This window comes from Peromyscus eremicus, chromosome 4 (genome assembly GCF_949786415.1).
Source record: "Peromyscus eremicus chromosome 4, PerEre_H2_v1, whole genome shotgun sequence".
NCBI classification, from domain to species: Eukaryota; Metazoa; Chordata; class Mammalia; order Rodentia; family Cricetidae; genus Peromyscus; species Peromyscus eremicus.
This window is the reverse complement of record NC_081419.1, coordinates 54,007,723-54,151,901: the sequence shown is the minus strand read 5'-3', so window position 1 is coordinate 54,151,901 and position 144,179 is coordinate 54,007,723. Positions and strand designations below refer to the sequence as shown.

The 144,179-nt window shown below is 40.3% G+C and overlaps 2 protein-coding genes and 1 pseudogene across 2 annotated transcripts; 2 read left to right on the top strand and 1 right to left on the bottom strand.

The window, feature by feature from the left end:
• Positions 1 to 17,095: 17,095 nt before the first annotated feature.
• LOC131908134 (intraflagellar transport protein 70B) lies at positions 17,096 to 19,805 on the top strand. Its single transcript, XM_059259194.1, has one exon. The coding sequence runs from the start codon at positions 17,332 to 17,334 to the stop codon at positions 19,324 to 19,326; it is 1,995 nt and encodes a 664-aa protein (XP_059115177.1). The 5' UTR covers positions 17,096 to 17,331; the 3' UTR covers positions 19,327 to 19,805.
• Positions 19,806 to 27,218: 7,413 nt separating this feature from the next.
• On the bottom strand, positions 27,219 to 130,898 carry Agps (alkylglycerone phosphate synthase). Its single transcript, XM_059260742.1, has 20 exons — positions 130,600 to 130,898; positions 106,836 to 106,925; positions 105,808 to 105,898; positions 103,507 to 103,627; positions 103,130 to 103,204; positions 99,416 to 99,487; positions 97,894 to 97,973; positions 95,897 to 95,977; positions 91,345 to 91,470; positions 89,460 to 89,568; positions 79,053 to 79,180; positions 66,521 to 66,572; positions 63,276 to 63,352; positions 61,318 to 61,430; positions 56,856 to 56,925; positions 53,045 to 53,106; positions 51,050 to 51,139; positions 45,902 to 46,001; positions 43,871 to 43,928; positions 27,219 to 29,176 (listed from the first exon to the last, which is right to left on the bottom strand). The coding sequence occupies exons 1-20, from the start codon at positions 130,896 to 130,898 to the stop codon at positions 29,055 to 29,057; spliced, it is 2,016 nt and encodes a 671-aa protein (XP_059116725.1). The 3' UTR covers positions 27,219 to 29,054.
• Positions 130,899 to 141,295: 10,397 nt separating this feature from the next.
• Positions 141,296 to 143,246, top strand: LOC131907744 (sperm-associated antigen 7-like; annotated as a pseudogene).
• Positions 143,247 to 144,179: the final 933 nt, after the last annotated feature.

Below are 144,179 nucleotides of genomic sequence, written 5' to 3'. Positions count from 1 at the left end.
TCCCTTTCCAAAGAGAGAAAAACACTATTCAGGGACCTCCCAAAGGCACCTAACACAAGACCTGCAGCAGAAGAGATGCAAGCAAGTGAGAAGGCTATCAGATGTCTGATATTTTAGATCAGATACGCGCGTGAATTAGGCATAGCCGGTGCCTGCCCTCGGCACCTCGTGTGCTATTGTTATTGCTGCATTTGATGTTGCTTCGTGGCATCAATTCAAGTTCAAAACACTGTATTAATGCCTTAGCTGATGACTGTGGGAACAGGAAGTCTTCAAGAAGGAGGTGAGAAGTCTGATTCTTTAAAGCTTAAAAGAAGAGAGAGGAGAGAGAGGGAAAGCAGAGAGCTGAGATCTGATCCAACTACCAACAGATGTTCCACCGTGGCTCCTGGCTGCCAGAGAGCTGACAGGGCTGAGGTTCTGAAATGGCTACAGACCTACCTAAATGTGACAGGGGAGATATTTGTGATAGCCCCAAACCATTGCCAGAGGCCTGCTCCAAGGCCCCAGATTGGATCTACCCCACTGGGCCTGCCACCTCTTCAGACCTGGAAGATGACGCTGACGGTCTCATCCATCTGGCAGAAAAGAAAAGGCAGTGAGCTGTCGGGCCAGCCGCTATTAGAGGCCGTTTGTGATCTCCTGGCACCTGCAGCACTGGCTGAAAGTGCCTGGCACTCGGGCCTGGCACTTCAGAGAAGCTCTGTCATCAGAGCCTAGGAAATGGCACCTCAGAAAACAATGTGGAGAAAGCTAATGTCACGCTGGCAAAGTTCACCTGAGCCACCTCCATCTGTCACTACCTCTCTTTATGGCTTTCCATTTTCTCTCTCTCTTTAGAAGTCAGTCTTCGGTAGCCTTTCTGTACCCGCACTGGGAAAGTACTGTGGATGACATCCTCCACTTCCAGTCTGACAGTGGGCAAGGCATCTGAACCAAGTCCCGTAAGAATCCTCAGCTAAGGCTGGGGTAAAGGATGGTGGCTTGCCATTAAGGAGATACAACCTACTTAGTTGCCTCAAATGAGCACTGAGATCTGCACAGATAGTGTGGTGTCCATTATGCGGCAGAAGGAGTCATCTTACATCTACACCTGAAGCCAAGGGCAAACCAAAGATGTCTGTGTGATATTGGGACTTTCCTGCAACCATCTTGGGCCTCAGCTAAGGTGCCTTAGTTGCAAGCAATAGGAAGTAAGTACATTAAGGAAAAAAATATGTACTGAAAGCATACAGGGTAGCTCAAAATAATACTTTAGCCCAAGGAAGAGTTGAAATAGGTTTTGTAACAGATGCTTAGCACAATTGATGCCATGTTAGAGACACCAAGACACCATTCCGACCTACGAGCCTAGCATGTAGACCCTAACACACCTGCCAAGATGAAAAACAAAGGCATAGTCCATCACAGTCCATAGTTCTAAAAACATCCCTAAATGTACTAACCTTGTGTTGACTTCTGTAGCTTCACGTTATTGCTAACTGTTAATGCCAATTAAAGTATGTCAATCAGGATATGGTTTTTAATCATAAAATGCCAAAGTAAGTAAGTCTCACAGCTACACGACTTGGGTATGTTCCCCTTGTAACCCACTGGCTGGTGAATAAAGAGTCTGAGTGTTCTCTGAAGAAGTTACCTAGCAACAGTTTGGGGTCAAGAAGACCAGTCACCAAGTAAAGACTGATTCTTTTAAATTCTAGATCATTTTCCATCCCAATATCAAGCCACTCAGGATTCCTGGAGAATCTAACTGCCTGTATTTACATCAAGTGAGTTCAGAAAAGCTGACCACATTGGCTTCGTTTGATTGGCAGGCACATACTGAGTTTACGGAGCATGGGGTGAGGAAGACATTTGCAAAAGAGAAATCAAAAGGGCTGGACAATTCAGTGGTTAAAAACTGACAAACATTCACCACTCCAAGCAAGAGAATCCTTTCTCATCTGGCCGTGTTTGCTCTGACTTGTCAACAACCAGATTTTACCATGAGCAAAATGATGTATTTCAAAAATGTCAAAGACAGGTGAGGAGCCTGCCATCTGCAGGTAGTGTGAGCTCTGAGAGGGAGACCTGGAGCTGTTTTCTGTTTCTCTGAAAACTTAATAAAGGAACTACAGCATTCACCCAAGCCGAAAGCTTGGAAGTCACCCCCAAACCTCCACTGCCGTCCTTCTTTCCCTCCAATCAAGTCGGGAACAGGTTTTCTTCAGTATTACTTCTCAGGCAGCTTTTGCTGACTATCAAGGCCCCAGCTTTTCACCTGCCTGGACCACAGCTGCCCAGCAAGTCTCCCCGCTTACAGGGTTCTCCTTCTGGGGCTTCTCACCCTGCTGCCAAAGGATCTGTTAGGAACCTAAGTCTGATCCTTTGCAAGGGCTTTTTTCCTGTGATGTAGGAAACCCTTGCACACAGGCAGGGGCTGTGGGATCTGTCTGAGGCTCGCTGTTCTAGCCTTCTTCCAAGTCTGTCCATCCTTCACGGACTTCGCCTGCAGTCTCCTAACCACACAGACACAGTGAAAATGCAGAAGTAACCCTTCCCACTGCTTGGTCAGTGCTGGGTAATGATTCAATTCTCCTCCCCTACCTCTTCCCCAAACATCAGACATTGACAGTCCAACCTCCCAAGCGACAGCATTTGAAGACACATTCTATATGGAGATAATAAAGATAGAATGAGTGCCCAGGCCAGTGGGGTCTCAATGGGGGCGACCTACCTGCAGGAGAGAATGAAAGGGGCGGGAGACATGAAGGAAGACAGCAAGACAGTGTGTTCTGATCAAGCTGCAAATTTTATTCTCCTCAGCAAGGCTTATATAGCATGGGAGGGGGAGGGGGCAGGGAGGAGGGAAGGGGTGCAGGACGTGCAGCTGAAGAGGGACGTGCAAGTCGTGAAGCTGCAGGATGTTGTGCTAGGTGATAAGGTCACTGGTCAGGACCCATTGTTCTGCTGCTATGCTACCTGACCACGGGATGTTCTTTATCTTTGGGGGCATCTGGTTTAGGGCCTGTGGCTTGTTCTCTGGCCTAGCTAGTACTTTTCCATGGTTCATGTTTGGTCCCTGACAAATGAGGTCATTCCAGTGGGCTCTATATATACTATACAGCTAGTGTCCTGTGAAGACACCAGAACTTACCACCTGCCATACAAAGTCATGGAGAGGTGACTATCTGCCAACCAGGAAAATTGCCCTTCCTAATACCTTTTGGGGCTGCAGGTATAGTTCAGTTGGTAGTGAATGATTCATGCACATGAGGCCATGGGTGCAATCCACAGCAGTCCAAAACCAAAATAAATAATGAAAACCTGCTTTTGCATTTTCTACTCTGCTGGCACTTGGAAGCCAGTGGATACAGACAAGCAGAGGGGAGCTGGTGAGCTACAAACATCCTGTGGGGCCTTCCTGGACCTCGTGGCTACACTCTCCACATCCCTCACTCTGTCACTCTGGCTGGTCCCTGGCAGCTGAAGCATTCACGGTCACCCTCCAGTTTAGGATAACGTCCTGTTCCAAGGAACCAGCCACAGGATAAGGAACTCAAGTCTTGAATTTCATGAGACAGACATTTTCCTCAAAGCCCAATAGATGGTAAGGTCCCTCTCTTTTTCTTGACTTGTTCAGAGTAGAAACTGCATATATGCTTCACATCATGTTCTGGGTGTGAAATGTCCTACATCCTATAATGAAGGACAGGACATCACAGCAGAGGAGAAAAGAAGGAAGCAGGGGATCTCCAAGGACTCAAGTTGGCCTCTCAGACACTCTATTAAACACATATTAGCACACAGGCAGGGAGCCCACAGTTTGCACTGCCAACAGAACAGAACCACAATTTTCCGTAACGCTGTGCCCAGAAAGTGATGCTAGCCGAATCAGACAGAGCCTGTGCAGTATACACAGGTTAGGAGTCTCCCAGCAGACTTTGTGGTCTTTCATGGTCTGCAGCCCTTCTTGTAGCAATCTGCTGAAAAGGAAGGAGGCAGTGGTGTCCAGACATCAGGGTTCTCTTGTGTCAAACATGGCAGCCAAGTAGTTCCTACTCTGAGATTGAATCAAAGAATTTAAGAAAAAAAAAATGTTCTTAAATGTCAAGACCCACAATGCTCCAGGGCCACATCTAATTAAGTTACAGCCTCTGATGTCAACAGCTTCCAGGCTGGTACAGGACTTTCACAAACACATTCCAGAACAGTCAGCATGATCTGGTGTTGACACAGGCTCATAACTGTCGGAGGCAGTAGTTCTCAATTTATGGATGTCATAAAGCTTTGGCAACGTGATCTCCACAACGCACTGTGTTTCTGACAGTAAGCAGGAGGTGAGAGGCTGGGGAACACTGGCCACGGCTGTGATCTCATGAGGGAAGTCTCGTAATGGTTTCTATGATTGTGAAGCAGCCTCGGTAATGACTCCAAACGAGGAACCAAGGGATGTTAGGCACGTCCTTAATAGCTGGCCCTAGACTACTACGTTGGCCTAAAGCACATTAATTAGTCAGCCAATGAATATTAGATCCAACCTACACTGTGTCAGGCACACAGTGTAGGCTGAGTACAGAGTATACTGAGACAGGAAGTACCTCTGAGAGATTCAACAGAGCGCCTGTTCTGTGTGTTCATACATGAGTGTGTATGTGGAGTAAGTGCCTTGGTACTGGTGTGAGTCTCTCCAGATGAGTGTCTCACAGTTTCCAAAGCAGGGGCATCCAGGTCACTGATATCCATGAAACCAGTAAACATTTACTACCTACCGACAGGAAGCCAAGAGACTAGGGGACTGCAGAATTACAGTCCAGCTGCTGATGACGGAGGAGGGGCTGGGGAAACGGCTCAGGAGGGGCTGAGGAAATGACTCTGTAAGTAAAGTGTTTGCTGGGCAAGCACAAAGACATGAGTTTGATCCTTAGCACCCACATAAAAAGCCAGGTACAATGGCATGGACCCATAATCCCAGCACTGTGACAATAGAGCCAGGTGGATCCCTAGGGTCTTGACCGGTCAGTCTAGACAAATCAGTGAACTCTAGGTTCAGTGAGAGACCTTACCTCAAAAACTGAGGGAGAGCATGACTAAGGAAGAAGCCAGACTTAGACCTCTGTCTTACACACACATCCACATGCACTCACATATGCGCGAGCACACCGCACGTACACAACCCTCCAAAAGAATATGATGAGGGAGTAATATTAATGTACTTAGAGTCACATCCACATATTCATTATTGGGTAATGCCTACCCTTAAAAAAAATATAGTTGCCTAAATACTGTAGCTGAGTCGGAATGGCTGAAACCTGTAACAGTGACAACGTCAGAACAACAGGGACTGTCACCTGACACGGCTGGGAATGCACAATGGGACAGACACTTCTGAAGGCGCGCTGACAGTTTCTTACCTACTTACGAAACTAAAACTAAAAATAAGGACCAAATGACTACATGCTGGAACAGCAGAACGTTTCAGTCGTATCCAAAGAAGTTGGAAACATGTCCACACACAGCCCTGTCCGCAGATGTCTGTAGAAGCTTTATTCATAATTGCTAAGACACGGAAACAATAAAAATGACCTTCACTGGGTGAGTGGATAAGCTCTGCCACATCCAGGCAATGGAACCGACATGAAAAGACATTAAAGAACTTTAAATTATGTTGCTAAGTAAAAAAAAGCCAATCAAAAGGGACCATATCCCCTATGCTTTTAGTTATATGGAATTCTGGGGAAAAGAAAAAGATCTGAGGCAGAAAAAAAGCAGTAGTTGCCAGGGGCTTAGGGAAAGAGAAATGATTCTTTCTCTGGTTTTTTTTTTTTTTTTTTTTAGTGCGAGGGACTCAAAACAGCACCACCAACGAGAACCAAACTTTCAACTCATGAGCCTAGGGGGACATTTAATTGCTGCCTTGTTCTTCACAATAGGTGAGAACACAATGATTCATTTACCCTCCACTCTTAATGGGCATTTATACCGCTTCCTGTCCTTTGCTACCTTAACCACGCTGCTGTGCACATCCTTGGAAGGATGGATTTCCTGAACTTACTAATGAGCATGGAACGTCCAGAAAAGGAAAGGTAACTTTTCCAGACTTCGGGAAATAAAGCAGGCTTCCCAGTGTATTTGAAATGGGCTGGATATGAGACAAGAGAGGGAAGGAAGTCAGGACATCTGACCCAAGCAGAGAAGAGGCACGAGGTGGGAAAGGGTAGAGAAAGTGTGAAGTGGATGAAACAGAGAGGCTGGCCACACGATTCACATGTTGGTTTGGGCAGGATTGAGGAGGGCTTTGACTGTCAGACAAGAGAATATAGCTCAGCCTCTGTGTAGGCTGACTCATTTACCTTGAAGGCCATCCATCCAGGCCTCTGCACTCAATGGGTAACTGGAACTCAACTCTCCTGCTAATATTCTGATGAGGAAAGAATGCATTTGATGTCAAAGTGGAAGATCCACAAAGAAAATTCACAGGCTAAGAGTAATTCAGCAAGAGTATATAGGGAAGATTATGGTGTGGACTTGGATACATATGAACAGTCAAAACAAAGGAACATTCAAAATTCTGTGGCTCTGTGCTAAGAAATGGGTTTCTAAACACTTTAGAATGTTTCCTTGGATTTACCTGCATTCCTGTCTGTAGTTTCCAACAACTGATTTCCTACAAAGGCCAGCTTCTTCAAGGGGAGAAAAAACCCACCTAACCAAGAGGCTCATAGGATTCCTTCTCAGACAGCTTTACCTCTTCAGCATTCAGGACCTTATCATCTGACCTTTCACTTGGTCTAGCCTAGACTAAGGGTGTTTATTGTAGTTTATATTAAGAGTTTGGATTTACGCCGGGCGGTGGTGGCGCACGCCTTTAATCCCAGCACTCGGGAGGCAGAGCCAGGTGGATTTCTGTGAGTTCAAGGCCAGCCTGGGCTACCAAGTGAGTTCCAGGAAAGGCGCAAAGCTACACAGAGAAACCCTGTCTCAAAAAAACCAAAAAAAAAAAAAAAAAAAAAAAAAAAAAAAGAGTTTGGATTTACTGTGTGCGGACCATTTTTAGCTTTAAATAAAAATGGTAGGGTCAAAAGATACCCAGCTGTCCAGTAGTTCTCAACCTTCCTAATGCTGAGGCCCTTTAATATAGTTCCTCCCCTAAAGGGGTCACGACCCCCATGTTGAGAACTACCACAATTGTCCAATGTGTCATTTTGTTTTGTTTTGTTTTGTTTTGTTTTGTTTTGTTTCCCGAGACAGAGTTTCTCTGTGTACCTTTGGCTCCTTTCCTGGAACTCACTCTGTAGCCCAGGCTGGCCTGGAACTCACAGAGATCTGCCTGCCTCTGTCTCCCATGTGCTGGGATTAAAGCCATGTGCCATCACTGCCCGGCCCAATGTGTCATTTTGAACACCATGGGGGAGCCGAGGGTGGCAGCTTTGTTTATCACCGCACTCTCTCTCTCTGGCAGGCTGGCAAATGGGATCACGTGCCCCGGCAAGCACAAGGGGGCGAGTCCAGCACTGAGCTTGGTCTTTCATGGTAGTTGAGGAGACAAGACGAGGTTAGGAATGAGGACGTCTCTGTTGTTTGTCTTCCCTCTTTGTGAAAATTTGAGGGTGAGGAATATCTGGAATGAAAGCAGTTTGAAGGAAAAAAAAAAAGTCCGTCAAATAATGCTCATTGATTCAGCTCCTCAGGCTGTTGGCCAAGTCCAAAGTCATGCTATAAGTGCCTTCATTCTCTGGAGTGAGATATTCATTAGTGTTAGACCCCAAGACCTACCATGGCATGGGAGCAGCTGCTCTTAATGCCAACCCTGAGGGTCAGTGTCCTGTTTCTGTGATGCTGGAATTAACTGTCAACTTGACGCCTTGCCGACCTGCATGTATGTCTGTACACCACACTCATGCCTAGTGCTAAGAAGGCATTGGATCCCCTGGAACTGGAGTTTCAGACAGTTGTGAGCCACCACATGGGTGTTTGGGAACTGAACCCAGGTCCTCTGACAGAGCAACCAGTGCTCTTAACTGCTAAGTCATCTCTTCTGCCCCAGGAAGACCCATCTTAATTGTGAATGTGACCATTCCCTTTCAGGGGATGCTGAACTGCATGACTAGAGAATGAACACACAGTACTCGTAGACATGCATTAGGTTCTCGCCCTCTGCTCTCGACTGTGGGTGTCATGTGGCCAGTCCTCTCCAGCCCCTGTTGTGACTTTCCTGCCATGATGAACTGGAACCTGGAATTTCAGACCAATAAGCCCTTTCTCCTTTAAGTTGCCTTAGTCACGGTATTTATCACAGCATCAGAAAAGGAATCGAGACAGTTCACAGGAATTAAGGAGCTGAAATCCATATCTGCCTAATAGCATTGCCAGGAGGGGACTCTGTTTTTTCAGAGATGCTCATCTTTCCTCAGCAGCAAGCTCATAGCATTTGGTATCTTCACAATACATTTCTAGACCATTCCCTCCTTTCTGCCTGCCTAACCTTTAGCACGTGCCCACAGGTCCAGGAGGGTAATTTCATCATTCTTAAGTGCCACTATAAGGTTTGTGTATGGCAGAAGCCATCTTTCTGGGAACCTTATTCAAAGAGCTCATTGTAATGTGAGCTCTCCATCAGATCCAACATCAGCTTACCTTCCTATCCTCGGCTGCAGCCATGGAGCTTGCCTTGCTCTCTTAGGTCAGGGGTTTTTCAGATGAGAATCTCTTGGAAGGAAATATTCACTCATCTTAGTTTAGGCTGCTGCAACAAAATACCACAGACTGGGTGCCTAAAACAATGAAATTTGTCATAGTCTGGAAGCTAGAAGTCCTGGATTAGGACGCTAGAACAATTTCTAGGGGAGGATTCTCTTCCTAGCTTACCTGTCACTCCGGTGTCCTCATGTGTCCCAAAGAAAGGGAGAGAGATCATTAGGGTCCCCAGTTTTATCATGAGGGTCTCATCCTCATCACCTCACTGCGTCCTAATCACCTTCCAAAGCTGCCACGCTGCCTAATGCTATCACCATCACCCTGGAGGTAAGGTCTTCAACAGGAATTAGAGAGACACACGTTCAGTCCATGCTCCCACAAGCTGGACTTAAAAGCTACCTGTACTGAGGGTCTTCCTAAAAACAATGGGCATGCTCTCTCACAGCATTCCATGTTATCACATGGCATACCCACTGTGCAGACCTGTGTGTCTTACTGTGCCAGGATGGACTCCTTAAATAAGAACCGCACAGTATTTACGGACAGATCCCTACCTTATGATGTAGCAAAAATAGCACATACATAGTAAACATTAAGTGTCCTCTGTCTAACTGGTCAAGATAACGCTAGATGTCTTAACAACAGCAATGACAAAGTTAACAGAGGAGTGTATTTGTAGCGTACCCCTCACAGCCCAGTGCACTTCCTCACCCAGCAGCCTCCCACGGGGTGACTCAGCACTGAGGTCCCTTCAGCCCACACCGTTCCTGAGCATCTTTGAATCCTTCTGTTCTAGTCACAGGATGGCATTGCTTCTACCTGGAAATGACAGCCTTCTCTTTGAACCATATGTAATTGGTTAGAACTGTCCCCCGGTAAGTGAGAGGACAGTTCCGGGCAACGGCTCCCCCCTCACTATGGAAGGCATGCAAATCTAAGACGTGGTCCAGTGGAAAGAGCAGAGGCATGTTGAGGCCAGAGGGGAGCCATATTAAATGACCCCAAGCCAGCCAGCCAGTCAACCAACCCTCCTTCCTTCCTTTCTCCCCAGCCCGGGGCATTGTGGGAGTAAAGAAATAACTGGTCTCAAATCACAGTTCTTTAGTGAGGCCTTGGGGTTGGAATTTGGGTGGCTTTGGCTCTTGCTTTAGTTTGTTGAATGTGGAAGTCACTCCTTTCTCTCTAGACTACAGTCTGTCCTCTGATGTGACCTCTGATGCAGCCCAGCAGCACTTGGGGCTGAAGATGCCGCCAGAGAGTGTGGAGGTTGTTCTAAGAGTACCACAGTTCAGGCTTCTGAGATAGACTCAACAAGCAGCTGAGAAGTGAGTCGGAATCCATCAACTGGGTGTCTTAACCACACCTGCTGTCTGTCAGAAATCACCCTTCAGTGACAGCTCAGCCACTGTAAGAGATCGGACTGTTGATTCCGTTCTGTTCTTTCTCTGTAAACTGTTCCAAGCATGTCTCTCATGCCACTTACAGTGTCCTAAACCTCAAATTTTGAAACAACCAAGTAAAAAATGGAATTGAATAGCATGCTGACTTCATTAGGATCCCATCAGGAAATACATAAATTTGAATGAAAGAAGTCTTTAAAATAAGCTTCCAACACTCATCAAAAGATAAGCATTTACTAGCCTCTCTTCCAAAGTGACTGAGGAACTTAAAATGTGTATTGACTTAGAGACTGTTCAAAAATTATAATGGCTTTCCAAAAATTACATGGCTAAATGTCCCTATGTCCCCAAAGCACAGATAAGCAAGAATGTGTCATGAAACTCTTAGAAGTGTTTATTCTCAATTAGAATATGGCCTTTTATGACAAATTAGCTCAGTATATCAAAATGTTATATAGAGAGGCTTCTAAAGGAACAAAAGCTACTATTCCTACCTGTCAGATCCAAAAGGAGCTCAGGACAAATGACTGACTGTGGTGTCCGTTAGCATACCAAGGTGCAGGCTGGTCTCCAGGCTCACTCAGTACCCATGGCTCCTCTTAGCTTGTCTCACCCTGCCCAACTACCCTAACCTTCTCCAGCTCATGGCTTCCCTCCCCCAGCTTCTCATTCCTACATAATCCTGTCATTTCACTAACTTTCTAGGTCGCTCCTGTGCCTTCTTGATCCCCTTTCTCAGTCTTCACTCCTCCCCCCTCTCCCTTCCTCTCTCTCACCTCTCTCTCATCTTCCTTTCTTGGTACTCCTCTGTCACTTACCCTCCCCACTCCTCTCATGGCCTAGTTCAGAATATTGATCATGTTCAGTCTACTTCTTTCTCTCTCCCTGCTCTGGACTCTTCCAGATGCCTCTGGCTGTTCTCTCCCTCATATCTACATTAAAAACCTTCTCCTCAACCATACCTTGGAACGGTCATGCCCTCACTTTATACACTATCTAGGATAAGATGCAAACTTTTTATGGCTTTTCTTTAGCATGACTATTCTCATATACAGCTCCCCTACAAACATTATTCTTCCTTGGCACCTGGGGATAATGGTATTAAGGAGAAAGTAAAGAAAGGTGCCTTCTGTACAAGACCTAAAGAGTGGTTGTGTCCTGAGTACTGAGATGTGAGAGAGATCAAGAATTCAGAATCTGATTGTGAAACACTGGGGTAACGTAAGGCTGCCACATGAAGCATAAGATGCCTGGTTACATTTGAGTTCTGGATCAACAATGAATGATGTTTCATATAAACGTGTCTCAAATACACAGATTCTGCTTATACTGGATCTACTGTCTGATCTGTAAAATTTTACACCTTTAGAACGGAGGAGTGCTAGAATATCTTAGCAATGAAAACATTTAAGTTCAGTTGGGTGGCGGTGGCCCACGCTTTTAATCCTGGCACCCAGAAGGCAGGTGGATCTCTATGAGTTTGAGGCTAGTCTGGTCTACAGAGTTAATTCCAGGACTTCCAGGGCTACACAGTGAAACCCTGTCTTTTAAAAAAACCCACAAATTTAAATATCATAAAGATTATTACTTGGATATAGTAAAATTATAGGTTTAATAAGACTAAGTTTTCTGAGGTACCATATTTAGAATTAGGCTCAAAGACTGCTACAATTCAAATCAATGACATGGTAGTTTACCCTATGAACCAATCTGAACACTCCCCTCCAACATAAAAGCTAGCTACAAGACCTTCAAAGAGTTCCCAACACCAAATTCTCATTGTCTAAAAACCTAGCTGTTCCTGCGATTGGAATGACGGTGGCTAAACAGTTAGGAGCACTTTCTGCTCTTTCAGAGGACCTGGGTTCAATTCCCAGTACCCACAAGGTAGCTCACAGCCATCTGTCACTTCAGTTCCAGGGCACCAACTATATATATGGTGCAAGCAAGACTCAAAAACATGCAGGCAAAACACCCACACACATTTAATAAAATAAAAAAAATAGATTAGAAAAAAAACCTAGTTATTTTACTGCGTTGCTAAAGGAATTTGCCAGCTAGATCTCTAAGCTTTCAGAACAATCCATCACTAGGCAGGCATGTGAGTAGCTCCCTGTCCTCACTCTCCACCAGCAGAGTCAGAAGACTAAAACACAGTTTAGGGGCCTTTACCCAAAAGGGCCACAGTTCTCAGCTAAACCAGCCAAATTAACCAAGTTGGAGCCTTTACCTAGCTGTCTACGGCCTGGCATTCACAACCACGCTTTTCAACTGTTTTTAAGAGGGATCTAAGTCCTCCACAGCGGCAGGGTGAAACAATAGGAAATGCATGTCAATTCAAAAAGAAGTTATTACAAATGTGCTTAATAAAATACATGTAATATAAGTCCGCTTAATAAAGCTCTAGCTTAAAGTGAGACGTGGGGAACCTGCTTCATTTTTATTAAAGCTGAATTTATTGCTTTGGTTTATTGGCTTATGTTCTCAGAACTTAATTCAGTCTCCAGATAATTTACCCCCCAAAAAAGCAGGTGGGTCCGCTGTGCATTGCACTGTACCAGTTTAATGAGTTGTGAGGCAGGTATCTGCTAACCTTGGCTTGAATCAGCACCCTTCTTCAAAACCAAACAAAAACCGCAACTAAAAAAAAAAAATTCAAACGACTCCTAACTTCATCAGCATTAGTTTTCCGTAAATATAAACTGATTTTTTTTTTTACTATAACCCTGAAATGAACCTCATTTTCAGATTGCCCACCTCACTTTCTCCTGATAGGCCACCCTTTCTGCAGTATCTCTTCAACGGTTTGTGATGGAGGCTTGTCTTAATTGCTTTTCCCATCGCTGTGGCAAAATACTCCGACAAAGGTAACATGGGGAGGAATTTCTTTTGTGTCATAATTCAAGGGTACAGTCCATCGTGGTGGGAGAGGCAAGGCATCAGGAACTGGAAACAACTGGCCACTCACTGTGCTCAGCTAGCTTCCTCTTTGGTATGTGAGTCCAAGGAATGGTGATACGTTTAGGGTGAGTCTTCCTGGTCAGCGAACTCAATATAAGTCCCTCATAGACAAAGACCTTAGGTGCAACTAATCTCCAAGTCTTGTCTCTTAGGTTACAGATCCTGTCAAATCGACCATAAACACCACCACAGGGCTGCATTGCTCCTTGGGGGCATTTTATTTCCCTGCTTGGAGAACTGGAGGTGTGACATTAAGGAAAAGTCAGTCCCAGCATCATTAGTGGATGCTCAGGGTAAAAGTCAGCCAGGATTCCAGAGAAAGTAAGGACAAATTTGCCATCCTGAAGAAAAGGAAGTCTGGAGTGAATAGGAGAAAGAAATAACAACTAGAAAATGTTTGCAAAAGATACTCTTGTATCAGAGATGATGCTTCAGCACAGATATGGTTAAAATACTAATAAACATTGTTCCCATCACTAACTTACTGGTTTTACAAAACAAAGAAGTAACCATTTGTGAGTGGTTATAAAGGTGATTGCCAAATACAATGCACACAGGATTAATCGTGTGTTTCGGCAGTCAGAAACATTAATACTTCAAGAACTAAATATCACTCCCCCCCCCACCTACAGCCTGCCTGAAATTCTTCTACATGAAATTCAGCAAAATTCACCTTGAGCCCCAAGCCATTTCCTGGAAGCCTAATTCCTTTCAATAAGGTACTAAATCATTTTATTGCAAACACCACATGCTTTCTCATTGCTGGGAGTGCTATTACACATTCACCTTTTCAAAATTCCATTGTAAACAAAATGATCCTTTGTGATATTTCTTAATATCCCGCCTAGTTTATTGCTTTCTAGAATTTCTGTCGTTACAGGACCTCCTTTCACCACCCCGGCTCCCTAGAAAAACTAATCTATTCCCCAGCTGCCTATCGGAGGCCAAAAAGAAGCGAGCCTGTCACAGCCGTGCTGACACAGTCAAGCCAGCTTCACGGGAGACTCGTGCACCCACAGCATTTTGAAAATGACCTGGTTCCCAATCTGTCTAAACCAAATGCCTGTCTCTTCTCAGTCCTGGCCACTAGAGCATCTTCCCATCAAATCAGGAGGAGGACACAGAAGCCACCCCCCCACACACACACACACATTTCAGTTACCATGCTCACAGACAGGCACCAAGACAAAGATAACTCTAATAGAGTACTCCTCCACCTTCCTCAGGCTGCAGCCTTTATTACAGTTCCTCATGTTGTGCTGACCCCCAGTTGTAAAACTATTTTTGTTTCTATTTCATAACAGTAATTTTGCTATTGCTATGAATCATAATGTAGATATTTGATATGCAGGATATCTGATATGCAACCCCAAAGGGTTGAGAACCACTGCTCTAGATGGTTCCTGTAGGCGGCCAAGAAAACTAGGGGAGAGCAGAGAGTCTTTTCATTTCTTTTCTGTGTATTTTAAGAAGTCGTTTGAACGTGAATGTTTTCACAGTGTAAACATAGTTCGGCAAACAGAAAAACTAAAGATGTGAAGGGCAATTTCTTGCCCCCATCCCTGTTCTTCTATCTTACTTTTATTTAACAGCAGCTTACCCTGAGTAATAGCTCAATGTGTAAGGATTTTAAAACCTGGAGTCTTCTGGATATTGTTTTCGAAGAGCAGGAGTCAAGCACTCCAGCACGAGGGAGACCTCCTAGTCCCTGGCTGTTGAGCAGTATGATGTATGATACAGCATCCCTCGATCTCTCAATCCGGCACTGAACACTCTAGCTTGGGCCGGGTTAGTAAAAGTCTTGGCTTAGCTATAATTGCTTTTCCTAGTAGCTTCCTCTGTTGGTCCAGAGCTACATTTAATCCTTCTGGTGTGCGGTATGGTCTCTCACTTCCTCAGTACTCATGCAAAATTTTCTTGTCCAGTTCTATCAAGCAGAATATCTGAGAAATGGTCCTCTTTCTAGTGTAACATTTAAATGTCTACTGGAGTATTTAAATGTCTACTTTTTCTAGATGTAACAGGTATCTGGAACTTATGTTACATCCCAGTAATTACTTTCTAAACACCTTCTCATTGCTGTAACTCAAGCCAGAAAGTTCAGATTTCTACTCCTCAACCATACTGGTTTTTTTTAATCAGATACAAATTTAAAAAGCAATTTTGTTGCGGAATATTCCTTTACACTGTGTGAAGATGTGTCACTGTGATTGGTTTTATAAAGAACTGAATGGCCAATAGCTAGGCAGGAAGAGGTTAGGAGGTACTTCTGGGGACAGAGAGGTATCAGGAAAGAAGAAAGGTGTAGCTGACAGCCAGACTCAAAGGAAGCAGGACGTGTAGGAGGGGAGGTAAAAGCCACAAGCCACATGGCAGCACATAGATTAATAAAAATATGGGTTAATTTAAGTTATAAGAGCTAGTGGGACAAGCCCAAGCTAAGGCCAAGCTTTCATAATTAATAATAAGTCTCCATGTCATTATGTGGGAGCTAGCTGGTGGGACGGAGAGAGACTCGTTACACAAGTTACTAACATTCCCTAAAATATGGGTCCATACATGATAAGTAGGTTAACTACTAGTCACTATTTCCCTCTGAGCTTAGCTTTTAAGATAACATGGCTCACCCCCTTTCTATTTATCCATGTGGATTTGGACAGGTTACTTTAACTGTTCTGAGTCACAGAGTCTTCCATCATCTGCAATACACAGATTTCAGGAAAGTTATGATTAGTTTGTGAGAAGCCTAAGAGAGTGTCATGAAATACGGTTGGTGTTGGCTCCAAAACATAACTTCAGGAAAGATGAATGGGCAGCAATTCTACTAAAGAGATGAACAATACCCTTCACCACAAAGCAAAGACATGCGTTCCTTTGGTCTGTTTGTCTTGGGTGGTAGCCAGGCCAGTAGAGATCCTGGAAGCCTGTGAGGAGTAGTAACACCTTCCCAGGTGCCTAGCAGAGCTGCTGCAGATGAACTGCTCATAAATTATGGCTTTATTATTGAAAAATCATACAAATTGTCACTACCTCATTTGGATAGAACAGTTTTATATTCTTCTACCTTATTTACTTCTCTAATATTTAACTAAACATTCTATTTATAGCTCCCACATATTAGGATTAGTCAAATCTTTGGATATGGCTTTCAATAGTGATTCAATATAATTGTATAAGTCCGTAGTTTTTCACTGCCCTATTATACTAGTATAAAATTGAATTTATACAAAATAACCTCCCAAAAATGATAACACAGAACATAGAGACCCATTCAAAATAGATGGGAAAAGAAAAAAAAAAGAATGATTTCTGCCTAGAGATCTTCAAATTAAAAGTCTGGAAAGGAGTTGGCAATGCGTTCCTTTTTTTTTTTTTTTTTTTTTAATCCAAATTTTAACCAGCTCAATCATACCTGAAAACACCATTACAAGCTTGAGAAAGAGAGACTGATTATGTCTCTGACAAACACACCATAGTGTTTGGTAGAGTTTAGACTCCAAATTCTAAACTTCAGAGGATTAGAAAAGTAAAACATGGGAGAGGGGAAAGGTTAGTTTTGTAGTTTTTCCTTAGAGAAGGAAAAGACCAAAGCCACGTTTCATCAATCCAAGCAACAATTTAGGTTCATAACAGTTGTCATCTAAGAAAAAGGGGTTGAAGAAATCCTAACCCTAAAGCAGAACCAGTTACAATTCAGACCCATGAACCACTCGAAATGAACTAAATGCGGACCACCGGCCCATGCTTGATGACGTTCTCAGAAAGAGAGCTTCCGAGCAGCTGGCGGGAACATACAAGAATTCCTGAACTCCAGTGATGACGCGACTTTCCCATTGCGTCCCTATCGCTAAGCAACTCGAAACGGAACGGCTAACTCTCGGCATCGCAAGGGCCCTTCACCCGCAAACTTTACTTCACCTCCAGAAGGAAGCAGACAAAACAACAGAAACAGGCACGGGTGCCCTATACTACAGAAAAGGCAGAGACGCCCAATCCCGGAAAGACATCAAACAGAAGAAACTACATCTCCCAGGATGCAGCGCGATCAAGGAACCGGTGCATGCTGGGACGTGGAGTGGCGGTGTCTGAAACGCCTAGAGAGTTTTCCTGTCCAGGCCCAACTGACTCCATACTCTAGAGTGTTTCACAACTAAGCAAGAAGTTGATAAACCTCGCCGGTGGGTCACTATTATTCATAACAAGATATTTCCGTTGCAAAGTAGTTTCTGAACAGCTTCCGTTTCCGGTTGGCCCATTGCCTTGGAAACGAGGATGCACAACACTCTGGGTGAATATGGCGGGGCTGAGCAGCTCGCAGATCCCCGACGGTGAGTTCACGGCGGTGGTGTACCGGCTCATCCGCGACTCCCGCTACTCAGAGGCGGTGCAGCTGCTGGGCGCCGAGCTGCAGAAGAGTCCCCGCAGCCGCGCCGGGCTGTCGCTCCTGGCCTACTGCTACTACCGCCTGCAGGAGTTCGAGCTCGCTGCAGAGTGCTATGAGCAACTGAGCCAGATGCACCCAGAACTCGAGCAGTACCGCCTCTACCAGGCCCAGGCGCTGTACAAGGCCTGCCTGTATCCAGAGGCCACGCGGGTCGCCTTCCTCCTGGACAACCCCACCTATCAGACTCGTGTCCTTCGTCTCCAGGCTGCTATCAAGTACAGCGAGGGCGACCTGCCAGGAGCCAGGAGTCTGGTGGAGCAGCTGCTGAGTGGGGAAGGTGTGGCGGACAGAGGAGGGGAGAATGATTATGATGGCCAGATCAACCTGGGTTGTCTGCTCTACAAGGAGGGACACTATGAAGCTGCCTGTTCCAAGTTCTTAGCGGCCCTGCAAGCTTCTGGCTACCAGCCTGACCTTTCCTACAACTTGGCTTTGGCATATTACAGCAGTCGGCAGTATGCCCCAGCTCTGAAGCATATTGCCGACATCATTGAGAGAGGCATCCGTCAGCACCCAGAGCTAGGTGTGGGCATGACCACTGAAGGCATTGATGTTCGAAGTGTGGGCAACACCCTAGTCCTTCACCAGACTGCTCTGGTTGAAGCCTTCAACCTCAAGGCAGCCATAGAGTACCAACTAAGAAACTACGAGGCAGCTCAGGAAGCCCTCACTGACATGCCACCCAGAGCAGAGGAAGAGCTGGACCCTGTGACCCTGCACAACCAAGCTCTGATGAACATGGATGCCAGGCCCACAGAGGGCTTTGAGAAGCTCCAGTTTCTGCTCCAGCAGAACCCCTTTCCCCCAGAGACCTTTGGCAACCTGTTGTTGCTCTACTGTAAATATGAGTATTTTGACCTGGCAGCTGATGTCCTGGCAGAAAATGCCCATTTGACTTACAAGTTCCTCACAGCCTATCTCTATGACTTCTTGGATGCCATGATCACTTGCCAGACAGCTCCTGAAGAGGCTTTCATAAAGCTTGATGGGCTGGCTGGCATGCTGACTGAGCAGCTCAGGAGACTCACCATACAAGTACAGGATGCAAGACATAGTAGAGATGATGAATCTGCCAAAAAGGCTGTGAATGAATATGATGAAACTCTTGAGAAGTATATCCCTGTACTGATGGCCCAGGCAAAAATCTACTGGAACTTTGAAAATTATCCAATGGTAGAGAAGATCTTCCGCAAATCTGTGGAATTCTGTAATGACCATGATGTGTGGAAGCTGAATGTGGCCCATGTTCTCTTCATGCAGGAAAACAAATACAAAGAGGCCATTGGTTTCTATGAGCCCATCGTCAAGAAGAATTATGATAACATCCTGAATGTCAGCGCTATTGTATTAGCCAACCTCTGTGTCTCCTATATTATGACAAGTCAAAATGAGGAAGCTGAGGAGCTGATGAGGAAGATTGAAAAGGAAGAAGAACAACTCTCCTATGATGACCCAGACAAGAAAATCTACCACCTTTGCATTGTGAATTTGGTGATAGGAACACTTTATTGTGCCAAGGGAAACTATGACTTTGGCATCTCTCGGGTTATCAAAAGCCTGGAGCCTTACCATAAAAAGCTGGGAACTGATACATGGTATTACGCCAAAAGATGCTTCCTGTCCTTGCTAGAAAACATGTCAAAGCATACAATCATGCTGAGGGACACTGTTATTCAAGAATGTGTCCAGTTTCTAGAGCACTGTGAACTTTATGGCAGAAACATCCCCGCTGTTATAGAACAGCCCTTGGAGGAAGAGAGAATGCACATTGGGAAGAATACAGTCACGTATGAGTCAAGAAAATTAAGGGCTCTGATTTATGAGATCATTGGATGGAATGTGTAATTATGACTGGCAATGACTTTTATCATGACTTTATATGTAAATTTTCAATTTCATCTGTATCTAGCTTTGGCTATTTGTATTTGCTATTTGTGAGACTTTGTATATTTTGATGTAATAAAAGCACTATTAGATATAACCCGCCATTTTAGATTACCCAGCAAATGAGATTTTATAAGAACTGAAAAAGATGTTGTGTCTATCATGTTTCCTCCATCTTTTTGATTTGATGTATCTTGGGCAGCATTTGTACTTACATTATCAGGGGACCAGACACTAAGTTCAAAGCTTAGGAGTAGGTAATGTCTTTTGTGTAATCACTCCAGGGATTGTGTTTTCTCTTTGTACAATTCCCATGTTTCTTATAGAGATTTTAGAGTATTTGTCAGAGTTTTCTAATATAGTATTTTGTCCAGATTAAATTCCTTAGGTAATAAATGGTTTTGATAGTGTGCAAAATTCAGTAGATTCACTTAACAAACTACAACACTAATGAATACTACAAAATAAATATTATAAAAGAAAATTTCTTTGGTGTTTATTTCTGTGAGTTAATGATTTGAATTTATGAACAAGTTATACTGTTGATGTTTTTTTCAAATACTTTATTTTCATTCATCTCTCACAATAACTAGGATCAGAGGTAACCAGCGAACTCAGGTAATTTTTTTATTTTCTCATATAATACATCAGTTTCCCCTCCCTCTCCTCCTGCCAGTTCCCCACTCCCACCTCCCTTCTCCCCCAGATTCACTCCTTCTTCATTTCCCTTCAGAAAAGAGCAGGGCTCCCAGGGCTATCAACCGAACATGGCAATAAAAGAGTTACAGTAAGACCAGGCACATATCTTCATATAAAGGCTGGATGACCCAATAGGCGGAAAAGCGTCCCAAGAGCAGGCCGAAGAGTCAGAGATAGCCCCCCCCCCCCCCCCCCCCCGCTCACAAAACACCACAGTAACAACTATAACATATTTGCAGAGGACCTAGCAGACTCATGCAGGCTCCCTGATTGTCTCTTCGGTCTCTGTGAGCCCCTATGATGCCTGCTTAGTTGATTCTGTAGGCTGTGGAGAACTCCGTTATTAATTACAGCCTTTGGCTGCACAATTTTGGGTATGCTGTGGTTTCCTTGTTTTAGTGACTGGGGTACAGAAAACTTTTCTTCATTATCATTACCCTGTCCAAAATAACCCCTCTGTTCCCACAACTGATGAAAAAGTCAGCTCTGGAATGGAAGCTCATAGGTTCCTTGTTTGCTTCAACTCATGACTCCTACCAGTTTTTCTGGCTTCCCACTGAGATCCCTGCTCATTCTAATCAACTTATCTTCTGAATCCTACAAAAAAAAAAAATTGTTTTTCAGCCTTTCATCCCTGTCTCTCCATAAATGTAGCCCCAATTTCATCTGGTTTAGAAAAAGCAACAGTATTAGGCTGAACCATAGATAATTGCTGATTTTGAATTTCTTAACTACAAATTCAGCAGTTTCTTAGGTTTAACCTAATCACTTTGTTGGCAGACAGCCCCTGCCATAATGTGAAGATGATTTTTCCCCTTTAGGGATATTTTAGCCATGTAGGTACAGCATGCAGATTCATCATGCCTTAGCAGAGTGAACTCCTGGGTGCTCAAATTCCACTAGAAAAGACAAGCTGGTTTACTGTGCAGTCCATGGTTTGGGATTAAGGCAATTGCAGTAGTGAGCTGAGCTGCCATCATTTGGCAGTGTTCGCTTGATCCCACATCGGAGGAGAATCAGTGTTTAGTGGCCTCCAGAATGGCATCCCACAGCACATTCTGTGTCTCAGAAATGTTCTTTGATAACTTCTGTATTTAATGTTTTTTGATAACTTCTGCTGGTGGAACGGTAGCTCTGGGCACCTCTCAATGTCCATAGCCCCTTAAAAACTGGAAAGTAAATGAACTGAAATTGTATTTTCCAAATTTCCTTTTAACTAAACACCTTTTCTTTAAAAAAAAAAAAAAAGTATCAAGTAAGTAGTAGTAACCACTAAAAAGTAAACATTTTCCAGATTTCCATTTGCCTTTATTTAACCACAGCTTGTTTACGCAGGTGCTGTTTGTGGTTTGTGTGTATGTGTGCCTTCATTTTTAAAACATAAAAAAGCTTTTCAGAGACGCTTTTAGCCCCTGGCAGCTGCGCAGTTAGGATTTCCTGGTAGTATGGCTGTCAGGAAATTCTTAGGAGCCAGGAGGCCTGGAAAAGCTTAGGGAGAGTGGCATTCTTAATATCTCTGGAGTATTTGCTATATTTTATTTTTAGCATATATATTTAAAGAATTTTTACAGTAAAGAATTTTTACAAGTGTGTATGTGTCATGGTGCTTATGTGGTGCTAAGAAACTTGCCATTTCTTAATTCTAAAATGACTTTACAACGCCAGCCACTTCCCTCGTGTTTTGTTATTTGATTGACAATGCACAGAGCGTTGTCCCATGATCCTTGGGCATACACAACAGAACTAAAAGCAGAACTTCATGGGACAGTACCTCAGCCTTCCAGGACCCTGAGATGATTCTCATTATAGCCCTGGATCTCCAAATACACATACAGAGATTGAGCATGCTACCAGAATTTCAAGGCACAAGCTCCAACTATGGGTGCCACAACAATTTGCTAATAATTTGCTAATAAACCCAAGAGTGGTGAAATGCAGAAAAAAATGTAATTGGTATGGCCAAGCTAGAATACCAAGTAAAGGAATGTGAGACCCCAAGTTCATCCTCATGGGGATAACAAGATGAGATTTTAATGAAGAAGTTTGGAGTGTTAAGAAACAGAGCAGGTGATGTTTCAGGCCAGTGGGTCTTGTTCTCTGTTCTGATTCTTCAACGGGTTTGGAGCGGATTCTTATAAGATGATTGCTCCTCCAAGGTGCAACTCCACCAGCATCGTGGTCGGTCTCATCAAAGGTGATGTGACCTTCGAAACTTGCTGTTGTTGCAAGTTGTTGATCAGGGATAGTTTCAGAACCTTGTCAAAAAGGTGTTTATTTGTCTTGAAATCCAACATAACTTTAGATGAGTAATCAACAAGAAAAAAAAAAAAAGAGATAGGGTCAGGGGGTGGGGGTAGTAAGCATGGTAGAACACATCTTTAACCCCAGCACTCAGAAAGCAGAGGCATGCAGATCTCTGTGAGTTTAAGGCCGCCCAGGCTAACATAGTTTCTCAGTCCCTACTCCTACCCCCAGCACACCCAGGACTACACACCTGTCAAAGGATTTGGATTCTTCGAGACCTCACTTTGAATGTGGTCTCTGCTAGAGCATGGGCGGTGCACTAATACCATCTGGGAAGGCTGTGTGTACATGGGCAAACTCACACCCATTCCCCGGAGGCAGACCATGAGAAACCAGGAGCCCTGGTGAAAACAGAGTTGGTTCATCTGTAGTGACCCGGCTGCTGCACGGGAGACGGCATTCGGGTGACACAGCTGGCTTAGAGACACCTTCACCGACCTGTCATGATAGGTGTGACCCCACCACAGGAGCCTTGCTTATGAGGGGTGTGGGCTGGATGCTATCTTAGGGTTACCACTGCTCTAATAAACACAACCGAAAGCAATTTGGGGAGGAAAGGGTTTAGTTTACAGTTCCACATCACAGTCCTTCACTGAGGGAGGTTAGGACAGGATCCTGGAAGCAGGAGGCTATCTATCACAGAATGCTGCTTACTGGCTTGCTTCCTTCCCATGGCTCGCTTAGCCTGCTCTCTTAAGGAATCCAGAACCATCAGCCTAGGGGTGGAAACATCCACAGTAAACAGAACCCTCCCACATCAGTCATCAACTTAAAAAAAAAAAAATGCGCCATTTTGATTTGACTGCAGGCCAATCTGGTTGGGGGCACTTTCTCATTTAAGTTCCCTCTTCCCAGATAACTCTGGCTTCTGTCTGGACGGCCTGTGGCCATTGATGTTTTTAGTCTCAGGTTTTCAGGTCTAACTACAAGACCCACCCCCCAGAGTAGCAGCAATGTGCCTGCTAGAGGTTGCTTTTTCTGAGTGAGTATTGTCCATGTCTCTCTAAGGATTTTTTTTTAGCATGTGTATATAGAATGTGTACATGTTCATATGTCTAGGTATACTTGTGGGTGTGCAGGTTACATGCATGGAACTCCAAGATAGATGTTGGGTCTTCCTCAACGGCTTTCCACCGTATATTCCCCTTTATGTGTAGAGGTATTTTATCTTCATGTATGTCTGTGTACCACATGCATGTAGTGTCCATGGGGGCCAAAGAAGGCATCAGGTTTCTGGAAGTGGAGTTCAAGATAGTTGTGAGCCCCATGTCCTGAGAATCAAACCTGGGTCCTCTGGAAGAGCAACCGGTGCTGGTAACCACTGAACTATTTCTGAGAGAGGAGGCTATTGGCAATGTTTAAATGAGATCACGAGGAAATAAAGAAGTTCTGGAAACAATTACTGGTTTTAGAAATGTTTTATTTGTTCCCAGCACATCTTTAAAAAATTACACATGGGCATTTTTGTTCTAAAACAACACAATCTACGAAAAACCAATAAAAGGAAATTCTGAACATCCACTAAAAGCATGGTATACGGACTATGCAATGAGCCCTTGTGGAAATGAACGGCATGGCTCAGTTTGAACTTCACAAGCTCTACTAGAACCTCTCAGATATGTTACTTCCCACTACATCTCCTCTTTTAGATTATAAATGTAAAGGGAAAAATTGTTTCCTATGCATTAGTTACAGTGGTATAATGGCTTACATATACATTTTACCCACATGTAATTCAAAAGATTACTACAGTACTGGCAGAAACATGTCCTGCCATGGAGGAAGACTCAGGATAAGATATTATTCAAGTCAAGTGGTATCAGAGCAAAATATTTCACAGGCTTAGCAAAAAAGGACAAAGCTGTATAGAACACACCTACTTTTCACAGGGTTTCTTATTGCCCAGGAACAAAATACTCATTATTCCCAAGGCACCATCACACACAGGAAAGACAGACACACAGCCTAAGGACTAGAAACCCTGCTTCCAGGCTCTACTCCTTAGGGAGCTGTGCAAACAAAGTCAAAAGCATATAGTGGGAGTCTCAAGGCTTGCCAAGTGTTTGCACTTGCCAAGTCACATCTTAGGGCTACTAGGTTGGGACAGTAGGAATAAAAAGTAGACACAAATCCCACCGGCTGATTAAATGTTTGAGTCCAGGTTCAGCATATAACTGATTATAGAGATAACCCAACCAACACTGAACAGTGTTTCTACATACAATCACCAAATTCTGATATGTTCTTGGAGAGGAAGAACCTTGAATTGCTAAACCATTTCTGCCTTTAGAGACATGCCTGCTCTCATTTTAAATTGTTTCATGGAAGAAAAGAGAAAAATTCCAAGAAGGCACTGTGAGCTTTAAGGGGCTAGTGTTTCAGTCAGCATTCAATAAATACCCATTTGGAGAAACTACAGTGACAGGGCATTTCAGGACCTCTGTGAACAGTCAAGGGGATAAAACCATTTCACAGGATGTGTGCTGTGCTGCTGAGAAACAACACTAACAGTCAGCTGTCTTCCAAATGACATGTGTGGCCAAGCAAGCTATGTTCAAGATGTCTTTTTTCTGTTTCCCTGCTCTCAGGATGTAAATCCCTAGTATCTAGAAAAAAAAATTCATCAAACAATGTATTACTTATTCCTTGTTTAAAAATAAAATATCCTTTGGGAACAACAAAAAAAAAAGTCTTTTCATGTTCACAGAACTAGTAATTCTGTGAAGGTTCTTTGGCTCGAGTGTGGTATCAGTGATCTTTACTCCCTCTACTAAGGAATTGATGGTACTTATTTACAGAGTGTGAGGATGTTCACTGTGACCTTCCAGTTTTGAAAGGGAATTCTTCAGAATCACAAAGACTCAATACCACCTAAAAGTTTAATCTTGATTTTAAAATAACCGAAGACTGACACAACCAAGTTATGATATAAAGCCAACAAAATTTAGTCATAGTTAGGTTGTCTTGATTATGCTACATTAGCAGACTTATAAAAATTATTTTCTATCTTCAAATCCATGGAAATACGAAGTGAAAAAGTGAAGTTGAAAACATATGCAAACAGAAGAAAAAACAGCTTCACACCTCCTTTTGATTTTAAAAAAACCATAGGCCATGTCCATTTTATTAATAATGTTTCTATAATCTCTTGACATTATACAAGCAGTTTTTACAGTTAAGCTTCACACTGAAGACGAACGCTATTTGGCTTAAGGAACAGAAAGCTAGGTTACATCCTTCATGTCAGACACACACTTCAACAGTTGAAGAAAACCTGTATGCTGTCTGGATTTCCCTCTCGTTGTGTAAGTGATTTTCTTTTTTCAGTAAAGAGAAAGAATGAAACGAATCTGCAAGCAGTGGCTCCTACTGGAACAGAAAGCCCTGCGCCGAGCCAAGCCTCCACGATGCACAAAGGCAGAAACTCAGACTCTGCAGCCCTGGCCTACTTCTGCTGTGCTCCCTGTCACAAGTGGAGCTCCGGGGAAATCAAAATCCCTGAAGGTAAGTGAGGGGAAAGCCCTCAAATCTACTAAAGCTATTCATCGCTGTGTCTCAGCACTCCTTGAACCGGAGATACACCTTCCACAGGCAGCATCTGTGGCTGCCCAAGCACTGTCACACGGTGACATCACTGTGTTCTGACAGTGACACCACACCCAGCTCCATTTGGAGCAGCACACTTCATGTTAGGACTTTGGAGCTCTGATCGGCTACAGTTAGAAGCTGTTGGTAGGAAAGAATACAACAAAGGAAAAATCTCTGGGATCAACATGCAGAAAAGCTTTTTCAAATATGCAAACTAGTACTCGGTTACAGTATTCTGGAGGGGAAAAAGGGAGGGTTCTTGCACGTGTTTATATCTGATATACACACTGATGGAAGCTTGTCTTTTATTGAGCTTTTGTTTTCCCAAAATAAACTAACAATACAAATATGAAAACTAGAAGGCTTCCAGATTCATAAATAATCTATAATATGTAAGCATTTCGAGTACCAACCTCCCATTCCTAAAAAGAGCAGGGTTTAATCCTGTATTCTTTGATGAACTGCTGGACACAAGAAACATGTGGCCTTCACAATCCAGCTAAGAGGCTCAAGGAACATAGCATGAGATTCAATTCACTTATGCACCACTACACATCACATTAAGGCAACAGTTTCTCCAAAGACAATAAAGCCTGTCCACTTGAGTCTTTAGTATTTTAATCTCACTAGCAGCAAGTTCCCATTCCCACTAAAACCCCAGCCTACATGTGACGTCATCAGATTTAAGCAAAGTTTTACACATATGACCAACCTAAGAAGTATGAGTCAATGTTAGGTGCTTCTGAATATCAAACAAGCTACAGCTTAAAAAAAACCTAATCTATGAGTTAGGATGCTTCAGATAACAATATTCTCCTGGTTTAGCTTCATGAAGCCACGTGCAGACACTTCTGAAAGAGGCAAGGTTTAAGTGCTTTGTGCATATTCATGACCTCATGTTCCTCCAAAGACAGCCTACACTGAGGCTCCTCCCAGAAGTGGGTGGGGAGGCTTCCTGATTGACAGCCCTAGTGAAACAGTACTAATGAATGCTTTTGTGTTTCAAAATGATCTCTGTTGCAATTACTTCAAATACAAAGTGTAGTAACCATTACGGAACCAAGGTTGGTGAGGCCTGCATAGAGAGGAGGAGAGAAACAAAGACATGAACTGCTAATCTCCGTAAAGCTCACGTTGGAGAGCCGGGATAGCCGCCGCCCGACAGCTTCGGGTGACAGCCACACTCACAGTGCAGACTGCCCGGCTGTGGAATCTCAACTCCTTGGGGAAAAGGTTTCAACAATCACATGCAAGGAACTGGATCTGCTAATAAAACTGTTTATTAAAAATAATTACTTGGAAACATGTATACACTTCCAGTGAGCTGTTGGAATCTTACTAAATATTACATTTCAATCACCAACTAGAGAATCACCCTCATGACGAGATGCATTTTATAAAGAATCTTATAATTCAGAGGCGATTTCCTCAAGTGTCCAGCTATTTCAAACCATCAAAATATTTAATCAAAGATATGGAAATTTTATAATGGAAAATAAATCATCAATAAAGAGGCAGCTTCCAAAAAATAAATACTGAGTTTTTGTTGTTAAACTAATACTTAATATTGATTTTTCCTACAGATTTAAATTTGTTAGTTTGAGGCCAATTTTAATAGTTAAAAATTACTTATCATTTTGAAGTTTTAAAAATATCATTTTGTCAATTTTAAATTTTCACTGTTCTGTTTAAGGCTACTTCAGATATAAAAGGTATCAAACTGCCCCAACATATTTGGAGCCGTTGCTACATAGACAGACAGTGATCCTTTTAAAGGATCATCTGCATTTTGACTTACATTATCTGATTAAATATTTAAAAAAATTATCAAAAGTTAGGTATTGCATTAAGAAAAGAACCCATCTCACAATGTGAATCAGGAACCTCAACAGTGATTTAAAGCAATTGTTCCACTTATTATCCAGTTTTGAATGTAAAAATGTCTGCTAAATGTGATTAATATTTTCCTTTTTATTTAAGAAATAGGATATTTCAAACTTGTGATTATGGCATATGCAGTAATACATTTTTAAAATTTAGGTTAAACCAGTAATTCAAAAAGGCATTAAACCATTATTAAGAACTGAATTGAAACTATTTTTCCATGAAAATTTATCAGGCTATTTGTGGCTAATTAGAAAAAAAGATTGTTGTCATTGAAATTATAGAGACTTTCAAATCCAAGAGTCCACTGACGACCGTTCTTTAGCCAAATAACTCTTTCCCTGGAGACAGCAGGTTCAGGAGCCTTCCTTTTGTTCACGCTGCAGCTGCTTGTGCAGCTTGGCAACAGGCTCTGACAGCAGAAACGTGAGGACTGGAGCGGGGACAACGGCCTTCGCTTCATGGTAAAACCTGCCCGTCATGTGTAGTAAGGCAGCCGTTCTTACAAAGCATGTTATAGATGATGTAGGACACAACAACAGGTTACCCTCAGTGACACAAACGCCACTCACACCCCACTAGAAACAGACACGGAGGACAAAACTGTGTCTGCTCACAGAGTAATGTGTATGTTGGCAACTCAAGTTTGCAACTGTGTGTTCACTTCAAGCAAAGCTTAGGCTGAGCACCTTATACAGATGAAGGCATGCTAGTAACAGACTGCGGGCTGTCCTGAGTGTCCTCCCTCAACGGCCTACTCCCGGGAAAGGACGCTTTTCACGACACACACAAATCTCTCTCCCCAGCAGAATTTGCTAGATATCTGCCTTAGAGAAAAGTTGTTAAGAAAGGACACGACAGAGGAGAGGCTAGATGAGCAGCAGATGACACCACCTGCCTCAGCTCACCTAGAGGAGCACGGAAAACAGCTGGCAGCATCTTCTTCAGAGAACGGGCAGCCTCGTGCTGCCTGACTGAAATCTGAAATGACAACCAGTTAGCTGGCTATAAGCTGGTATACCTACAACGAGAGAGACCTAGGAACACCATCTGTCAATCTACAGATGTACAAACAAAGCACAGAATGAAAACCAACTTATTTGAAACCAACAAACAAACGTAGCTGAAATACAGTCCATGACGTATTTGATTACTGGAATAACCATAGCTGATGACTTTTAAAAGGTACCATTTTCATAATGATATCCATGGAGTTACAAAAGGTTTCTGTTTCCGAAGATGTTACTGGGGTCCACATATTCCTTGACAGACTTCAGCATCCCAAAGCCAACGTCAGAGATGCTCTCCTTCAGCCACTGCTTTCGTAACTTGCCCACTGGAAAACAAAATCAAAAAGGCTTCAGTACACACCTTGAATGCTGGAAACCAATCAATCTTGTGACCATGAGTGAGCAAACACTGTGTGATAAATGCTTTTATTCAAAAATGAGAAATGTTTTGCTTTAGTTGATTTATTGAGCCCACCAGACTATCAAGCTCATTAAGCCCAATGCATTCCCAGGGGAAGTCTGTGCCCCACAGTGTCTCCTTTCTCTGTAAACTATGAAATGGAGATTGAAGGAGGAGGCGTGGACTGAGATCACAGCCTACTTCACAAATAACAGATGAAAAAGACCAAGCTTATGCAGAAGCCTACCCCTTGTCATAACTCCCACAAGACCAAAGTTGGAAAATGAAGCTTGCTGAAGAAAACTATCATAGAAAAACGAATCTGTTGGGTAGACCTGACAAAAACGACAGACTATACAGCTCTTTAAAATATTTTAAGGAGTACAGTTAAGAGAAATGAGAAAATCTGACTCAAAGGATTCTGGGGGGAAAGATCTAGTTATGAATCTTTCCAATCAAAAATTATTTTCCAGGTGCTTTAAATAAATCCATGTACCCCAAATAACAGTTACATCCTTGTCATTGTTCTGCCAGATCCAAACTTTTTTAGGGGGGGCACACACAAAAGCAGGTACCTAATTTGTTTTAAATTTCATTTCCTCTTATGAACTGTCCATTTTATTTTTCCCTTATTTTAAGTCTTACAAATTTAAAGGAATAAGGTATTACAATAGTTAGCAAAGGCACTAAATAAAACAAAACAAAACAAAACAAAAAAACAAAACAAAAGCAAAAAAAAAAAACCCTTTTCTACCTAAAACTTTTGTGAGGGACAGATAAAAAGAATTCTGACTTTCAACTTGCTTTGGCACTGAAAACAAATCAGTGTATTTTTACAAGACAAAATGGATGTTTTAATTTACATTCGGGCTATTGGCAGTGAACACTTCTCAAACATGCATTACTGTACTAACTGAATTCAAATGGCCACTTTGCACCAACATTCACTAATGATCCCGTCATCCACAGAAATGAGAAGCCTTTCCTCAGGTGTCCGGCCCGCCCCTCTAAAGCACACTCCCATTTATCAGGCTGCAGCGGTCCATCACAGCACGTGCCGTGTGGAACCTTAAACACCACGTCAGCTCAGCTCAGCTCAGGGCAGCTTTCAGGTCCATTTTCTGGAAAGTGTCAAATCATCATCCAAATAACCAACAGCACAATACTTGAGAAAGCAAGGTATTTGTGGCTGGCGTAAGGGACAACAAAGCATTGTAGTGTTACAACACGGGAAGCGAAGTCTAGGGGGACAAATCTAAAGTTCAAAAGTGCAAGGTTCTGTTCAGAGAGCTCTCTCTCACACCAGATGACACACGCCTGGACTCCTGGACAGCCTCCACCTGAAGCTCTCTAACAGGACCATTATCACCTCGGCACTGTGCCAACCTGAGCCTCTCATCTGCAAATGGATTCACCATTCAATGATAACATCCGTAACAAGTTAAAAGTCTGTGTTTCCAGATTTGCTCGATGAGGCCGATAAACAAACAAACAAACAAACAAACAAGCAGGCAGGCAGCAGCTCCTCTGAGTTGGGGAAGGCGCTGCTCATGCTGCTGCTGCAGCAGCTCAGGAGAGCGATGAAGAGCAGTCTGTGGCAGTCTCCACGATTATCTGTAATGTAGCTTCAGTGAATGTGTCCTGTGGTTATGGATGTAATTGTCCTGAAAAGACGGCAAACAACTGCTCCAACAAGATGGAGCACATTAGAAGCCCAGCAGGACGCCCAGCAGCTAGCTTGTCTGCCTGGTTTTACACCTCCAGTAATAATGCAATTCCACAAGGAACTGAACCATTGTCTGAGAAGCCACCCAACAGCCACTGCATCCTTAATGAAGTCACTCACCAAGCACTGGAAAACAGAAGGTGCTTGGAGTGCATCATTAGTTCTGTCAGAAGGATAATTTACACATCTATCTTGTCAAATTTTCTATGGTTTATACTTTGACAATAATCAATCTAACATACATTTGATTAGTGAACTAGCAAGCAGCAGGGGAGAAGAAGGCATAGCTGTGGCCCCTCATAAACATGTTTGATGAAAGAGTTTAACCCGTTGGTGGTACTGGTCTGTGAACTGCTTCTGCTACTGGTAACAGAAATGGCAAGGCAAGGGGTAGGAAATCATGGCTACCCAAGTAAGGGACCAGAAATTTCTGGTTTTGCTTAGCAAATTAAGCTGACTATACTGTAGAGTAAGTGTGCAAGGGGGAAGCCCAGTTTAAATATAAGCATCTCAGGAGACTTAAGAATCAGACAGTAACTGGACACAGCTCTGAGATACTGGGAACTCTGTCGGGCTGCCTGAGATGAATCAAGAAATTAAAACAGCACAGGCCTCCACCCAGAGAGGGAAGTGGTTTCCAAGTACAAGACTTTCTTTGCAGAGCTGGACCACAATGTCCTTCAGAAAATCCTTAACTTGCTATATATTCATCAATTAGAGGTCACACTCATCTGTACACATGGGACACATGTGCTAGACACTTATATGGTGGCACCTTAAACATTTACACAGCTTATTATCTGAAAAGAAAAAGTTCTCTTTATGTAGCATGTCGTATCATATCACAAAGGAAGAATGAATGAAGCTACCAATATTTGCTGCAATATTTGCTACTATGACAGTTTCTACACCTTCTACACACCTACCATGTAGCAGTCACTACAGAGAAGCACAGGACATGATAAAACTAGGGCTTTCACACCACGATTATTCCATGTGTGCTGCTAATGGCTGTTTGAGAATCTAATGGCAAGGGGCATCTTTTTCTGCTTCAACTAAAAATGTATTTCACATTTTAAGTCTGATTTCCAATTGTGTCTGTGTGGGTATTTAATGAATAAACAGGATTTTTAATGTGTTCTTCTAGGACAAGAAATAGGTTCCAGGGGTGGTTTTTGAAATCACTTACTTAACATAACTCTGGGATTCAGGGAATACTGTTTTGTAGTACGATATATAGTGTTAAAAAAGGAACAGAGGTCAGAGAGATGGCTCAATGGGTAAATGGCTTGCTCTACAAAAGCATGAGGACCTGCATTTGGATCTTCAGTACCTATACTGTCTGTAAGCACAGTGCTGGGTGTAGGCAAAGACAGGCAGGTCCCTGGGGCTTGTTGTCTTGCAAGTCTAGCATGGAAGGCAAATCCTAGGTTATGTGAGAGTCCCTGTCTCAAAAACTAAAGTACAAAGTGGATGAGAATAATCTTCAATGTGAACCTCTGGTCTCCACATACACACACACACACACACACACACACACACACACACACACACACACACCCTGACGGACAGACAGACGGACGGATACACATGCGCACGCAAGAGTTGCAGACACACATACATAAGTAAAGGCAAAGTTAGTGGTGTCATACGTAAAAAACATGTGGACATGATGGCTAGCCTGACCCACAAACATTATCTGGAACTACTATATGTGATTTAAGAAACTGAAGACTTGGCAGAAATTACTAAATAATTCTATCTTAAAGGACTGAATCTGGGCCAGCTGGACACAGAGGTCTCTTTTATCTAGATGTATTTAACTTGTTAGTCACAGTTTGATTGTAAGGACAAAAAGACCTTTATAGACTTATAAGGAAGAACAAAATGGGAAGATTAGCACAGTGGTAAAGAGCTTGCCTAGCATGCTACAAAGGGTCTAGGTTCAACCCAAACAAGTACTTGGTGGAAGGGAGGAAGAGACAGAGAATGAAGCTGACCAGAAAGAGGAGAAAAGAACCAACTATAAAACAGACCTTTTATTCAGGAGCTTACTGAAGAACAAAGCAGAATTAGCAAAAGCCTGAAGTAACAGTCATTATTACAACAACCACGTCTTGAGAACTAAGTTGTAGGACATGTCCAGCACGCACAGGCCTGACTTTAATCTCCATCATCACAAAATGAGCAACAACAAATAACTATCAAACACCACATTTAACACACCAAGTACCCATTCAGCTTTAATCTGTAAGTCAGATTTTAAAAAGAAAATGGACTCATTTTTATAAAAGTGACGTTTTAAATTTTTTGCTCCCTCCTTCCTTCCTTCCTTCCTTCCTTCCTTCCTTCCTTCCTTCCTTCCTTCCTTCCATTAATGTATGCTATATGTGCTTCTGTGTGAATGTGGAGGCCAAAAGAGGAGGCTGGGTATCTTCCTCTATTCCTCTGAATCTGATGCTCACATGTTCTCAGCTACAGTGGCAGCTAGCCAGTCCTAGTGATCCTGTCTCTATCCCATCCAGAACTAGGGTTATAGGAGCATACCAGACACCCAGTTTGTTATATCGGTGCTGGGATCTGAACTCTGGTCCTTGTGATGTGCAGAAAGTACTCTTGATCACTGAGCCATCTCTCTCTAGTCCCCATAAGCGTCTTATTTTTCCATTAATTAGCATGATGAAACTACTACTAGATTATGTAGAGAACTAATGCTGGATGGACATCCAATGTCTTGTCAGATCAAGTTTGGGCACTCTGGGATCTGCCAGGTACTAATGAGAACAGAGAAAAACAATGGACTATCTGACTCTGAGTTACTAAGTAGAGCTAACAAGGCTTCTTAAAGGGGTACTCAACTTAGAAAGGGCTCTGATTTACATATCTGCTTGTGCCATAAAGCACATTGTGGTTGGTTGGTTCTGGCAAAACTGTATGCTCCATAAATGCCAGCCAACAGACCTCTACCATGTGGTAACATTCAGCCTTCAAGAGAATCTGAGCTAGGACTATGACTCTTCATGACTTTATAAGAGAAACTGAATGCTCAAAGGCCATAACACGATAGATAGATAGATAGATAGATAGATAGATAGATAGATAGATAGATAGATAGATAGAGATAGATAGATAGATCTGTGTCATCTGCTAATGAAACTTCTGACATTAAGACAAACTGATGAATACCACAGACTTTACAAAAGCAATTAAAATCCAGTGGTGTGTGGGTTTTCTCTTATTGCTGACATTTAGAATGCCTGTTTTCTTTCTGTCTTCTTGGTTTTCTGTGATGGGTCTTGACCTTGGGATTGTCCTGCCTCGGCTTCCTGAGTGCCGGTGTTACAATCATGTCTGCCATCCACCATGCTTGGCAGCAAGGCCAGTTTGGGTTTTTTTGTTTTGTTTTGTTTTAAATGCTAACGGTTTGTCTACACAGTTTATCTAATAGCTCGGAATGTTTAAACAGCTCGTTTGAGACTAGAAACTGAAAAGAAATTTTAATAGAGTAAATAGATCACAAGAACCGGATTCAATCTGTCTTCAGGGCCATCAATCAGTTTGATACACTTGAAATTTAAACTAGAGTAGAATTGAGTGTTTATACAACAGAAATCAAAGCAAGTGAAAGGTTAAATAAAATGAGACAGATAAAAGTAGAAAAGAATAGAAAATTTTATCTTTCTTGAAGACTAAGAGCAATGTTTCATTGTTCTTTGTAATCCTGTTATATAACACACTATCTACCACATAGTAAGACAGTCAACAAATTTAGTTGAAGTAAAGAACTGAACTACAGCTATTTCTAAGACATTTTAAATACGGCATAGGGATTCAAAAATCTAGTAAAGCAATGTAGTTTCTTTGTTTCCTCGATTGTATTCACTCTGTGTTCCCTTTATCTTGGCATTATATCTTGGAAACACCCAGAGTTATTCTGTAGTAGACAGAAGGCATGACATAGAACTCCAAGTTCTCATTTCTTCAAAATCTAAAGGACTCTCTAGCCCTCTGGTGATTCTCCACTGCAGTGACTGGTATTTAGCAATGCCTACAGACATTTCTGGCTGTCCTAATGGGGCAATTGGCATTGGCATTGTGCTGGGTAGTTTTATGCCAACTTGACACAAGTTACAGTCAATTAAGAAAATGCCCCCATAAGATTGGGCTGCAGGCAAGCCTGTGGGGCATTTCCTTAATTAATTGATGGGGAAGGGCCTAGCCCATTTTGGGTGGTGTCATCCCTGGTTGAGCAAGCCAAGGGGAGCAAGTAAGCAAGCAGCACCCCTCTATGGCCTCTACATGAGTTCCTGGCTCCAGGCTCAAGCCCCATTTGAATTCCTTTCCTGACTTCCTTCAGTGATGGACTACAATGTGAAAGTGTAATCCAAAGAAAGCATGAAGCCCTTTCCTCTCCAACTTGCTTTTGGTCATGGTGTTTCATCATAGCAATAGCAATGCCTATCCATAAGACAGGCATCTACTGGGTGGGTGTAAGTCATGGATGCTGGTAAACATCCCAAAACTCATAGAGCAGCAACCCACCAACAAAAAATTATCTGGCCAAAAATGTACATAATGCCAAGACTGAGGGACCCACGGGTCTCTATGCTTCCAGAGTGTTCGCCACCCAGGAACCCAAACAACGGACAGAAAGGTGTGATTTCACTGCCATAACTGATAGACAGGTGTGCTTTCACTGCCATAACTGACAGAAAGGTGTGTTCACTGCCATAACTGACAGACAGGTGTGCTTTCACTGCCATGACTGACAGGTGTGCTTTCACTGCCATGACCGACAGACAGGTGTGTTCACTGCCATAACTGACAGACAGGTGTGCTTTCACTGCCATGACCGACAGACAGGTGTGTTCACTGCCATAACTGACAGACAGGTGTGCTTTCACTGCCATAACTGACAGACAGGTGTGATTTCACTGCCATGACCGACAGACAGGTGTGCTTTCACTGCCATAACTGACAGACAGGTGTGATTTCACTGCCATGACCAACAGACAGGTGTGCTTTCACTGCCATAACCGACAGACAGGTGTGCTTTCACTGTCAGAACCGACAGATAGGTGTGTTCACTGCCAGAACCAACAGACAGGTGTGCTTTCACTGCCATAACTGACAGGAAGGTGTGATTTCACTGCCAAAACTACCAACTGGATAAGCAATAGCCAGGAGCACAGTCCTGCAGGAAATATTGTAAATATCAACTGTTTATCACAGTGGCTATTAGTTTATATGGAGACACAGAGCATTTGAAATGTGGTTAGTGTAACTAAGGAAGATTAGCAGGATTTATTTAGCCACACAGAGGCTAAAAGATATCCAAGCTGTTCTACCTTCATCTTTTTACAGTTGAGACCAGTTAACCAAGTTTTCCTTTTATGGACAATGCTTTTGGATCCAGTCCAAGAATTCTTTGCCTGGCTCTAGACCTGAAGACTTCCTCCTATGCTCTTTTCTAATAGTTTTAGAGTTTATCATTATCTATTTAGGGTTAATTTCTGTATAAAATAGATTTAAGTCAATGTTCTTTTGTGTGTACAGTTGTATGCATGTGTGCTTAAAGACGTACAGCTGTTCCAACATCATTTCCACTGAAGTGTTCCTGTCAAAATAATTTGGGCCCAGGTATGTGGCCCAAGTTCTGTGTTCTCTATTCTCTTCCATAGATCTAACTCTACAGTCTTGATTATTGAAGCTATATAATAAGGCTGAAAATCAGAAAATCTTTTTTTTTCTTTCTTTCAAAATTATTTTAGTTATCTAGTTCTTTTGTTTTATCATAAAAAATTAGGATAATCTTTCCTAGATCCATAAAAAACTCTAAAAGCTGGGCAGTGATGGTGCACACCTTTAATCCCAGTAATCAGGAGGCAGAGGCAGGCAGATTTCTGTGAGTTTAAGGCCAGACTGGTCTACAAAGCAAGTTCCAGGAGAGCCAGGGCTACACAGAGAAACTCTGTCTCAAAAAACAAAAAACAAAAAACCCACAAACAAACAAACAAACAAACAAAAAACCCTCACTAAAATTCTAAGAAAATGTGTTAAAAAAGATAGATCAGTTTGGACAGAACTGACATTTTTATCATGTAGTCTTTCCCATCAATGCAGGAACAGGAATTTGACTTCCATTTATTTACATATGACTTCTTTGGTTTCTTCCGCTAGCATTCTTTAACTTTTAGAATAAAAAAAAAACAAAAAAAAAACTATGTATATTTTCTTAGATTGAAGTCTATTTATTTTACTAGATTCACATTTATTTCAATTTTTAGTAGTTGTGAATGTTCTTATGTTTTTGGTTTCTACATTTGTTGTTAATTTTTATATGGAATTTTGTATTCTGTGTTCTTGCCTACTCTGTCTTTGAATATTCTCTGGGATTTTCTAGACAGAGAATCATGTAACCGCCGAAAAGGAACAGTTTATTTTCCTTTCTTCCCTTTTTCCTTCCTCCCCCCTTCCTTCTTACCTCCCTCTCTCCCTCCCTCCTACCTTCTTCTCTACCTTCTATTTCACACTACAGGTTTTTAACAGATGCTCTTCTCGACCACTTTTACTTCAAGCATTTCTGATATGACCAGTTTCTGCTCTGACCACGAAGGAGAAGAAATTTGGTAACAGCTTTGATTTGCTTAGACACCAATATTTACCAACTAACATTGGTAAACTCACTCAAGAGTATTTGCTTACTGCCAAAGGACTTGAATAATTTCAGAAAATGAGTTACTTAAAATCCTAAGCCCAAGTTCAAGTTAAGTATGAGGCTGGCACAAACTGTGCTGTTGAACCTCACCAGCACATCAGCTGCAGATGCAAAAGCTATAGACGGTAAGCAGACTCCCTATTTCCTTCAGCCTCAAGTCCCAGACTACATCTGTTTTCTCTGATACACAAAACCAGAGTTAAAATAGCTCCATTTATCACAGCATGATTGTAGGCAGACAAACCAGCCTGTCTGTTTCCAGATAGTGAAAGCAACTGTTATTAATCACAATTACAGGCCAAACCCTCCAAGAGAAATTGCATCAATATTCTCTACTATTGGAACTAAAACAAAACAAAAACAACAAAAACCAAACAAACAACTAAACCAACTGTCATGACACTGCCTGAAAGTCAATAAAGAAATATGCTACTGAGGCCAGCTTCAATGTTCAGTTCAGGAGCAAATGAGGAAAACTCTTTATACATATTAAAAAATAGTGGTCTCTCAAAAGCTTTACTAGAAAGCCTAGCAGCACAATTAAACATGTTAATTAAATTTTGGATTAAAAATACCTCTGCTTTATAAAACTGTAATAGCAATGGGCATTTGAAAATTTCAAATTAAATGATTAACTTCAGAGAAGCTACCACAAAAACAGACATTTTACTACAGCCAATTTAACTGCCAGTAATGTGAAAGAAACTTATTTTTCTTTGATGCATATTTTGAGAGACCTATAGAGTAAGACCTCTAAGCTATACATGAAAATGATAGTCAGACCCCCTTAAATGTATACCTCTTTTCCAAATAAACTGCAACCCACTCTTCAGTGGTTGGTGCAAAAGATGAAGAAAATAAAGCAGAGTTCTACCTGGTACTCTCCTACTACTTGAAAAGTACACACTATAATGTTTCAGCATCTACATGCAAGGCATGTTAGATGCTATACATGCATCACAGCTATATCCTATAAAGAACCTATGAGGTGGTGAACTCTTGGATTGCAGTTGAGGACAACTGCAGCTCAGAGAACCTGCTTCCCTATGATCAATAAATTTGAAGTTAGAAATTCAATATATATTTGATTTCAAAGACTATATTCCTTTCCTATTTATAGCACCCTAAACTTATATGTACGTGTGTGTGTGTGTGTGTGTGTGTGTGTGTGTGTGTGTGTGTGTTTGTATCACTCAATGCAGTCATAATTTTGACCACATATTAGAATATGTGCATGTGTCTACATGCACATGTGTGGTGCTTGGGAATGAACCTAGGACCTTCTGCATCTGAGGTAAATGCTCACCATCCAACTACATTCCAAACATCCTTCTAATCTTCATCTTGAGACAGGATCTCAATATAGATTGCCAGGAAAGACTTGAACTACTTCAATAACCCAAGAATGATGTGGGCTTATGATCTTCCTTGAATATAGGATCATATTAATCATAAAAAGACTCAGCTTATTTTACAATACTTCTGTGAAAGTGTGTCAGCAGAGTCACTTACTCAGCAAAATATAATAACATGCCTACTCTGCATATTACTGAGTGCTCCTCCTATGTGCAATTCACATTTTGTCTTAAAGCAGACAGTGCCCTCCTGTAATCCTTGCCCTTCAGGAAGAACTCCGTGGAGCAGTCACTTGTGTTCTGGCGACTGGAGAACAGAATATGATCACAGAACTGTCACTGAACAGAATTCAAATGAGAAACAGTAAAAACTATACAAGTGAGCAGGGAACATCTCTAGGAAAGTGACATCTTTACTGGAGACCTAAATGACTAGGTAAAGGGAGCCATGCAAACATCTATGAAGAGATCAGCAGAAAACGAGGGAAGAGCGTGAGCCATGAGGGAAAAGAGGCGAGGTCTGGGAAATGGCAGAAAAACGGATCAGAGATAAGGACAGAGAGAGGGATGGACACACCACTGCATCCTTGAAGGCCTGAGAAGGGGTCTGTGTTTTGTTCTGAATGTGAAGAGACAACCTGATTTAAAGAAATGATTCCCAGGCAGTAAGGAAAGGGAGGAGGGGATCAGTCGAGTTAAGAGGGTAGTACAGTGCCCTAGCAGGAGACAGACTGGACTAAGGTAGTACCAGGAGAGGTGACATCTTTTGGTACCTTGAGTTATCAGCATAAATCTTCAGGATGGTTTTACCTTGAGGGGCTAAGGCTGTCACTAAGGAAGTGAGTGAACTGGGGCGTGAAAGGATGCACTCTCTACTCCAGCAGCTTACCAAGACCGCACACTCACTTGACAGTGTACACGAGGTTGACGGTGCACCTCTACAAGCCTAGGTTCCTTTTCTAAGCACTACAGGAAATCAGGTAGTTTGGAATTTGTTTCCATGCAGTCATTGTTTCTGATCACATAAAAAATAAGTATGACAAATGGAACAGAAATTTGAAAATGTGTCTTTCAATGCAGCAGCCTCTAAATTTAGTATGGAATCAAACCTTGCCACATTCTACTTCAAGCCAATAAATGGAATTTTTCAATGTATGAAGTCTTTAAACAAATAAAGATCTCTAAAATATACACAAATTGTACAAGTAGTTTTACTGTAAGTGATAATGTAATGAGAATGGCCCACACAGACTCAGGTATTTGAACACTTGGTCCTCAGCTGGTGGAACTGTTCAGGAAGGATTAAGAGGCATGGCCGTGTTGGAGGAGGTGTGTTACTGGTGGTGGGCTTTGAGGTTTCAAAGGTCCATGCCATTCCTAACATCTCTGTCTCCTGGTTGTGTTTCAAAATGTAAGCTCTCAGCTACTGCCATGCCTGCCTTCCTGCTGCCATGCTCCCTGCGATGGTGGTTCTAACCCTCTCAAATTGTGAGCCCCAAATAAACTCTTTCTTCTATATGTTGCCCTGATCATGGTGCTATCTACAGTAATAGAAATAATAACTAAGACACTGTAACATGAACTGCCCTGTACTGTTTCAGTACCTGATATTGAAATGTTAGATGCCCACAATTAGGAAATGACTTATGGGAAAGAACTACTAAGAATAATACCTATAATGAAGAAATTAAAACTGTGAATCCCTTCTGGGGCACCTGTTTAAAAGGTAATTATCTTAGATAATGTGGAAACTAAAGAAAAGGAGGATTTATAGTCTTAAAAGAAAACTAATACACAGTGTTTATTTTCAAAGGTAGTCAATTTCAATCTTCTTAGATTTGAAATCATTTCAAATATTTTAGGCTTCTTGGTGTAAGAACAGGCACATGGAGGAATGAAACCTTACACCAGTGACAACAGCTTAGTTTTGGATTCCACTGGACACATGAAGAACAGCTACTCAGCAGCATGTTGAAGAGGACAAAAGGAGATTAAGTTCCATAGACCCCTAAACTTAACACTTTCCTTTACCTTCTCGCCCCTTCTCACAATCAGGCATTTGTTGTGTCTGTAGTTGTCTGGACAGTGCAGTCTGAAGTGAGGGAGACTACACTAACGGCAGTGAGCGTGGCACAACCACACCAGTTTTGATCAGCAGTTTCTGAATGTAATACTTATTCTCCTGGACCAACCGTGTAACCGCCTTGAGGAGAAGGAAAATCTGAAATTCTCTAGCCTAGTTGGCCAGTAATATTTATATGCAGAAAACACATTATACAAGATTAAAGGCATTAAGTATACTTTGTATCCAAAAACAGTATCTAAGGGCTAGAGAGGTAGCTCAGCTGTAAGGTCTGGGGCTCAATCTCCATCACAAACAAAACCCACAGGGAGTAGTTACATACTTTACTTTGAGACCAAGGATTGATAAATCAATATATTACAGGGTAAGATTTACACTTTTCCCAACTATTGCTTATTGATTTACTTGTGGTACTGGGTAATCTATATAATATACACACATAATATATTAATATACTATACACACACACAACTTTTATACCTTTCACAAATAAAACCAAGTTTCAAGTCTATATGCAGCAGAGTCTAGTCTACTTTTTCTGCAGTGAGTGCGTTAAAGGTCAGCACAGCTGTGCTCCAGAGACAGCAGCCCTCGGCATCTGAGAAGCAACTGCAGCGTGTCTCCCTTTGGGTACCTTGTGGAGGCCCACAAAGGTTTCCTGGTGAGATCTGAGCTTGCTTTACCCAGCAGAGCTGCATTAGAGGATTGCTTGACCATGTGCATGTTTACCAGGTGACTGGAAAGGTCTATACTTGGCTGAGCTAGGGGGAGGTCTTTTGCTCCACCCTTTGGCATTCCTATAAACAGACCTTTGGAAGAGACAGGAGGGACTGGTGGATAAGGATCCAGGCCCTCCTGAGGCTATCCTGTGTTTCTATCTGTCTCTCTCCCTTCTATCCTTCTATCTAAATCTTGTATCCCTCACTCCTCAAGAGTATCCTGGGGTAAAATGTGAGAGCCGGTCTCCTAGCTGGCCTCCCACAGTACCTCACACATAGCCACTCCCATGAAGACCTGAATATCCTCACAGTTGCAAAAGAAAGAGCTACTGACCACAGAAAGGCTACCAACATGGCTCTCCTCTGCACTGCTTCGGTCACTTGCTCACCTTCAATCTTGGCAAAATTTTTCACACTACAAAATGTGAGTGAACCAAGACCATCATTCCACAATCAAGGAAACAGCCCATTTAATAATCCGTTCTCTAAATGACAGTCAGCTTCTGGCACCCCTTCTCTACAGCAGCCATCCTCACTCTGTTCCCTCTTTCAGATTTCCCATAGCACACATCTTACAGTCCCTGATTTAAAGAAGGTGTAAAGCCCAGAGGCATACCTCAGCTTTCAATTCCTCCCGAAACATTGCCAGTGCCCATTTTCTCCTTTCTTCAGTTGTCATTCTAACATCCACTAGCATCCCTGAGAGACCCTGCCTCAGTGAATGAGGTATCCATTAAGGAAGATTCCCACCCAGCCTCAGGCATCCACATCCATGAGCACACATGTGCACTCACACACATGTAAGCAAACACACATACTCACACATGCGTGCACACACACAAGCAAACACACACACAAAAGAGAGGAAAAAAAACTTCTAAAGGAAAGAATATATTCAGGAAAAAAAGACAAAGGATGAATTTATCCACTCTAATGTTCACTAGACAACCTATTCAACTTATTTGTGAGGGTTAAGGGAAAAAAAGATATTAAAGATAAAACTGACGTAGCAGTGTCTGAATTATCTTGCATCTCATTAATCTGCATCATCGATCTTTGCCAGCCTGCCTGTAAGAATGTTTTGTTGAAACAGGCACTCTACAGTACATCCCTTCTCCACCAAAATTCTTCCAATATCTCTCTACACACACAGAGGCAGGGTACATCAGGTAGATCTTGGTCCTAGTATACAGCAACACACAGAAAAAAGTCATTTTCCTCCTGTACCCAACTTTCCAGCAAGCAAATGCAAATGATTTGAACACAAACAGACTGCATTTTAGATAATATAGTTCTAAGGGAAGTCAAAAAGGACAAGAGGCACATGGAGAGTCCAAGACAGGCTAGGAGTTTAATTTTTAGGTGATTATTTATCCTCATGCAACTCCCTAATTTTTTAAAAAATCTCTACACTTCTATTTTTTCTAAGCATAAAATTACAGAAATATATCATAACTAATTTCTGTTATAGAGAACCTGTGCATAATCTACAAAAACTACAATCTTAATAACAGAATGTTGTTTAACTTGTACAAGACTGTATCTTACAACTGCATTCTACTACTTTTCCTAAGCTTATTAAAATTCCTGTCAATTAATTTGCTGAGTTTGGGCAGGAACAAATACCTTTCAATATGTACAACTGTTGATCATCTGTACTCCAACAGTGGCTGGAAAAGATTATACAGGTTTTGTTTTTCTTTCCTTTCTTTAAAGCTTTGGCTGTTATGGTCCAATACCTCCCAGGTAAGATAATCTGCTCTCTAGTAACATGAGGTCTCTGAGAATTAGGAAAGTTGATAGGCTCCATACCAAGGCAGGCTTATCAAACCAAGCACTCTGTTGGCTATAACACAATCTACCTACCTTGATCACAATTATTCTAAGAGCATAAAAATGTTTCCGGAATCTCAAGTACTCTCAAATTACTCATGTGATGACTCTCCCTGGGATTTCACAAACCAAATATATTTAAAAGCAGGAATATTAGAAACTCTATACCACCCCCTTTAAAAATACCTCCATGGTGATGTGACAGGCTCCCTCCATTGGCAAGGATTTCATCTCTAGCAGCCGCCTGTAAATGGAAACAACACAAAATGTTGCTGCTACTTGAATTTCATTTTGGAACGGCTAACATTTACTGACTTCTCCCCAGATGCCCAGAAAGGTACCAAACAATTTGCTTGAACTCTTTCATTTATTTCTACTACACAGCCAGAAGCACTCTTATGGAGAACATCTCTTAGTTCAATCACATGGGATAAATTATTTGTAGTTCTACACACATATCTAAGAGGAAATGGAGGATCAGAGGGAAGGAGGACGAAAGGCAGGAAGGAAAAAAGAACCCCAAGTTTCCATTTTGTCCCCTTGTTTAACCTCCTCACATGCTAAGTCCTAACTATTCTTATGGCATGCACCTGGGTTGAAAGATAAACATATAACCAAATATAGACAGCATGTACAGTGAAGGGTGATGGAACCTGGGCTGCCTTGGATCTTTCTGTTTCCTTTCTTCCCTACTTAAGCCCTGGCCTGCTTTTAACTTTTTTTTTCTTTTAATTGAAAAAATTTTTAAGTTAGTATACAAAATGATGGGTTTCATTATGGCTTTTCATGCATATATTTAATTACATTTTCTATTCTTAATGATTTGCTAATATTTAACAGCCACAAGGTGAATACCTCCTGCGCCTTGAGCTTCTCAGACATGCTCATGTCTATAAACCTACCAATGGTGGCTGAGGTAGGAGACTGCCCAGGTGGAACATATGGACCACACCTATTGCAAAGGACTTTGCAGGCACCATCAGGACTTGGGAGTTGGTGCTTCTCATAATCATAAATATACTAGCCTCTGCTCAAGAGCTTAACATTTCTGATACATCACTTCAAATAAAACAGCTCCATGAGATCAGGAATTAAGCGAGCAACAGAGCTGAGAAAATAGAAATAATTTCAATGTGTAGACTCCAAGGACGTTTTGTTTGTTTTGTGTTGAGATGAAGTTATGTAACCCTGGCTGGCCTGGAACTCACTGTGCAAACCAGGCTGACCTTCCCCCCAAGCTTGCTGCAGTCCTCCTGCCTCTACCTCCCCTATGCTTGAAAATACAGGTGTGTACTACCATGCCCAGCTAAGCAAGTAATTTTCATAGTCAAGCCAAAGAGATACAGATATACTCAAACCTCTGGGCAGGTGAGATTCCTCAATGCATAAGGGTATTTGCTGCCCAGCCCGACCACCTGAGTCTTATCCCTGAGACCTGTATGGTGGAGAGAAACAGCCAACTCCCCCAGGTTATCCTCTAACCTCCATTTGTGTGGCATTGTATACATGTACCTGTGTACACACGTACACACACACACACACAAAAAAAACAAAACCATAAAGAATATACTTAAACTTCTGAAGATGATAGATATCATTGGCAGGCACATAATTAACTTAAAAAACTAGGGCACCTGTGTGTCTAAAAGATACATCTACTATGGATTCTTCTAGTTTAGTGGAGGAAATCTATGTTGCTTCTTAAGAAGGAATATAGCAGTCAACACCTGAGTCTATAAAACCCAGCAGCTTAAGGTTACTTCAGGAATGTAATTGAAACTGCTAGCAAATGAATCCCAAGGACCTTATACACAGTCATATTATATAAAAATTCACAAGCATGGGAACATATTACGACGACGTAGACCAAGAACATGAGGGCTGCTGACCTCAACAACAGCTACCACCTGGAAATGCATGAACTGTCAAAGGGACATCAAAGACCCCCTACAGTCATGAAGGTTCCTGTTGTTACTTAATTGGCTATAACACACTGAAAGTAACAACCAAAGAGACACAGGCTTCAGGAATACCCAACATTAATTTCAGACTGACAATTTGGTAAGTAAGTCAGTGGACTTCACATACATTTCATTTCAATGGGCTAGCAGCCAGGCAAACCATGTGTGACTAAGATGACTCAAACTGAAGTCCTTAAATTGGCACTAAAATTTATTTAAATTAATAAAGGAATATAAAAGCTTTATGCAAAATTACCTCAGTTTGCTCAAACACAGTCAGTGGGTCACTAATTCCCCTGTAGTTAAAGGCAAAATAGAAGTAGATACATGCACCTGCATCGTACGTCTGCGTCACCCTAAAAGACAAACGGACAAAGTCCCCACAGGGCTTTAAGTTCAGTGAAAAAAGATTTAACATCCAGAAATGTCAAAGACAAGATCACTGCGCAATCCACCCGAGCCGCAACCTCATCCTCCATCCAACCTCCCGCTCCCAGGGAAAAGGGCCCACTGGCTCTCCTTGCAGCTGTTGCCAAAACAGGTGAACTTTGAATGCAGTGGGAAACAGGGGATTTTGCTTTCATCTAAATGTGAGGTTAGTCAAGATTACAAATACATGGCTCAGCTCAGCTATTCTGTTTTATGTTTAAAACTGTAGGGAAATAAAGCAAAAATGTTTATAAAATTCAGTACTTTGTGAAAAAAAAAAAAACAACCCACCATTCTCGGCGAGTTTATTTAAGTTATCTAGAAATAACAGAACCTTATTTTAAGCAGCATTTAAACATTTAAAATGTAGTCAGTAAGTATTGGCATAAACTGCTTTAACATACACAGTCAAAAATAACCTAACAAAAACCTGACTTAGAAGGTCCTCTTCTTGACAATGTAAGTAACTTAACTTTTCCTCTGTTCCACTCAACTTCTGTACAATTAATTCTTCAGGTAGGTAATAGAGAACAGTATTTGAAGCACAGTATCACTATTGCTCAAGTCTATACACGTGGATACATTTTGGATTGCCACAGTAAACAGACATATTACACAAAGTATCTACCACCCATGAAGGCAACATTAGCAACAAGGAATTTGTTCCTTCATTGGTTCATTACTGTTTAGAGCAGAAATGTGAACTACATGAGAACATGCAAATACCAAGTACTTAAATTAATTTTCATTATTTAAAAAAAAACTATATTGATGATAAAACACAAACAAGCTATCACCTCTGCAAATACATAAATGCTCTGAAAACAATACCATGTGCTGTCATTTGATTGGGTTCTTGTGGATCAAGAAATTCTAGGCAGAAAAAAGTAAATCATTGAAGTGGAGGAAAAAATAGTTTAAATGTGCTAGAAAACTCACAAGCTCTCTACAGTCAATACAGGACACTTTGTAGAATACAAGAACAGGAGTGAGGAATGTTGACAATTTGATGCTCTGTTTAACGACATTTAAAAGGTCACATGTCTTGAAACCCAATTAGTATAATTCTACTATTTTTGTTGTACTAGATAGAGACACTGGATGAATATGGAGATAGATAAGTAATATCAACAGCTTATGCAGCTTAAAAAGCAGAATAGTAGGTCAATCAATAGTAGTAAATACCGGCTTTTACATTTTAATAATCATACTATGTAATGACGTAAGATATTGATAGTGGGAAAAGTGAGTGAGGTGGTATATGAAAATGTAATGGCCACTGCTAATTGTCAACTTGACAGAGTCTAGAGGAATCTAGGAGCTGTGCCTGTATGTAAGCCTGTGGGGGATGACTGTGATTATGTCAGCTGATACAGGAAAATTGATCTTAATTCAGACAGGACCATTCCCTGGGCAGAGGTCCTGGACCAAGTGGAAAGTTGGAACTGAGCAGCAGCATGCATTTATCTTGTTTCCCAATTGTGTGTGTCACATGACCAGCTGGCGGCCCCTGCCGCCTTGACTTACTCCCCATGAAGGACTGTATCTCAAACAAAAATCTCCATTCTTAAGTTGCTTTTATTAGAGTATTTTATCATAGCATAAAGAAAAAAACTAACATAACTATACTATTTTACAACTTTTTATAAGTCTAGATTATTATCCATGCAAAGTTAAAAAAATTTTAAAGCAAATACAGATGATTTTCTAATTGACCTGAAATGAACAAAACATCCATCTTACTCAGATGTTAAAACAAATAATAGCCAGGCGGTGGTGGCGCAGGCCTTTAATCCCAGCACCTGGGAGGCAGAGGCAGGCGGATCTCTGAGTTCAAAGCCAGCCTGGTCTACAGAGCGAGTTCTAGGACAGTCAGGGCTATTATACAGAGAAACCTTGTGTGTGTGTGTATGGTGGGGGGACACTTCTCAAACTGACTTGATGGAATATGGTGATGAATTACAAATCTTCCAAACTTCTCAAAGTTAACAGAAAGAAGCATAGTTCAGAAGTGGGAGAAATATTCAAACACCAAGTAGGATCAGACTTAAATACAGCTTCTTCACGAAGCTCACAATAATTAGAAAGGACTTGAAAAACAAATAAAATGATGAGCTCAAATGCAGTGGCATGACCTTAAAATACTATCTATGACTTCATGTGTATGTTATATGTGTAGATACAAAAGATATTGAGAATGTTAGGTTCTTAAATCATCTATGTAATAAATATCTAGGTTTTCAATATGCAGTTAGGAAGCATGTAAAGAGAGTTCGGACAATCACAATCAAATCTCCAAATGCAAGCTATGGAGATACGACAAAGGACTCAATCTAACAGAAGCAGCAAATACTTTTTACTACACAGTTCAAACAGAATCTAATCTAAAACTGTAATGGTCTTTTAGGCCAAATGTTAGGTGCCTCAGAATGGAAGAAATGAACTGTTTAACAATGCTATGTCAATTTGCCAGCTGTGTTTTTCGTCTAGTGTTAATTCACACTCATAAAAAAGATCACTTGAACATTTACATTTTAAGTTCCAGATTTACAAGTTTAAGACAATTGGAGAACTATTTTAACTATGAGGTGCTGTGATCAGGAATAACCAAGTTAAAAAAAAAAAAAACTGAAGGAGAAGTAAAGTGTGCTTATAGCAATTAAGAGTATACACTACTCATGAGAGAATCATTAACATCACTACACAGACTATGTAACCAAACTTCAATAGAACACTGCCACTGTGCTGGCTAGTTTTATGTCAACGTGACTCTAGTCATTTGGTAAGAGCAAACCTCAAAATGTCCCCACAAATTGGCCTATCATACATTTTCTTGACTGCTGACTGCGTGGGAGGTTAAGCCACTGTGGGTGGTGTCACCCTGGGCTGGCGGTGGTCCTAGGTGCTAGAAGCAAGCAGGCTCAGCAAGCCAGTGAGAGCACTCCTGCCTCAGTTCCTGACCTGTCCTCCCCAGGGATAAAGTGTGACCTGAGAGTTGTAAGCTAAAATAACCCTGTTCCTCCCCAAGTGCTTTTGTTTGTCACAGCAGTGGAAACCCCACCTAAGACAGCCACCTTTCAACAAACTCAGGATCAATATATTACACGTGTGACATTTGTATATAAGAACACTACTCAAGTCTATAGCAAATATGATGGGCCTAACAGATCTAACCAAACTTGGCCTAACTCAATATTTCAACAGAATGTGAAAAGATTAAACTACTGCTGAAGAGCAGAACAGTGCCTCCATTCTTCAGATACATTCTGTCTTCTACCGAATCTTTTAAAGTTGTCTAAACATTGTCATGGTGACAAGACAGCAGGCAGGCCAATTCCTGGGGTGGAACACAACCTCAGGTACACTTCCCAGGTTGAGATCAAGGAAGATAAGTCAGAGAAACAAGCATTGCAAAAGAAATACAGACAACCCTGAACTTCATGAGAGAGGTGTGTAAAAAAATCTCATTGTGAGGTAAAATGCTGTGCACTGGGATATATCTAGCTATCAACCATCATAGCTTAGCAGACCTCCGCCATGCTCAGTGCACCCAAAGCAGCCAACAGTTGGGAAAACTCATCAAGATGCAAGCCTGTTCCACAGTACAAACTCAGCCGTCCTGTGTAACTACTGCATGCTGTACTGAGAGTGACAGGAAGATTGGTGTGCCTCAGTACCATCACGAGGTCAAAGCACTGGAAGCCAGAGACAGGCTACACAGGAAGCACCCGGTGCTGAAGTACATTTGTTCCTCAGGTCCGCCACACTGCTTCCAAGTTACCTACATTTTATTCATTTTCCATTCTAAGTAGTTTGTATCTCTAGTACTGAAGATATGTTCTTGAGGGGTCATCCCCCCCAGAGACACAGATGCACAAACACAGCAAGAATGGGAGGCAGTTACACAATGCAGAATGGCGACTGGGGAACCCTTCTTTACGGCTCTCTCCTCCGATCAATTCTGAACGCCACGCCACGTATTCTCCATTTGAAATCACCTTAATACCTTTCTAGAGAGTCAAATGTTCATCTGTGTCTTGACACATTTAACCTAGTGTTTACATATAAATTGAACACTGTAAGACTAAATGCAAAGGGCCCCTTCTCTGAAAAGCATCCTTTGAAGTTGTTATTTAATAAAAAGGTTAAGATCAGTTAACCAATCACTGTCCAATATGGAAGACACTGAGTACAGGTGGCTTTTTTTAAACTTAAAATAACTTTTTTTAATTTCACACATTTCAATTACTTCCTAACCAGTGTGGCTGTGGCTACCAAACTTCACAATAAAAACACAGAATATTTCTATTACCAAAGAAACATCTACTGGAAAGCAACAGGTTAATTATCACTTGAGTCTCTGACTCCTGTTCTTTGTTGAGTTCCCATGCATTTAATCAATAATGAAAAGAGACACACACACAGGAAGACATGGGTACGGACTGCTTCTATAGTTCACAGTTCTGGGCCTCCACCTCTAGTTTGTAGCTCCAGGGAGCAAGAGAGGCTTCCTTTGTCCAGGAGCTCCCACACTTGCTCTTCACGGCCATGAGGTCCTGAGAGGGCAGAAAGCTCACTCATGAGCCAGTGGCCCTTGCCTCAGGGGTGAAGGACTGAGACACAGTCATGACAGGGTAGTGAGATGTTCAGAGAAGCTGGCCACATGGAATAGGCCAAACCTACTTCTCAGCTGGAGAACTGTATTTCACAACTGTTTAAAAACAATACTTTGGGAGCAGGGCGACCCCGTGGGTAAAGGTATGCACTATGCAAGCCTGACTACTTGAGTTCAATACCCACACCCCAGAGTGGAAGGAGAGAACGGACTGTACAAAGTCCTCTGACTTCCATGAGCACACTGTGGCATGTGTGCCCACATTCACATACAGCACATACACACACATCTACCTATCCAACAGTAAAGTTGAAAGCAGTACTTTCCAGAATGAGTCTATAAACAACTGTGGAAACTCACCTGCATGTAGAAAGAGGTGCAAACTGAACACCCTTTTCTTTGCATTCCCTTCTTATCCTCTCTTTTACATTTCTACACAGATCTATAACCCTAGAAAAGATAGTTGAATGCAACATTAAATTTCTTATGTTATTTTTTTCATCAGTTCATATATTTACATATTTATTTAACTGGCCTCCCATTAGCAGGTAACAAGGAAATTTGTAATGCTAAAGTGTTAACTTATACTAATTCATTTTCCCAGTGACAAAGGACTAAAGGTTTGAGCCCACCTCAGAATGCAAACTGAAATCTTCCCTTTCACACCATGTGATATTGGGAGTCAGGGCCTTGGCCCTGCTTACTTTCAGCCACATGAGGACACAGGAGAAGGTGGTCTTCACCTCTAAACCAAGAGGGCATTCACCAGCAACCCCAGACACCCAAAGCCCTCTGATACCACACTTCAAGGTGAGGGGAAAAAGGTCTCAGTTTAAAACATGTAAGCCAGCTAGTCTACAGCAATCCACACTAAGCCATCAGTAAGGGGTGGTACGATGGTCTGAAGTCATCACTGAGAGAGCTGACATGAGCTGCCTGCCAAACTACTGCTCCAGAGGATCAATGGTGATCAGCTGGCAATTCTCTCTAAGATTTAGTCCCCTTGTTAAAATGCACTTTAAAAAACTGTAAAAAAGAAGGGGTGTGGTGGTACGTCAATTTAATCCAAATAGCAGAGGCTGTGGCAAAAAGATCACAAATTCTCTGACTGAGCTACATGGCAGGTTCAAGGACAGCCAGAATCATACAGGTTGTTTGAAGAAAAAAAAAAAGTGCACTTTTTGGGGGGACAGAATAACAGAGTGATCCTATAGAGTAGGCGCATCTCAAACAATTCTTGGAATCTGACTACCAGTACACCAAAAGTCAAAGTCTACATTAGATTAAGACAATGTAGAAAACACAGATGCTTTCTAGAGGAAAAAATAAGATATGAGGAGAACAAGATGTTAAATATTTAATGCCTAAATAGTGGGTTCAGAAAGGTCTGCTGTAGTCTATACTTCATGATTGAGAAGAGTTCTTATGTTTTATAAAGGAAAGGTGAGCAATGGGCGGTGGTGGTGCACACCTTTAATCCCAGCACTTTGGAGGCAGAGCCAGGCGGATCTCTGTGAGTTCGAGGCCAGCCTGGTCTACAGAGTGAGATCCAGGACAGGCACCAAAACTACACCGAGAAACCCTGTCTTGAAAAACCAAAAACCAAAAACAAAGAAAAAAAAAAAAAGGTGAAATATAGGCATGTTCAAAGAAAATAAAATACACTGACAATTTTCTTAAGAATGTATTGAAAGTTAATACAAAAGTCCATGTTTATAAAATTACTTCACAGTTTTTACTACTGATTCCCTGCACTGTGTGAGTGTGCATGGATATAAATATGTGTGTTTCCGGTAGAGAAACTCAAATAAATACTTCCACACATCCTATCCAGGATATTTTCTATCATGTGATTTAGTACCAAAATTTTGCTTAAATATAAAAATAGAAATTATGCTTAATATCTTAAACTGGATTTCTTTCAGAAATTATTTAAATGCAAGTGATCTTGTTAAATCTACACACACACACACACACACACACACCCCAAAGCTAAATGATATTTAGGGTGGGGGAGGAAGGCTTTCAAACGAACATTAAGCATAATAAATCACCTAAGCCAAGTCACACTACAAAGTAGCATCTTGTGTTTGTTCACTAAGGGTCTTCAAAATGTTAACTTCAATATATTTGTTTGTTGGGTTCCAAGCAAATTGTGACCTTACTCCGGAAAAGGGGTGGGGTGAAGGTTGAAAGCAATGGTATTCAGATCGTGATACTAATTTAAACCTTCCTTATCTCAACGTTTCTTATAAAAATTTAAACTTTCCATATCTACACACGGATAAATTACATATTCACATACATGCATCAATTATAAAGTATATCAGAGTAAGTCTTTTTATTAGGTTTTACCTGTCCCAAGGAGCAGAAGTCTCAAAAGATTCTCCTACTACATAGTATTCCAAACCCAAATCCTGTGAAGACACACAAACATCATGAAATTCAACAGATGCACTAACTGATAAACCACCAGAACTTCTGCAAGTTGTAGTAGTGCACTTCTGGTCTAACCTAACCTGCTGTTTGTCTCATAAGAACACTGGGAATGGTGAGGTCACCCAGACTCAGAAGACAAACATGGCATGTACTCACTCGTAAGTGGATACTAGATGTAAAGCAAAGGACAACCAGACTATAACCCATAGCTCCAGAGAAGCTAGCTAACAAGGAGGACCCAAAGAGGGACGAGCGGATTACCCTGGGAAGGGGAAATAGATGAGATCTCCATGAGTAAGCTGGGGATGAGGGGTGGGCAATGGAGGGTAAGGGATAGAGAATGAGAACATAAGGAAACAGGATGTTCGAGCTGGAACAGGGATGGAGTGGGAAAGCCATGAAACAGATACCATGACAGAGGAAGACATCATGGGGATAGAGAGAAACTGGGTGCTAGGGAAGTTCCCAGGAATCCAGCGTGGACTACTAGCAATAGTGGAGAGGGTGCCTGAACTGAACTGGCTTGCCCCAGAGATCAGATCGGTGAATATCCTAACTGTCATCACAGAGCTTTTCTCCAGCTACTGATGGAAGCAGATGCAGAGATCCACAGCCAAACACCAGGCCGAGCTCCAGGAGTCCATCGGGGAGAGAGAAGAGGGATTCTATGAGCAAGTGCATCAAGATCATAATGGGGAAACCTGCAGAGATGACCAAACCAAACTAGTGGGAACTCATGAAAGTTGGATGAATGGCTGTGGAGCCGGCATGGGACTGGGCTGGGCTTTCTGCAAGGGGAGACAGTTGTGCAGCTTAATCTGCTTGGGGGCCCCCTGGCGGTAGGATCAGAATCCATCCCCCACTACCTATGATGGGACACCTTGTACAGCCTTAAGGCAGCTGGAGAAGTTTGGACTGGATGTGCCTCCTCATGGGAGGCCTTGCCTTCTTGGAGGGGGGGTGGTGAGGGGTGGGTTGGGAGGAGGCGGCTCAGGTAGCAGGAGGAGGGAAGAGGGGGATCTTTGATTGGTGTGTAAAATGAATGGAAAAATTTTCTTAATAAAAAAAATTTTTTTTTCAAAACACAAAAAGAACACTGGGAAGTTCCCAAGAGTGGCATGACTTCTCTGAGGACAGGAGCCTTGTGTGTGCTGTTCTCCAGAGCCTGAGGATGGGGCCTTGTCTGTGCTGCTCTCCAAAGCATCTGACACAGAGAAGGAACTCAAATATTTCTCCAGTTACTGAAGCCTCTCTCCAGGAAGAGGTTATGAACATGTGGATTAGAGAGCAGATGTTTAGTGGACACAATGCTGAAACAGCAAATCTCAAATTGAGCATCACGGTGAAAGGAACAGGAGGTAGGACAGTGTGTGCTGGGGCACCTTTTTTCACATCGACTTTCATTTAGAAACACATTTGAAAATATAGCTAGGTATAGTGGTGCACACCTTTAATCCTAGCACTCACTGCAGAGGCAGGTGATCTGAGTTCAAGGCCAGCCTGGTCTACAGAGCGAGGTCTCAAACAGCCAGGACTACACAGAGAAACCCTGTCTCGAAAAACCAAACCAACCAAACAGAAAGAAAGGGAGGGAGGGAGGGAGGGAAGGAAGGAAGGAAGGAAGGAAGGAAGGAAGGAAGGAAGGAAGGAAGGAAGGAAGGAAGGAGGGAAGGAGGGAGGGAAGGAGGGAGGGAGGGAGGGAAAGAAAGAGAGAGAGAGAGAGAAAGAAAGAAAGAGAGAGAGAGAGAGAGAGAGAGAGAGAGAGAGAGAGAGAGAGAAAGAAAGAAAGAAAGAAAGAAAGAAAGAAAGAAAGAAAGAAAGAAAGAAAGAAGTAAAAACAATCACTTCAATTTCACTAAGTGTTGGGAGGACACGCCTCCAAATCTACTGAACTAAAATGTGTGTTGGTTGGTGCTATCCCTTGTCTAGGAATCATTCCTGTGACGGTGGCAGTGTGCACTAGAGAAAGGTTTTCAAGACTGAAGCAAATAGGAATGGCAAGGCACCACAGGACCTACAAGGTAGAAGATGAGAGCTGACTCTTGCAGACTGTCCTTCAGACATGCTGTGACATATGCACCTACACACATGTACATATTCAAACACAAAATAAATAAATGTAAGGGGGAAATGTAAAGGTAAAGCAAATAAATCCAGGGAGAAAGATCCCTAAAACTTGCTTTTGTATAGGCCTCAAAATTAACTGGAACCTTAAAAACAGAATATTTCGCCCAAAGTACATCATGCTATACTTATTACAGTTGCATTAATTTTCTAGAATTCTGAATTCAGTGTTGTGGGAAAAACACCTATCAATATATATCCCTTAATATACTCAGAGAACACATCTAATTATATAACTATTTCCTCCAGGAAGATCCTGAGATAGTGACAGTCTACACAGGTGACCCTGTCATGTACTCCTTGCGTGATCTATTTGCACACCTCCTGGTCAGGGTTCCTAACACAGGAACAGTCAGTCTCCTTTCTCAGTAAGAATCCCTGGAGGTAAGATAACTGACTATTCACTACAATACAAAACAGACCTTAACTAGGACTGAATTATCCCGAAATGAGAATACTGCATGCCTTTTGAGAACAATAAAAAAATTATGTATGTTTTTATAACTGTTTCCCTCAAAACAATTTCCAACTGGAAAATTAAAAAAATTATCACTTGGGAAAGTCAAATTTTCAGTAAGGCAGCCAATACATCTTTTTAGATAAGATCATTAAAATCACTAACAGTTAAACTTTAAAATAAATAAGTAAGTAAATAAAAGTAACTTCAGCCAGAAAACAGTCAGAGTCTGTAAGAGTGAAAACAGGAAAACAAAACTAAATGAACGAATTAAAAACTGAAAATTCAAAAGGCTGGTTTTCTAGCAGTAACTTACAGACGTGAAGAACATAAGGGCAATGAAGCCCTCCGAAGCAGAGTGCAGGTAAGAAAGTCTGCCGTGTTCACACACACAGCTTCTGGCTTTTTATAGTTATCATCACTTCTGAACCCATGACTACTTGGAATCAAGTACCAATTTTTAAAGAAAGGATAAAGATTATAAATCTTTAAGATTAATTAAAAACCAAGTGAAGACTGTTGTTACATAGGACAGCTTGACTCCAATTCAAGTAATGTTAAGAAAGCCACACTCAGGTTTAGCCAGAGGTTGGCTCCATTTTTGAAAAGGCAGAAAGATATTAAATCATCCATAAGTTCCTCAAAAACACATACAAAAGTTTTAAAGGGGCTTCTAAAAAGTCATAGTAAATCCAGGCTTTCAAGTAAAACAATGTGCTAAGTTACAGTAGTTTAATAATTAGGAAAATAAAGCAATTTTATTCATTCTAAGCAAGAAAAACTATTATTTATAACCTAAGTCAATGTGGTGGTTTAAATGAGATTGGTCCCACAGGTTCATATATTTGACGCTTGGTCCCCAGGTCATAGGACTATTTGGGAAGTATTAGGAGGTATGGTCTTGTTGGAGGAGGTGAGGCGCTACCTCCTACTTGTGGATAAAGAGGTAAGCTCTCAGCTGCTGCTCCAGTGCGTGCGTGCCTGCCTGCCTGCCTGCCGCCATGTTCCCTGCCATGACGATCATGGACTGTAATCCTCTGCAACTGTGAGCCCCACATTCAACGTTTCTTTTATGAGATGCCTTCCTTGATCATGGTGTTTTATCATGGCAATAGAAAAGTAATTAGTGTCAGAAAGACAACTTACACGCATGTATGCAATGACATAAGTCAGCAAATAACCCCTCTGTCCATTATCCTCTCCAGCTGCCAGACCACTATAAAGAAAGAAGAAACTGTCAACATATTTTAACTGAAGAAATAAATATAAAAAAGCCAAACTAATAACATCTCAAAATAACTGCTCAACAGATTAACAAGTTATACTCATTTTTATCTTAATTTCACAAATCATTAATATATCAGAGTTATTAAAACAACAAGCTTGAATAACAAATCTGAAAACACTCTTTTGTTTCTTTTGGTTTTTTTGAGACAGGGTTCCTCTATGTAACAGAACCCTAGATGTCCTGGAATTCACTTAAGACTAGGGCAAAATGAAGGACATCATTTTATAAACACAATGGTAACGATCCAGCAAGATACAACTCAGGTCAAATCACTCAAAGCAGGAAGTTAGTTCTGGGTTGGATGTGAGATTGAGACAGGGAGCCAAATAAAGTTCCAGAACCACCAAACTTAAGGGGATGCAGATGGGCTCCTGGCTTAAGCAGACACAAAACAAAGTCAGGTTCTGCAGCTAAACAAGAAGAAACACTACAAAGCTAGGAACTGACAGTTCTCACAGGAGCTGGTAGTAGAAAGGATAGTATGTGAAGCTGGAGGATGCTGCAAGATACCCCAGCTGGGAACACTGAGATAGAGTGCCAAGTGTATATGGTGGGTACAAGCCTATCTGCTTCACTGGGTGAGATGAAGTCTACTTTTCCTGTCCCAAGACAAGCCATTTTCCTTTCAATCCTTTGCTACTCTCTGGTGGTAAGGGATCCATTCCACACTGGGATGCAGTGGACAAGCCCCACAGAAATATAGTTTTTGAAAAAAAACTCTGAAGGGGCTGGAGAAATGGCTCAGCAGGTAAGAGAGTCTGCTGCCCTCGGTGAGGACCAAGTTTGATTGCCAGCACCCACACTGGATGGCTGATAATCATCTGTAACTCTAGCTCCAGACAAACTGACACATGTATACATACACACATGTATACATACACAAATAAATAAAAATTAAAAAATAATAAAATAAAAAATCTGAAGCAAAGAACAACAATAAAAAAAACCTGTAACTCAACATTCATCCTATATTCATGAACCCTGAAAGAATAAAGGACAATTTGGACTTACTTTTCATACTCCTAAGTTTTCTTGCATATTTAGCTTTTGGAAACACTTATTTTTGTTTTCAGAACTGTCAATTTAGCCAAAATCAAATTATACACACAATCACAAAACTCAGAAATGAAATGTTTCTAAGACTGTCAATTTTGTAGCCACTATATATATATATATATATATATATATATATATGGAGAGAGAGACTCAAATTGCTTTATTTCTAAGTAGAACATCCATCATCTACTTCTTGTTATTCTCACAATTTTCAAACATCAATCCACAAGGTTCTTAAACATATTTAAAGAAGGAGTAGGTAGCTTAATGGAGAGGAGAGCCAGACTCTGATTTCATATAAAAGGCCCATTTGGCCAAACTAATCACTCTCATGCTGAATTATATCGAACAACTTAAGAATAGTGTAAAATGATGATAAGGTATTGCCTTAAGTTCTATGGAAAATGTCAAAGCATCTGTCATGACTACTGACAGGTGATGTTTATTCAGCTCTTAAAGAAGTAAAAGTACTTTACTAGCAAACATGGATAAACAATCAAAGAATGATTACTTAGCATTTGGCCATTATGTCCACTGGGTCATGGGTGTTGAAGCATGTTCAACAGTGCTGGAGTCGGGGTAAAGGGGGGCAAAATGAGTACAATAACACACACAAACATTTCACATGATGGGATCACTCCACTAAAAACGGTCCATTTTAGTTAATGAGGCAATAAGATCACAGGACAAAAAAGAAAGGAAATAAAGGGCAGATTAACAATGCCCTAGTTAAAAACAAGCTCCACCACACACACAAACTTTAGCAGGAAGAAATGTGGTGCGGCCTTCCTCCCACTGTGGTGCACAAAGAGAAGTGACTGAGGACTCAGAGCTGGTGGGGTGGCGTTCAAACAAGAAACAGCCCCAGTCTTCAGCAACTGGAACAAGAACTCATATCCACTGAAAACAGGGAAGTCAGAAAGCCAAAAGACAATGTATTTCTAGGATAAAATAAAATAAAATAAAATAAAAATAGCCCCAAGTCATTTCCCTAGTAATCTGGATTGTTCAAAACACAGATTTGTGTATTTAATGAGGGAAGTCAGACAAAAGTACTAGAAGAACTTAATTTTAAGCAAGGAGCAAATCCAGCAAAAAGAAAACAAGTCTCTAATCCTAGTCAAGTCCTTTCCTCTTTGCTTTAAACTGATCTCATTTTCATTTTAATGGATATATAATATATATAATACATATGTATTTAAAGTAAGCAAAATTACTACAGTTATCCAACATTATCTCAAGAAGGTTGGACTGCATATCTCAGAGATGATTTACTTTTATTTTTAAGTTGTGAGCCACCATGTAGTTGCTGGGAATTGAACTCAGGTCGTCAGTTGACCACTGGGTCAACTCTCCAGCCCATTTAAGTTGCAAATGGAGGTTCTTGTGAGAAAACAAAACTAGCATTAGTAACATGACAGTTGGTAGATCAGATAAAATGACTCTGATGAAGCCCTACAGGTTAAAATACAATTTCTCAAATAAAATAGTAACTAGGGAGAATAGAGCAGGAAAAAAAAAATCAGGGGGAAAAAAAAACATCCTACTGAGTGTCATTAACTCATTGAACAAGTTTTTTAATCAAACATCTACATGGAGTGTGCCCTAAGAAACGAAGTAACACCTAAAACACCTAAGAAGAGACAGGGTAAACTGAGTGTGAGGTGGAAAGACCAGTCATTTATCATCATTAGCCTCCTGCATTACCACAGCAAATGTGGCACATTAGTAGCTACTATTCATCTTCTAGCTTCACTCTGAACTGCAATGAAAAGTGTTATTTCCACAAAGCTGTGGGAGTGTACGTGCTGGGGAGCGGGAGAGAAGGCAGAACTAAGCAAAATTAACCACATATCCAGTAACTCAGACATTATGGCAAAATGTCCTCTGCATTTCCATCTAAGTACTTCTGAAATTTTAGAAACCCCAATTCAATATTTAAATCCATAAGGATCAATTCTCAGGGTTTTTTGCTAAGATCAAGTGAAAATATGTAAATAAAAAATTTTTAAAGCTTCAGTTTCTAATATTTCAAGCTAGAGCAGATACAGAAAAAAAATTTTACTTAAATCTCCTTTCTGATTAATATGCTTTTTTAAAGAGAGGGGAAAAAAAGTCTTTTAAGCAAATTATATTTGTATTCCATATAACTTAGAAACTAGAAAACAAAGGAACACAATATTTCTTTTGGAGAAGAAAATATGTACAATTCAAAAGCTCACAAAGGAACGAGAGATTTGAAATCCACTTAACTTATCTAACTTAGAACTTCAGTAGTTTAAAAAAAAAAAAAAAAACATGGAAGATAGAGAAAAGATTGTGTCATCTTCTATTCAGGAAATTAAAATTCTGCTTGTAATTTCAGAATAGACCAAAAATAAAAGAGGGACTTATTTTCAGTGCTCAAAGACAATACTAAAATAAAGTAAGAACTGAGTCTATAATTAGACAGTTTTTACTCTAAGAAGAAGTATTTAATACTAATCTCAAACAATCAGAAATAAGGAGCTAAGTTAGCACATGCACAAGGTGGGCACGTAAAGCATTTATCTCCAACTTAAGTGAGTTTCTCCAAACAAAAAGAAAAAAAGGGAGATAAATGTTAATAGAGTTCAGGATAAGCTTAATGTTAAGTATGCTGTGAGCCCGGGACAAATGGGAAAGACTAGTATGGAAAGACTGGGGGCTTCTGCACCTGAGAAGTGAGGGGAAACAGCCCTGACAAATGGCATACCCACTGGAGCTCTCACCCATCCGTCTTCTAATCCATCAAGCAGACAGAAACCACCCATCATTATTCAGTTGGTTATAGATGCAAAGTGTTTTCTGTTTCTTCATATCAACATAAAACAGTAAGTGACAGGGGGTGGAGTACAGATAATTTATCAAATACCACAGACTAAACATAATTTCCTTTTTAAAATACACTAGCAGGATGCTTTATACATGAACTAGTAACTTGACAATTTTGTTTCATTCTTACACAACAAATAACACATCAAACTTGTCATTCATGCAAAAATCTAGTAAAAGCAAAATATTTAACATTATATAACACACACATTGTATGTATGTGTAAAATTAGGTCAAGCAACAGATCACTCTTTCTACAAATTTTGGGGATAAAAACAGTATTTTAAGCTTCCTTTCATAAATCACAATGAATTTAATAGACTATCTAAATTAGAACTGCTGACATACAGTCTGTATAAAGCCAGCCCAACTTCAGCATGCTTCCTCTTTGTTATAAACTCAAAGCCATACCCAAATTTTGCAGCAATGTCATATACTTGTTTTTCATGCTGAAGAACCTTCTCACGGTCCCCCTCGAACAGTAACGTGGCTACGCTTAGTTGATTTGGATCAAATCCTTTAAACTACAAAATATAAAATAAAATTTTATTATTACAGGGAAGCCTTAGCCTATAAAATAGTAAACTGAAATACATTTTGCTCTTTTCCTTCTGATTTGGCCTCAATTACAGCAGCCTGTTAAACAGTGAGCTTTGAAGCTTTACATGTCAATTAACAAACACCTGATGCATGCACTGACCCTTCCAGGAGTACAGCTCAGAGGTGAGTGCTTGCCTGGCCTGCATGAGGTCCTGGGCTTGATGCCCAGCACTTTGAGAACAAGCACAAGGAACTTAGGCATACGAAATACATCGTATTTCAAAGTATACTGTAGTATTATAATCACCAACTGATAAAGTAATATAATAGGTAACCTGACCGAATTTTAACTGTAATTTAAAAAAACACACAAATTACAAAATAATAAAGTATCTGTTTGGAGCTAACAACATCCCCACAAATCAACCATGACACATTACATGATATTAACAAAAAAGATCCTATGAGCATAAAGAACAAAGACTAATTTTAAAAAGAAATATATAAATTCACTAGGGAAAAAAGTTAACATAGATGTGAAAATTATTTCAAATTTGCCAATATTTGTCCAAATTAATACATACACTAGCATATTCCAATTATAATAAAAATCTCTGATCATTTGAAAAGGACAAGCCTCTAAAATTTTTCTAGAATAATGAACATGTGATGGTGGTAACAGAAAATTCTAAATAGTAAGAGGTAAAACTAGATCACATCCTTTGAACTTTTCAAAAACAAACAGAAACTCTTACAAAGAATGAGCAGTGTCTACTCTCAGGCAGGACTGTCCGCAGTAAGGTGCCTTGGGCATCGGTGTAAAAAGACGCGGACATTTGTCACAGTCACTAGTGCTGACATAAGGGTCAGCACAGGGGGAGGAGGTGAAGAGCATCTAGATGGAAATCAAACAAACACAACAACCCAAAACCCTTTAGCTGTCGATTACAACAGGGAAGGGAAATGACACAGCTTAATGCAAGACCAAAGCTTAGGGAGTGAGACCTACAAAAAACTGGACAACACAAGAAAATGATGGGGGTTGGGGAGGGAAATGTCCCTAAATATACTAGAAGAGAAAGGGTTTTCTCAGCTTTGAAGTGATTAAATAGTCATAAGAACAGACATAAATTTAAATCCATGGCACCAAAAAGAAAAACCCTATTAAAAAGGGAGGCACTTGACTGGAAAAAGGTATTTACAAAATCCATGCCAAAGGGCACCTCGTAATTCCATTCCTCAAAAGGGTGTGTGCTGAAGGACAGTGAAACAAGTAACCCTCCCTAGCACAACAACCACATTAACTACACCTAGAAAAGACAGGGATTGGTTCAATTGGTTCAAAAGATTGGTTCAATCTCTCTAGAGTTTCAAGAAACATTACCTAATTAAGCAAAATAATGACAAAGCCTTCCGGCTACAACAACAAAATGACACATTATTGCCAAGTGGTACACACTCTGACACACACTGTTGCCATGGTGATACTCGGTAGTACAACCTTCTTTCAAAGTTCTCAGGAATCAAAGGTTAAATGAATAAATGAACTTCATTTCACTTCTGAATATAACTGTAAAAAAAATTTTTTTCAAACTATAGGAAATGTCGCCAGCATGAGAGTGTTCAATGCAAGATTGTTTTTAGACTTTAGAACCAGAGACAAAAGCTTTTGAAACTGACTGCACAGTTCAGTTGTTAACATACCTGCTCCAACATAAGAACACAACACCCCATGGAAAAAAAGCCTTGAGAGGTGTGTATAGGGAAAAGGCAAGAAGAAAACTCATGTCCTGTACATGTACAATTTTAGACTTTTTTTTTAGTCTTACCTTTGTAATATAAAACTTTTTCAATCCATCCAAAAATGATGTAAAAATAGAGGAGACCTGAGGTTTAAGAGCATGACCTAGGAAGAGAAAAAAGGTTTACAGTTTAAATTAATAGCAAATTACGTGTTTTTGAGATCAAAAGATGGCTTTAATTTAGTATTCTAAGGAAAGCAAGTTTTTACAGTTGTAATTTATATGGATGTGTATATTAAGATCTTTCACTTCTACATTCTTTCAAAGGTGACAGTGTCTTACTTATAAAAGTCATTGTTTGTTTTTTAGGCCAAATTAGTACATGTAACTAATACTATACATAATTTCAGTTATCTCTCAATGGTATCGTTTACACACAATAAAACCACCTCATTAATTTTTATTTTATTAAGAACACCCAGTGATGGCTGGTTTTGCTTTCATTTTTTTAATTATGTAGAAACCACACAGAACTACAACCAAATATGGAGCCCATGTGAAGTTTAAGGTTGTTTCTTAATTAATTCTTAACTCATCCAGAATTCTTAGCATAAAACTAGCAATTGCTTCCTTAATCACACTCAGGGAGTTAAAATTGCCAAAATCACACATTTTCAGAGTCTGTTAAATTAACATTGCTGCCTGCAGATTACGCTTAATTGAGTGAGAACCTTCTACTGTTTTCTCATCGTTTTCAAAGAGGAGCAACTTCTCAGCACTGGGATGGTTATAGTTAAGTCCCACATCTGGCCTTAGTGCTATGAGCACAATTCAAAAAATATGCCATCCTGTTTATGCAGAATTTTCAAAAAGAGTCTTCAAGTACTTAGTAAACCTAAAACTGTCTTCAAATAAAGGTTTTTTTCTAGTCTTTTAGGGTTGAGGACTCTGAAGTATAAGATCTTCCTTCTAAAGAAATGCAAACAGCAAAGTAGCTGCTCCTAAGACAATCATTGCCAGCCTTTTGTTCTAGAGAATTTGAATATATACTCACTCACTACACTTTTTCTGACCTTGAAGGAAAGACTAAGGAAGACAGGTCTTACTTGAGACTGAGAGATACCCATGCTACAGCTGTGACAGTGAGAACTGAGAGATAAGCAAGGGAGCGAACAAAGAACATGAACTGTGGGGTGGAGAGAGACCAACTAACTCAGTGATGTTTCTGAGCCCCTGGATCAAAACTGCATTTGTCTAGAAGCGTTTTCTTTCCTATAAGATGTGAGAGACATTACTCCAGCATAACAATGCCTTAGAAGATAATTTAAGCATCTGTAAACTTGGAAATAGCACATCATCATAATGCTCATTTCTTTTTACCAAATAGGACTCATCCTACATTAACAACTGAAATTAAACTCATAAACGTGTTGAGCTCAGGGGCTCAGGGTTGTAATCCCAGATATTCAAGAGGATGAGGCAGGAGAATTGAAAGTTCAAGGTCCACCTGGACTAAGACCGAGTTCAAGGCCAGGCTAGGCATCCTACCTCAAAAAGTAACAAGGGGGGGGGGGGATATCACTCAGTGGTAGAATGCTTCCCTAGCATGCCTGAAACCTAGCTTTTTATCCCCAGTACCACCAAAGTCCTGCACATGCCTTGAGTTCTTATAAAAGATTTAAATTATGCTTTATACAAAAATCTTCAAATTCACTTATCTTTAAACAATGCATGAAAACTCCAAATGTTACTAATTCTGTATGAATAATCCTTAAGGACACATGATCACCTTAATCCACTGACTCTGATGGGCATCATTCCCATTGCAATGGTGGGAATCAGCCACATTCATCCACGATACTGAATTAAATCAACTATTATAAAAGTGATACTGACTTGAAGTGAGTTGACCATTAGTAATAACTTGAAGACATCAGTATCTTTTTTTCATCAAGTTACTGTTGCCCATCAAAACTATTATATATCAAATACATTTTGGTTAGTGTGCCTTATTTTTATAGTAAATTAATTTCTAAATCTTTTAATCAGAAAGTATGATTATCATCAGTTAGCATATAGCATCAATTTCATGATGCTATAATACTAATTCATCTAAAGGGATTTGTTAACAATGTATTTCTGAAGTGATTAGACACAGTTAAAGCATGGAGGCTTGTTTATTTCATAATTTAAGGTACACATTTATCTGAAACCTTTATCAATAGTATTTTGAAAGTAACATTTTAAGAAATTACAACAGTGACTTAGAAGAACTGAATTTAAAAACTAATCCTTGATCTGTTAAGAACCTGGCATGCTTACTTAGTTTGCTATATAATGTAATTGTTTTCCCCTATTAAAATCTAAGCTGCCCTAAGGCACATAACCAAAAGTCTGACTATCTTAGCCTTGGCATTTGCTACTACAATAATTTCAGGAACTGTTTCTGAGGTATTTAAATTCTTAAAACTAAATCCCAAAGTAAATTTCAGCATATGAAAGACAGAGTAACAAAAAAAAACAAAACAAAACAAAAAACCCAAAACTGAAAAGTTTAACATTTTAGAAAAGTATTTTTAGGTATCGCTGCTTACTATTCCCCACCCAAATATCCCAGCAGCACCCCAACTACCCATTATAATGAATGTTCTCCAAAACCCCACTGCCAATTAACCAGTCCATGTCTGGAGATGTTCTCAACCTTCCCTTTAGCTTGCCACCTGCGGGTAGCTCATGGCTGTCCTGAAAACTTCCCGTTACCCACTGCTGCCACTGGACTCAAGGTGCTCCAAATGTGCTCCCATCGTTCACCACCTGCAGCTCATCTCCAGCCCAGCCCCTCCTCACTCACCCTGCGCAACCCTGCCAGAAAGAGCTTCTAAGGCAAAGATGACTGATGCCCCTCCACAAAGAAAGACCACTGCAGTCGGGATAATATCCACGAAAACATCTGGAGTACTCTACAACATGCTACTGTGCTTTCACACGTCCAGCTTTGTCAACAAAGAAACAAATTAGGTCAGATAGAAGGCTGAAGAAAGACTTCATTTCCCTTGAAGATTCAGAGCAAGTGCCACCTCTTCCAGAAGCCTTTCCAAACTTTCCTCCTCTGTCTTGGGGAAACTCTGTGAATGAAGCCTAGTTTCCCCAGCAACCCAGGCACCCTGTGCTCTCCACAGCCCTCCACCACCACTGCGCTCTCTTTTATAAGACTGTGAGTCCTGACTAGACCAAGCGCTCCATGAAGAACAGACAGCACAATGACAATCTTCATTCTCTGAAAACTCTGGAGGTTAACTGAGCACATTCTGAAACTGCCACTCCTTACTCACCAAAATGAAACTGCTGGTTGTCCATGAGGCGGATAGATGCTGGAGCACATCTCTGTTTGAAAGGAAGAGAGGGGATCAGTTAAATAAAGAGTCACACAGCAGGAGCCGACTACTACTTTGTAAGACTTCAACACTTAGCTCCTAAAGATACATGGAAAGAAAAGAACCTCAACTTTTTATATAACTTCATAAAGACAAAACATTAGTGGTTTATAAAAATATTTGGAGAAATCTACATATAAAATCAATACATTCACACTCAAACCTTTAATCTTAGCAATACAATATACTTGCTGCCTGGCAATAACCTGTGAGGATAACTTAAAAGAAACCCCAGTCCTCAAATGGACTATTTTACAAAGTAGAACTTTTTAACACTAAATGTGTGTTTTAAGAACTGCACATTTTGTAATATTTTACTGGGTTCTTGCACAGTCTTTTTTCTCTAACCCCCTCCCCCCTTACAATGCTGAGATCCAGGCTGTGGCCACACACCTACCTGCTGGGTAAACGCTCTACCACTCAGACACATCACTAACTTCTTGTACACATTTAAAATGAGGAAAGCACTGGTGGAAATTTTTATATGCCAAAAAACTTCTAAAACACATCTGCAATGTCTTCAATGACAACTCTACGAGCCATTTCTTCTGAACTCCTCCTCAAAATTATTTTCAATAGAAAAACCCACAAACACCCAGTCAGAGTTCTAAGTTCTTTCAGGGTTACAGTAATGCAAACAGCAATGAAATTTCGATGGTTAAGAATATATATCCAAGAGCTGGGGAGATGGCTCATCAGTTAAGAGCACAGGCTGTTCTTCCAGAGGACCCGGGTTCAATTCCCAGCACCCACATGGCAGCTCACAACTGTCTGTAAAGCCAGTTCCAGGGAATGTGACACCCTCACACAGACATACACACAGGCAAAACACTGATGCACATAAAAAAAATAAAAATAAAAAATAAAAAGAGGGTGTTTAAAAAAAGAATATACTGCCAGGCGACGGTGGCGCACGCCTTTAATCCCAGCACTCGGGAGGCAGAGGCAGGCGGATCTCTGTGGTTTGAGGCCAGCCTGGTCTACAGAGCGAGATCCAGGAAAGGCTCAAAGCTACACAGAGAAACCCTGTCTCAAAAAAAAAAAAAAGAAGAATATACATCTAAAGAATAAGCCTGCCCCAGTGTTGTCTATATAGGAACAAACTAAGAGTTTCAGGAAGAAAGGGAAAACAAGGCAGAACACAAAGTGAAGGCAGCAGGTGGTGGTTGAGCATCCTTCACCTGTAAATCTGAAACCTAAAATGCTCTGAAATTCAAATGTTTTTCAGCAACAACTTACCAACACCAAGTTTCAGATCTAGAAGCATTTGGATTTGCAGACTGCAGATGCCTAACTAGGAAAGTGTATGGAAACATGTAGGAGCTGAGTACCAGCACTAATTCCAAGACTGCGGACAAGACATCAGCCTGCACTCATATAACTTTGTGATGACAAAAACTAGAAAAGGGTCTGAAGCCCAAACAGGGTTATTGTTTCCTACACAGGAGTTTAGGGCAGCTAAAGTTCTACCATGGGCTGTTTTTAGAGCAGATATTTTGAAAAATGCTGTAAACATTTTTTTGAGACAGAATATTGCTACGTAGCCCAGACTGCCTCCAAACTCACAGCACTCCTACTGCCTTAGCCACAAAAAAATGCCATCAACTTTTTAACCATTTGTCTTCACAGTGCCATTTATCAATAAAAATCTATAAAGTCCCAAAACTCCTTAAAAGCTTAAAATGTGCAGTAAGACATTTTGCTATTACTTGCTTTTAAACAAGTATTTAATTCTTATAAAAGCATAAAATACAATTCATTTTACCCAATAAAAGGATAAATAAGATTCTTATTTTTGTAAGCATTTTATTTATTCATCTAAATACTGAAAATAAGATAATTCAATTGATTTTCCAGAGTCACTGGCAGGTCTGAAGAGCCAGAGGCAGGTGATCTTATGCACACGGGGACAAGAGCCCACCACCTCACACTGTACATACAGGCCACTGTGCTCTGAAAACTGGCCTGTTTGTATCTCACAGAATCAACAGCACTGTCACAGGAGCAAGACTTGCACTGACTCCTTTCAGACAGACACAAGAATGGATGAGGCTAAAACATTTGTCCAAGGTCAGATGGCTACCAAATAGCAAAGAAGAAACCAAGATGTCCCGACTGCTGATGAGCAGTTTCAAGTATACTACACAGCCTTGCGCACACACATGCCCAGGCACACAGACAAAATCAATAAACACACAGTGCTTAGCTTCATATTCAAATGAAAGATTACATCAAAACTACCATACCTGCCATTTTGTGATCTCATTAAAAGTATAACAGTTTTTAAAAAATTACAAGGAGATAATTTCAAATTTTGGTATAAAGGTATCATAATTTGGTCAGGGATTCCTAAAAGTATTGCCAGTTTCCAAAATACTAAAGGAGGCTTCATATTTATAAGTCCAGATACCTTTATAAAATGAGTGCAGTGACTTCTAATAAAACATATGAAACCTGACTAGGTCAAATTTCCTTTCTTCATAAAATAAGACATACATGAGATAATATCTATAGCATACATGTTTGTACGTTCTGGCATAAGCACATCATAAAATAGTAAAGAATTCAGAGCTCTTTTTCAGGGGGGTGTTAAATTCCTGAGGAGAACTGTAAATTCTACCTGCTGCCACCCACCAGATTTCACTTCAACTGCTTCAAGAGCGAGCATGCGCAGAGGCAATGGGAGCCAAGACACCACTCTCAGTAAATGCTTGCTGTCAGGAGGAAGCTGGATTGTCTTCTGGTGCGGAAGTGTATCCAGAAACTGAAGGTTAATTTTGGCTCCGCTCTAAGAATCTGTATTTGACTTTATCCCCTTAAGCTGGAAGTGGCTCCACTGTTCTCTACTCATTCTATCCACATTTTATTTTTTGAGACAAGGGTCTCACACTACAGCCATATTGGTTTGGAACTCACTATGTAGACCAGGCTGGCCTTGAACTTACAGAGATACAAATGCTGTAATTAGATCCAAGTGCTGGGATTAAGAAGTGTGCTTAAACGCTGTCACAGAGCATGGTAGCACCAACGTTTAAGATGCAGAGGTCGGGCAGTGCTGCCCATCAAGAACTACTGAAAACAAAGTCTATGCCCGCCGCTCTCACCTGCATGCTGGTAACGGAAAACCAGGTAGGAAGTGAGATCTACAATAAAACCCAAAATGGTCCAAGGTGTTCTGAAGCTGTAGAATGGGGTGTCTTTTTTTCTCTCAAATGGTTTAATCAATGGAATACACAATTTTCTTAAATAGGTGAATAAAATTTTAGAAAAAAAGAAACCGCTGTAATTCGTTAGATATAATAATCATATTGTGATTAGAATGCTGTTCTCTTATTTTTGGGGAGATGACTGCTAAAGTATTTAGGAGTCAAGTGTTATGGTGTCTGCAACTTAATTTCCAATAGTACACAATCATATACATAAGGAACAAACAGAAACACTGTTCCTATGAAGTTAATATGCAGGTGATCGCTACACTATTTATCCCAATGTTCTGTGTATAAATTTAAAAAAAAAAAAAAAAAAAACAGGGAAAATAGGCAAGAAAGCTTCAGAACACTTGCTAAATCATGCAGCTACCAGTATTCACCTAAACTGAACAGGATTTTAACTTGGTGGTTGAGTTACATGAACAAATACTACCCCAGAACAAATAAAGTTTTTAACACTGAATCTTAGAAATTATCAAATTCAAGTCAACAGATTTAAAGTTTTATATTTTTTTCAAAGTCAATAGTTTTTCAGTTGCTATCTTAAGTAAATTCACAGAAGCAAAGAATTCAAATAAAAAACAGTATCTAGGTTAGTATGCTGGCTTTTAGCAACTGATAATTTGAAAATTATTACAGATCATTCTACATATACAAAAAAAATTTACTTAGAATATGAAACATTTAAAAGTTACCACAACAACTGATCAAAGAAAAGTTCATATAATCAAAACATCAAAATCATGTCCCTGGTCTTAAAGTACGTATAGCTCAGATCAGGCTGTTTCCACTGTTTTCAAAATGGGGAGGTCACGCTAAACAATGAACTCAATCCTCTTTCAAGGATAAGAGTATAATAAACTCTAAGAACTGGAGATCAAATTCACACCATACTGTCCCAGTAAGCAACACCATAGCAGATAAAGAGGCGAAGACCCTAGCTATAGTGACCCCTGCTGATAGGTATCAAAAGAACCTGGGAACACTGTCTCAACAAACTAATGGTGGGTTTACTGAGAAATCCAAGCAATTTTAGCACAAACAAAAATTGCTTACTTCAACTGAAGTTAATGAAAAAATTAAGTGCACTTACTAGAATTTCTCTAATATAAAACAGTATAAAAACTCACTGTGCACTAATTTTAATTAGTTTTTAAACTATCAAGTGTTTTATCTTGATGAATAAATATGTAAGCACACAGAACTCAAAATGCTAGTACAGATTTGACCAAGTCAAAATTCTAACTATTTCTTTAAGGGTTTTACAACCAGGAATCTACTTGAATCTATACCGAGAAGTAAATTTCAGTATTACTCTCTGTGCTAACTTAAAAAGTAACAGGTATCTCAATCCAACTAGTTTATAAATTTAAAAAAGGCAATCCCTGTAAGAAACACTTTAAAAGATTTCTGAAAAATGTTTTCCTTAAACTAAACCATGGCTATTGCCAGAGAAAACCAGAACATGTGCTTGAGATGAGGCACATGAGTAGAGATGTCTCTCATTTGACTAGCTTTTACAAGAGTTCAGTATGGATGCACCTTTTAAATCCCTCTAAGATTGCTACTATTTTAACTTCTTAAAGACAAATTAGAAGAGTATATCACTGAATGCCACAGCTAGTGAGCCATCTTTGAATTGAAAGTTTCTTCAAAGGGCAAGACAAACTTCCTGCCCAAATTCCTGAGCCTAAATCTTGTATAATATTTAAGGGACCAGCCTTAATATTATACATCCCAGGGGCTCAGGAGAGAGAACTACTAAGGGCGAGGACTATTTTTGGGAAATAGAATCTCAGCACACTGAGCTCTATAGTCCACTTGCTTTAATTCCTCTGGCAAAACATCCTATATACACAGCTACAGTTCTGTTCTCATGCCTAGCTCCTTTCTTGCCTGATTTTTCTCTAGATTTATCTACTGCTCCCTCTAAGTTCTATCCTGATTCTCTTGTCTTAATTTTGCCTCATCTAGGTCCTTTTCACCTTGTTCTTACCCAGCTAGGACTTCCCCATCTGACTCTTCCTCATCTTCCATTTCGTCCACATGTACTCTCTGGTCAAAATCCTCCTTATCCCTCTCCGTTCTCTGTCTCTAAGTTCTCCACATTACCCCTAAGTCTCCCAGCAATCCAGTTATAAACCCAAGCAATAGCAAGCCCCTGGTCAAGCAAGGTCAACCAGGCTTGAATTCTACAGGGTCATAAAGGCAGGTAAGAATTTTCCTCAGGCAGTGACCACCAGGCTTTCTTTTACAATCCAAAATGGGAGTGGTAAAAGAGGAAGTCAACTGAGTGCTACTGACCGGTTAGTATATCAAAAAGGGGATCTATGTGCTCAGTCTACATTCCGAGAAGTGGTTAGGTAAGAAGTTAGGGGTCTATTAGTAAGGTTGTATAAGAAAGGAGGGTCTCACCCTAAATTGCAAAAGAAATAAAGCTATCCGCCTGACCTAGGAGACAGGCATTGTTTCATATGGCCTTGGATGCTTGATAGGCATTTTAGATAAATACACTGTTAGGAGTACTTGGAAGCACACAAGAAAATCATTTTAGGAACCAGCTAATATATATACAAAAGCTAAAATATCACCAAGACGCCTTAAGCCATGGCTTGACCTTTGGAGAAGTCCTTGACTTTTCCAAGTAGTAGCTTTTGTGATAGTAGCTGAATTCCATTATGTTTTCCCGCGGCTTGCAGCACCTAAAGACTATCGGAAACAGTCTAGCCTGGCAGTGGTGGCGCACACCTTTAATCCCAGTACTTGGGAGGCAGAGGCAGACAACTCTGTGAGTTTGAAGCCAGCCTGGGCTGTTAACACAAATAAACTCTGTCTCCAAAAACCAAAAAGAAAAGGAAAGGAAAGGGGGAAGGAGAGGAGAAGAGAGGAAAAGAAATGATAGTCTAGATGCTTCATCAGAAACAAATGCTTCAATTGTAAACCCTATGTGCAATGCTATGTAAAAATTAAACTCAGTGAAGTTCGGATATGTTGAGTCTTTAATAATTCCAGGAGACTGAGAGCTTGTCTATTTAATTTGCACATTACCCATTTCATTATGCAGTATAATGTTAAGAGCACAGTTTTCCTACACAAAAGCCAATGATAAATTAATAAAAAGTTCAAAGGGGGGATGAAAGGTATGAGTTGAATGAAAATTCCTAGAAACATAAATTTTAAATATAGCCAGAGTTGATATTATAGGTGAAATCATGTATGTAAGACTAACGGTAATACTCACTGGTCATATTGGAAATGACATGCATATAACTAGGAGTCTATTGTAAACAAGAAATTTCTTCTTAAAAGACAAGTATCTCTGGGTTTTTTTAAGCATGAAATACATATTGGGTAAATATTTCCCTTTGCATGTAAGAGCCACAAGTCTGTATGAGCATCCTAATGACAACTTTACTTTTATTTCCAGTTGAATGAAGGTACAATGACAACCTCTAAGAACTTCTAGCAGAGAGTGTGCCACACAATGACCCTCATTTCACTGGATCACAGCTGTAAAGAACCCAACTAACCAAACCACTGACCACAGTTATTCTCTTTAGAGAAAAAAGTGACACATGTAAAAATGGTAACTTTTAATGACAATTCCATTTCATAAGTAGCAAGTGTACCCAAGAATTATTGCTGAATATACAAAGGACTTTTTTTTAAAGTACATGTTAAAACTAATTATTTTCAGCTTATCTGAACTCCTGCAGAATTTGCAGAATCACAAACTACTTCTCTGTTCTGATCTAAACTTAGCATAAGGAAATACCTATCAATGTAAAATTACTTAAACCAGTGAGAACAAAAATGAGAGAAAGCAGAAAAGAACACTGTCTGAGAGAGGTGAAGGCAAGGCAAAGTCTGCCTCTTGGCTTACAATTCTAAACATCTGCTTCTGACACTGAGAAAAGCAGTTCCCAAGAACTGACTAATGTATTCAAGTCAGCTGCCATCTAATGGAAAGAAATGCCCCTCTCTCAACATGAAGGACAGAATCCTAAATTCTTATTGAAAACAATAAAAAGAAACAGAGGCTAAGCTACTGAGCTTGTGTCCAGCCCTGCAGAACATCAGTGTTGTTTCTGGACTAACAAGAAAACAGTAAAATGCTGTGTCTAACATGGACAGTACATTCTGACCTCTTAACTGTCGTGGGAAATCTATTTTCTAAGAAAGTCTTAAAGAATCACTTATCCATCTACTGAGCAAACGTGGAGACAGCACTGGCCTACCACCCACAAACTCTTCTTTTCTAGCCCCTCAGAGGACCAGGAAAGAGGACAAGTCTTCGCATAGACAAGATCACAGGAGACATGAGGGGAGCACCCCACTGGCAGTTGAAGTTGCTTAATTATCACCCTCAGTAAGAACAGTAACAAAAACCTACAGCACCAATTTTGCTACTGTGAACACACATGCTCCTTTCCAGAAAACACTCACCCACCATACAGCTTGCAATTTTGAAAGCGACTTGAGTAAAACTATTGCAAAAATGAAAGTGTGAAATGACAGTAAAGAATTACAAGCAGCCAACTCATTCAATCAAGAACTTGACACAATCATAAAGCATGCACTGTCTATTCTAGTCTAATGTCCCCGATATCAACTGAAATTCCAAATCTGAAACTAAGCAAAACATGATTTTCTGAGCTTTTTTCTGTCTGAATATACTACTGCAAAAGGAGAACAGGCCGGGCGGTGGTGGCACATGCCTTTAATCCCAGCACTCAGGAGGCAGAGGCAGGCGGATCCCTGTGAGTTCGAGGCCAGCTGGGGCTACAAAGTGAGTTCCAGGAAAGGCTCCAAAGCTACACAGAAAAATCCTGTCTCAAAAACCAAAAAACAGAACAGAATACAGTACCTACTGTTGGCATGAGGTTTCTATTCAGTAAAGTGATAAGGGGTCAATATCTCTTAAGTCATTAAAAAAATTATTTGTACCTACACCCAAGCAATGCCTGTACATTTGCATTATAAGGCATGAAATTTGTGGGTCTCCAAATAATGTGATATTACCAAATTGCATTTGTTATAAATTGCATTTGAATAAATCCTTAGCCATGTTTCACAGTGAGGAACAATGCTTGAGAATAAACTATTACCCACCTAGATTTTTAAATCAGATTCAAATAAGGCAAGCTTTCTATTCTAGTCTACATGATTTGTCTGTAAAAGCTATTTATTACTAAGTACACAAAACTCCAGTCTAGAAAGGTACTTTATCGCTGATTTGCTCTGTAACCACATGGTGGCACTATCAATCATTATTATCTCTATTCCAAATGTATGCTCAGTACAGTGAATTGCACTGTAGTCATCAGCTGAGTATCTAAGGTTCTTAAAACTGTTTACTCAAGGGCAAGTTTTGCTGCTTTATGCCAGGAAGGAAGAGGAGTCTACCCTGCTCTTCAACAGCACAAGTAGACCTTCTGTGTCATTTTCTAATAAAAGTACACCAAACTATAAAAAACTGCACTAGCCTGTATCAATTATTCATATTCAAACTGAATGGCTCCATCCACTGTAGTAACATTATAAACAGGACTTCTGTAGATTTACACATCAGTTCTCAGTGATGAAACCAAAGGCATTTTCAAGTGCATATGTGCAATGTGTGAAAATGGATGGCCATTCAGGAAAGCATAAAGTATTTATACCTGAATTACAATACTTGTTGATGAATCCAATCACTTGAGGAGAGACTAGGAAGCATAGCATTAGCCAACATAGCTGAACATGACCCTTCTGAGATCTATTATCAAGAAAATATACAGATCCAAAATACTCTTTCAACTTTTTTTTATTTCAATCTGATTTGAGCTGACAGAAGATGCAATGAAGAAGCACTGCCAATTCCGAGCTGCTAAATCTGTTGGGGGGAAGCAAGCATGCCCAGAGGCATTCTTGTCTGCCATCATTATGACATAAGCTGAACATGCCCAAGGGTTCTCAGCCACCATTTTTACCTTTGCAAATAGTGCTTAATCATTAAGCTAAGCATGTCCCTAAACCTATCCATCTTCCCTTCTTGAACAACCTTAAACTACACATGCTCAAAAATGTGCCCACCTCTGAAGTGTGTTCCTCTATGCACATGCATAGGTCTCTCACATAAAATTTGCATGCTTCCTTTGTTGGAGGAGCCAGCACTTTAGAAAGAAGCTCTCTATCCTCTCTTCCTGCTGCCGGTAATTGAACACTCTCCACTCTTTTAACCCAAGAAAAATTTACTTTGGCAGTCATGGATATTTTTTGCTACAAAAAACAGGCAATACTGATTAACTATAAATACAATGTTCAAAACATGACTGAGAGAAGATAGGGACTACATCTTTAATAAAATCTGGGCTACATTTTAAAAGCTTTGAAAGTTTTTTTTTCTTTTTTTTTAATAAAATTAACATGTATTTTGAAATTTTTGTTTTTTTAATTAGTGAACTTCCAACTACTTTCTTTAAATTAAAAAAAAAAAAAGCTAGCTCTCCTCATTCTTCTAGTCACTAATTCAAAAGCAAAGCCATCGGTTCTGTAACAGCCTTCTTACTTAGTGCATCTACCTTATGGCTGTGCATCCTTGATCTTTAAGTGGCAGAAGACTTACCAACATCCTCAGAACACACTTGAACTTCACTTCCCCATTCTCAGTTACCATTTTAGCACAACACATATTTACTCCTAAAAAAGTTCCATGATAATTCTCTTTAAATATTACTGTCATGTCTTCGTTTTAGAAAGCATGACATAATACTCTACATTCTAGTTGTCTAACCATGACTTGAAGCAAAGTTTGGGTGAATTTTAAGTTCCTGTATAAGAACGTCAACATTTACCTCTGCTTTGGCACCAAGGTAACCTGCCACACATCCAAACATGCTCATGCCAGGACCATACTTCTTCTGGTCAACCACCACAAGGAAAACTATGCTAAGTCTAGCAAGCTATAACAGTTACTAATAATCTGCTAACAATTATAAAGTTATCCTTACTTATTGCTAAATTTGGTGATCATACTATAGTGATATTTTATTTGTACTAAAATGTGATTTGTATGTTAATAAATAAAGTTGCCCAGAAGTCAGAGCTATTAGAGCCATAGCAAAAGCTGGGCGGTGGTGGTGCACGCCTTTAATCCCAGCACTTGGTAGGCAGAGCTAGGTAGATCTCTGTGTGTTCAAGGATACAGCCAGCATTGGAGACACACGCCTTTAATCTCAATACCAACCATAGAAGGCAGTGATGAGGCAGTCATGTGGTTGGGTTTACCACCAATGAGAAGGCAGAACAGAAAGTCTATATAAAGACAAAAACACAGGAAGTAGGTCTCTTGGCTGAAGAGGCTAGCTGCAGCAGACGAGTAAGGCTCTTAGCTCTGATCTCTTGGCTTTCTTCTTTGCATTGGTTCTGTGTTTCTTATTTAATAAGACGGTTGGTTACATCTACATCATACCTCTTGAAAATGGAAACCACCAGACAGAATGAGTACCTCAGAATGCAAAATTAAGAGTGTTCTTTATACACAAGAAATGGGGTGTGTGTGTATGTCTGTCTAATATTTTCCTCATTTTAAGTTCTTTAAAATGTTAGCAGTTGCTGGGAATACAGACTGGTGATAGATTGACTGCCCAGCATGCTCAAAGCAGGGCTTTCATCCCCAGTACCACACTCTTCAAAACAGAGAGGCCAGGCTTGAAAGGTAAAGCAAGAGGAGGAAGAGCTCAAGGCGTGCCTGAGCTACAGTGAGTACAGGCTTCCTCTGCAGTTCAGTGACAGCCCATCCTAAAATACAAAGTGTTTTTTAAGGGCCAGGGATTCAGCTCAATGGTAGAGAGCACTTGCCTATCATGCACAAGACACTGGGCATGATCAACCCCTAGTATCACAACAATGGTTGCCTTGGAATGGTGGGAAGGTGAAACAGTTAGCCACTTGGCCTTTCACTATCTTATAGTCCAACGTGAATATGGATAACTGGCTAGATATTTTCCTTGCCTTTATGCCTCCAGTTTTCTTTGAATACTGAGAAGTTGATCTATACAGGTCATACCAAAAAGTCCCCTTCCAGGACCAGGTATACAGTGTCCCAGCTTTTAATGCCAGCACTCAAAAGGCCAAGACAGGTGGATTTCTATGAGTTGGAGGCCAGTCTGGTCTACACGGCAAGTTCCAGGCTAGCCAAGGCTATACAGTGAGACTCTGTAACAACAAAAACAAAAAATAAAACAAAAGATTCTACTTGCATACCTAATGGGGAATATTATAGAACTCAATGTTTTTAGAGAAAGCAAGAAGAGGTGAACTATATTGCCTTAACCTCCTTACTGATGAGAAAAGCTAAAAAAAAAAAAAAGAATAACTCATAAACTACTACAATCCAAACAATGAATAAAATAAGGTATTTCCACACTAACATGGAATGAAATAAAAAATCTGGCATGAGGTAGTCTTTTTTTTTTTTAAAGGAAAAATGATATTTCTCTTTTTAGGAAGGCAGAAGACAGGAATTGTGGGTTTTTTAAGATTACAAAGAAGTATGCTACATTAACTATATTACTTAAACAATAGCTAAAATAATATAAAACCAAGTAGCACCTAGCAGCATTTAATACATTTTATGTATTAAAAATGTTTACCTACATTTTAAACTTCTAAATTCAGTCATTATCTCTAATTTTTTCTTTATCTTTCTTTGGGGGGGGGGGATGAGTTAAGACAGGGTCTATCTACATAGCCATGGCTGTCCTGGGACTCACTATGTAGACCAGGTCACAAGCTCACAGAGATCTGACTGCCTCTGCCTCCTGAATGCTGTGATCAAAGGCATGTTCCACCACAACTGGCCACCTCCAATTTCAATAAATGTTTTATTTAAGATAAGTTAACTATCATTTCAATTCATCACAAGATATATTATTCTAAAATAATTTACAAAATATAGCATTCAACACAAAGCTGAACCATTCAAAGCCAAGAATCTAAGCACCTATCTTACAGAGGCCCCAAATCACACGAGCCTCTTCAAACAAGAGATAGGTGTGAGAGCACTGTAATTACTGAACAAAATAAGTGTACTTAAAGGGGTAATTTCCATGTAAAACATGGTAAAAAAAATTACAAACATAACACAACTAAATATAAAGTGTACATGAAACATCACAATTACACAGCACAATTTTAAAACTATAATTGCATACATATCTTCTACTTTTTTTTATTACCTGCTTTGCAATTTCTCTTAAACAGGCTACTCCTTGTTCAAAATTAGGGAAAGCTACTGAGCCATACTTTTGGTATTCAGGGGTTGGTCTGATTTTTATTGTAGCTTCTGTTATTACACCAAGAGTTCCTGAAAAAGAAGGGGAACAATCCAATATATCACATGACAATTTTCTAAAACCATATTTAAATCTATTTAATCAACTGATTCTATTGTTTCATTCTATTATCCATGTTAAACCTATTTGATTCTTCTATTTGGGAAATAATGGCTAATCAAGTCTTTTTGAATGAACAATTAAGCAAATTTTATAATTTCAAAAATGATTTAAAACTAAGTTTTTCTTTTTTATGTACAAATATTTTAAAATATTTAAAGCTTTCTCCAAGAAAGTCAGTTTTAAATGGTTTTAAAGCATTATAACTTATTAAAAGAAAAGAATAGAGAAATATTACATCTCATACACATTGACAAAGATATATTGTGATGATTCTATGTTTACTATGAAAAAATTTACTGGAGCAAAAAGAAACTAACTTTCTTAAAACTTTAAGATGATTGAAGAATTCTGAGGAACTATGGCCTTGCCTTGTCTCCTCAGATTTAATACATAGAAAGACAAAGGCATTACTGAAAAGCTCTTGTAAGAAAGAAAAGTATTCAGAGACAAAATAATTATCGTAAGTATGAACCATGAGAAAACCACCAATAAGACATTCTTTACTGCTTGGGACAGGGAGAAATTAATCTGAAAGAAAAATAGTAAGTTAAATACAAGCATTTATACCAAAATATTTAAAGAAATATGACTAAAAAGATACATATTGACAAAACCAAAGTTTTCAAACCTATGGTTTCAGATGTAAATGGTGAAATTAATAACACCACTAGCAAATTTTTCAATCATTATTTTAAAAAGTATAAAGAGGGATGTGAATGAAACTGAAAACCTCAGTTATGACACTGGAAATAAAAGTCCAGGAAGTGGTCGGCATCCCTAGAATGACTTACCAGTCCAATACACTGTACTTGCTGGGAACAGACTCATCTGAGTCCACAGAGTATAAACCAGATTAATTAGATTATGAAATATTAATTATATATATACATACACACACACACATACACACACACACATTGCTTCTTTATTTAAAATATTAGTCTCTAATAACTTGCATGGTCACAAAATCTCTGTAAGTTTGCCCAATTACCATTTTAATATAAAACAAATACAACATTTAAAATATAACAACTGACTAAATGTTTTTGTTTCCTTATCTTTGGGATATAATTTCAACGATAAAATTCACCCATTTAAAATGTTAGAAGCCCTCAAAACAACACAATGGCTATTGCCATTCTCTTGGTTACCCATCATTTCTAGCTGGTAAGACCCTACTGCTGAAGACACAACACGCTTTGTTCGAGCAAATACAGAAATCATGCTGAAATTAACCTGGAAGCCTTCTCCCTGCTAGCTACCTTTTGTAGTACTGGACCCTGAATTGTACAGTACCAACCTGCCAGGCAAGGTGTATCCATGGGCACAATTGTGCCATGATCGTTAGGGAGGCAAACAGCTATTTTCTGCTTGGATCTGAAGCCTGGTCCGTGGGAGCGTATTCATGCCTAGTACTGTAACACTGGTCAAAATGGGTGGGGAGGGCATAGACCCTGGATGTGTGTAGAGGCGTTGGCGGGGGCCACTGTTGTTGTTTTCCTAAAGTGACACTGTCAAACTACCTTCTAAATAGTTATGTTTATACCCACAGGGAGTGCAGCTCTCAAGATCAGAGAAGCTTCTTTCTGCAGTGGGCTTCAGTCTGTGCAAAACTGGTTAAAATGCTGAGAATAAAAGACTGTTGAGTACTCAACTCTAAATGGGACATCGTGGTCAACCCCACAGGTTCAGGAACATTGCAGAAGAGAAAGAGAATGAATGTAAGAGCCAGAGAATGGAGCAGAGTGTTGTAAAATGCTGTCATCTGGACATGGCGGGGCTGCTGTATTCGTGAACTTGGAGCAGCTATGGTTACCTGCACAAGATCAAGCCAGGTCACTGATTCCAGCATAGAAGGTACAGGTGCTCATAAGGTTCTATCCCTAGCTGAGGAGCTATTGATAGTTGATGGCTGCTACAGGAGGGGAGAGTCATTTCTCTTCAGAGATGTGGCCCCTGATAGGTTGTCCATGCTCATGGAGGCAGTACTCACTTGACTCAACAAGTTATTAAATGAAGAGGCAGAGGAAATGAAGGTGAGAATTAGGGAGGCACAGGAAAAGCATGAGGCTGGGGGTGGATACAATCAAGATATACTGTATATACATTTGAAATTATCAAAGAAGGAATAAAAGGTATTTTAAAAGAAAGAAAATGCAAAAGTTGATAGCTTTTAGTATTCACAGATATGTACAATCATTACTATAAACTAAATTTAGACCATTTACTCTCCCCTCAAAGTGTACCAATTAAACAGCCATGCTCCATTTCCATACCCACACCCTAGCCAACTATTCATAGATGTATTCCGCCTTTATTCATATGCATATTATGGATATTTCACATAAAAGGAATCTCACAGTATGTGGTCTTGTGGATTGTTTTCATTTGCTGTGGTTTAAAGGTTCATGACTTTACGTTGATTATGATTATAATCAATGAACTACTGAAAACTCTGGGAGCTAAAGCTTATAATAACTGCAATGAAAAGTTCACTTCAAGAAGCTGCCCAGCAACACATGACATGGCAAAAGCTAGAATCCTAACTTGAAGACAGACTGACAGAGATTTTGATGCATTGTGCAATAAAAAGAATAAGAGAAAACAAATAAAAAGTCTCAGAGAAAGATGAAAAACCATTAATTGCATTACTAGATAAATAATGAAAGTCCTATGAGGGCAGAGAGCAGAGCATGGAGCAGAAAAATTATTCAAAAAAATAGCTGAAAATTTCCTAACAGAATCTCATACATCAAATGGGTTCAATAAACTCCAAGCAAGATCAACACAAAAATATCAATAAACAGATCATGAGAAAATGCTCAAAGTCAAAGACAAGTAAAAAGTCTTGAAAACAACATGAAAAAATAAACTACAAGGGAAATCTTATGAAATGTACAACTGACTTATCAGCAGAAATGATAGAAGTTTCCTGACAGTGGGGGCGCACGTCTTTAATCCCAGCACTCAGGAAACAGAGCCAGGCGGATCTCTGTGAGTTTGAGGCCAGCCTGGTCTACAGAGTGAGTTCCAGGACAGACACCAAAACTACATAGAGAAATCCTGTCTCAAAAAAAAAAAAAAAAGAAAGAAAGAAAGAAAGAAATGATGGAAGTGGGCTGGAGAGATGCTCAGAGGTTAAAAGCATTGACTGCTCTTCCAGAGATCCTGAGTTCAATTCCCAGCAACCACATGGTGGCTCACAACCATCCATAATGAGATTTGTTGCCCTCTTCTGGCATGTAGGGATACATGCAGACAGAACACTCTATATATAATAAATAAATAAATCTTTAAAAAAAAAATGATGGAAACTAGAAAATAATGGAATAACATATCCAAAAAGAACAAGGAAAAAAGCCTGTCAGCCATAAATCTTGTATCTCACATTCAAAATATGAAAACAAACACATTCTCAGATAAAAACTGACAATTTGTTGCTAAAAGACCAGGCTTTGAATAAATTCCAAAAGTTCTTCCAGTTGAAAGATGATGACCTCAAATACCTGAAATTCAAGTTAATACCAGTAAACAAAACAAACAGAAATCACAACAGAGCACACACACCAGTTAAAGAAGTTATATAATATAAGGGAAAAAAGAAAAAAAATCCATAAAGCAACATACTATGAGACTTCTTTTATATTAAATGACCAGAATATACAAATCAATATAAGCAGAAAACATAAATTAGTTGGGTAGAGTGTAGCTATGATCATAAAGGCCTACACAATTACAAAAGATAATGTAGATGCTTACTTCTCTCTCCTTATACACCGTTGAAAACAATGCTCTAAAACAATACCAGTATAATATACACTGTGCTTGAACCTACAGCAGCACAAAGTTGAGTAGAAACAGTGGTCTGTGCAGGTGGATATGACCACATACAGTAACTTGAGTCATAGGAATAAACACAGGAGAACCAGAAAGGATAAGTAACAAAAGCTCTAGGTGTATACTTGCTCTCCTTTCTTCTAGCAGCTTCATTACAAGTCACACAATTACATCAAGTAATAACTATGCTATTGTGTTTATACTAGCTATATAGGTATAACTATAATACCATAAAAGAATAGCGCTATAAAGGAATGCTACCTCTGTGTGTTATAACGTTACTAGTATCAAGTTGATTCTGCTTAAGTAAGGCGTAGATTTTAAGTGATAGAGCAACCACTAAGAAACAACTAAAATAGGTATGTTGGAAAAAAAGAGGAAATTAAAATCAGAGAAAAAGTACTTGCTAAATTCAAAGGCAAGCAAAAAAAAAAAAAATGGATGGATTGAGTAGATCCAACTGTGGCAATGACATAATACACTAAGCAACCAAAAGATAAGACTTTCTAAATGATTAAAATATACTGTCACTTTAAATTCAGAAATACACCTAGACTCAAGTATGGCAAAGGTATACCATGCAAACACAGTACTAATACCAGACAAAACAGGCTTCAATCAGAATGTTACTACACAGAGAGGAATATTTTGTAACGATAAATCATTGGGAAGACAATTATTAAAAGATGGCCCTAAAAACAGGACATGAAAATATATGAAGGAAAACTGATAAAAATGAAATGGGTAATGAGTAATTGGAGATCTCAATACCCCACTTTCAATATGACTTAAGAACTGAGCAAAAAGAAGACTGAACAACACTGTAAGTAAATTTAACCCAATAGGCTAGAACATGCAATTCAACAATAGCAGAACATAAATTCATTCCAGTTACACACAGAACACTCTCCAGGACAGACCACAGACTAGGCCATAAAGCAAACTTGAACAGATTTCCAAAGACTGAAATAATATAAAATATGTTCCTATTATGGCTGGATATAAACTAACCCCCACGGGCTCATGTATTTAAATACCTGGTCTCTACCTGTGGAGGTGCTGTTTTAGGAGGGTGTGGAACCTTTGGGAGGTAGGTCCTCGCTGGAAGACATATGTCACAGGGGACTAGCAGTGAGAGTTAGAGAGTTACTTCTTGGTCTGTGGAGATGGTATCATGAAGCCTCACGCCCTGGCATCAGGACCACAAGCTGCTCCCATCATCATACTTGCCCTTGACCAATAGAAACCATTCCTCCCTCAAGTGGCTTGGTGCCTAGCATTTAGTCAACCTCTAGAGAAGTAACTACGACAGCAAACTGGCATCAGGAACAGGGTCTTTGCTATAATATACTTGACCACGTATCTCTTAGGTTTTTGGACCTGGTTTGTGAGAAGAATCTGGTAGTTGAGAGAAATCCTGTCATAAACAGATGAATAGATGATTCTGGTAGGGGTTTGGAAAATCATAATGCTGACAAAAAATGTGGACAGTAAAGGCTGGGCTCATGAGATTTCAAAAAGAAGTAACTGTTCTACCAGCCTTTCTCTTAAGCTATACTCCTCAAGTATTACTCAGCAGTAAAAACCAATGACATCATGAAGTCTGCAGGCAAATGGATGGAACTAGAAAAAAACCATCCTGAGTGAGGTAATCCAGATCCAGAAAGACAAACACAGCATGTACTCACTCATAAGTGGATACTAGATGTTTACAAAGGATAACCAGGCTCAATTCACAGCCCCAGAAAAGCTACATAACAGGGAGGACCCTAAGAGGGACATGCATGTATTGGCCTAGGAAGGGGAAAGAGATAAGATCTCCTGGGTAAACCAGAGGTGGGGAAGAGGGGGGGTGACGGAGGATGAGAACATGAGGGAACTGAGATGGTTAAGGTGGGGGAGGCACAGAGAGGGAGAGAAAGGAAAGAGATATCTTGATAGAGTGAGCCATTATGGGGTTAGGGAGAAACCTGCTGCTAGGGAAATTCCCAGGAATCCACAAGGATGACCCCAGCTAAGACTCCAAGTGGAGGGGGTGCCTGAACTGATCTTCTGTAATCAGACTGATGACTGCCCTAATTGTCATCATAAAACCTTCATCTATGGAAGCAGATGGAAGCAGATGCAGAGACTAAGCACTGGGTCAAGTTGCAGGACTCTAGTCGAAGAGAGGGAGGAAGGAACATATGGGGGGGGGGGAGAGATGGTGGGGAAACCCACAGACACAGCCGACCCCAGTTAGTGGGAGCTCATGGACTCTGACGGCTGGGGAACCTGCACAGGACCAAACTAGAAACTCTGAATGTGGGTGACAGTTGTATGGCTTGGGCAGTTTGTGGGGCCCCTGGTAGTGGGACCAGGATTTATTCATCCCTGGTGCATGAACTGGCTTTTTGGAGCCCACTCCCTATGGTGGGATGCCTTGCTCAGCCTTGATGCAGGGGGAGGGGCTTGGTCCTGCCTCAACTTGATATGCCAGACTTTGTGGACTCCCCATGGGAAGCCTTACCCTCTCTGAGGGGTGGATGGAGGGGGGCATTGAGGGGAGGTGGTGGGGGAGCAGGAAGAAGAGGGAGGGGTAACTGTGGTTGGTATGTAAAATAAAAAAAGTAAAAGTCAAAAAAAAAAAATATTGTCATCATTGTCTCCTTCCTAGATTCTGGCTTCCAGAGACTCCAAGTTAAACAAATTAAATAAATATGATGTGAGGCTGAAGGTTGAATCTAACTTCATTCTTTTATATGAAATTGCAAGGAACTGAGAATGGTCAAAAATATTAAAAAAAAAAACTCACACATCTTAATTTTAATATATTTAATTAAAATATATATAAATATGTGGGGGGCAGGTATACAACTGAAGATAATGATTCTCTCTCCCAGAATCTAGATAATGATTCTCTCTCCCAGAATCTATCAACAGCTATTAGTTTAGAAGCCAGGGATAGAGCGCTCCCCCCCCCCCCCCCCCGCATGGCCCGCCCTTGCCAATCATGGCCAGACTGTCCAAGCCCAGTGCTGCTGAGTTCTCGGCTGCAGTAACTATGCCATGCCTAACATGGCACTTCACAGCCCTTCCTTCTTCCTATCTTCTGACTTCTACATTCTCTTGATTACATGTGCTCTTTCACAATTTCATAAATGTATAGAACGCATGCCGATTATTCTCACCCTCTCTACTCTCTTATCTGATTTTTAAAAAGTGGTTCTTAGAGAAATGGAGGTTTAAAAAGAAAACCCAAGGGACAGATGGTTTCACTGTTGAAAACTGCCGAACACTTCAGTGAGTCCATCAATTCTTCACAAACTCTCAACAAGGAACTCACTTTTGGAAGTAACTACTACATGATTCTAAGACCATCAAACAAAATAAACTAAATATGAAGCAACATGGGGTCTAACTTCATCACAGGAAAAAATGAAAACAATCACTATTATAATGCAAGATGACTTCACCGTAGAAATTAACATGGTAGAATATATTTGGAGTTGTTGGTCACAGAGGTCCCAAAGGCCTCCGAAATAATAAAGTTCTTGACAGCCCTGTTGGTTGCCCGCTAGAACTAGAAGATGAGACTCTACAGCTGAAGATACCGCATACCTTGGTTGCAAGACCTAGAGCAAGCAAGCTGGAACTCTGAAAGTGCTGTAGGAAAAGGCATCAACAGTCTGATGCAGCTGTGAACCCTTTAACTATAAAAACAACCCGTCAGAAAGATGTGACCACATGTCAATAGTACTATGACTGTCATAAAGTCATCTGATTCTGAATCTGTCTTCTCCCTTTTCTCCCTGTGCAGGGTCTGTAACTTCAATATTAGAAGGCTACAATCAATCAATCAATCACTAAAATGAAAAAATAAAACAAAAAGCACTGCAACCTTCAAATTACCTCTAAACAAAGATAAAAAGAAAAAAATTCCCTTAGGCCTCCTATAGTTCTCAATTGCTACAGGTTTGCAAGTGTGAAAAGGAGTGAAGTGATGCTTAAACAATCTCTCACACAAGAAAGAATTAAGGGTAGCAGACACAGTGGCTAACACCTCTAATCCCAGCATGGGAAACTGAGTCAGGAGGATCACAAGTTTAAGACCAGTCAGAACCACATAGTAAGTGCCAGGCCAGCCTAGGCTAAAGAGTAAGACCCTGTCCCTTCCCCCCTCCCCAACAAACCAGATTAAAAGAAAAACATCAAGGGGATGGAGGAGCGAGAAGAGAGAAAAGAAGAGCAATTATGGACTAAATAAAGTACATACAAAATGATGCCCAAAAGACCTTCATACAACAATAATGCCAAAATACTCTCAACATAGGACCATAGTGCTAGCTAAAAAGAAGTCTGAAAAACACTAGGAACCAAGCCAGGCATGGTGGTACACGCCTTAAATCCCAGAACTCAGGAGGCAGAGGCAGGTGGATCTCTGTGAGTTTGAGGCCAGACTGGTCTGCAGGGTGAGTTCCAGGACAGTCAGAGTTACATAATAAAAAGACTTTGTCTCAAAAAAATAAAAAGAAGAATATGGTAAGAATCAAGAACAGCAGTGCTAGAGAAGCAAGGGGAGTGTACACACACACACACACACACACACACACACACACACACACAAAGTAAGGGGAGTATTCATGCATACAAACCTACCCACATCCACCTATCCACAACCTACCACTTACAGCACACACACACACACACACACCACCACCCCCAGCTACCACCACCATCATCACAAATAACCAACCTATCATATGTGATATGATCTCTACCACGTCATTAAGAAACATAGTTATTTGTTCCTTCTTTGCTATTACTATCGAACTTGTGCCTGAATACTTTAAATTATAATTGTTCTTTTGAGGGGAGTAGGCAAAAGCACCTTGTCCTAAGAACTGCTATTTTTATTTCAGACCCCATTTTACCTGTAGGATGAAACAAAGTTCAGGTTCCCAAACTTTAAGGGAGCTTGGAACCTTCAAATAGCTGACCAACCTCCTCCTCATCAGACAAAACAAACAGTCTGTTATGGCCCTGAGTTCTCTAAAACATCATGACTGTTCCTAAGAACAGAAAGAACAAATGAGTCTGATTGGCTGGACGAAAAAGCTTACATTCTGTGTTGGTTAACAATGGTGAAACACATAGGGAAAGTCCCTGATCTTTGACTGCTGATTGGTGGAAACTGTAACTACAACTCGGCAACAGATGTTTACAGTTTTGTGATTATACACCCCACTTGTCCCCCTGCTTGGGGCTGCCAGGAAAAGCAAGGCTCCTGAGTCCTTGTCCTACAGCCGTGACCGACCAGCAGCTCCGCTCATGTGTTCATTTGTTAAGTCTTTGGAACCCATAAGTGCTGTTGCTCTCCTTCCTCACGGTGCACAACAGACTGGGGGTAACACTTTCATTCTTGAATATAGCTAAATGTTCCCCAACCCTATGTTTTGAAGTAAGCAATGAGTTCTTCAGCTAATTTAGAACACTTTCTTGTTTAAATTTATCTTATTTCTCTGAATTTAAGGGATGACCCTTTCCCATTCCAAAATCTGGAAAACAGACCCAAGTTTACTTTACTCACACCATTTTACCATTGTGTTTACTCAACAGCTTGCAAAACAGAAGGAACTACATATTTTAAAGGACCTAAAGAATGGCATTCTAGTCTATCCAACAGCAAGCAAGCAACAGATATTACTTGCAAAATAAAAACTTAAATGACAAACAGAAGTTTAAAAGATACATGAATAAGTGGAATTTAAACATCCATTTTTTAGAACATCCAACACTAAGTAACAAAACACATGATTACAGAAAAATAGAAAAAGAACACTTCATCAGTCCTTCCACCTAGTAACTGGGACAGGATTAAACTGTAACATACACAGTTGAAATAGTTAAGCCCTAACCAGTGTTTCCTAAGATTCACTAAAAATTTTGGGAAGAAAAAAAAAGACCACACTCTCTTTAGAAATGTCACAGAGTAAAGTGTAGAAGGAAGGTTAGTATGATGTTCTCATTATAAAAGCTTTATGAAGTTAAGTCTAGCATAGTTGCGCACGCCTTTAATCCCAGCACTCAAGGCAGAGGCAGGTGATCTCTGTGAGTTCAAGGTCAGCCTGGTCTACAGAGTTCCAGGAAAGCCAAGCTACACAGAGAAACCCTGTTTTGAAAAAAATAAAACAAAACGAAAAAGCTTTATAAAGTATGAATTAAAAAACAGTAAATCATAAAAACGTATTATTCTTTAAAAATATAAAGCATACCTTTCTTTCAAAGACATGATATCACAGTACCACAGATTTTCCCAAAATGAAGTCATTAACCTACATATTTTCCTAACAACTTTACAATTACACCAACCTTCAGATCCCATGATGAAGTGATGGATATCAGGGCCTGTCGACATACGAGGTCCTTGGGAGCTTTTCTCTATTACCCCTCTAGGTGTTACCATTTTCATATGAACCACCTGTTTAATACAATACACAGTATAAACTCCAGGCATCTGTTAAATCTGTGTCTGTACTTGTACATATTGTTTTAATAAAACACTACACATTAAATAGTGGACTAAGTGATAAGTTGTGATACTCTTTAGAATTCTCACATCTTTTAGTGATTTCTACACTAAAGATAAATATAATAATTTCCAACATTTTTCCAACACTTAGACAAGATAGTAGTATCACGATTTACTCTATTTTTGAGTCTACACTTTTATTAAAGAATTATTACCACTTTGAAATTTTTTATGAGTTCTACTGTAGCCACAAAGACTAAAATACTAGCCTTACTAGAGTTCTCATAAAAGCAATGTAAATTATGAGTTTCAAAAGGATACAATATGTTACAAAGAAATTTAAAAATAAAATATGCTATATAATAACTTAGGTAGTAAGTGTGTTAAATGTACACAGACTCTTTTCCCCTTTAAAAATCTTTAGAAAAAAAGATTAAATTAAATATATACACTTTAGTGGTCTATCAAGTACTTGCCTGACTTATAAAGTTCTTAATAATCTAATGGCAACCCAAAATTATCTTTTCTACAACTGGATTTAGTTTTAATACAAAAAGAAAACTGTAGTTTTTACATTTCTTAAACAGATTAACAAACATTTTTAAAGAGTGTAAAATATTGGATACTGACTGATAGAGCTAATGTCTCTCATGAAATGAACCTGATATTTCTATCAACAGAAGCATTAATAAAAATCCTGAGACCTTAAGCTTGAAAAACTAAACAGCTGCCGTCTGTAACCCAGAAACTGAAGTGGAAATAAGAAAATTGCAAGTTCTAGGCCAGCCTGGACTAAATAAGACCATGTAGGAAAATGTCAAGTTAAATAAATAAGATATTATCAAACACTGAAGATTAAAAAAAAAAAAACCTCACATTTATGAACAACCCACTATACATGAGACCTGTGAAAATTTCATTTGATGTCTTTTCACCATATAATAATCCTAATATAATTATTGTATTTTACAAAAGAGAACACTGAAGCTGGGAAAAGTAAACCAATTTGCCCCCAGAAAAGCTACAAATGCAACAAATGGTACCCAACACTTAATCCCGAACCCCTGTTACAGCACTGCCATGCTCCCAGCAGCCTGGCACACGTTAAATAAGACAACCTATAGGACTACTCATAGAACCGTTTCAACGAGGTTCTTAACTGTAGACAGAAAAAAGAATTCCTTCAGAAAAGTCGACGTAAAATCTCCTAAAGCAAGAATAACAACATCACCGTAAAAAAAAAAAAAAAAAAAAAAAAAAAAGATGATGACTAAACTGTTGATTGATAGACTTATAAAATATTTGCATATGAAACAACTACAAATCTTATATCTTAAATACTAGTCACTTTAAAAAGGACATCCTTAAACATGACCACAGTTTTATCTCTTAATGCTTCTGCTATACACAGTCAGTATTACTATAATCAAAAGGAGTGCATTTTGGAGAGATTTACCATTCAATCCTTAATATTTATTTATTCATTTATTTAGGCTTTTAGAGACAGGCTTCTCTGTGTAACAGAGCCCTGGCTGTCCTGGAACTCAGTCTGTAGACCAGGCTGGCCTCGAACTCTCAGCAACCCACCTGCTTCTGCCTCCTGAATTCTGAGATTAAAGGGAAAAGCTTCTACACCCAGCCCAATCCTTAATTTTTAAAGGCTTTAAGTATTTTACTGTATTTTCTAAATACTGATCATTAGACAGGAACTAGAAATACATTTACCAGGTCCTCAATATTGCCATAGATATTCTTCTTCATGCCTGATGCTCGCGTGGCTATCCATCCTCCCACAGTGCTGAATTCCAGGGAGTCTGGTTCATGACCTGTACAATAACCACTTTCTTTAAGCTGAAAGCAAAAATGTACAATTTTACTAGCAAAAATGGTCCCATTTCACACAGCATTCAACACATTTTCTCCTCCAATTGGTTTCTAGCATTTCTGACACATTACACCTGTAAAGAAAACATTTTTTTTTTTTTGCCTACTGAAAAACCTTCATAAAACTGAAAAAGTATGGGCCAAAAACCACTACTCTTCACATTATTTTGTTTTTAAAGCCAGCTGACCCTTCCTTGTGTCCCAAGCCCTTGAAGAGACACTTTAAATACTTATGGAGATCAGATTACATGTAAATAACTGCCAACTTCACCTAACACTTCCAATAAATAAAGCACTTCATCTTTCTTTCTCCCCTACCCTAATATAATATGCAGCAGGCCTCCAGGAAATCTGAGCAAATTGCCTGCACTTAATTCTCTCAAGGAGTCGTGTGTTTTAATGTACAGCCATCTGGCTAGGCTTCCCAAATGCAATACCATCATTTACTTGTGATGTGGACCAAGCATTCCTGTACATTAAACAGTCACTTGTTTCTCATTTTTCTGTATTAGCTTGGCTTCACCATCTGTACAGCACCTGAGGTTGAATGGATGCCCTTTACTGCAACAACACCAAAGCCATTCCACTAAAACGGTTTTCAAGTCTCAGCCATCTCCTGTCAAACGGTACAGACCCCACCATCTGTATAGTCACTGCTGCCTGCCTGCACATCAATCTGTGTTGACCATCTGACAGTCACCCAGTGCAGCAACTGCTTTATTTCTCAAGTAAGTCATGCAGAGATGTAGAGTATGTCCACGATGTTTGTGCCCATGTATCAAAGTGTAAGGATGGCATGAAAGTTATAATCCAAAAAGTGTAAGCCCAGTAGCTTAAATATAAGTTAGGTTTCTCATGCTAGCAACCCAAATTATATTTTCTAATTTTGCTTCTAGGAACACAGAATTGAAAGAACATCACTTGTCACTTTTTTCACTAAATATTCAATATATTTAAAGAGGTTAATAACCAGTCACAAATAAGCAAGGTTAAAATGAATATTATCAGTCTATTAGATTTCCTCCATAGCTCCATCTTCAAATAACCTAATTTATTATTTTCTCAATTTTATTAAATTAGAAGAAAAAATTATGACTCCCTAAGATACGTTAGCAACTAAACCAGGGTTTGTTTTGTCACCCTGATGGTATGATGCTTCTGGTCCAGTGTCAAACGGTACACTTTTGATGACAGCAATTTATTCTATGATACCTACACCTCACTGAAACTATTAGAGAAATAAAACAAAAATATATGACTCATAATTCGAAAAGCTTACTGGCTTGCTCTCCATGGCTTGCTCAGTCTGCTTTCTTATAAAACTCAGGACCACCAGTCCAGGGGTGGCCCCACCCACAATGGGCTGGACCCTCCCCCATCAATCACTAAATAAGAAAATGACCAGTGGGCTTGAGGTTCTCATCTCTCAAATAACTCTAGGCTGTGACAAATTGACATAAAAATAGCCAGCATGAGTAGCCAGACTGTTATGACACTATTCCTGAAAATTTAATGGATGTTTAAGTTTATGAAACTTCAGAGTTAAAATTCTCCTCTAATATGAAAGGGTAGAGGTCTAGCCCTATATAGTATAATGTGGTAATAGAGTTAGAAAATAAATCATGTATAAAAATAATCCATAGTATGATTGAATATGACATAGATTTGATATTTATTATTATCATTTATCAATATTCTGTGATATTGATTCTCCCATAAATTTAGCAGCCATGTTGGAAAGGGAAAGTTTCTTGGAAAAGTAATTTCTGTGCACTGGGCCTTGGATATAAGTATGAAGTCCAAGGAATGTAACACAGACCTAGGGGTGAGGGGGCTACAAAATAAGCAATATTTGAGAGACAACTACACACTTTATCACTAAAACTTCAGCTTTTATAATGCTAAGTTTGCAATTCCTATTACACAACCAAGGAGAGAGAACAGCCAGGAACTGGATGTGGTCATCTACACTTGGGAACAAAAATCTACAGTGAGGATAAGTTTGGAAATCTTCAGCTGCAAAAGGAATAAAATTCAGTGTACCTGAATGAAGTAAATAATGTTTGATAGAAATTAACAAAGTGAAGTTCTAAATGTGTTACATTATTAACATCCTTCATTCTAGTAAAAACCTTGAGAGGTAATACTATCACCATTTCATAGACGAAGAGTCTGAAGCCTGTCCAAGGTCACACAGCTAAGATCTGTATCTGAAGTCTAAAGGAAGAGCTAGTAGCTATGTGAAGCCAGAACAAAACAAGATTCTATAAAATTATTAGTGATGTTATCTCTGGAAAGAAAAAACTTAAGCACACATATCCCCAGACTATTAGATAAAAAAGTAACCAGAGACTTATTAAATCCCTAAGGAAACTCCAAAATCCGTAACTGGCATGTCAGTGATGTACCTTAACATTCAAGCATATTAAAAACCAATGTTGGCCGGGCAGCTGTGGCACATGCCTTTAATCCCAGCACTCGAGAGGCAGAGGCAGGCGGATCTCTGTGAGTTCGAGGCCAGCCTGGTCTACAGAGTGAGTTCCAGGACAGGCACCAAAACTACACAGAGAAACCCTGTCTCGAAAAACCAAAAAAGGAAACAAAAGCCACTGTAACGAACAGCACACTTTAAGCTGGCTGTCTCAGCTGAGGGATGGACTAGGGCACAGGAGCTTAACGAGGAGGGACCTGATGGAGACGGCTGCAGGACAACCGTGACAGCCACTGCAGCCCAGGAGGTTCTATGGCGCTGGGAGAGAAACAAACTGGCAGGGACAATCTCAGCAGCACCTACGCAGAGAAATGTCATTCACATTTCAAGGAGGCGTGTTCCTTGAATTTTAATTTTAACCTTTAAAAAAGAAGAAAAACTTAATACTATGTCAAATGCTATAATAAAGGCTATAAAACTGGAGGCCTACAAGGCCATTCTTTGTTAGTAAAGAAAATGGCTGTCGATAATGTCTCTCGTTCAAGCTAATGGAGAACTAATCCAGGGCCTTCTGGGTGTTTTTCACTGAATATTATCAAAGTTCACTGGAAACTGTAATAATTAATAAATCCTTTGTCTTCACTCTATAAAGCCTTGACTTACTTGAAGATCTCTGACAACACCTCAACAAATCTGCTCGATTTTAAGTAAGTTAATTACTTTTTAGCTCCTGGAAATAAGCTGCCTAAGCTGGGCAGGTATTGCTATTTGCTAGCTGTTGAACTTTTCCAAATATAATTTCACTAAAAACTACTCATAAGTGAAACTTTTTAATACTTCAAAAATCTTTTAGTATTGTAATAAATTTTTCAAGAACTAGTCACAAGTAGACCAGATTTAATCATTTCAAAAAAAGGGGTGGGGGGAAATAATTAAATTACAAGTATTAACCACACATTTTCTGTGTCATATTAAAGGTTCAGGGACAAACTATAATCTAGTTTGAACAAAGTGATTGGTATGTCCCAACAAATCACAATTACTAATTTTTGTTTATAAAAAGCTGGGTTACAATCATCTTGACCATATTTGGGGAAGTTTAAAGAATCAATTTTAAATTTGGGGGAGGAATCATTTATTTTATGTGTACAGGTGCTTTGTCTGCATGTATAGTCTGTGCACCACATATATGCAATGCCCTTGGAGGCCAGAAAAGGGTGATGGATGCCCTGGCACTGGAGCTGCCAAGGGTTGTAAGTTGCCATGTAGGTGCTGGGAATTGAACCCAGATCTTCAGGAATGGCAGTCGGTGTTCTTAAACTCTGAGCCATCTCTCTAGCCCCCGTGAATCAATTCATTTTAATAATTACCTGCTTAGAACCCATAAACAGCAAATCTTAAAATTCATTCAAATACTGAGAAAGAACATAAAGACTAAGGGTCCCCAAAGCAATGGCTACCCTTCACGCTCCTGCACACTTCTTCCTCTGGGTTGGTCTCTTCACCTGACCTCCTTTCTGCTAACTCTGACTCATCCTTGAGCCTCCTTTTATTTTATTAATTTTTAAAGTTATCATACCAAGTAATGAATTTCATTATGGCAATTTTATACATAATTTGTTCTCATTTGTTGCCTTCTATTTAAGCCTCATTTTAAATGTATCAAACCTATAATGATACATAATTGTCCAAGCTCTTCCTACCTAGTCCCATTTGATAACACATACTTAGTCTTACTTATCCTGAATCATTCATTGTCTATTCTCCAATCTTCTATCCCAACATAAGTCCCCTGAGGGCAGGGATAGTGTCTCCTTCACTATTCTCAGTTCCTGAACCTTCAATATTCTCAGTTCTAGCTCAACCTGCAACAAAAACTGAGCATATTCACTGAGTGGCCAATGTATTGTGAAAGGCACTTCCTTCAGACAGAGAATACAACTGTTTAAAGAGATAACATACCTGTCTTTCCAACTCTTGTCCTGTTATCCCAGCCTCTACGTGAGCTGTCAGATTGTTCTCATCAACCCAGAGAATCCGGTTCTGTTACAAAGTAAGAGAGTCTCATTTCTTTGAGCCATTAACATTTATTAGGAAATACCTAACTTCCAAATTCAAAGCTTCAGTACAAGGTAGTAATCAGGAAGTAAGGAAAGCAAGCCCCCTTATCCTTACTCTGTACCATGACGTTGCAACAGGAGCAGTACGTGATGCAGGTGCTGGAACAGAAACCCACACTCCATCTTTGTGCAGACATTAAACTAAATGTGGTGGCTCAGCTTAGACAAGTGACTGTCTAGACTTAGGGAGTCCTCAATTGTAAAGTGTAGACAGTAGTGGTGTACAGTAACAGGGTTGCTAAAGAAATAAATAGGATAGTCCACATAAAAACAGTATACAGGAAACATCTATTTGCACTGCTGCTAACATAACAATCGTATCTACAAATCAGAAAATGAGAGAGAAAAAAACACCTGCTAAGATATTTAAATATAATGCACGGCATCTCTGCACTTAAAAAAAATCCAAGAAAAAACAAGAAACATATACAGAAAACAAAACACATTATTCCATCTCATGCTCCGAAAAAGGAACTGAGCCAGGATGGTGGTGCACATCTGTATTTCCAGAGGTACACAGGAGGATCAGGAGTTCAAGGTCATCTGCAACTACCCAGAAATCCAAGAATATTCTAAAGCCTATTCCAGAATAGGCTGTCATTTCTTACTCTCCAGAATAAAAAGAAAGACTGATGAGGAGTGCTACAATGCAATCATGAGGCAGTTACTATCAAGTTCAGTCACTGCCTCTCCCAATATTATACGACGTTAAAAAGCATAACAAAGTCATAGACATGCTAATTGCTGACTTGACCATTACCCACAGTAAACATGTATCAAAATAATCCCAAAGCATGTACAATTGTGTGTTGGTTTTTAAGTAAATAAAATGATTTTTATAGAGCATACTGCCATCTCTCTATAAAATAAGCTTTCTATGGAGGAGAGGGAGGCAAGGAAGGATGGGAGGAGGAGAGACAAGAGGAAAGGAGGAAGAAATCTAACTAGACTACACCAGGGCTGAGAAGAAAAGTTAAGTGACACCAAGGAAGAGCAGCAGATGAATTCAGATGTGTCATGCCATACTATAAACAGCCTAGTTTCTTCAAAAGTCAGTAATGGTGGGAAAAGGGAAAGCATACTTTCAGATAAAAAGAGAAACAACCAAAGTTAACAAGGCCCTTTTCTAGAGTCCCATTAGAACTAACCAACTATCATAAAGATACCTTTAAAAATAGGTAGGTGTGGACTACTGATTTTGACTTGACAAGAGTGATTAAAAAATACAATAGTTACATGAAAAAACAGCCTTTTTTAAAAAAGAGACAAAACATACAAAGTAGCATATCGAGATTTGTTTTTAAAAGGCCTAGAAAATCAAAGAGAGCAAATGAAACAAAACCTTAGTAACTATTCACTCTAGGCATAGGCATGTTGTTGCCTTTACCTTGCTGTTCAAAGAAGATTCAAATTAAAAAGTTCACACAAAGTTGCTATGACTACTGATGTCTGAAGGTAAAATTCAAGCCAGATTAAAGCCTTAACTCTGCAAGCTTTCGGACCTTATAAAAACCAGCTCTTCCACTCCTCACTAGCAAATGCGCATGAGCATTGGGTTAAGTCTGGGAGGCAAGTAGGTATGCATTACTGAAATTACTCATAACTAATAATAATTTCTTTACAATAATAGACATCAAGTTATCTACTGTCTTAAGCTTCAAAATCTTGCTTCTCAAATGATCAATTTACATGCTAATTTGGCAGTAGAGTATCAAGATCTGTACCTTAGAACTAGGGAACTTAGCTTCTGATTACCTGATCATGAAGCTAAAAAAAAGAATTAAGAAAATGATGTTTTAAACAGAAAACAACCCAAATATATCTTAGAATATCATATACCATTTGTGAAGTGTCCAAAGAAATTATTGTTCTTGTCTCATCTGCAGGACACATCAAGCCGTATGACACACTTGTTCCTCCTGTCAAAACAGGAAACAAAAACTATGTTTAAACAGTTTGCTTCCGCTACATTTCTGGAAGAAATCCCTAGTACAGAGAACACAAATGGGCCTGCGAGCACTGACTCCTATTTCTACTTTGCAAAAGCTAACACACTGAAAACAAACTCACCTTTACTTTATGCTGAATGCCAAATGCAGACTACTATGGAACTGAAAGCAATGGGCTTTTTGGCTCCATCCCTGGACATGACACTCTCATGGAAAGCCCTAGCAATTTGTAGAACTCCAAAAACATAATTAGCAAAGATCTAAGCTAATAATCACCGAGGAGAGGTAGCTTAAAAGAGAAAAGACAAGTCCTGAACACAATCCTAGAAGCACAACCAATTGCTTACTACCATAATTACATGCCTTTCTGTTAAAGAACAGTCTTACACAAAAAGCTTTAATAAAATACAAAGCTAAATGCCCAGATCATGGTATTTAAAAACAAATTTTCATATTCTTCGGTGAGAAGTGATGGTAAAATAGGATAAATAATATGCAGAATTATTTTTAAAATGTACTCCTATTTCCCTCTTAACATAATTTGTCAAAGGAGAAATGCTTTCTTAACAAAGAATAATACATTTTAAGTTTTAACTACATCTGTATCATCCCATATAAAATACCATTTTAGTTGCTATTTCCATACAGTCTGTGTGGAGAAGAAACCTCTGGAATTCAATTTCCAGAAGAAGTAATCTGTACACATCAGTTTAATTTCACCAGGCAAGATTGTCAGTCGCAAATATAGCACCTGAGGTTGGTAACAACCACTTGCTTATAACATCATTTGCAATAAAAGAAAAAGTCATAGTAAGTAACACTGCGGTACCTTTGTTCACTAACTAAAGGGGCAGTATCAGCTGGGGAGGAAGTCTGGACTCCTAGGGTTGCTGAGGTCTGATTTCCATTCACCAATGCCAATACAGCGAGAGTGAAGGTAATTTCCTCTGGCTTATTTGTTAAAATCATGCAGTCAACAATAACAACAAAAACTCCAAGATCAATTTACTTGAAGATAAAAAGTAATGCTAAATTTCTGTAATCCAAGGCACTGACCACTGGTGCACTGGTGAACTTTTAATTCTTACAGTGTTCCATAATCACTCTGTTGCTCCAAAGCTGATGCCTTACAAAAATAAAATAATTCCCACAGACATACAGGTTTAAAAACAATTACTAAACATGTTCTTATTTAGAATTAAAACACATCTTGTACTATGAATTAAAAGCAAACAACAGCTCAGGCAGTTTAGGGAGACCTACTTACAACACAAAAGATCACTAAGAGCCAATTTTTTACAATAACTACAATATAATCACAATGTTTGTTTTCAAGGGAATATAATTAAATATAGAAATATTTTAAACAGAACAAATTTAAACATATTAAAATTGAAAAACACAATACGTACCACCAATTGGTATGATACAAAGGTTGTATTTGCATGCTAGATTCACAATCTTAACTACTTCATCATGACACGCTGTTGAAAAAGGGAAAATGTAGTAACTATAGGCACATAAATAAAATCTGCATATTCTTACAAACTAAAGGTCCATAAAGCTCTTGAGCATGTGAACTTTTTCCTTATTTACTCATACTATGTTAAATGGCTGTATTAAATGACAGGTTCTTTTCAACTATATTTTTAACAATTTTAGACTTTAAAAAATTGCATTAAGCCGGGCGATGGTGGCACATGCCTTTAATCCCAGCACTCAGAGGCAGAGCCAAGTGGATCTCTGTGAGTTCGAGGCCAGCCTGGTCCATAGAGCGAGATTCAGGACAGACACTAAAACTACACAGAGAAACCCTGTCTCGAAAAAAAAAAAAAAAAAATTACATAAAAATGTCTTTCATGTCATATTCTCAAACATTAACATCTCATACAAAGAAGATCTAACTATCAAAATCAATCAACTAACATCGACAAAAAAACAACCTATAGCCCTTCCTCCAGAACCCTACCAACATTCCTTTTCGGATCAGGGTCAAAGCTGGAATCACACACTGTTCTAGTTGTGTGATTGTTAGTTGTGCCTTGTTAGTCTTCTCTAAATAGACAGTTCCTTATCTGTCTTTGACTTTCAAGACAATGGCACTTCTGAGGAACTTTAGGCAGTTATTTTAAGGAAATCTCTGAGTCTGCATGCTTCCCTAAGATTAAACAGAGACTAAACAGTTGGTGGGCATCTCACAGGAATGAAGCTATGCCTTTCTCAGCACAGTATAACCAAAGATGTGTCTCATTTCTGGTAATCCTAATTTGATCATTTGGTTAGGTAGGTACTGTCAGCTAACCCTAGCGGAAGGATGTTTTATTTCCTGTTGAAGTCAGTAACTATATATACTAAGACTATGTAAACAGCGTATTTCTCATACTTTCACCCACTAATTTTAGCACTATTGTTTCTTTATTTGTAAACAAATACTAAAATCTTACCAAAATAGAGCAGCACATGAATTCCTTCCCTTTGTATATAACTAACGCTATCTAAATAACAAAAACCTAACTGTGGATGACTATATGCCAAGTAAGATGGTACTACTCCAGCATCCTTGGAACTGGGGCAGGAGTGAGGTTTTAAGGAGGGAGCAACATGGCAGGGATTTCTTAAGATCAATCGCAGGACATTGGATCACATGGAAGACAAAGTTTGAGGAAAAGAAACGGAAAAATTATAATATTAACTGCTAATATCCTGAAAGAGAAAGAAGGGTGTTAGGAAAAACAGACAAACTGACACATACTTGTGTAAGCAAAGGTATAGTTTTACAAATGTTACAAATACCTATCTCAGTTTGCATAAAGCTAGAAATACTTAGACTTTGTATAATAGTTTCTTTGTGGGTCGGAAACCCAGGGCCTTAAAATGCTAACCACATACTCTACCATGAAACTGTAGGGCCACTTCAATTTTTAATCAAAATCTATTTTTAGACTTTCAGATTAAGCTTAATACAGTTTACTATTAGTAGTTTAAAAGATAATATATGAGGGTTAGGAATGGCACTTGCTTTGCGAACATAAAGACCTAAGACCAATTCTCCAGTACTGACATAAAAAGCCAGGCACCGGGCAGGTGGGAGGCAAAGATAGGTGGATCCTGAGAGCTCAGTAACCAGCCAGTCTAGCAGACATGGGGAGTTTCTGGTCCAGGGAGAAATCTTCTCTCAAGGCAGTAAGAGAGAGACAGAACAATACCCAATGGTCCTGCCCTGGCTTCTGCACACATATGCACAGGTATATATATACACATACATTCACAACTCTGCACCACACCATATACAGAGAGGAGAGGGAGGGGGACAGAAAGAGAGACAGAGAGGGAGAAACAGAATAAGAATAATGAAAGAATACCAGAAGGTGTCTGTTGAAAAAAATTAAAGCCAAGCATGATGGCGCACGCCTTTAATCCCAGCATTCACTTGGCAGACAGAGAGAAACAGGCAGATCTCTGAATTCGAGGCCAGCCTGGTCTACAGAGTGAGTTCCAGGACAGCGAGAGCTACACAGTGAAACTCTGTCTCAAAAAAGTGGGGGGAAAAAATTTGAGGCACTATGTCTTCTATGGATGTAACTTAGTTAAGAACCTTCCTTGACTGTGTTATCAGAAACAGCACTCCCTTGTCTTACCACCCACCCTTTTATATGGTATCTGTTTTTATAGTTCTCTGTAACAGTTAGCACTATCCAGTATATTATATACTTACTTTCTTCCTTCACTATATCCCACTACACTTTAAAACAGGGATTTTTCTTCTCAACTTTTTTTATCCTCAGTACCTAGCTGAGGTATGTAGCAAACTGAAAATAACGCATAAATACTTAGTAAGTGGAAAATTTGCTTTGGGACTTCGTTTTTGAGACAGGCTGATCTTAAGCTCACAATATAGCCAAAGATGAATTGGAATTCCTGATCCTCTTGCCTCTGCTACCCAAGTGCTGAGATTACAAGGATTCATGATATCTAGCTCAAGTAAGGTTACATTTTTCTTTTAATTTTCAATTTTATTTCATGCGTATGAGTGTTTTGCCTGTGTGTATGTCTGTATATCAAGTGTATGCAGTACCCGCAGAAGGCAGAAAAGGTGTTGGATCTCCTGCAACTGGAGTTAACAGATGGTATAAGCTGCCATGTGGATGCTGGGAATAGAGTCTGGGTCCTCTGGAAGAGCAGTCAGTGTTTTTAACCATTGAGGTATCTCTCCAGCCCCAATTAAAAAAAAAATTAATATTGTTGTTGTTGTTGGTGGTGGTGGTGGTGGTGGTGGTGGTGGTGGTGGTGGTGGTGATGGGGAGTACATGTGTAGAGGTTAGAGGACAACTCTGTGGAGTTGGTTTTCTTCTTCCACCTTTATGTAGGCTCCAGGGATCAAATTCAGGAGATTAAACTGAGGTTGTCATGTTTATAAGGCAAGCACCATTACCTGCTGAGCCTTCTCACTAGCCTCCAAAGTTAATTTTTGGGTTTTATATGCACACACCAGTGGAAACATGGGTTACAGAAGTGCATGGAAACAAAAGACATCTACACTATTTGACATTCACAATGGTAAAAAGCCCTGCCTGATGGGCCCTTGCCTGATCGCAAATCAGGAAAGTTCCATGCAGTATAATTAGACTCAGATTAAGGGCTGGAGAGATGGCTCAGAGGTTAAGAGCACTGCTTGCTCTTCCAAAGGTCCTGAGTTCAATTCCCAGCAGCCACATGGAGGCTCACAACCATCTGTAATGAGTCTGGCGCCCTCTTCTGGCCTGCAGGGATACATGTATACAAATAAATAAATCTTTAAAAAAAAAAAAAAAGACTCAGATTAAACAGATTTAAAGACAACTCCAGTAAATTTCATAGGTGTGTATGCTGTATGCACATGTGTGGAACTCCAAACTACAACAGGAAACGACCATCTCTACATCTTGGAACAGCCTTAGATTGCCACCACGTCTCACAATGTATTGCTGCACAGTGCAACATTCTCTCAAAACTTGTCCTCATTCAAAGGAAAACTAAGTTTCATTATCACTAAGAAAGTCACATAATTAAATAAATTCTTCAGAGAACTGATAACGTATTTGGAAACAAACTATACTAAAATGATATAAAGAGTTAAAACAACTTACTTGGCCAAACAACTATATCAGGAATCCGCTCCAACATCCCTTCCCTGAGCAAAAATATCTCATGAAGACAATGACCTGTTTTGTGATTTAAAAAGAAAAATGCAAAACAATTTAATTTACAGGAAGCTTCTACATAAAGACAGAAAGCCAATGTGAGCAGTCCCAGCATGAGCAGCACCAGCGTGAGGAACCCCAGTGTAACTAGCACAAATGTGAGCAGCCCTAGTGTGAGTAGCACCGACATGAGCAGTCACAAATGTGAGCAGCCCTAGTGTGAGTAGCACCGACATGAGCAGTCACAAATGTGAGCAGCACCAGCATGAGCAATGCCAGTGTGAGCAGCTCCAGTGTGAATAGCCCCAGTCTAAGCAACCTACCGTGAGCTCTGAACACTCGATCATCTGCTTCCTGTGAGTAGGAAATACTAGTTTCTTTAAGTTCCTGAAGGAAATCTTCATTTACAATAGAAGGAGGTGCTTCACTAGGATTTAAGGATGCCTAAAAAATAAAATTGGTTTCTTTGACTTATTTCTAAATAATAAATTTTGATCCCCTCTGCTTAGAGAATGATTATAAGACACAGATTTTTTTTAACATTCAACATATGATAAATATACAGGAAATTATCAATAGAGTCCAACTTGGTAACAGCAGCAAAGAACAAATCATTGGTTAATCATCTCATCTCATCTGTGTAACAGGGAGACTATGCTTTCTCTTTGTTTCTATGGTTCCCTTTGTAATTGACAATGAAGACTGCAATCAACAACAGAGAAGACAAGGAAGCCTCAAACCTTCGGTTTAGACTAAAGATACTAGGTGTGTTTTACATCAAAAATTTTCACCTGTAGATAAAATTTTCCATCTCTTATTCTTTAATGGCCATTTTAAAATGTTGCACAGAAACTCTTATACTCAGTAATAAAACTATTATTATTGGGCAGTTTAAAAATGCATCACTTGGGGCTGGAGAGAAGGCTCAGCAATTAAGAGCACTTGACTGCTTTTCCAGAGGTCCTGAGTTCAGTTCCCAGCAGCCACATGGTGGCTCACAACCATCTGTGATGGGATCAGATTCCTTCTTCTGGTGTGCATGAAGGTAGAGCACTCATATACATAAAATACATGAATAAAAAGGCATGACTTAATTATAAACTTGGTACTCAATTTCAGCTAGTATCTTGAAACCCAATCTTCAACTGTAAAGTTAAAACCACACAGTGCATGTCATTCAACTTTCATGAGCCTTGGTTTCCACACATATTAATAAGATTAGCAACCAAATGTGCACAACTACTATATGGAAAGCAGATCAAGTAAACTAATTTTTGTGAAAAGCACCTAAGAGCACATCAAACATATAAAACTGAATATAAAGAAAGTTAATACAGTATTTGGGATAAAGAATATATAAGAAAATGTAAACAAAAAAGTCTGGTATTTCTATACTTTCTTAGTCTGTTAAGGTACTGTATTCATTCAGATAAGTATTTTTACTCAAAAAAGCCAGGCACTGATCTAAATACCATGGAAACAGCAATTAGAGTTACTGGGGATGAGGTGGGGTAGTCTTGCCTTCATAAAAGTTATCCTATAGTTACTAAAAGGAAATAACCAAGAGAATTCCAACAAACAGCTGGCTGGCATCTTAAATTATTAAAAACAGAACTGCAGTTACAAACTGTTGTATGCCATCATGTGGGCTCTGGGAACTAAACCTAGGTTCTCTGCAAAAGTAGCTCCTGACTACTGAGCCATTGTTCCAGCTCCTAGAAGCAATTAACTGCTGAATATAGTCCATAAGACAGTACGTACATATTTATGGACCAGAATATCCAATTGGAGAGACGAGATGACTGCTTTGTGTATAGTAAAGTAACAGTAAGAGTAATGACAATATGAAGAAATGCCAAATATTTCATTGGTTTCAAATGCATAAAGTTTATGGTTTTTTTTGTTTTGTTTTGTTTTTTTGTTTTGTTTTGTTTTGTTTTTTTTTTTTTGAAGATTTCTTGCTTGGTCCAGTTTTATTCTTTCCTTAAGTCAGGACCCATTATGTAGCTCAGGTTGATCTCAAACTTATAATCCTCCTGCCTTTACCACCCAAGTGTTGAGATTTCAGGTGTGGGGCACTGACACCAGATCAGTTTAAAAATTTTTAATACCACGTTCTGAAAAGTGAAATTACAAAAACTAATTAAAAATCTTGATTCTTATTCAAATTTTCACATTTAGTAATTCTTCAAGTATTCTCTATCTGTTCTAACACTAAAAATGATATGGAATAATATTAAAATATATTTTCACCTTGAAATAACACATTTATTCTAGATTAATATCAGCCTATTATTTTAAAATCAGCCTCTTCTGTAAAACCAACAGCTCTCATATAACGAATTAGCTTGCATTCACTGCCACACTGTATAAAGTAGATCAGTCTTTACACTCACCTCAATTTAGAATCACCGAGGCACAGAAAGAAGCAAGTCCGCCCGATAAATCTAGCAAATACTGAGGTTGGGATCTAGACCTCTATCAACACTAGAAAACTGATCTTAACAAGACCAGTAAACAGGCTTCACAACAAACTGTACCAAACAATGTAACAAGTTATGATAATATCTAATTGAGTAGGCATAAAAAGCACAACTGAACATTTATAACTATTGTTTGCTTACTTTAGAGGTAGTTTTATGCTCCAGACTTACTCCAAGGGTGTTTTGGATCCAGTCTTTCAAAGTTGGTAAAGCCATGCCACTAAGAGGGTACCTGAGGTACAAAGTAGATAAAGAATGCTAGAGAGAGGTATCTTTATCTAAACGTAAAATTTATATTCTGCTTCTAGGAATGATGAAGCAGTTCCTAAAAGTTTCATTAACAAAACTGCTTGTATACTACATATTTAATTCCAGAGTACCCAGATCCTATTTCCATATTTGGGGATTTATTCTTGTGTGAGCTTTGGAGAGGGGAGAACTGCCTACTCCTAAAATGAATATGCCAAGTACCCACCATCCCCATGCCCACCTTCAAGAGCGTATTTATATTATGATTCATAACAGCAGCAAAATTACAGTTATGAAGTTGCAATCAAGATTATTTTATGGTTGGGGGTCACCACAACATAAGGAACTGTATTAAAGGGTTGCAGCATTAGGAAGGTTAAGACTCATTGTTCTAAAGTCTCTAACAGCACCACTACATCCTCTTTGCTCTTAATTAATGCTGTCCTAATAACCTTAAAGGTGTTACTTTTCATTATAACCCAAACCCAGATGTAAATTACTAGACTTAAATGGAAAGTCATTTCCAATAACTCAAAAGCATGGAGGACCAGGAGTGGCATGGGATGGATAACTCTTTGGATCCTGATTCAGAAAACTATCTATAGAAATCATTTGTAAGACAACAGGGCAATGAGACTATGGACTAAGGAATTAGATATTATAACAAGCTTTGTTACTTTAGAAGTGTGATATTAATTAAAATTTATGAAAAATTATATTAGGGCTTATTTTAAGATATAAAAGAATCGGTATCATGATGCCATCAGAATTTAAAATATAAGATATAAAGGAATTATAGCAAAATGCTGGTAAGTTTTTGCTTAGAGGAGGGGACATCATATTATCATTCCCTTTTTTATGTTTAAAAAATATAGGAAGAGAAAAAGAAAGAATAAAATGAACTTAAAAAGCAGGGTTACCTTTTCCCAGTCAGCTCAACCTGGCCCTTCTTATTGAAGAGGAACTTGGAATCATTATAGCCCCATCCATTCCATTTCAAAACTTCTTGTCTAGTGAGAAGAAAAACATACACATATATATACACATACAGGACCTATGCTGGTGCTAGAGATGGCTCAGCAGTTAAAAGGACGTACTGCTCTTACAGAGGATTTGAGCTTAGCAACCAGGACCCACATGTGCTGGCTCACAACCACCTGGAGAACTCAACACCTTTGGATTCCATGTGCATGTCACATACCCACACACACCACTCTTGTGCACTCTCTCTCTCTCTCTCTCATATACATATATATATATATATTCATACAAATATATATCTCTCTGCTATGTACATGACATCATACTATCAGCAATCACCATCATTTCCACACTTTAATACTAAGAAAATGTGTAAAACCACTAAGACAAACCCCAAGATCAACTCACTTATACAGACTTTCATATGCCAACCTCTGAACACCTCAGCCCTTTTTCTTACTCTAGTACTTTTCTCAAAACACCCAAAACAGGTATCCATGTACTCATCATTGCTGGAGTAAAGTTAAAGTCACTAGAAAAAAAAATCATATTCCCCCTTGTTTCAGTTTTTTCATGTTGAATTTACCTCTTAAAACTAGTATTAATATTCTTTCTCCCTCTCTCTCTCTCTCTCTCTCTCTCTCTCTCTCTCTCTCTCTCTCTCATACACACACACACACAAACTGAAAATAATTTTAGCTCTTTAAAAAAAAACATGTGCTAAGCATTTCAAAACCAAACAATGGGCCGCGCAGTGGTGGCGCACGCCTTTAATCCCAGCACTCGGGAGGCAGAGGCAGGCGGATCTCTTGAGTTCAAGGCCAGCCTGGTCTACAAAGCGAGTTCCAGGAAAGGCGCAAAGCTACACAGAGAAACCCTGTCTCGAAAAACCAAAAAAAAAAAAAAACAATGTATCAATGGCTTTTCATTTTCACAACCACTTAAACGATCAGTTGAAATAAAAATGAGAACATATTAAAATGCCTACATATTAACAATTCCAAATGTAAAATCACTGTAATAAGCAGAGGATGCTATACAGTGAGCTAAGATCAATAAATTTGATTCAAAGACAGATGAAAAGAAGTGTGCTTATAAGATAAATGTTTCATTTTGTACACTAAACTTAAAGTATGGGATAGAGCCCGCCATGCTCAAAATCCTGGGTCTGGTCTCTAATAGTGTAAGTAATAAATCATAAGATGGCCTAAATAACTCTGCAGTTAAAACTAAGAACAGGAAGCTGACTTTTACGTGTTAGAAAAACATCAGAATTTTTAATTTTCTGCTATAATGAATAAGACCAATATATAAGGTAGTTCAACTACTAGCAGAAACGTTAATAAAGCAGATTTAAAATAAAAGTGCTACATTTTAGGCCATAAATCAAGTCTTAACATATTAAAAACAAAACAATCTTTTATATCTTATTGGCTTATAGTGATAGCAAGAGAAACTATAGACACTATACAAACACATGGAGATTGAACAATGCATTTTGTGGGTAACTAGAGAAATCAAGGAGGAAATTTTAAAATTCCTAGAGTCAAATGAAAACAAAAAAAAACAAACTTTATCAAAACCTCTGGCATAGAGCAAAGATGGTTCTAAGAGCAGCAGATGTCTGTGTTTACATCTAAACTGCAGAATATTGAGATTTAATGAACTCCTCAGGAAAGAAACAACAGGCCAAGCCTGAAAACAGTAGATGAGGAAAATAATAAAGACCAGGGACGAAATTAATAAACAGAAACTAAAGAAGAGTGTGAAGAACCACAGAACCCAAGTATTGGTATTTTGAAACTATAAAAAGACATAGAAAAATGAGTGCTAGGTTTATAAACCATCTACACTCTTCAGCCTCAATGTAAATACCAATTTTGACCTAGAGATAACCACTAATGATTATATCAGCTTTCAATATTTCTTTTTTCATTCCAAATTATGAATCTTCATAATTTCAAAAACCACTTTCATCAAAATCAGTAATGCACATTATACCGGAAATACACTGGTCTGGGCATGTGCAGAGCCATACTTAAGTATGGTGTTGGTTTTAGTGTTACAAGGGTGCATGATGTGATCTTAGCTACTGAAATAAATTAGTGGCAAATGTTTCAGCTATGCAGTTTGAAATGAAAACTGTTTTCTATTCAAAAAGGCTACATGCCATATTAATTCAAAATAAGCTTGCCACTGTACCCAGCTAGAGAACCCACCTCTTTTTAAATTATAATAAAAGCAATAATTCAGAATTAACAAAGATGTTCTCACTAGAAAGTACTCTTCAAATTCTCCATAATTCTCAAGGAAGAAGAAAACAAAAACTGAGAAGTAAATTTTTATGGCAATTATTGTCCGAGGCCAAAGGCTTTTCAAACAATTGCAACACAAATATAGTACAATGAATCAGACACAAGTAACCAAAACGTACAAAAGCCTCTACACATAGAGTTGAGACAAAGAAACCAAGAATTTTCTCTTTGAAATCATGGTTTCCTAGAACTAGGGAAGCAGAGGCAAAAGGATCACAAGTTCAAGGCTAGCCTGGGCTACATAGTGAGCCTCTATCTCAAAAGGCAGAAATAATAAAATCATGGTTTGCTATCAATAAAATACAGTCTCTATAAAAAACAAACTGCTCAAAACATCTCAAAAGCATCAACCCAAAGATAAGATCTATAAATGGGTCACATTAATGTCTAATTCTTTTTTCTATTTTGAAACAGAGTCTCTACATAGCCCTTGCTGTCCTGGAACTTGCTATGTAGACCAGGCTGGCCTCAAACTCACAAAGATCTATCTGCCTATATTGAGATTAAAGGTGTGGGCCTCACCTGGCTTAATATTTCTCCTATTCCCACAACATTCCTACATCATGTAGAGGACAGTTTAGAATAGACTTCTAGGAATGCCTTTACAGAAAAACTTCACAGCTCAGGGCTGGAGAGATGCTCAGTATGTAAGAACACTTGATGCACGGGGGGCATGTAGACCTGAGTTCAGAGCCCAGGGACCACACAAAAAGCCAGCTGGGCAACCCTCCTGTAACCCCAGCACTGGGAGGAAGAGGAGGAGGGAAGCAGAAAAAGGAAGACAGCTGGGGTTTTCACAGAAGTTTCACACCAGTCTAGCTCCAGGTTTAGTGAGAATCCCTTTCTCAAAGAAATAAGGTAGAAACTATAGTACTATACAAACAAGGAAATTTGAATGCTGCAGAATATTTGGCCTTCCATTTCAAAGTAGAAACTATCCTAAAGAATCTGCAAGCTTTCGAATGTAAGCTAGTGATACTTCCTTTCTCTTTATCCCAATCAGGAAATTCTTTTTGCAAAAGTTTGGCCCAGGAACATTCCCCAAAAGCCCTTGTGTTAAAGGCTTGGTTCCCCAGGCAAGGTGTTATAAGATGACAAAGCCTTTAGTAGGTGAGGGCTAGTAGGAAGTCTAGAGTCATTAGAGACATGTCCTAAAAGGGAACTGTGCATCCCCGGTCTCTTTCTTATAGCCCAGGCATAGAATGACTAGTTTGCTCTGCCACACGCTGCTTCGTGTGATTGCTGCCTCGCCAGTGGCCCAAAACAACAGGTATCAGTCACAGAAAGACGCCTCCAAACTGTGAGCCAAAACAGCTTTTATTAAGTGCTTGATCCTAATAGTCCTCCGTGTAGAAGACTGCCAAGTACCTTGATATGTATTACAGGTTTAACATTTGCAAATGAGAGTAAAGCTCCCACATGTTACAAAATTTGATCCTTAAAAACTGTCCTGTCCCACCTTTTCCAGATAAAGAAGTTTTCCTGAGAGAGGCTATGATCACATGGCTGAGTTATGAGTATCCACGTCTGTCTCCCAGTCTCATGACAATATCTGAAACCCACTAAATTGCACCCTCAGGTACCCAAAATAATTTAAAGAGCCCTCTTTTCGCCACTTTAATACTTCCTCAAGGCACTATTCTATGTTCTTACTGTGGTCATTCTGCACTGGGCCTGAAGGAAACATTTAAGAATCAAGGACAGTGGCTGTATCAATAAGCCAGGTGCCTAATACCCTCCCCATCCCATAGTAAACTCCACCGTTTGGAATACTAATCCCAGGGCACCAGGAAAACTACAATAAAGAATTCTAAAAGTCCTCTGCTTTCCCAAATATTCTAATAAAAGGAAATCATTCACAACAAAACCAGAGGTAAATGAGTATCATCTTTCAATTCCTGGAGCTAACTACACCCAATCTGATGTCTTCAAAACCCAACACTTCCTACTGCCAAAAAGAAGAGGGTTGGCTTGATTTTACTCTATTAAAAAAAAAAAGTTTTACAAACTTGCAGAACCAAGTAGTACAAATATGAAAAAGAAAAATTATTTGTTGCAACAAAATAGAATATAAAAATATAAACTATCATCACATATACACAAGGTGGCAGTATTCTCCTAGGAGATGTGTAGTTTGCAAACTCCATTTTCCCACTCCCCAGGCCTGTTACTCGGTCATTAAGTGAAATGTTTAGACTAGCAAGCACTGTTATTACTAATCCATAGGGAGTTCCTTTATTTAGTCTTAAATAAGTGGGCTCACTTCTGAGTCTGTACCTGGAGACTAATCATCACATCCCCACTCCTCTTCAATAGTAAGTTACAAGCTTCTGAGTCTAAGTGCGTGGCTTCTACCATTACTTTTTCTAAGGATGGTATTCTCATGCAAACATCAGGAAAAGGAACAAGTTAGTTCACCTACTTTCACTCTGGGTTAACAACTTTTTAAGATCAGTTAGCTAATAACTTTTAAAGCTTTTCTGATAAAATTCTAATGAAAGATGTCTTACTTCTTACTCAGTTCAGATGAAGGCAAGCTTTGGCCTATCTGTCCAGTTTAAAGTAAGAAACAGCTTTTGGAAGAGTGAGAAGAACACCAGGAAAGACTCAGTGCTGGCCAGGGGAGCCTCAGGGTTAGCCACTTTCAAACCTACCGAACATGCACGCAGTGTGCACAAATTCTAACCCTCCTCAAGATCTTCTAATAAAGATCTTTATTCTCTGGATTGTGATTAACTGCTTCAGGGCTGGTACAACCTAAGAGAGAGCGTGTGAAATAATCATGCTTGCACTTCCCCTTGCCCTCAGCTATATATGCCTTAAGAGGAAAATAAAATTTTGGAGCTTGATCTGAAAAAAGAAAAAAAAGAAGAAAAGAAAAGAAATGACGAGACTTAGGCACTCGGGAGGCAGAAGCAGACAGACTTCTGTGAGTTCGAGGCCAGCCTGGTCTACAGTGAGTTCCAGGACAGCCAGGACTACACAGAGAAACCCTGTCTTGAAAAACCAAAACCAAACCAAAAGTGATGAGAAAGACAGCAAATTCTCTTTCTTTCTCTCTCTCTCTCTCTCTCTCTCTCTCTCTCTCTCTCTCTCTCTCTCTCTCTCTCTCTCCTTGAAAAGATACACTCTGAAAAAATTTCCATAGACCAAGGTCAGTGGGATGGGGGATAGGGGCTGTAACTGAGGGAAATCCTACAAATGAAATTCTATTCCCACCAACTTCTTTATTTATAAAAAAAAAAAAAAAAAAAAAAATGGCGTTCTCACCGGGTGGTGGTGGCACACGCCTTTAATCCCAGCACTCAGGAGGCAGAGGCAGGCGGATCTCTGTGAGTTCAAGGCCAGCCTGGTCTACAGAGCGAAATCCAGGAAAGGCACAAAGCTACACAGAGAAACTCTGTCTGGGAAAAAAAAAAAAATGGAGTTCTCACTAGAAATCTAAAGATTGATAGGGGAGGAAGGTATAATACTATATTCTAAGTTTAACTTAAAAAAATGTAGGTCTTTTGAAATAAATTTAAAGTCATCTTCATATCTAGCCTGCCAATCCTACAAAATTATTTAAAAACTCAGTAAGAAAGCTTTCAAAAATGTGTACAATATACACTGCCTGACTCTAACAGTAAACAAATCCCCTTTCAAATAGAGAGTTAATACAAATAGCGTGGTTCTGTGTATAATACTTGGAGTTATTTCAGAGAAAACCTTAACAGTCTATTACTCCTGGTTGTGAGATGTAACATCTGACTTAGAAAATCAACTGAACATCATTAGGCTCTGGTCAGCATCTGAATCATATATACTATCTCCTGTTGCCTGATAGAAAATTCACCACCCTACCTTTATCTGATTAGGCTTGTATTTTCCACAGAGAGAAGGAACCATGGGAAACAGCCTCAAGGTGCACTAATTTCACTTTCTGTGCAGGACCATGGACACTTCTATCTCTGCATATTCCTGAGAGAACCTCTACTTGCAAAACCCTAAGTCTAAGTCATCACAGAAATGGAACTGTAGAAAGCATCCAATCAATGACCTGGGGACACTGTGAGGTGCAGGACAGACAAAGCCAACACAACCGAACCTTCCCCAGTACCTGCAGTTTATTCAAGTTCCTGGTGGAAAGAGTGCAGACATGGTCACCTGCACTGTGAAGATACAGGTAGTCAGTCAGCCTTAGAAAACTGCATGGTCTCATGCAGCCTAAGACTGTCTTCTATCCCCTGATCCTTCTGCCTTGGTCTCCCAAGCTCTGGGATTACAGACATGTGCTGCCATGCCCAGCAGGTAAGAGCACTTGCTCTTCCAGAGGACCCAGGTTTGATTCCCTGTACCTATACGGAGGCTCACAACCACTGGTTAACTTCAGTTTCAAGGACTTCAATGCCCTCCTCCAGTCTCTATAGGCATTGCATGCATGTTATACAGCCATACATGAAGGTCAAACATCCATTCACATAAAATAAAAATAAATTAAATCTTTTTTAAACGTTTTTAAAGACACACAAAGAGGAACACAAGTGTTCCTAGTAAGCAACTCTGCAGAAAAATCCTGTGCTAAGTATACACAAGTTATGTCAATTAGAAATCTAGCAGTAACTCCTAGACATATGCTTCAGACAAAGTTATGCCCTGTTCCATAAGGGAACATGTTTGCTCCATTTCCTGGAGCACTGTTACTAGAATGGAGAAAGAAAGTGGAAATGCATTCTGTGAGATATTACACAATGATCAGAATCACTTAAGTAGATTGGCACACAGATTTTAGAATAGTGACTTTTTTCTCTAGGCAGAATCCAGATTTAAATGAGAGATGAAAGGAGACTATTTGGCAAGGGGTAGAGAGGGCACTGGAGGGTAAGAGGTATACAAAAGTAATATACAATGATATATGTGTGAAAATCGTATGAGGAAATCATTATTTTTATATACTAACTAAAAAAATTAATTTAAAGCAAGAAAAATGAATCAGAAAAAAAAAACCAGAAACACAGTGTTGAATACAAAGAAAAGGAGAAATAAGACCCAGAATATAACAGCATTTCAGAGAAGAAAAAAACACAAAGTAACTGTATGTTTTACAGAACACATATACAAAACCAGCCATGGGTACCCATGGAGAGACAGACAGGAGAGACAAACAGAATACACTCAGGAGTCACACAGAAGAAAACGAGAAGGAGGAGCCTCTTAGCAAACACCATGAAGCCAGTAGTATAGTCCCCACAACTCCCTGAACCCGAGGCAAGGTGTTGCTCAGCCCTGAACTCCAGTGTCATCTTGCATATGCTTAAAGGAATTCCATGAGATTTTGTTACCAGAAAAGGAAAATGGAGAAAATGGAGTTTCTAACATCTTTTTCAAGACAGAAGTCAGTTACCATCACAGCTTCAAACATACAACAAACCAAGTACGTATTTAACTCTCCACAGCCAAAATCTTTTATAAATTTACAGGGTGGGATCAAGGGTTGAAAACTGTCTGAAATTTAAAAAAAAAAAAAAAAAAAGGAAAGATATAGGGAACAATCTTGTACACAAAGAAACAAGGAAGGGGGTCTAAGAAGAGAAAACTGGAGTAGGTGAGGCAACACCAGCCTTTCAAACTGACAGAATAATCTGGTGATCACCACTCACACTAGGCCCTTATCTCAACACTGTTCTTAACTACCACCCCAAATTCTGCCAATTAGAATTATATTGGTGTTTGAGTGTCTCTGGAAATTTAAATACGAGTATTAGTCATGCATACCTTGGTCTAGAGCAGACACCCACCTACCCCTATACAAGCTTGGCACCTACCTTGGGGAAGATCTAAAAGGGTTCAAGTACCTTACTCTATCCCAAAAACAACCCAAATCAGCATCAGGGAAGTGTCAGCTAAGGAAGCAGACAATCTAGATTTTCCTTGTGTTCCCTCAACTGTACTTGGACCCATGGCTCTTGTCCCCTTCACTGTCTGGTGTAATCTACCCATGGAGTGATTCTGGAAGGCACCAACTGGAAAATGGAATTGACTTCCACTGCTCCCCCTCTTGTTCAAGCAACTGGAAGAGGAAGCGGATCTGAAGTTTCCTGAACTGATGACTCAGTAAGTGAGCAAAGGCCTTCAGGAAGAACCTTGCAGTTCTGCAGAAACTGTAAAGCTGAACAAAACAAAGAAGGTTGTCTTCAACCCTCAGCAAGGCAGGCAGTCACTACAGATATCAAGACCTAGTTGTCCTTCAAAGCTGTCCTTCAGGGCTAGACCATCCCTCCAAGCAAAGGCCTACAAAGGACAAGACTGAACACTATACTTACTCGACAGTCAGTATTCTTGTTTAGAAAGCTGTTTCCTTTTTTACCTACAGTATTATTAATAATCAGCAGCAGTTCCTTCTACTTTGTAACAGGTAGCTGAGATTGTTACCTTTGCTTCCAGGAACCCAAAGTGGGGGAAATAAGCCTCACAAAGTTTGGAACAGGGACTTAGGAGATGGCTCATTTGAAAAGAGTACTTGCTGTGAAGGGAAGAGAGAGGATCTGAATTCAATTTCCCAGCATCCACATAAAAGTCAGGAATGATGGTATGCCTGTGACCCAACACTGAGGGGTAGAAACAGGTGGATAGGAAACCCTGCCTCAAGGCGGTAAAGTGGACAGCAATAGAGAAAGACACCCAACATCTTCTTCATGGGGGCACACACACACAGAGTTTAGAGGACTCAATCACATCAGCTGTATAAACATTGCTCACTTCAACTGCACCATTAGGATGCCCCCGTAAACCTACCCTATGACTAGAATTTCTGGCAGTGGGAGAATCCACATTTTGCAGAAGCACTCCAAGGATATTCCAGTAGAGCCATCCACACACAACAAGCACTACTTTGAGGCATGAGCAGAGGTCAAGAGTGGAAGACTCATCTACTAAACGAGGAATACAATACCTGAGGTCAGTGCTATAAAAGTCGACTTGCTCTCTCTCACCAACCTTCTTCCCCAAACCCAGAGGTTAGCACTGGAAAAAGGAAACAAAGGCCCACCACACCCTCCAGAGATGGGGGGCCTAAGTGGAGTTCAGTAGTGATAGGTAACAGCAGGGCAGAGTGGAGAAGGGGAAAGGGGGACAGGGAATAGAGATGTGCTTCCCAAACAGGGGGGCTCACATATCTCTGTCCACATTTTAAAGGGACTCAGAGAGGGAATAAGAGCTACCCAAAGGAATTTACCTAAACCTTGGTAAATGTTATCTGTTGTATAACTTTTCCTAGTTTTAAACATGTTGGTCTTATAAGCACAAAATTTTAAAAATTATTTTATCAATTAACTTGCCTCTAACACAAGAATATTTATTCAAAGAACATTTCACACAGTAGCAACAATGAGCCGTGGCTCCTCAGTGCCACCAAGAATTTCCAATGACAGTAAATAGTGTCACTGGTGAGGATGATGTCCATGATCCTGACAATGGCTTGCAATATAGGAGAACTGCAGTGTCTGCTCTGCAGTACTGCCCAACGTCACAGGGGCAGAGGGTGACATCTGTTAGCTGTTTGTTTTCTCTACTGCAAGTGTATTGCTGCCACTGAGTATCTCTCTACGCCCTAGTCCAGCACTACTTTCTACCAGTTTTACTCAATAGTTCCATGGTGTTAGACCATACTGTAAAGCTATGAGGTTTATAATCAGGATCTACTTCCTTCTTATGTTAGCTCTGGAATATAGCTGTCTTTACACCTATTTAATACAAAGGAAAAAAAAAAGAAGAGGTCAGAAACTTTCAGTAACTTGTTTTTGGTCATCAAACAGTATTTGAAACACTAGAATCCAGATGTGTCCAACTTGCAGCCCTGGGCCTCATGTCCCCAGGACAGCTACGAGCTATGAAAAAGCCCCAACATAAAATGATAGACTTAATTAAAACATCATGAGGGTTTGTTTTGTTTTGTTTTAACTCCACTGTATGGTTCTCAGACATCAACTTTGTAAGCAAAGTTAAGCATACAGCAAAGTAAGAAAGTCGCCGGGCGGTGGTGGCGCACGCCTTTAATCCCAGCACTCGGGAGGCAGAGCCAGGCGGATCTCCGTGAGTTCGAGACCAGCCTGGTCTACAGAGTGAGATCCAGGAAAGGCACGAAGCTACACAGAGAAACCCTGTCTCGAAAAACCAAAAAAAAAAAAAAAAAAAAAAGAAAGTCAGTCAGTCACCTGGTTCTAGCACTAACTAACTACAGCCACGGTGAGTTACAAGTAGTCTAAGGCAATGGACACACAGTGCTCCTTTCTGGCTGAGAGTAGGTGGCTTCACTGTGGTGGCATGCAAACTTCCAATTCTCTAGGAGATGGCAGAGACGACCACCAGGCAGAAGTAGAAAAGCATAAGGGTTTTTGCATCTATGTGACTGAAGCAAAGCTGTGCAGGAAAGCTACAGGCAACAGCCGAAAGCAAGCAGCATCAATGGGAACTACCAGGGTAAACAGTATTTTCTACATTTCATGCTGCCACCAAAAGTGCAACTCTACATTCTGCTTTTAAATTGCTCACACTTGCCTCTGTGGACACCCTGCACATGGTACACAGATATACATGTAGGCAAAACACCCATACACATAAAATAACAACAACATCTTTAAAGAATGCTCACTGGGCTGCAGAGATGGCTCAATGGTTAAGAGCACTGGCTGCTCTTCCAAAGGTCCTGAGTTCAATTCCCAGCAACCACATGGTGGCTCACAACCATTCGTAATGAAATCTAGTGCCTTCTTCTGGCCTGCAGGCAGGACACTGTATATATAATAATAAATATATCTTTAAAAAAAAAAGCCTGCTCACTCTCTAGTTATTCCCAGACACAAAAACATTATCACTACTCCTGGGACATCATGCCCTTTTATGGCTGCTTATCTTTGTACCGCTCTATGTCCCTTCTCTGAAATGCCCTTCACGCCCTCGAGAACTACTAATCCAGGAAGCCAGTCCAGGTATCTCTTCTGAAATGTTTCTCCTATCTTTCTCAAGGGTTTATGACTCCCTCTGTACACAATGATTATAACATTTATTATATCCTTGACACCATATCTATCTAGCTCCTCTAGGCTGCCAATCACTTGTGCAATGTTAGAAGGCAGCACAGCACCAGCATGCAGCACTCAGTTTCCCTGAGCAAATACTGGTCTCATAACGGGATGGAAATCATTTAAAAGAGATATAAAAAAAAAAAATGAAAACCCAGCTACACAGAGACAGCTGACAAAACCCTAGGTTTGACCCCAGCATTGGAAAAGTCAAAATTTTATCTGAGTTCAAGTGTCAGAGAAGATAAGCCTCTTGTGAGTCACAGCTAAGAAATGTATCTGAGATGTCACTGAGTAAAGGGTGGGGATGGAGCTCAATGTTGTTAGGAGACATGTTGGGTTTAAGCATTCAAATAATGAAAAATGTGAAGAGAAACAGTGGCATTCTGGGAATGAAAACTAATGACTGAACGAACATAGCTCGTGTATTCAGAGTTGGAGAGGTCAGCAAGACATTCATTCACTTAGAATCAGCTTTAACTTTAGAATGTTAAAATGAGTCTTGGAGGAAATGTCACCTGGAAAGTCCCCACCTGACTGGTGCAAGCTAATGTGGTCTCAGTCGACAGAGTTAGGACAGACGTAGAAGAAAGAACTGAGGACTGGGGTGTGGTTCAGTGCTGTAGCACGTGTCTAACCTGCGCAGTGTCCTGGCTTCAATTCCCTGTATACACAGACAAAATCATAAAAACCAGTAATGATAAATTCATCTTTTCTGCTCTCATCTAACTCAAATCAATACTTAAAACCGAATCAATCCTAATCAATCAATACATGTAACTAAACACTAGATTTCCTTTTATTAAGAAGCTACCAATTATATTAAACCCAGGGCGGGCATGGCAAATTAGGTGGTATTTTAATAGCCCTGAAGCTGGATTCCAGTAGAATTCATGCCACTAGAAGAAATGCACATTCTGAGCAGGCACTGTAAAGTCTGTGAATTAGGCAGTTCATATTGCTTTATTCCAAGGGCTTAGAATACAAAAACACTGCCCCACTAGATGGTATGAAGCTTCTAACTGAGTAACTATAGAAAGAGCTGAGAGTTCCAGTGAAGTGGCTGGTAAGAATAGGACTGGTATCCTGATCAAAACCCCTGATTAGTAACTTCAAGCATGTTCCAAGAGCAATATATCACATGTACTCACACAGCAGTGTTTACAGTGAATGACAAGATGGCATCTACAGCTCCAAATCTCAGCTACGAAGCAGAACACTCATCAATAGTAACTAAGTTACTGGAAAGGTAAGTTTTCCTTAATAAGTAAGCACAATCAACTACTAAAAATCCAACATTAACTATTCAAATGCTTGAGAATCAAAGAAAGATGTTGATGGTCTCATTTTAGGAAAGCTATGCAAGACCTGATCTTTTATATGTTCATGAAACTTAAGACTATGGCCAATAATAATGACTTGCTTGTAACTCAAAATTAAAATATATAATTGGGAAATAAGTTTAGACTTGTAATTTTAGCTTAAATCTTATAAGTTCATAAATAATAAACACTGCAAGTATTTTTAAAGTTACTGTTTAAAAATTAAACTCAGGAGTTGACAAGATGGCTCATAGAGTAAAGATGCTTGTCATACAAGTGTGACCTGAGTTCAATCCCTGTAAATTCAGGAGAGAACTCCACAAAGTTGTTCTCAGGCTTACACACATGCACACACACGCATACACACACATACACACATACACACATACACACACACACACACACAATACTTTTTAAATTTCTATGTAATCAGTTTAGGAGAATGATTTAGTGCCTGGTTAGAAGTTATTCTCTCACATTACTGGCATGGTTAAGGAGATTGCACATACTGTTGAATATACAACATGGCAAACACCACTGAAAATCAAACTCACAAAATATGAGACTAATCAGTTTAGCCTCTTCTTTTGCAATAATATATACAAAACATTCACTACTAGAAACTTCCTATTAAAACTACTAAAATGAAAAATATTAATTACTCAAATGCTCATTAATAACAAAGTGGACAAGCTATAATATAGACACATGCAATGGAATACTTTTCAACAATCAGGGTGAACAAAATGAACAATTACAGGCTGGGGAGTACCCCCATCAGTAAAGTGTTTGTCAGGCAAACAAGCGGACCTGACTTGGATCTTCGGCACCCATATAAAAAACTAGACAGTGGCATTCGTCTGTGATCCCAACACCACAAAGAGGAGCCTAGAAGATCCCTAGGGCTTGTTGACCTGCCAATCTAGCTGAACCGATGAACTTCCGCAAGAAGCACTGCCTGAAAAAAAGTAGACAAAAGGCCTGAGGAAGATACCTAATGCTGAACTCTGGCCTCCATGTCTTTGTACAACCATACACACATGCACATGTGCATGTAAAACACACACACACACACACACACACACACACACACACACACTCATATAAAGTGGACACCAGGTTGGGGAATAATTCAGTGGATAAAAGTGCTTGCCGTACAAGTGTGAGGATCCCAGAACCCATGTAAAAGTTGGTTAAGCATGACAGTCGCCTGCAATCACAGCACTTAGGGCACAGACAGGGAACCCAAAACCAAACTGAGTAACTAGACTGCACGAATTGGCAAGCTCCAGGGACAGCGAGAGGTCACCTCAATAAATAAAGTAGGGACTGGGATATGGCTCAACAGCCAAGAGCACTTGATGCTCTTGTGGAAGACCTAGATTCAGTTCCCAGCACCCACACTGGGTGGCTCACAACCATCTGTAACTCTAGCTCTAAGGGGTCCAATGCCCTCCTCTGGCCACGGGTACCTGCACATACATGGTGCACATAAATTCAAGCACATACACCTACAAATAAAACTTAAAAATATATAAATTCACCCTTTTAAAAAGGAAATGTAGGGCTAGAAAGATGGCTCAGCAGTTAAGAGTCTATACTTCACTTGTGGAGCACCCAAGTTTGATTCCAAGTAACCATGTGAACAGATGGTTCACAACTGCCTATAACATCAGTTCTGGGAGTCAGGTACCCTCCTCTGTGCCTCTACCCAGGCACTACATCCATGAGCATAAACCCCCACTCAGTCACACATATGTATATATAATTAAAATTTTTTAAATAAATAAAGTAAGGAGCAATCAAGAAAGACACCGAATATCAATGTCATGCTGCCTCTGTATGTGCATACACAAGCATAAACATACATGAACACACACATACATGTGTATATTTAGGACACTTCAAGTAAGTTTTTGATCCATATACCATTCCCACTTTATCTGTGCACCACCAAACAATATGTATTACATTTGGAGAAAAACAAACACATCAATGAGTAAAGAAAGGATGAATCAGGTGTGGAATGTATATGATACATAGCCAGAGTACAGAGTAGTATCAAGGAATGAGAAACGGGCTTAAGAGTACTGACTCGGTCAGATTCTCTGAAGTCATAAACTGTCCTGTTAAAATTCTGTGTGACATATTTCAGTAGCAATGGTGATAGCATGTGGCAATGAAAAATGAAGAATGTTGTTCGGGTTCTGTGCAGTTTCAGCCTGTTTCTCTCATTTCTTCAAAAATAGTTCGGCCATACTTTCTAGTGGCCATGTGCTGTGGGATAATGCCCTTGTACACTGTAAAGATTTGTCACTTGAATTGGCTTAATAAAACACTGTTTGGCCAGTAGCCAGGCAGGAGGTATAGGCAGGGCAAGCAAACTAAGAATGCTGGGAAAAGGAAGGGTGAAGTCAGGAGTTGCCAGCCAGACAATGAGGAAGCAAGATGAGAATGTCAAACTGAGAAAAGGTACCAAGCCACATGGCTAAACATAGTTAAGAATTGTAGGTTAATTTAAGTGTAAGAGCTAGTCAGTATTAAGCCTGAGCTAATGGCTGAGCAGTTATAATTAATATAAGCTTCTGTGTGGTAATTTGTGAAGTGGCCGCTGGGTATTTGGTAGTTGTTGGAAGAACAGACACTTCCACTTACAGTAATGTCAATAGGAGCAACAGGTAGCAACTGAAGTTGCTGATGGGTCAAACTCTTAAGCAAGGCTACAAGACTACAGACCCCAGAATATCTTTTGCTTCTGTTGTACCTTTACATGTTTGCTGCTACAGTCTTTCTCTGGCATCTGATATGGTGTGAGTGGAAGTGAGGAAACCCTCACTGCCTGTAGTGTAGTGTGTTTATCTCATGAAAACATCACAATCTACTGGGTATTTTATCTGTGGATTATCAAGAAGATGATTCTTCCCTAAGCTGTACTGTTTAATTCATAATAATAATGATAGTCTATACAGAATTTTGATGAATAAAAATGAATACAAGGAAATGCTACACAGTCAGGGCCTTTGAGTTCCCCCTAAGGAGTTGCTTCAGATTACAGCTCAAGTTAATGAGCCAGACTGACTCAAATTCCTTTAATCTTAGTGCTGAGAAATGCAGTCACAGGTCTGAGTGTGCATCACCAGCTGAAATAAAGCTTAAAAATAACTTCAGGTTAGACCAGATGCTTTGCTAATAGTTTTTAAGATAAACTATTCCCAGAAAAATAATCTAAAGTCCACAAGGACACATAGCTAAGCTATCTGATCCATTAGCTAGGGTCATAAAAACAAAACAGTCTGATTAGTGCTAGTCTGGCAAATGATTAATTCCTTGCACCCATTCCTGACTTTAATTTGTGAAAATCAATTCTGACTAGTCAGGGCTACAGAAAATAATTTGTCTCTGTAGCCCCAAAACAAGGGCTACATGTTTTCTTTGATAGTGAGGAGTTATACACAGGGCAAAAAGTATATTTTGAGATTTAAAGTGTCATGGTGCCATAGTATCTTGGGAAGTGCCGACTGAGCTACAGCTAAAAGATATACTGTAGCTAGAGTTTTCCTGCCTGGCCCACAGTCAGGACAAATCTTTGTCACCCACCAGTCCCACAGCCGTCAGACCCAACCAAGTAAACACAGAGACTTATATTGCTTACAAACTATATGGCTGTGGTAGGCTTCTTGCTAACTGTTCTTATAGCTTAAATTAATCCATTTCCACAAATCTATACCCTACCACGCGGCTTGTGGCTTACCGGCATCTTCACATGCTGCTTGTCCTGGCAGTGACTCTGACTCAGCCTTTCACTTCCCAGCTTTATTCTCCTCCTTGTCCCGCCTATACTTCCTCCTGCCTGACTACTGGCCAATCAGTGTTTTATTTACCAACCAATCAGAGCAACACATTTGCCATACAGAACATCTCACAACAATATATGGTATCTCAGAAATGTCTACCTGAGCCTGAACTAGAGATCTAAGACATTCTAGGTATCTCCTTGCCCCAAGACTCAGTACTCTCTGGGCATCTTTGGGATTCAAAGTGAACCCAGAATTTACAACTTCTGATTGCAGCGTGTTAGTTCAAAATTTCTACATAGTCGTGAGTTAGTTTAAATTGCCTTTTCCCTGCCTGGGAGAATGGAGGTCAAAAGGTCAAAGTGCCTAATACACTCAAAAGTATAGGTTACAAATACACAATTTTCTTATTTTCTTGGGCTCTTCAGCAGTTTAGTGTGGTGATATTTTATTTGTATGTTAATAAATAAAGTTTACCTGGAGATCACAGGAAATAGCAAGCAGTTTTAAGTAAACACAAAAGTCAGGTAGTGGTAGCACATGCCCTTAATCTGATCACTTGGCAGGCAGGGTCTCTGTGTGTTCAAGGCCATCCTAGGGAACAGAGCCTAGGAACAGAGCCAAGCGTGGTGACACACGCCTTTAATCCCAGTACCAACCACAGGGACCTGGAGGTCAGTACAGACACGCAGTGACAAGGAAGTGACGTAGCTGGGCTAAGAGTCAATGAGAGGGCAGAACAGCAAGGCAATAAAGCCTGGGTAGACAGGAAATCATGGCATTTTGGAAGCTGCAGAGCTGGTGAGGTAAGGTTGGTTGGTGGCTCTCACTATTTTCCTGATCTCTAAGGCTTTCACCCCTATATTTGGCTCCATGTTTTTTATTTACTAAGAACACTTAGAAATTCAGCTACAGTTTAGGTTTGTGATTCCTTTAAAATTCTTTATAATAATATCACTCAAGATAAATAATTCTTTCTTTATAACCACAATTTGCAGCCTGCCAACAAAAAGGTTGGCTGAGAAAATACGTTCCTTGCTTGCTCTTGACAAGTTACTTAGATATATTGCATGTGAGTTGTTGAGATGACTGTTTTTAATCATGTTAGGGAGATAAGAAACATGTCTTTACCTATAATCATTCACTTGAGAAATGGAATGTAACTCCTTTGTGACTTCTGTATTGCCTGAAATAGTTTGTTAGGGTATATAAGCTGTAAAAAGACATGAGAGAATGGAGCAACAAAGGAGAATAACATGAAAGGAGAATAAAGAAAGGAACCATCAAGAGAGTGTGTGAGTGTCTTCCTTCCCTAACCCCTCAGATAGAAAAGTCTTAGCTATGCCAACACCATGGACTCCTTTTGAGCCCTGGGCTGCCATGGGGCTGGTTCCTTACAGGCAGCGATACATACTACCATTCCACAGTTCCAGTTTCTAACACTAGAAGACTTCAGCACAAGTATGGAGGTCTATCTCCAAGTCTCATGCTCACTCTTTCTCAAGACAGAGATGAATGGGATACTCAATGAATTCTTAGAGAAAGCACCAAGCACCTGTGCTAATCTTTTCTCTCTTTAAAATACTCTCTCATGATAACTCTCTGGAGCTAGCTATCTCCCCACCACCACCAGAGGAAGCCTACAGTCCAATACTGCCTATTACATGATCTATCTAATTCAAGGTAAATATTAGATAATCCAGATCTAAGCCATGTTCTATCTGTAGTAGTTGGCATTCCACTTTTCCTTTTAAAATGTTTGTTTTGTGTCTATGTGTTTTGCCTGCATTTATTATGTATACTACATGTATGCTGGGTCCCCTCAGAAGCCAGAAGAGAGTTTCAAATCCTCTTGAACTGGAGTTGTGATAGTTACAGATAGTTGTGAACCACCATGAAGGTTCTGGGGACCAAACTCAGGTCCTCTTTGAGAACAGCAAGTGCTCTTAACCATTGAGCCACTTCTCCAACCAACATTTTTATTTGTTTGTGTCTTGTTGTGCCATCACTCAGCTGATTCTGAACTCAGACATTGGGAAAGACATGATGAACTATTAAATGAAACTACAAAAAATAAAGAGAAGAGGGAGAGCAATTACTGTGCTGCCAAAGGGTTGACTCCACTCAAGATCCTCTGATTTAGTTTAGGGTGGAAATTAACATACTAATTTCCTGAGCAGTAGAAATCTTTTCAATGATGAGAAAATAAAAGAATAATACCTGCTTTTAAAGACATATAAGGTATCTCGTGCCACTACAACTGCACTCTATTGCTCTGTAGCCTAAAAGTAGATCACTGCATTTCCTCCCAGATATTCCTACTAAGTGAACTTGGGGTGGATGGCTCCACAGTAAGCTCTGGACATGAGGAACATTGGAGAAGGTCTGGTTTATGTCAATGTACAAACCAGAGATTAAGACATCAAGGTTTCTTACTCATAACAGTCTAAACCATGCAGAAAGTCCTCCACAACCCCTTCTCTTTTCCTCTAATCTTAGTTCTTCCACATTTCTCCTTGGTCTCTTTTATTTACAATACTGTCTTCTCCAACATGGGGAACAACAAAATTCACTCACTAACTTGCAAACAGCCAGCCTATCTTTTTAAACCAGACTTTATATTTTCCTAAATTTTGAATTTTACTTTGATGGGATATTTCTAATTTATCACTAAGTACAACATAAAATAACACCTTAGGTACAGAAACCACTATTCAATTATTATCATCATAAACAGCTTGAAGCTTAGCACACTAAGGAGAGCAACCTGACAACTTTACCCCAGGGAACAAGTACCATGGTGTAGCAACAAGGAAACAGTACAGGGGAAAAAATATGGGTTGAGATGAGGACAGAGTTGAAATACCATTTTGTTCATTTCACAACTGCCTATCATTAGTCAAACAAAATTAACTGAGCTTCTACTTTCTCACCTGTAACCAACATATAATATCTCATGTTCCCCAAAGCTGTTAAATGAGGTAATGTACGTGTGCTTTAGAATGGTGCCTTGGAAGTTAACTTACTCAAATGAAAATTCCTATTAACATCATCACTAGAATTCCCAGTTCAGAACTCATACCATGCTATTTCATGTGGTATAACTACCAAAATAAGCTTCACTTTTTCCAAATAATGTTGTCATAAGTCGCCTGTCCAGATTGTTTTGCTACAGAAATGAAGCTGCAGGCTGCCTTCCTAAAAATCATTTGCAAGAAATTAACTCAGCTTCTGGAGAACATGCACCAAAGTTGTGACATATGTTAAATAATACCTCCAAGGCTGGTCTTCAGAACTGTTCACCTCTTCTTCTCCTGAGACAGGATTTCTCATTGTCCTAGACCTCAAATGCTAAGCTGTCTGGCCAGCAGGCTACTGGAAGCTACCTGTTTCCATCTCCCTCGAAATGGAATTATACACACATCATAACATCTGACTTTTTTTACATGGATGCTGTGGCTCAAAAGCATGTTCTCATGCTTGTGGGACAAACATTTTACCAACTGAGGTGCCTCCCTTGCTCTTAAATAATATATTTTTTTAAAATGATAACTGTAGGTTGGGACTGTAGCTCAGGAATGAAGCCTTTGTCTTGTTTTCAAGATGCTATGTCCTAACTGCAATTCATTCTCAGTGCTAGCAACTAGTGACCAAACCCAATCCAATCAGTCACTGCTCAGCTTATTATATTACTATCTTGCAGGCTCCTCCCTTCACCAGCCCCTCAGCTGTATTATGTCTATCATAATATGTCTATCACCACCTCACAGGCTATTATTACTTGTCCACTGTCTCTACTCCAGCTAGAATCTAAGTTCCATTAAGGGCAGAGCTTTGTGTACTGCTGTATGCTACTTTCACGAATGAATGGACTGATTATCTACAAGCCAAAGCCTTCAGGGCCCGCCATCGCCTTTCTTTTTTCACTTTACTCCCATCTGTACCAACACTCGACTGTCCCCCAAACACAACACGTACTTCCATGGCCCCCTGCTTTGCCATAACAAACTTTCCTCATCATCCAATCAACCCACCAAAGTATCAACAATGTTTTTCAAACCTTCTTCAGGAAGCTTCTAACCCCTGAGAATATGCCTCTTTCTTTCCTTTGTGCTAAGTTCATACCTTTGTCTATACTAGTGCTAATTAAATTACTGGAACGTATCTCTCTCCCTAGATTGTGAGTTCTTAAGGACCAGGGCTTTATCACCAACCTAGCACAGCCCTTGTCATAAAGTAATTTATCTGCAAATATTCACTGAATTAGCATGTGCATTACTCTTCTGCAGCAGAAATGAAAGCATGGTGTATTAAGAAGTCACTACTCCAAACTTATGATAAGTAGCTACAGATAAAACAATGACAAGCAATACCACTACCCAGAGTAAGGAAAGAGGAGTAATATGTAAATCACTGAAGATTTCAAAATCACGAAGCACACCTTGCTGGATATATATCTTGGTTCCTCCTGGCTCCAAAATTTGCCTTCCCTTTAGGCTAGGTTCTCATTGCCACAGATGTTGAAACCCAGCTAAGTAGCAGGAAGTGGAAAGTCGACCTGGGTTTCCCAATGAGCAATAGTCAAGTAGAATGATCACGCTCTGAAAAGCTTCTGATGTTTCATCAAATACATGATTTTATGTTTCCCTTAATACAAGGTAATATGCTATGCACTGAGTCAAATACAAGCATTTCGATTAAACTTCAGAGTAGTTCTGCAAGTATAGATGTTACCACGAGCCAACTAACCCTGAGTTCCCCGACAGCTACACCCTATGCCATAAATGGGCTGCAGGTGCACCTAGGCTACCGACAGCTTCAGTCTTTGACAGTCATACAAGGACTATGCCCATCCAGAGCAGTTACCCTCAGCCTTAAGACATTTTATCCAGTACCTCGGAGCATTGCTATTTCTTCTCTAAATGCCTAACAAAACTTGCCCTGCCTATAATAGTGTAAGTGCATATATAAATGTTTTATCACACAGATGCATGCAAATGAGAAAATATCTATGTGTATGAAGCCACTGGGGAAAAAAACGAAGAACCTTAAACCCCATAAGAACTAATATAACATCAGTGAAACCAGGGGTTACATGTGACCCTCGATTTTACCCTCCTACCACTGAGTAAGCAAATTCTGGAAAATGTACTTCCTCATAATTCTGTAAACGGTTTGCCTCAGGTCAGAGTCCCAGCATTAATGATTAAGACACGAGATTCATAACCACTGTCTTCAGACACAAGGACAGCTCTAGCTATTTGTTGAGAGCTTGGGTAATAGGCAGTACACTAACCATTTCATCTTTTAGATGCATTTTTCTGTTCCCAAAGCAAAAACGCAAGGCAGGGGTTAGTTCTTCTTTGGTTTTTTTAACATTCCTTAATGATTTAATTTTTATTATTTTATATGCATTTGTGTTTTACCTGCACATATATGGCTGTGTGAGGGTGTCAGATCCCCTGGAACTAGAGTTACAGACAGTTGTGAACTGCCATGTGGGTGCTGGGAATTGAACCCAGACCCTCTGGAAGAGCAGCCAGTGCTCCTAACTGCTGAGCCATCTCTCCAGTCCCTCTGGTTTTGTTTTCTGAGTCAGGGTCTCTCTATGTAGCCCTGGCTGGCCTGAAACTTACTATGTCGACCAGGCTGATCTTGAACTCACAGAGATCCACTAGCTCTGCCTCCCAAATGCTAGGACTAAAGGTGTTCACCACCACCTCCAGCTGTACATCTTCTTAAAATGAGGGGACAGAAGCTCTGAGAGAGACTGACAGTTTACAAGTAAAAAGGCCTAATGGAATTCAAACTGCCAAACAAATCTTCAATTCCATTCCAGTGTGCCCTTTCTGAAAATCAAATCTAATGCTTAGCCCCACATGCCCTGAAACAACTTTCCCGTCTCGAACCTTCTTCATCCCTTGTCATTCTTACCCTTTCTGCCACATTTAACTCCAGAAGTTCCCTAGTCTCTCCCTTTCTTTACCTAGACCATTCCGTTTGTCTACCATAAACACTGTTCCCCTTTGGTAGGCTATTTTCAATACAAACTTCAAGATTTATACACACACACCAAAAACAAAACAAACAAACAAACAAACAAAAAACTGGCTCAGGAAAGTCTTTATCCTAAGAAATACATACTCAAAACTGGGTCGAATGACCATGTGTTTCAATTATCAGCTAAATTTCTTATACTATATTACTTTAGTGACTTACAGTGAATAGTGCATTTCAGAATCTCTTCATTGCTTGTATTATGCAGTAAGGACTTACAAACACGGGGTGAATTAATGAAGCCATCGATTCGATTTGTTTCTGATGTCTAACCTGTCACACAGGCAGCTGCTACCTGCAGCAGACTTATTAATCTTTTTTTTTTAATTTCTTCATCTGTAAAATGGAAGAATACAGCATCTACCTAATAGCTTAGGAAGAAGTAATGGACTTAGCACCATCTCTAGTACTTTGAAAGTACACAATAAAGACAGTAAAATCTTCTTTCATTCTCCAAGTTCTTCCAAACGGATAAATCAGAGACAGAGATGTCTTGCAAAGGTCTTAAGATTTTATGAACATCCCTCATCCAGACGCTTGTCTTTTGGTTTCTTACAGAGATCCGTAGCTAGAATATCAAACTCTTAAGTTACTAATGTTTGCAGTCTATTGCACCTTACTCACTCATTCACCAGTTTCCTCCCTAAAGTCAGAACCCATGCCCATCAGGAAGTGGTAAGCCTCCCCGACAGAAACCACTCAGCACCCTTTCCCGGAGTATCACTGGTCCCCACCCCACTCCATCCCGCACCCAGGCTTTTGAGAATTAGCAGAAATTTGATGATCCAGGGCAAATTTAAACCTCCTCTTCATAGATTAAGAAAGCTCCTGCTAGTCGATCAAAGATCTTCTAAGACAGAGAATGAGTTTCTACCATCAAAAACCAAGAATAAGGATCCCTTTAAACCCTTCTCCATACGAGGTCATGGAATCCGTTATCTTCTAAAGGACCAAAATCAGCCAACCCATCCCGCCCCTTCCAGACAGAGTCCCGCGTCTGGTCCACTCTCGGTCTGCGAGCTGATGTACTCGCAGGGACGGGGATGTCTTCCGCCCACCGTGTCAACTCCTTTGCCCACTCCCGTGCCCTGCTCTCCCTCAGCCCAGGCCGCGGGTGGCCTCCCGCCGCCGGCTCCTTCCCTGGCCCGCTACTCACCGCTTCTTGGGGATGGTGCCCGACTCCGGCGCGGCGGGAGTGGCGGCGGGCGACGCCCCGGCCGCCGACGCGGCTCTCCGCGCTTTGCACTCATTGGTACTCGGAGCCTCCTGGGGCCGGCCCAGCAAATGGCCCGACAGAACCCGCAGCCGCCGGCGCGCGCGGCCCGCGTCCGGGTCCCGCTCGCTCGCGCCCGCCTCGCCCGCCGCCGCCTCCGCCATGGCTTCCGCCTTGTGCCGCCGCCCGAGGCCGCTGGGCGCGGGTGAAAGGTCACTCAGAGCGGCGCCCCGCGCGACCATTCGCTGCGGCGCATCCCGGCAGCCACTGCGGCGACTGGCGGCAGGGGCCTTGCGCCTGGAGCTTCACGGGCTCTGTCCCCGCCCACCGCAGCCTCGCCCCGCCCCCTCCCCGCCTCGGCCACGCCCGCCTCCGGGCCACGCCACGCCTCGGCAAGGCGCACCTGCAGAGCAGGTGAGTTCCAGCGGACCCGGGGATTGGCCCAAAGGGGCAGGATGAGAGCCAAACCACACAGCACTCCCCGCAGAGGACAAACCTGTGGGTGTGGCGTCCTGGAAGAAGCCCGAGCACCTGAAGGATTATTTCCTGGGACTGATGCCTGGGAGCTTGAATAGTGGGCCACCCGGGGGGTGCTGCCAACCTGGCAGTGGAGCCAGGCCTGCCTTTCCTGGTAGACTACTCTACTTTGCCTGCTAGGGCAAAACTGATCCTGTAACCTATAGAGCCAGTGTCTCTATCAGCCTCATTTCTCATCGCCTAGCACTGCGGTCAGCACTCACGTGGAGGTCAGAGGACAACTTCCAGTCGTCTCCTTCCACCCTATGAGTCCTGGGCATCACACTTGGATCGTCAAGCTTGGTGGCAAGTGCCTTTACCCACAGAGCCATCTTGCTCACCCTGAGGTGTGTTTTTATACAGCCCTCAGGCTAATGGTTTTTATAATTGAAAGGTGTTATCTGCAAAAATAACATGGAGTTTGTCTTGTGTTGGCCAACTACTCCTGGACATGGGGCCTAACCTGAAGTGTGGTTAATATACCCAGTGAGACTCCACTGGATGAAACTAATTTTTCCTTTGCAAGTGGGTACCAGTTTCAGATAGCTTCTCGGTGAGGGGTGGGAGCCAGGGTCCGCTTCTTCCCCTCAGCTCCAGGACCCCATCTAGCTTGAACCTCTGCAAGTCCTGTGTGTGCTGCCACAGTCTCTGTGAGTTCATATGCGTATCAGCCCTGTTGTATCAGGAAGACACTGTTTCTCTGGAGTCATCCATCATCTCTGGCTCTTACTATCTTTCCTCCTCTTCTGTATAGATCTCTGAGCCCTGAAGGGAGGGGGTTGATAAAAACATTCTATTTGGGTAGCTTGACATCTTTTTTTTTTTTTTTTTTTTTTGGTTTTTCGAGACAGGGTTTCTCTGTGTAGCTTTGCGCCTTTCCTGGAACTCGCCTTGGAGACCAGGCTGGCCTCGAACTCACAGAGATCCACCTGCCTCTGCCTCCCTAGTGCTGGGATTAAAGGCGTGCGCCACCACCGCCCGGCTAGCTTGGCATCTTTTTATACTTGGTTTTCAGACGATTTACAAGCTATAAAGGCCTTACAAGCTATAAAGGCCTAGTAACACCTATTTTGTGGAACTACTTAAAGTCTCTGTTGAATTTCCTTTGCCCTTCTTCTAACTTTTAAATTCGTGGACCCTGTTTTGGTGTACACCCTCATACCACAGCAAACCTACTCCTGCTGGGCGTGTTTAGGATTCAGTGGATGATCAAAAAAGTAAATATACATTTAATAACAGAAGAAACAGATCCTTCACTTCATTGTCTGTTAGAGAACTAGTGCCTTACTTTAAAAAAAAAAAAAACAATAAACCTCATTTTACCTTCCAGTAGCATGCACATAATCATGATGACCTTTCTGTCTTGCACAATCTGAAGAAAGACGCATTCATATCTATTAACCTGATAAAAGTCACCAGAGTAGGTGGAGGTGACTGAGTTCTAGAATTAATGAGCTCAGAGTTATTCCTAAACGCTGTCTCCTCCACTCATCTGGGCATTGCTTCTGTTTCCTAATTTTTTAAATTCCTTTATCTTTATCAAGCAAACTCAGATGTCACTGGTGACGTTCCTCCTGAGAAAAACAACAACGTTGGTGTAGACATACCAGTTACTGAGTCAAGATGTCCTGTAGCCTCTAATGTAGATTATCCTTGGCTCCTGCAAGAGCTGTTGATTCACCTGTGCTTCCTTGAATGAAACAGAGACTGATCTCGTCTGCCTCCTTCCGTTCCTTTTCCACAATGGCGTCACTGCCATCCTGTTCAACTAACCTCACAGTTACTACTGCCTTTTTGCCTTTATACCGGTGGTATTTCACCAGGACTTTCCTCTGTGGGTGCATTATTTCCCTAAGAGTGTCTGGTTTTCATTCACCATACGCTGCCTTCGTTTAGTTTTTATTTACATGTTTCTCTTCCTCCAGAAAGGTGAAAAACTCCATGAAGGCAGAAGTCGTGTTGTAGCCAAGACTTACATTCAATTTGAATCTGTAAGGGGCTCAAAAATTTGAATCTGGGGAGAGGGACTAGAGACACAAATGAAGACGCCTAGCTAATAATTAATGTTTGGTTGCCTCCTAGAATGGTACTGACGTGGTCAGTGGAGACCATCTTGTCTTCAGCCTGGCTCTTTTCCACTTCAAGGATGGTATTCACAGACGTCAAAGAGTACAAACAGGAGGTACTTTTTTTTTTTTTTTTTTTTTTACCAATTTGTGATTAAACTTTAAACAAGATAAAACAACTTGAATATTACTCCCGCAAGATACAGATAAAATGGGTTTGAACTCTTGTTTGCAGTAGGATGCTCTCTGAGAGCCATGAAAGCTCTGAGAAATGTTTTGTGATTTGTTTGGAGTTTTTGTTAGATTGTTGTCTGTCTATTTGCTTGCTTGTTTGTTTTAACATAGAGGTCTTACAATGAAGCCCTGGCTGGCCTCCAACTCACTATGAGATGAGAATGTCCTCCAATTCACAAATCCACCTGCCTCTGCCTCTATCCAGTGCTGGAATTAAAGGCGCACACCACCTCTCCTGGCAACCTTGGGGAGTGTTACAGCTTTTGGAGACTGGAAGCAGCTGCTGCTGGAGTGAATTCCTGTCTGCAACTGAAGTAGAAGTTCAGTGTCTCAGAGACTGAGGATGAATGAGACCACACACACAACTCCCTGCAGCCATTGGTTGTGCTGACTGGAAAGTGCTCCCTGTCCAGGGCAGAAGTCTCGGGTGCAGGGGACCAGCATCTCCAGTGAGACTTAAAGGTAACCTTTCTTCTCTGCCCGATGTACTGACTGGAAACTGGATCCTGAAGTCTTCATTCAGGCCTCCACCTGTAGCTGGAGAGTTTTCTCACTGGGTCCCACCAAGCCCTGGCAGTCCGACAGCCCACTTATAAAATAAACACACAGACGCTTATATTATTTAAACTGTTTGGCCTAATGGCTCAGGCTTCTAGCTATCTAGTTCTTACATCTTAAATTAACCCATTTCTATAAATCTATACCTTGCCACATGGCTCGTGGCTTACCGGCATCTTCACATGCTGCTTGACATGGCAGCTGGCAGTGTCTCCCTCCACCTTCCTGTTCTCTCAATTTTCCTCTCTGTTAGTCCCACCTATACTTCCTGCCTGGCTACTGGCCAATCAGTGTTTTATTTATTGACCAATCAGAGCAACACATTTGACATATAGACCATCCCACAGCATCCACCCCTGAGGCCAGGCTCAGCTGGAGATGGGAACCAGGCCCTGGAACTCCCTTTCTCTTCTTTCTCTGTAGTCTCCTGAGGCAGTTCTACTGCCTTCTGTGGGCTTTAGCATGAATTTATAGGGGAATGACTGGACCCTACTTGGCTGAATTTGGGTATGCAAATGAGCTGAAGAGATGAAACCAATCAGGGAAGAGTTGTCAAGCTCAATGGGAAAATAGAAGAACTCTGAGCCAACCAAAAGTTTCTAAAAGTTCCCAGTCAAATCTGCAGGCCCCTCTCTGTTTCTGCAGAGAGGAACTGATAAGAAAATTACTGTCTGCTCCCAGTTATGTGGCCTCTTCCTTCATCTGGAGAATTCTGCTCAGATAGGGCTTCTGTTTCTTTGGGGCCTATCAGCAGCTCCACTGCCCTCAAGGTGTAAGCCTGCCAGCTGTTTGAACACCTGGGATGTGGGGTGGCAGGAACAACACTATCCCTAACAATACTTCCACGATGGTAGAAGTGTGTTTAGTAGAAGTAGAAGACTTATAGGGTGTGTTTAGGTGGGGTTTTGTGTTTGGTTGTTTTGTTTTGTTTTGTTGAAACAGGTTCGCATATAGCACAGACTGACCTCAAACTTGCTATGTAGTCAAGGATGACCTTCAATTCTCTGTCCCCTGTGGGAGACTGGCTCCCACTTTTTCCCAGAGTACTCTTGAGGAGAGAGGGATAAGAAAGATTAAATAGAAATATAGTGGGGAGAAAAACAGACAGAAACACAGGATAGCTTCGGGAGAGCCTGGATCAATATCCACCAGCTTCTTCTGTCTCGTCTAAAGGGCTTTTTATAATGCCAAGGGGTGGAGCAAAAAAGACACCCCCCCCCCCCAAGCACAGCCAAGTGCAGACCCTTCCAATCACCTGGTAACCACATCCTCTATTGCAGCCCTGCTGGGTAAAGCAAGCTCAGGCCTCTGTGGGCCTCCATGGTCCTTTACCTCCTAAAACCTGGGATTGTAGTCAGGTACCACCAATGTCCTGCTTTGAGTTTTTACATTTCAATGAATGTAAACTTAAATGGTCACGTTGTGCCTCGTGGTAACCATATGGGATAGCACAGTCACAGAAAGTTAATGTAATTGTGCCAAGAAATATGAACCCTACCTTCCTCTTGCTACAGTCAACTGTGGAGAAGTGTGTAAGGAAAAAATTTGTGTTTTTGCATACTAACCTAATGCTGTACATGGTTAGATGTAGGCGAATCAACACAACTTCTGGCACATTGTAGATTAGATAGACTTTTGTAAGCCAACTTGCTTCTAACCATTAGAAGTTCCTTCTGTATGATGTGTATTTGAAAGATGTCTTGAGAATGGTAAGAATCAGGGTTGTGGTAAGAATTGCAGCCCCACTGAAGCCCACCACCTTTCTCAGAAACCATTTCCTTACCCTAAAAAAAAAAATTACCACATTTGTGTGTGTGTGTGTGTGTGTGTGTGTGTGTGTGTGTGTACTCCTGTGGCAATCAGAGGACACCTTGTGAGTGTTGATTTTCCCCCTCTACCACCTGGGTCCCAGAAATCAAACTTAGGTCTTCAGGTCTGACAGAAAGCCCCTTCTCTGTGAAGCCATCCTCTCAGCAGCCCAGAACCATTTCCTTTTTAAACAAAGGCTCTGTGAAAGAGCTAAGACATTTCAAAAATTACTTGAAAACCCTGCATAGTGGCTGCCAGGAAGTTCAGAAGATAATCAGTGTTAATGTTGTATCTCCATCTTGAGGGTTAGTTCGGCTATCCAGTGCACCTCTGGAGTCCCTGAAACATTTACAAAAAAAAAAAAAAAAAAAAAAAATGTGTTTATTGTTGCCACTATAACTACTGTGCTCTTCCTAGGGGAAGCCATTAGCATTTTCACTCTGACTAGACGTGACAAAAAGGGACAAGAGGACCAGTAAATTCCTGAGAACACCTGGGGGAGGGGTGGCACTTCTGCTTGACATTTTAGCAATCCCGGGCTTTAAGTTTCTCAGAACCTTCCCAGATGTTACTAGAGTGATGCTGAAAAACCACCAAGCACGTTTGTTTACAACCCTGTACAATGTTTTCCTAGAATAGTCTATATATAAGCTGCAGTGTCCTCAGGTTCATTGTCCAGTGAGCTGTTTTGTGCTGACTGGGGAGAGTTCAACCTAACACTACCAGCATGCTTTAAGTGAAAATAAAGTTAGTTCAGGTTGAAGTCCAAATCCCTCAATTTGCCAACTCTTGCCAAATTTATAAATTTAACATCAGTAGAGTAGCATCATAGATAAAGAAATCATCTTTATTCTAAATGATTAAAACTTGATGTGAACTAGAATTATGGGCCAGTAGAAAAACCACTTGACATGGATTTGAGTGTGTATACTCTAATGAAAACATGTAGGTAGCCAAGCAGTTATGGAACCTTTTATGTACCTGATTCTCTACAGAGGGCTGTGACATACAAAGTATTTGAGCGGGTAGCTCTCCTGTATTGCACAATCAGATTGGTTAAGAGTCAGGATCAATGTGGAGAATAAAAACACTGTGGCATTATTGGACACAGGAGACCTTAATGATGAGTTTCCTACTACCTCCCCTCACAAGAGCAGGTTCCAAGCATAGTGCCCCAAAATTTGTGGCATGCTTCAAAAAAGGAATGGGTGTTTCGCATGAAGCCTGGTCCGCTAAGATGCTTCTGATATCTACAAAAAACAAAGCCTCACATTTAGAAGAGCCATCTTAGTGAACCCACTCCTTTGGTTGATGATGATTGGAACCCAGTAGAGAGAAACCTACGTGCACAGAAACAATGGTACCCTCTGGAAGTAGAGCTCCTGTCTTTGTGTGCATGGTCTTGCTTCTCGTTGAAGGCACGGAAACATCCTAGGAAGATTAACTTCTAAGACATAGACCAAGTTATTTTCTGTACCTATTTTCATTGCTGGTCTTCAGGAATGCTCAGTAACTCTAAACAAAGAGAGAGGAGAGTTTGTGCCTTTTATATTGTGAAATACGATACAGAGAATGAAAGCAGACGTTATCACAAACCAGGCTCCACCAAGCACTGTTGCATAGGCCAAGAAACATTGCTAGCCTCTCCGGACGTCTTCCTGTGAACTCTGCTACTTCACCCACCCTACTTGGCAAAACAGCCACTGTCCTGACTTTTGTGATAAGCATGCCCTTGGTGTTCTTTATGATTATCAACTAGGCATGCATCTTTCACCTGGCTCTGCTTTGCTTTTCTATACATGCAAATGCTTGTATGACTGCATACATGAAAATTGATCTGTTCTACAACTAGTGGATATGTGAGGTGTTTCCAGTTTGATACTGCTGGGATTGTTATGAATGTTCTTGTATACGTCCCTCAGAGAACACATAAATTTCTTTTGAGTACCTATCTGGGTATGGAATTGTAAATCAGAAGGTATATACATGTTCAATGGCAATAGATAATTAAATGACAATCTGTTCCAAAGGAAGTGTACAAAATCTACTATCCAGATAATATGTTTGAAAGCCCCCATTACTTTAATGTATGTGGTTGTCAGCTCGGGTCTTAAAACTTCTTGATCATAGGATGCCTTTATAATGGTAAAAATGGAGACCCTTGTCCCAGTTCGCTTCCTACTGCATGAAATACACGGTGATCAAAAAACAACTTGGGGAGGAAAAGGTTTATTATGTCTTACGGGTCCATCATCACAAGAAGCCAGGGCAAGAACTCAAGCAGACACCTGGAGGCAGGAGCTGAAGCTGAGACCATGGGAGAGGACTGCTTACAAGTTTGCTCCTACAGCCTGAGGGGTTTGCTTCCTTCTATACCTCAGGGCCATCCGCCCAGAGACGGCACCTCCCACAGTAAGTTGGGCTCTGCCACGTCAATCATCAATTAAGAAAATCCTTGACAGCCTTACACGTGGCTAATCTGATACAGTCCATTCCTGAACTGAGGTTACCTCTTCCCAAATGACTCCAGCTTGACAAAAAAAAAAAAAAAAAAAAAAAAAACTAACCAGCACAAATCTCAAGGAGCTCCTATTTGTGGCCATGTCTTCCTAACTACCTTTCTGTATACAATATAATAAATTAAAACTGGAAAGTATATAGAATATCTCTTTTTTTATACATATTCTAAGGAACATAAAAATAAAATAGGATGCCGGGCGGTGGTGGGTGGCACATGTCTTTAATCCCAGCACTCAGGAGGCAGAGCCAGGTGGATCTCTGTGAGTTCGAGACCAGCCTAGTCTACAGAGCAAGATCCAGGACAGGCACCAAAGCTACACAGAGAAACCCTGTCTCAAAAACCAAAAAAAAAAAGGTATATTTTCCAGAGTGAAAGCATGAGGAGAATGTTTTTCTTCATGTGTGTTTCTGCATGTCTTGTCACGATTTGGCTTAACAGAAGGCAATGGGACTCTCACATCTGCTTCTGAATTCTGTGGAGATGTTTCATGGCTTGTGTCCTCTAGGAAAGTTTCCTTTGTGCTCGTGAGAGAGTGAGAGTTAAAAAGGCAAATGGCGTCTCAGCTCACCCCCTCAAAAGGTTTCTAGAACTCCAGGGGGTTCCAGACCTCACCTCCAGACCTACAGCTCTAAATAGTTCCTCAGGTGTCTGCTAAGCATTCACTGAGGAAGGTCTAGACAGCTGTGTTCCAAAAGCAGTTAATGATATGGTCACAAGAAGTAGTATGTAGGAGTCTAATTCTCCCTGCCTCGGGCATGTAACAAATTGTGTGTACGTGTGTGTGTGTGTGTGTGTGTGTGTGTGTGTGTTTCCATTTAAAAAATAGAATAGGCCAGGCGGCAGTGGTGCACACCTTTAATCACAGCACTCAGGAGGCAGAGTCAGGCAGATCTCTGTGAGTTCAAGGCCAGCCTAGTCTACAGATCGAGATTCAGGACAAGCACCAAAATTTTACAGAGAAACCCTGTCTTGAAAAAACAAAAAAAAAACAAAAAAAAAAACAAAAAAAAAAAGTATATATAATGCCACTTTTTTTGGTTTGGTTTGGTTTGGTTTGGTTTGGTTTGGTTTGGTTTGGTTTTTTTTTTTTGGTTTTTTTTTTTTTTGGTTTTTTCGAGACAGGGTTTCTCTGTGTAGCTTTGCACCTTTCCTGGAACTCACTTTGTAGACCAGGCTGGCCTCGAACTCACAAAGATTCGCCTGCCTCTGCCTCCCAAGTGCTGGGATTAAAGGCGTGCGCCACCACCGCCTGGCTTAATGCCACTTTTAATAAAATAAAGTTATAAAAATATTTAAGGCATAATATGTTTTGATACATATAATTTTTTTCAATTTCATATAATCAAATTTTGAAACTTATCATTACACTTTAAAAATCAGATTTTGAAATCCAGTCTATGGATAACCAGAAACATAATTGCTGTAAGTGAGACAGATGAATTCAGTGTGACTTTTGTGATAAAACAAGATGTGTTACCTGGTATGATCAGACTCACTCCCACTTTATAGACTCATAAAGTTCTTTTTATTGTTACACTCGGATCAGTGGTAAATATTTTAAAGGATCAGTTACTATAAAAGTAGTTTTTAATGCTATGGACAGCATGGCTTAGAAATTCTCTATTCACAAATCATAGCATTTGACCTTCATACTTCCCGGTTTCTCAGCTCTCTTCAGCCGGTCGTCTTTACGTGTTGTGGCCAACAACATTCAAGTACCAGGGACAAGTGATATTCGCAAAGACAGGCCTATCTCGTCCTAATTCCAGTGGGATTTTTTTTCCCTTTGATTAACCTCTTCTCAGACAAAGAGGTGAGGCAATTCATTGTGTGCTCGGCGAGCACCAACAGAATCCACAGTCTCCAAGAACCTGTAATGGCCTGAGCTGGTGCTGTCACGAATGCTTTCAGCCTAAAGACTCTTAGAAATCCCTTTTCTAAATTCCGGAGAACTTGCAGAGGAAGTCATCTGCCTGCTTCATTCTCACAGTCGGCCCCCTGCTCTATTTGCTCTTTCCCTTCTTTTCCCTCCTGAAAGGGAAGCTGTTTTTGCTCTCTAAAGACTCGGGCTATGCTGTAAGAGAGCTACTGTGAGCATATCGGGGTACACATGCCCCTCCTGTCCCTCTCGTATTTACCCTTAGAGAGTCTAAGAAATTGTCCTCAGTGTCACCGCTCCAACCACAAACAATTAGACCCTTCACAGCTCAGACATGAAAGCAGCTTACCTCAGTTGTTGCAAGTGACCTGTGGCCCACGGGTGCAATGTCCCCACTCTACTCCAGCATCTGCTACTTGAAAAGAATAAATGTCTGCTTTTGAAATCCATTTTTAAAACTATTGACATTCTACGTGATTTGCTGTTGCTGTTGTTGTTGTTGTTGTGGCTGGCTTCTTCCTGGTCTTGATTTCTACCTCATTTTTATTGCCCTGTTACTTATTTTTCCTTCCTGTTAGAATCATCATTTTTCTTTTCTGTTTCTCAGCTTGTGTCAGTAGGACGCACGGCTTCAGAGAGCTCAGAAGAAATACGAAACGAAGGGTCAGTCCAGCGAGCCAAGTGACAGTGTCATGGGGAAAGCAAAGACCAAAGCCAGAAGGTATCTCTGGAGAAGCCGAAGCAGGAAACCCTGTTTTGCAAACGTCCCCAAATAGAGCCTGCATAGAAAGGACCATAGCGAGCCAGATGACAGGGCAGGAATATGAGAGTGGGCATTGGGAAGCCAACAAATCCTACCACGAAGAAGCTTTTATTTAACATACTCTTTAAGGACATCATCTGCCCTTCTGAGTATAGTCTTGAATAGATATCCTTGATCTAGCATCTTTTGTACAAAAACTCGAGAGTTTGAAATGTTGAATAAAAATTTTATCTCTGATTAAGACATTGAATTACCATGGCCTATTATCACATTCATTCCTTATTTTCTTTGATATGAATTCTGAGCTGTGGAGTGAAAAGTAAATATTCTGGTTTCCATGTATGCTGTGTTAAAGAGGAAAGTTTAAATTCATATAACAGAAATTTGTATCCTAATTTTCTCTAATGCTCTGTTTTTATTGTAAGCATATGCTTTTTAAAACTGGAACTACTAGCCTCCATGGAGAAGCCACCCAGCCTGGGTGACCAGGAGAGTAGACTGAACAGCAAGCTAGAAGAGACAAAAAAGCAAGACTGTTGTGGCATTTGAGTCCACTGGGAAAGACCAAAAAATGTAGACTTAGTTCAAACTTAGGTTAAATGAATGTATACCTACTGCTAGCAGAAAGATGGCAGCCTTAGAGCCAAACAGCATGCCAGGCCAAAGGGGGCTAAAGGAAGTGTTTATAAATGTGGCTAGCAAAGGTGTATATTACGGTTATTTATGGAATCCACAGCAGGGCAAGAAAATGGTTTAACTCCTCTCAGTCCTTTCTCTTTCTCATTGTATAGTAATAAAAGGACCACTCCATCCCAGTCCCACAGCGACAAGCAAGTTTACAAAAGCAGAAAGTAGGCAGTTAAACATACCACTATCCTACTGTTTTTTTTGTTTGTTTTTCGAGACAGGGTTTCTCTGTGTTACAGCCCTGGCTGCCCTGGAACTCACTTGGTAGCCCAAGCTGGCTGAGAACTCACAGAGATCCTCCTGCCTTCCCCTCCCAAGTGCTGGGATTAAAGGCGTGCGCCACCATGTCCAGCTCCATTACCCTATTCTTAGGTCACCTATAGGCCACTAGGATCTCACAGGCATTCCAGGGTCAGTAGCCCTTAAGGGATGCCTGGCACCATATTAAGTTTCTTTAGCCATCATAGGGAAGTTATGTATAAATATTACGAAGGTCTGAGCTCTCTGGGGGAAGTGTCGTTAATTGACTTAGATAGAGCAGGCAATAACACAGTGCCATCAGGTTAGGGCTGGCTGTCACAAGCAACAAAAAGGGGAGTTTTGGAAAAAGTTGGAAAAAGAGGTGTCTGATTTCATCCGAGACAATGGGCACATGACCAAATTGTAGCTACACCATGATCTTCAAAGGGGAGTTTGCACCTTCAGCTGAAGAGCAGGACTCCTACAGGAACACCCCAGCCCCACCCAAAGAAGGCTGAAGAGAAATGGGGAGAGCTGGCTCAGAAGCAAGAGAAGGAGGCAGCCCAGTAGGGACCTGTGGTGGTGAGCCCTGCCGGTGGCGACAAGGACAAGTATAGCCGCCCCATTGGCAGGGGAGCAGCCAAAGATGCAGCCCACATGCTACAGGCCAAGACTGTGTGCCTGTGGCTAACGAGCAGGACACACTCCATGGAGGAGGCCATGTATGAAATCTGAGCCAATGAACTCTATGGCAGAGTGGGAAGGAGTTGCCAGATACCTGCCCTCCAGGCATCCCACCCCACTCCCTTTGACCTCCAATAAGGTGAAGGGACAAAGATACTGCTGTCAAGACGCACCCTGGAGCTCCATTCCTAAACTACACGGTCCTACCAGCTGTCACTCAGGCTGGGGGAGAAGTGGTTGTTTGTCACTATTTCAGCTTGGATGTGTGTGTGTGTGTGTGTGTGTGTGTGTGTGTGTGTGTGTGTGTGTCACAAGACAGTGTGTGTAAGAGTTAAAATGTGTGGGTGGGTGTTTATATTATCCCCTACAATCCTTGGAACTTTCTTCCCATGGAGCTGGGGTTGCTTTACAGTGAATAAACACTGCTTGTTCCTGGGGAGGGAGAACTCATCCATTCAACCACAGCTGAAGTTCGGAAAGGTTGCCTGTGTAGGGAAGGGTCACAGAATGAACCTCCTGAGAGCAGGGAACAGGTTGGTAGAAGGTGAACATCAAGAAGCTTCCAACAGAGAAGCAGAGCACCAGCTGGAAAAACAGGACTCCAGATGTGATAAGGACTATGAAGAGGTCTAGGCGCCGCTGCAGCCAGGAGTGTTGGAAGAGCAGCGGGAAGCTATGTGAGTAAGAGTGCTGATTCTGTCTGACCTTTGCAATGCACACAGTCTTCTGGAAAGTCAGGCTTTGGTGCTACCAACTGACCTGCCCGTTTGTGTCTCAGCTCCCTTTGAAGTGGTGGGAAGCAGTATCATAGGGGCTAACCATTTTCTAAAGACAACACCATCATTCAGTGGGTTGGCGCAATCTGTAGATCCTAAAATCCAGCATAGTTTTGCCTTTACTTTCCAATCCAGATTTCAGAATATAACTGTATGACATCGCTATGAAAATGTTTGAAAAGTAAGTTTTATCTTAGAGAAAATCATGACATAAAATATAGGTTGATGGCCAGTTATGTAACTTGCCTAAAACCCAAATGTATTTCATCTAAATCACATCTCCTTAGGACGGATCAGTATAGAGACAGATGAGCTCCTCCTTCCTAACCCTCCAATAAGATTGTTAAGATCACATTTTTCCTGGGGCTGGAGAGACGGCTCAGTAGATAAAGCACTGACCATGCAAGCATGGGGACCGGAGTTCATTCCCCAGCCCTCTGCAGAGCCTGATACAGAAGCACGCACGTGTAACCAAGTGCTACCACAGGGAGGTGGACCGAGGAGAAGCACTAGAAAGTCCTGGGCCAGCTACCTACATGCACAGTGGTGAACAGGAGACACTGCCCTAAACAAGGAAGATGGCAAAGACGTGCACCAGAGGTTAACATCTGACCTCCACACACGGGCCATGGCATGAATGCCCACACTTATATGCATGTATTCATCATACATACTACACATGTACACACACACACACACACACACACACACACACACACACACACACACAAAGATTACCTTGCCCCCTAGGGGAAAATATGCTGATTTGGACTGACACACAGTTAATCCA

Bases quoted from the DNA above. Each gene is read 5' to 3' on its own strand.
- LOC131908134 (XM_059259194.1), top strand. From the start codon at position 17,332: ATGGCGGGGCTGAGCAGCTCGCAGATCCCCGACGGTGAGTTCACGGCG.
- Agps (XM_059260742.1), bottom strand. From the start codon at position 130,898: ATGGTCGCGCGGGGCGCCGCTCTGAGTGACCTTTCACCCGCGCCCAGC. The intron at 79,181-89,459 runs GTTGGTGTAATT...CTTCTTTTTCAG, and splicing joins CTTCATCATGGGATCTGAAG to GAACTCTTGGTGTAATAACA. The intron at 61,431-63,275 runs GTAAGACTAAAA...TATATTTTGTAG, and splicing joins AAAAGTTTTATATTACAAAG to TTTAAAGGATTTGATCCAAA.